The following is a 144,179-nucleotide window of genomic DNA, read 5'->3' as shown; positions in this document are numbered from 1 at the left end:
ACAGGTAGGTGCAGGAATCATGGAAGGCCTAGCGTTGCAGCCAGTCAGCGCAATGCAAGCCTTGGTGATGATCAAAGGGACTATAGAAGAAAACTTCACCTCCCGCCAGATGCTACCCCTTATGTCATTGTACTTAAAAATGTCCCATCCCTGCCAATCAACAAGGAAGAGGACTGGAAACAGCTTAAGAATAAAACTGTATACTGGTTGGTAAAGGCTGTGGATTGGATATGTAGTGATAACTTGTATTGTAAGATAAATAACATTGAACGTGTTTCATGGGTGGGCACAGAGCCGAAGAAGGAAAGTGGCAATTGTATTATTGTTACTTTTAGAGACAAGTCCCTGGTATAATGGCTCATGGATAGGCTCCTTTGGAGGAACAAGACAAAGGGCCCCATTGAGGTAGTACCACTGGGTTAGTTTTATAGGCCATTAATAAACAGCGGTCCTGGATCTGAACCCACAGTAGAGAACACGTCATCTGCCTTTGCCATCCCAACCTTCAATCGTTTCTCTCCTCTAGATCATGTGGATTGACTTTATTTTTTGGGCCCGAATTTGTGTGGAGTTAAAAATGGTTCATTATATCCATTGTCTAGCATACAGGATCTTAGGGTGGACAACTTGCCATCCTCTTTTATGACCAAGATGGATGTTGCTAAATTTCCTGATTGTTAGATCTGGGGGTCTCTAGTTGGCAATGGTATTCACCTTTGTCTAAATAGCGACCCTTTAGTTCAAAGTCAGGATAAGGGGATTACACTCCTTAATAACCCCTGCTCACCCCTTTGGTAGCTTGGCACAAGCAGACAGGCTTATCTCAGAGGCAGTGTGTTAAGCTTTTGTGAGTATACACAGTAATACAGTGAAAACACTACAGATGGACACAACACAGGTTTTAGAAAAATAAGTATTCTTTATATAGACTTAGCACAAGACCACAAACGACAAACGTCTACAATACTACACAAAAAAGTTGACTTAAAGATGATAAACGTTGCTTAGTTCAAGTTGATGGTAAATGCGACAAAGTTCTCAACAAAGTACCTGGATGTGTAACACAAAGTAAACAAAAGGCTCTCAAAAGGGGAGATGCGTTGGTTCCGTGATCCGTGGGAACGGTTGCGTCCTGCTTCAATGCTTGAGCAGAGTAGGGGTCTCTTCGTGAGCCTTACAGGTGGAGGTGATGCGTGGATTCTCGGCCTGCGGGCCCGTTGTGGTGCGCAAGATGGCGCCTTGATGCGATGCGACGATCCGGTTGCGATGCGAGAAGATGGGGCCCTTGACGCGGCGATGCGATGATGATGTGGTGATGCCCTGGCAGCCTTGCGGTGACTCTGTACTTTGGAGCCGCGACAGGCCCTGTGACACGCTTCTCAGGTGATGCCATGGCGACTCTCTCGATGGCGTCAAGCTTCTCCGGTGCTGCGTCAGCAGGCAGCTTCGATGAACACACGCTTCCAGGGAGATGCAACGAAGGCTCGCTTCCCCGGCGTTGCAATGATTTCAGCTGCGGCGGGAACACTCTTTGTCTCGATGAGTCACGCTTCCAGCTCCCAGCAACAAGGAAATGTCTGTAGATAGAATTCCCAGCAAGAAAATTCACAGGGGGAGCTGGAGGTGAATTCTTTTGTCCCTGAGACTTCAAAATGAGGCAAGCACAGTTCAAGCCATTGGAGAATATTCTGTAGATGATAAAAGTCCTTAAAAAGTTCCTTCTCCTTTCCCGTGGCAATAAAGCAAGCACTGCAGGCCAACCCAGGAAACAGCACACTGGCAGAGGGGCAGTCCAAACTCCTGCAGCTTCCTTGGTTCTTCTCCTTGGCAGAAAGGTTTCTTGTTCCAGAAGTGATCTAATTTCTTGGGATCAGGGTCCCAATATTTATACCCCAAAATCCTTTGTTCTCTGAAGGCAGAGAGGCCTCTGCCTAGTCCAAACCAGATCCTGAGCACTTTGTTTACATGACTCTTCTTCCTTTCACTGTGCAGGGCAGACACATCAGCCGCCCCACAGGAGGTGGAGCCAGCACAGGGGAGGGGAGATACAGCTCTGGAGCACTCTGTTGACATGGTTCCTCCTCTCCTTTCATAGTGCACGGCAGAGACATCAGACAAGCCAAAGAGGGTGGAGCCAGCATTGTAGAGGGAAGGCCCAGCCCTATTCAGGTCCCAGGTGCAACTCCTCCCTCTCATCTAGATGCAGATCTCACTATTCACCAATGAGCTGCCCCAGCCTGTCTCCTGGAATCCCCCAGCCCTGTCACTCACAAACCCAGACAAGGAATACACAACCCAGCAGAAGCAGGCCTGGATAGTTAGGCAAGAAAATACTTACTTTTAAAAGTGGTATTTTCAAACACAGAATATTAAAACCAACTTTACTAAAAGATGTATTTTACTATTCTGAGTTCAGGCATACTAAATTTGAATTTCTACCATGTTCCCTGAGTCAGTTAGCATTATAAGAATGAAATAATCTTACTGCCCATTCTGGCCTATGAAAACAGGTAGCCTTCAATAGTGAAAAACGAAAATGGCTGTAATTCACTATTAGAACATGCTACACACATCGGAGCATGTCCTACCTCATACTTACAATGCACCCTGCCCTTGGGCCTACCATAGGGGTGTCTAATATGAAGCAAAGGGAAGGTTTAGGGACTGGCAAGTGGGTGCACTTGGCCAAGTCGACATGGCAGTGCTAGACGGCACACAGGCCTTGCAGTGGCAAGCCTGAGTCACATTTTACAAGCTGCTTCTGTGGGTGGCACAACCGGTGCTGCAAGCCCACTAGCAGCACTTGATTAACAAGCCCTGGGCACACAAGGTGCATTATACTAGGGGCTGACAGATAAATCAAATAACCCAATCATGGAATAACCAATTAGTACATCAATTTAACATAGGGAGCACTTGCACTGTGACACTGATTGGCAGTGGCACAGTGCCCAAAACATATAACCAGCAAAAACATATCAAAACAGAGGAGGCAATCCGACAAAAATGGAAGGGAGATTCACGCCAATGATGTCAGATCTAACACTGATGTTTTAGGGAATTCTCTAATATGTTTTGATGATAACTCAAAAGGAGAGTTGTCACATGTTTATGCATGTGGTTAGCATAATTCGGTCTCCCCTGCTTCGTCTAACCCATTTGGTATTACTTCCTATGTACCTCCAGAGAGCAAGTCTCTCAGCGTCATGTTGCAAGGTGAATTGGAACCACCTGTGGCATCTATTGACATTGTGCCTTTGGATGGCCACGGTTAATCTTTGCTCCATAATGAAGGGTCCTACTTGTTACAATGATATGTCCACCTATGGTAGCTTATTCTGGAACATTGCAGGTTAGTCGCGCAAGTTAGAAATTAATGAGTGGGCCGTCTTTATCCGAAAATTAAGTATAATTTGCCTACAGGAAACATGGATGTGAGATATTGTACATGTTTTTTTTTCCATTCACACACCAGCAAACGCTTCTTTAGGTGGCCACGCAAAGGGAGGATTACTGACATTGGTCTCAACAACACTGAATGCCAGGCTAGGAAAGACTAAAACTGATTCACCACACTTTCAGATTATTAATATCTCTCTCAGGAAAAATCTCATATTGGTTATTGTATATTTTTATCATAACTTTAATGTTACAAGTATTAGTATTGATCAAGAGTTGGATTATGTTTTGTCAACCCATGCTGAAGAGTTGAATACGGATATTGTAGTCCTTTAGGGAGGGGATTTTAATTGTAAACTCCGTCCTTTGTCCAAACAGGCTGCATGCCACCTGGTGGCTGGGGCGACCGATGGTAGTTGTCATTTTAATCACAATCCCTGTGGGAATATTTTTAATTCACTTTTGTCAAAAAAAATTCTATTCCTTACTATTGATCATATATATTCCTTAGGCACTAATTTAGTTACATATACAGGGAGAGAACAAGGCACCCTATTTGATTGTATTGCTCTTTCAGAGTATTTTAAACCTCACTCTTTGATTTTTAACATTCACAAAGTGTGTTATAGTGATCACTACCCCCTATCCTTAGAGCTGGTGACCCAATCTTATGAACATACTACTACAGTTAGATCTTAACCTATGTTAAGAACAAGGGGTTACTTCGGAAGTGCTCTACTATAAACCCTGATCAGGTCAAATTTGAACAACTAATTTGACTTAAGTCCTAGATTGCCTTGAAGATACCATAAGTCCTTCAGTTATGATAACATCATTTGAGTCAATAACAGAGACCATAAATGTTGCATTGACCAAAAAATCAAGTCCAGCATACAGAGTAATAAGAGGTGGTTTAAATGTGACTGTGTTTTCTTCCATAACAAATTAATCAAGGTAATGACAATAAAACCCCAAAATATATCTGAGGTAAAGCAGTCACTCCTTGAATATATGCAGGTGCTAGAGAAATGCAAGCTAGAAATTAGACATGAGGCTTGGGAACAACTCCATGTAGCTTGCCAAAGTAGAGACTCCAAACTCAAACTCTTTTGGCAAACTGTTAACCAGGATTATTATTTAATGGGAACCATAGTAGTAAGATTGATGTGGCAATTATGCCTGAGTTTGGGTCGATCATTTTTCAGATCTCAATAAAACTGGTAGTGATCTTGAATTTTGTACTAATTTTAATTGTGTGGCCTCAACCCTGGCACCACCCACATTAGATGAGGTGGATAGGACCTTAAAGCAGACTGTGAGGAATAAGGCCTCAGACCCTGATGGCATCCCCGCAAATCTGTTTTTAGCTAATACTCCCTTGTAGCTCCCGCTGCTTACAAATATCTTGATGCAGGGACCCCCTGACTCTTGGTGATCCGTGATAATAGGTCCCATCTTTAAAAAAGGTGATAGGACGGATCCCAAATGTTACCGGCCAATACCCTTAATAGACTGTACCTGTAAAATTATGGGCAGAGTTGTCTTAGAAAGACTGGAGAATAGGGTATTGGAAACCGGCAAATTTTCGACATTTAATATGGCTTCAGGAGAGGTCTCGGCACCATCGAACAGTGCCTCAATCTGCACCTAGTCATAGGTAAATATACCCTAGACAAGCCAGGATCCCTTTTCTTAGGGTTCATGGACTTGATGTCTGCCTTTGACTGGGTGCAGAAAAGGAGGCTCTGGGAGAAGATGCTGCAAATGGGCATCGAACCAGCCATTGTGCATTTTTTAGCAGCAATGCACCGGGATGTCACAGGGAGGGTACTTTATGGAGCAGGTGGGGAACTCACTGCTCCAATTGCAATGAAACGTGGGGTACATCAGGGCTGTGTCCTTACCCCATTTTTATTCTGTCTGTATATAAATGACCTAGAGAGCCACATTAAAAGTGGGAATGTGGACGCTCCCCAGATAGGCCGAAGGTTGTTAACAGCGCTACTACATGCAGACAATTGTGTCTTAATGTCCAGAACTGGGGTGGGGTTGCAAAGGCTTTTAACTAGTTTTAATAATTTTATGGTTGACCTTGGCCTGAAGACAAATGTAGCTAAATCTCATATTATGGTGGTGGGTTAAATCCCCCGCAATTTTAAAGAAATGTTTTATAAACAATGAGAAATTGCTTTATGTGCCCACCTTCTCTTATTTAGGAATTCTTTTTGAATATAAAAATACTTGGTCTCACTTCTTAGAGGCAAGGATCAGGGGTTTTAATCAAAGCCTGGAGGCAATCTGCAGGTTTACAAAAAATAACTAGGCTCTCGACCGATTAAGGTAATGACTGAAATGTATAAAGCAGGCACGTGTGCTGTCACCCTGTATGGTGCCGGAGTTAGGGGTTCCTGTAATGTTGAATGCTTGCAGAGAGCTGAGAATACATTTCTGAAACATTTTCTGAGTGTTCCAAAAGGCACTGCTGCTACCATTTATCACAGCGAACTTGGTGTGATTCCCCTGTCCTTTCGTATACATGTAGCCTTTGGATTGTGCTGTCATCACAGACTGTTTAAAACTGGAATGGGTGAGTAAAATCCCATGGATCTCTTACATTAAGGCTCAATTGGAGACCCTGGAATTGTTGGATTGTTTCAACAACCCTGGAAATATTGCCAACACATTAAGGGCAAAGCTGGAAAGTGACTTTTTAGTTCACTCCTATTCGTTGAGAGGTATACAGGAAACAAAAAAAAAGGATTGTTGATTACTCACTTTTGTCTGCACTCCAGGCATGGGGCTTTAGCTATTCTTCTACCTTAACCATGCTAAATTGTATTACCTTATTAGGTTCAGGTTTGGAATCTCCCATTTCTTGGTTTCATATTCAGAATCTGTTTAGAGCACATTGCACTTAATGTTCTTTTGAAACTGTATACTAATGAAAGACATGCCTTTTTAAAACCACTTTTAAAATTCCTAAATATAAGAAAATGTTGGGCCACCTTGCATTATCTCCAGCTTTTAAATGATAAATGTATTTGCCTAATGCTCCATAAATATATTTCTTCTGCAGTTCAGTTTCGGAACATTGTGGGAAAATGACTTTTTTGTATTTTTTGTTCCCACAGTGATTAATGTTGAAACTTCAACATGAAATGCATTGCTGATATGTGCCATGCTTGCAGTTACTCCTCTATTTATGGAACTTCTATTTGATATTTGTATTTTATAATTTTTTCTTTTTTTCTTTTTATGTGTTTGATCATGAAGTGTGTTATTTCTGTCATGTACTCTTTCATGGCTGGTCACAGCCGAATAAAGATTTTCTGAACTGAGAAGCCATGGCCCCCTAGATTGAAGCCATTCAGCAGCACCCCCCCCCCCCCTCGGTGTTTTGCATTTGGTCAGGAGGATCACTTGAGGGAGGATCCCAGGTGCCCCAAGCCAGCACCAGCAACCACTGATGCACCATCACCAGGGTTAGTTAGTGTAGTGCTAGTGGATGAGTTGGTTTTCAGTGAGGGGGAGCCAGCTGTAATGACTCTTATCTCATTAGGAGATAAAGAAATTGTCCAGGAAACTTGCCTGCTGGATAGTAATAAGAAATACCTGTAGTGGATGACTATCAATGGGACGGGGTGGAAGCTCTCAGAGACACAGTAGCCAGTGTGGGATCTGTGAGGTGTCAGTGGGGGTCAGAGGAGCAGATAATCCCCAATGTACTTCTCCCTGTAGTTGCTGCTAGCAACTCTGAGTGCCTGTGTAAGGTTGTGCAGGTTACCTTTGAGTGGGGGGTCTCAGGTACTTTGAAGGTCATAGTGAGTCTATCCATGCCTGTTGACTGTCTGCTGGGCAATGACCTGTAAAGTTCCCCTTGTAAGTAGGCGGAATGCCAGGCTAATTTGGAGATGCTTGGTTTGCCTGAGTGGGTGTGTGTGGCCACTAGGTCAATGGTAGCCAGTAGAGGTAATCAAGAGGACCTGGAGCCTGAAACAGTGGCACAGATGCCGTCTAAAAAGAGGAGAAACACGGTGTGTGGGAAACCCACACCAGAAGTGCCCATGGTCCAGGAGGAGGCAGACCTACAGGGGAACAAGGGGCCGAACTGGGAGACCAACCTGAGCTGACCCATTGGTAGCAGAAAGGGGGTCCCACCAGGGAGGAATTCTGTAAGGCACAGATGGAGTGACCTACTCTTGCTGGTTTGCGGCAGCAGGCTGCAGACCAGGCAGCAGCTGATCAGAACGGATCACATTGGATTTATTAGGAGAATATCCTCCTATAGTGAACCTAAAGTTGCGGAGCCAGGGTCAGCCCATGTGCTACTGGTACCTGAGAACTTCAAGACATTTCTACTGGGGCTGGCTCATGTGCCACTGGATTCAAGCTGTCCTGGCTGATGAGGGGTAAAGCCCTGAATCTGGTCCTAGGATGCTTGTTTCTGGTCAAGGGAGGATCCGTCTTGGCGGTTCGGACTGGACTGATCCGATGAGGCACAGGGTCAAGGCTGATTTGCATATGGCAAGGTCTAAAGAGGGGTTGCATGGTGAGCAAAATAATGAGGGATTTAACCCGGATCTCTTGACTGGGGGTGAATGTTTTGATTTGTTCTGCGTTGCGTGTGTCTTTTGCTGGCTCATGATGTGCCTTTGGCAGGACATTTGGGGTGTGACAAGACCTTTCACAGGTTTGTCATCCACTTCTTTTGCCCCAAATAGAACGGCACACTGACACACATTGGAGGACTTGTCAGACTGGCCAGGCAAGCCTTAAAGGTGGAGGGAAGTGTAAGACTCCCCTACAACCCTTCCCTGTGGTGAGCATCCCTTTCGAGAGGGTGGGCATTGATATTGTGGGGCCACTGGAACCCAAGACAGCCTTGGGTAACAAGTACATCTTGGTCTTGGTGGAACATGCCACCCGGTACCCGGAATCTGCCCCTCTACCTCTCAGGACAATCACGGCTCCTTGGTGAGCCATACATTGATGGGAATCTTTTCCCATGTGGGTTTCCCCAAAGAGGTGGTCTCTGATAGAGATACAAACTTCATATCTAGATATATGACATCATTGTGGAAGGAGTGCGGTGTAGTGTACAAATGGGTTGGTTGAGAGATTCAACTGAACCCTGAAAGGCATGATAAAGGGTCTTACAGATCCCAAGAGATGTAAGTGGGATGCCTTCTTACCATGCCTGTTGATTGCCTATAGTTAGGTACTGCAGAAATACTTAGGGTTCAGTCTCTTTGAATTACTGTATGGGCACCCTGTGTGGAGATCTCTTAATCTGATAAAGGAGGGTTGGGAGAAAACTCCCGGTAAGACTCCCCAGGATGTCTTTATTTACATGCACGCCTTCAGAAACTAGGCTTAGTCTTTCAGGAAGCTTGCTAAGGTGAACCTGGAGGTCAGCCAGGAGGAGATGAAACATTGGTATGACCGGAATGCCACTCTGGTAGAGTTTCAACCTAGCTGAAAAGTGTAGGTGATTGAACCAGTTGAGCCTTGCATGCTCCTAGACAAGTGGTCTGGGTCATTTGTGGTGGTGGAGGGTAAGAGTGAAGTCACCTACTTGGTGAATTTGCATACTCCTAGGAATACTTTGAGGGTCCTGCATGTGAACCGCCTCAAACCTCACTCTGAGAGGTCTGAAGGGACTATGCTCCTGGCTACAGATGATGGGATGGAAGAGGATACTAAAGGCCATATTCTCAAGGAGCTATCGCCAAGGTAACGGAACTTCATCTCAGCCAAAGTTGCGATAAAATAATCACCCCATTCACAAGCTGATGTCAACAGCTGATACCACCAGTTTTCCTGCGAAAGTATCCGCAAAAAACCTCGTCACTGATGACACCGGCAACTATCTCAAATGAGATGCAGAGTAGGCGGACCCGAGCAAAAAGCCACGACAACACCACTCCACAACATTCTCAAAGACCAGCCACATCACGAATAAGATCACAGAACATGCGATAAGGCGCGTTTGCACCAGGAAACTAACACCTGCTCTGACCTAGTGCCAAGTCGGACTACAACCTCCACCACAAAAGGGAGCCCAGCCCAGAGCCACACCTGAAGAACAACAGATGCCATGGAGCCACTGAACATGAGTGCCGGACACCCAACAGGGCCACAACACCCACCGCCACCACCCTCAGGACCACCCACCCCCCCCCCCCCCCACCAGACCTCACCCCGGGCACCCCCACCTCCCCGGACCCAGACGCTGCACATCAACGGCACAAAAACATGAACAAAAGCACCCGCCTGATGTCGCACAATTGCAACAATCAACATACATGTGAGTACTGAAATCCTGATTCATACATTCACCATTGAAAGACCAAACAAAATGTCACAACCTAATTTGTCACCAAACAACTATTCAGAAGAGTCATGGCGGGGCATCCCTGGGCGTTTTGTGATTCACAGCCTGCAAGACAATATCCAAGATAAGAAGGTGCGTCAGGCACTCATCAAAGGGCAGGGAGGGGTGAAGTATTTCGGGGTTCCCAAGGCCTACACGCTCCAGAGATTACCCACATACACAAAAGAACTGTTGGCACGGAAGCTGTAAAAGGCAAAGAACAAGTTTATTAAGACCCCATGGGGTGGTGGTACACTCAAACAGCACCCTTCGGTATTGCAAGAGGTATCACACCGAACACCGGTGTGACCCCGTTTATATACAATTTTGGGGCAATAAAAGATAGGCGGCACAAGTTAAGACACAGTTTTAGAGACATACATGGTCATGTTTTGGAATACTGCCAGCTCATTGGAGGGTTTCAAACCCGCTGGTCAGTTAGCGGCACATTCCTGAAGGTATACGGGTCAGTGAGAACTGCGCATGTGTGGCTTGACCAGTACTAAAAATATCCTGTTGCTGGGCAGATGTGAGTGGTCAGTGGAATGGACAAAGGACTAAAGGGCACGTCGGCCACGAGGCCGCTCATGATCTAAGATGGCCGCCACAGTATTCAAAATGGCGTTTATCGTATACAGCCAAGTTAAGGAGGACAACGTGTAGGTTCAGCTAATCGCTAACACGGACGGGCCAATTACGACAGACGACCCTTTTAGCGTTTAGCTGAATCTACCTCATAATGAACATAGTCTGGATGTTCGTCCTCGATGTCAATTAACATAATTTGTGTCACCTCCTTATGTAGCATCATTTTATCGTGGACAAGAGCTCGTCTCGATGGCAAACAGGCCGATAGGCACATTGAACATAATGCAGGACCACATTGGATACACAAGCAGATAAAAAACATTGCTCCCACAAGTATACAGAAAATTGTCAACAGTTTCCAGCCCCAAGTTGCAATCATGGACCAGAACCATCCAGAAAGTGTCCAAGTTCCATTGTCCGGGTGTATTTCGGCAGCTATTTTATGCAGCTTTGAAATCGCATCATACACAGATGGAGAATTATCAGGCACGTAAACGCAACAGCTGCTTCCAATGATCCTACATGCCCCCCCACGATCAGCCAAAACAACATCCAGCACCATCCGGTTTTGGAGGGTGACAATTCTGGAAATCTGCAGTTCTTCGGTAATATTCCCCAGGGCAATAGCAGTGTCATTTGCAACAGCCTCAACAACACGTGTCAGGCGTCTGATCTTCCGACTGTTCAGTGCGGCCCCCACAAAGGAGAATAGTCCCAGATTGAAATCCACATATTGTTGCAACGCAGTGTCCGTTTGATCAATGTCCTCTAGTGCAACAGTTCGCTTAACCCTGTTCAAAACAAAGTCGTGGTACAGAGTATAGTCGTTGTGATACATCGGTGGGGCAATGAATACAGGAGGTAGCACAAACGATACATAACATGTGCCCAACCACCCCACTGGAAGCTGATGGTACCCCTTCGTTCCACAGATGAAGTAGGTGTTTCTGGATGCAACAAATGAAATGCCATTCGGGCTATCGAACGTGAGAGTAACGTTACATTCACTTTTCCCCACTGCAATCGTGCCCTTATTTCGGATACATAAATCAGCTTTTGTAGCAATGACATTTATAACATGAGCACTTGATACATTCACATTTCTCTGATTGCTGTATATTCGTGGAGCAGACACATTGTCGGGCTTATACTCTTCCCATTCAAAACGTGTACCCTCAGCCCGTGGAAACCCATCCTTGTCATGGGGACATTCTTTATTTAGGCGGAAAAGCACCCCCCCTTTGGTTGGCCATCTCAAGGTAAAGAGGAGGGTGTACCAGGCATTGCAAGACCCATTATGCGAAAACGGGAGTGGAATAAGTGGGGTGCCCCCTCTCTTCTGGTGCCCAGGCAACATTCCACACACCCAGCAATTAGAGGTATTGGTCATATTATGTGTGTGGTGAAGAATCTGAATGAAGCTGTTATTTAAATACGTTTGACGGTGGCGTTCTTCATGAAAAGGCAAGGTAAAGTGAAAATGTTCAGACGGTGCCGGGGTAGTCGGCAGCAAATGTTCACGTACAGGCACCACAAGTTCGACTACCCAGGCAATAACAGCTATCACCACAATCGTGAAAACAAAAAGAAAGGCACCCAGTATTTTCTTATCTCGCGATGCCATCGATGCCATAGTTCAAGAAAGTTTTGTGCAAAGTCTCAAAGAACACAAATCGTTCACAGTTTCTCACAAATAGTCTCTGATACACGTACGTGTATACCTAAAAAAAAAGAAAAATGCGGTGCTGAACTCCGAGGTAGCCGTTGTTTTCTTCTCCGGGCCAAGACGGGTGTCGCTACTCTGGCAGAACTGATCCCCCCCCCTTGGAATTCCCGGTTTCCGTTTCACAAACCTGGAGCGGTTACCAACCAGTTCAAAAAGGAAAAAATCTTCTTTATCGCGGTCGTAGATTGTAGCGCTCTCTTCCAGCAGCAGATTGGTCCGGGAAGGCTCCCTCTACTTCGGCCGACGTCACAGCTGGGCTCTTTTCTTTCTCCAAGATCTCTTTATAATCAGTAAGCACAGCAGGAGTCACCAGATCCGGAGAGACTCGGCGACAGTGAGTCGAATGCACCCACCGCTTCCTGTTGGTCACTCGTACTGCGGTGCGGGTTGCCAGAAGGACCTGCTCGGGGCCCTTCCACCTGGGCTCCAGACTGCTTGCTCTTTCAAACGAACGGATCATCACATGATCCCCAGGACGAAGATCGTGGCCCTCTCCAGTAGAGTTATCAGGGAGCGCTTCTCGAACCTGTTGATGAATGGAGAGCAAATCATTTGTTAATCGTGCCAAATAATCATTCATCATAACACAAGGCACATCATGTATTAATCGCGGCTTGGGCACTCCCCAGATATTCATGGGGCGGCCAAACACCACCTCATAAGGTGTAAGGCCAGTTCGTGAATGGGGCACTGATCTAAGAGACAGTAGTGCTAGCGGCAACGCATCTGGCCACTTCAATGATGTAGACGCCACAATTTTGGCCAGCTTAAGCTTCAACGTTGCATTGTACCGCTCGACCAAACCTGCTGACTGAGGGTGGAATAGAGCGTGGAACTTTTGCTGAATCCCCAACCCCTTCAGTACATACTCCACAATCTTTCCGACAAAATGGGGCCCATTATCGCTCCACAAAAATTTGCAAACTCCAAAGCGAGGAAAGAATTCCTTAAGCAACACCTTAGCTGTTGTCAAAGCCGTATTGTCTTTCGTGGGGTAGGCCTCAACCCATTTGCTAAAGGCACACACCACCACTAAAACGTACTTCAGGTTATTGCAGCGCTCGAGTTGGATGTAATCCATTTGAAGGACTTCAAACGGTGCAGAAGGTGGAACGAACCCTCCTTTCGGAGTATAGGCCCCCTTTCCAGGATTGTGTTGCAAACATACCAGGCAGGTCTGCACTACTCTCTTTGCAGTGTTCGCAATCTCGGGATGTTCCCAAACTCGTGTTAAAAGCTGAGTGATTGCAAGAGCTCCGACATGCGCCAGTCCATGTGTCATCTGGACCATCGCCTGTAAGTAAGCCGCAGGCAATTTCCACTTCTCCATGTCTTTGCTTCTCCAACATCCCTCATCATCTAGCACCCCATCTACTGCCCAAGCCGCAAGCTCAGATTCTGTAGCTGAATTTTGTATATCCCGTATCTCTACTCTAGCATCACTCCATCGTTCAGCCTGCGATTGTACCACGTACATGGGGGAGCTAGTTCGGGACATAGCCGTTTGCCTTGCTATGCTGTCTGCAAAGGCATTTCCTTGGCCCACCTTATCCGTAATTTTCTTATGGGCACTGCACTTCACTATCGCTACTTTTTTAGGGCCAAGCAGCGCATTTAGGAGATCACGCACTAACTCTCCGTGCATAATGTGCTCCCCATGTGACGTCAGAAACCCGCGTTCCCTCCAAAGAAGCCCGAAGTCATGGGCCACTCCAAAGGCGTACCGGCTGTCTGTGTATATGTTCACACATAGGCCAGCACTCAATTCGCAGGCTCTTGTTAAGGCTATCAGCTCTGCTGCCTGAGCCGATTTTTGTGGTATTCTAGCTGTTTCTACCACCGTCTTAAGAGTCGTGATCGCATATGCTGCGGAAGTCGTGCCATCTGGCAGCCTCAAACACGATCCATCAACCCACAGTTCCCCATCCACATCTGGAAGTGGCACATCCTGTAAGTCAACGCGACCCTTTGTCTGTTCCTCAGTCAGGAAAACACAATCATGATGTTTTTCTTCCTGACCCTCCTCGGCCGGATAGGGCAATAAAGTCGCGGGATTCAAAGTAGCGCATCTCTTCAATGTTATGTGTGGCGCTAAAAGTGTCAACTCATATCCTGTAAGTCGTGCACTCGTGAGGTATTGGGTCTTTGTTTGGTTTAAAAGGGCATCTACTGCGTGAGGAACCAACACCAGCAATTTGTGTGATAACACTATGCCCTCACTCTGTCGTATGGCTACTGCTGTTGCCGCTACTGCTCGAAAACACCCAGGCAGCCCTCGTGCTACAGGATCCAAAATGGCAGAGAAGTATGCACATGGTCTCTGCTTATCCCCGTGTAACTGCACTAACACTGACAACGCGCACCCATCATTCTCGTGCACGTACAATGTGAAAAGTTTCGTGTAGTCTGGTGTTCCTAACACGGGTGCAGAACAAAGGGCCTGTCTCAACTGTTCAAAGGCTTTCTGACATTCGTCTGTCCACTCAAGAGGCATCGGTGTAGTTTTGGACAATAATGCTAGCAGAGGTTTTATGATATGTGAGAAACCCATGATCCATTGTCTACAAAAAGATGTCAACCCTATAAAGGCACGCACATCTCTCTGCGTGCGGGGGACTGGTGTATCTAAAATCGCCTGAATTCGATCAGATGTTAATGCCCTCCCCTCCTTAGACAACAGATGACCGAGGTAGGTCACCTGGGGTCTACAGTATTGAAGCTTTTTCTTGGAGACCTTGTGATTGTTTTGTGCCAAAAAGGACAGCAACGCAAGCGTGCTCTGTTCACATTGTGTATAGGAGTCAGCAGCAAGCAAAAGGTCATCCACGTACTGGATGAGCGCAACGCCAGACTGCAATTTGAAGGAATCTAGTTGTCGTTTCAAAGCCTGGCTGTAGATGCTAGGGCTCTCAGTATAACCTTGGGGAACACGACAAAATCTATACGATTTATTATTGAGCGTAAAACCAAACAGATATCTGCTATCTGGGTGAACAGGGATAGAAAAGAACGCATTCTTTAGATCGATAACGCTAAAAGTGGTGGCTGTCGGTGGAACCAAAGTAAGCAAAGTCGTGATATCAGACACCACTGGGTATTGGGGAATGACAATTTTATTTATTTCACGCAAATCAATAATAAATCGATAGATCTTGCCATCTGAATCTCTCTTAAGAATTGGTAGAATAGGGCTGTTACAGACATTATAAGGGACCTCCTCCACTACCCCTGCAGAAATCAAATCCTGAACAATATGTGTTAGTGCAATTTCACCTTCCTTCGAGATCTTATACTGTGGCACTCGTGGTAGAGGGGCCCCCTCCTTAACAGTGATATGTATTGGTGGAATACGCATCTCTCCCACATCCGTATCTGATGTCGCCCACAACGTGTGCGGCAGAGAGGCCAAAGCGGGAATATCTAAAATGACACAAAATCTGTCACGTGCAGGGCAGTCATCAGGATCAGGGTAGTTGTCATTCAGAATAACCCGCACTCCTTCTGGAGCGCAGCGTATTGTTGCTCGAAAATATTTGAGTAAATCAATGCCCAAGATATTATCTGGGGTATGGGGCGATAACAAAAATTGGCCAAAACTAAAGTACTTGTCAATGCATAGTGCAAGGGGCTTGGACAATGGGCTGGGGGAGGGTGTGCCATCAAACCCTACACACGTAATCATTTCGCCAGACAGGGGAGCCCTCGGAACCAAGTTTTTCGACAGAGCGCTACGAGTAGCTCCTGTGTCGACTAGAAACTGATCAGTAGAACCCAAAATACCCGCTGTTACATATGGACCTTGCTGATCTACTGGCACTTCGACTGATTCCTTACCCCATCCTACGCAATCCTATGCATGCACATAATCCTGATGTTCCACATTCTCTCCTTCCAAAATCTGATATTGATTCCGTCTATCAAACGTATTTCGTTCGTCCTGACCACGGCCCCTCTCCTCAACCTGTCTACGATCACCTCCGCCACCTCTCGCTCCAGTATAACCTCCTCTTGACCTTCCACTGCCTCGACCACGCTGACTACGCTGTTCACGAAGTACCGGACAATCATCGGCCCAATGCCCAAACTCCTTACAATAAGCACACTGATCCTCCGCAATGTCCGTACGACCATACGACGCATTTCCTCCACCTCGTCTACCTCTATCATTCCCTCTACTCTGTGTTCCCCGAGAGAGGAAGAGAGAGAGAGAGAGAGAGAGAGAGAGAGAGAGAGAGAGAGAGAGAGAGAGAGAGAGAGAGAGAGAGACTGAACAAGGAGCGAAAGGCCAATCAGGCCCTTGGCTCATGCAAATATGCCAACAGCTGTGTGTGTCTCGAAATCTGTGCACCCCAAATCACAGGCCTGGCATCAAAGTCAGCGCAAAGTCCACATCACATTCAAGAAATGCAAGCAGTAGTCAGACTGATATCTGGAATGAAAGCCCCTTTGTCTCAACACACAAGGCTGAAGGCCAGCCCAACCCCTGACCTTGGTCCTGAATGCGTCTGGCACACCCTGCGTGAGATACCATACCAGCCTCCGACGACTCCCACTCCACGAACTACGCTAATGAAACACCAACATGCCCACACCCCACGCACACTTGTCTCTGGACAACCTACACCTGCAAGAGATGGCCTTTACACATAAGTCAAAAACTACCCATATGTCCAAACGTCACACACACATGACTCATTGCCAAGAGCTGTGGCATATCGTCCACCGAAGTTCCGCCAGTCTGAGGAGGGCCAGTGCCACAAGCCCAACAAACGCAATGGCACGCATTCCCGGCACATGCACAACCCCTGTCACGTGGAACTGTACCGTGCACGAATGCTGCACCTGTTGGGATCCCTGCCAATGCCAGTGTTGCGAATCAGTTACTATCTGAGTTTCCGTCTTGCCTACGTCAACTGCGTCCAGCCCTGGTTCCACTGTCGATCATGCACATTCAAGTGGCCTATGGAGGTCTACCTATCCAATGCAACGGTACTTGAATTAGATTATGACCTGACAGTGCACCCCCTGTTGGCCCACGAACAGGAGTGTCACCAGGATAGTTGTGCATGGGATGTACTGATCTTTGGCGTATGTTCTGGTAGTTGTGCATTGGAGATTCCACAACTCCTCTTGTGTAGTGACCACATCCAGGCACTCCCCTATTGGGCAGTGTTGCGGATTGGGGAAATGGCGTGGACTGAGCACATCTGCCCGGACCAGTTAAAGGATTGGCTCACATTGGTGTTCCTTGAACCCGACAACGACTTACTATCGGAACGCATTCCACATGAGGCTGCGCTGGCATTCATGGATGAGTAACTATGTTCCTGCAGCCACATCAGGTTGTCACCCACAGCACAGGTCCCAACAACTTGTTGCATCGTGGGGAATGCTCACATATTCCACCACAACAGAGGACATGTCTGCCTTCGCCTGGACTCTGAATGCATGTGCATGGAACTACGCGTGGCGGACAGTGGGTGTTGTTGTCCCAGGGCATGATGAATAGGGCTGAACCAGGATGCTAATACCTCCTTCCTCACACAGTAATTACCATCCACATCTTACTCCTCTGATACTTCTTCTGTGTCCGTTGTGTGTGGTGGTCTAACGGCTGCCTCACTGGGTACCACTGACACATCAGGGTGCGAAGGTGATGGAACTGCATCACTGTGCGCCACTGACACATCAGGGGTCGGAGATGTGTGTGTCGAAGTTCCCACTGCAGTTATCAGGTACAAGCTCAGTGGCAGCAATGGCAAGATGATGAACTGCAGGGCATGGAAATCCCAGCTACATCTCACTAGTGTTCAGCCGTGGCAGCCCTACTTCCAGACTGCATCTGCTCCATGGTTTCCATTGTCCTCCGCATCCGTGCCAACTCTGTGCTGTCATCACTGGTTCCTGTCTGACTAGACAGTTCCTGTATCCGAGTAATGGCCCCAGCGATGTCAGCCAAGGATTTTCGGTGAGCATGGTGTGGACAGGGGCTGTCCGTAAGGGACTGTACATGGTCCCTGATGGTACTCAGACACCCACGTATGGCCTCGAGTTTGGCTGCCAAGAGCTCGAAACCCACCCGCAGCTGATCCGCCGACTCCACCTGGCAACCCAACACACAGCGTTGAAATTCTATTTATTGTTCATGGGGGTCCTGGGAGACAGCTGTGGTTGTGTGTGTTTCCTGCTGCGTGGTCTGTGTAGGTGGTGGGGTCACCTCGAGGCAGCTGGCCCCCCTTGCTCCTGGGGGTGGGGTACAGAGGCTGTCCATTATCCGTTGGAGGGTGTCTTGACATATGTGCAGGTTTTCCTTCTTCATCATCACTGATGTGGTTTGTAGTCTGCTCTGCAGTAAGTGTTGATTGTCCCTCTGCAATGTTAAGGGGAGATGCAGGTTAACCCCTTCGCTGCTAAGCCTTTCCACCCCCTGTGCTAAGCCTTTTTTTGGCTATTTGGGTTAGTCTGCGCTTAGGCCCCTGTAACTTTTTGACCACATAAGGTATCCACGCCAAATTTGCGTCCTTTTTTCCAACATCATTGGGAATCTAAAGGTACCCAGGGTTTTTAGGTCTCGTGGCGTTTACAGCGCGAAGAGCTGTCTCGCCAAAGACCTATTGTTAGCGACTCAGCTTTCCAGGAGACAAGAGCTGGCCACGCGCATCGTGAACAACGGATCGGAGCGGGCCACGCGAACGTGAACGCGCGCTCCATTGAGCAGGCCACAATTCCCTTACAATGCGCGCTTTCACAGACAGTGAACTTTTAACGTTAGTTTTTTTTTTCATTTTTAGCTTTCAGTTTCCGTAGGTAAGCACACACATGCACGCACGCACACACACACATAGAGAACCCCCCGCAGTGCACACACACACACACACGCACGCACACACACACATAGAGAACCCCCGCGCCGTCGCCGCCGCCCACACCCACACATACATCCCCTCCCTCTACCCCCCCACTCTCCCCTCACTCACCGGGCTCTTTTTGCATGTCCCTCTCCCTCCGCAGCGGGTCACTCTCGGCGGCAGCAGGCTCCAATTCAGAGTCGGAGCTCGGCGTGTCATCTCCGCGATCCACAGCTTGCGCTGGGACAGCCGATGTGCACGCTCACGGCGATGGCGTCTCATGCGCTCCCACCGCGGTTTCGGTTTCGCGCCCTGCGATCCTCAGTTTGTTTTAAGGATTATTATTTCATGGAAACATTGAGATAACACCGTGTGACATCGCCACGAAAGGGTAAGAAATGTAATTAGAGGGAGAGAGCGGATTCACAAATGGTAGCTGTGTGTTATGGTCTTTTTGGTGAAATGGTAAGCTATATAAATTACACGTTTGGCTGTTTGTGCACAAAGACGTGTGCTTTCGGTGTCAACAATTTACGAAAAGTATGCCTTTGACCCTGCGCTTAGTGCATTTAAATATAAATGACTGGCATGATGTGCTATCTTCCGCCAATGACAATTTTAGGAATAATGAACTATTCTGTGTACTTCAGTGCCCATCACTGAGGACAGTATGGGCTATCGCTGATAACGTGTTTATTGCATATCTCTTCAGACCCTAGTTATGCAGCTTCAAAGTGCTGTTTAAAACATCTTATTCTTCTCTAGTGTAATACTGTTCAATGTATCCGCCTTGTTAAGATTAAAGGCTGACGTCACATTGCCTGTTTTCAAACATGTGACCTTTTAATCAGACTATATGCAAGCAGCAGGTGCCTAATTTGTTGATTGGTTTACTAGTGGGAAGCAGGGTGTGCGCGTGTGTGCCCGCACGCATGTGTGTTCTGCTGTAATAAGCCCTCTGCACTTTTGGTGCAAGCTCAGCTCTTATGCACCATTTATATTCGATTCAGTGAAGCTCGCATAACCATAGAAGCCAGTTTACTGCAGAAACACGAATTGGAGCTGGAGAAGGACGGAAGAAATACTGAAATTGGCATTCATTTTCTCCTGTTTCTCGTGTCATGACTACGCTCTTTCGCCCAGTGCAGTTTATATAACTGCTTGGAAAGCTCTTTCCAGGCCTTAATCTGCAGAATGCACTTTCTTCGAGCGCCTCCGGCTTCGGATGAGTAAAACAAGAAGGCTGGGCGCTGTGGCGAAATGTCAGTAAGGGGCCTTGGCAGATTAATGGCAAGCATCCTGAGGGTAACGCTGGGCTTTTTGGGTCTGACACATGAGAGAGCGTTAGTTGTCTTGCCAAATTATTTTTTCCCCCCAAAAATCCATTAATCAAATACATACAAGGGAGCTTTTGATTAGCCCGTTTCATCCATTGGTCAATTAAATTGTCAGTAAAATGTTGCTTTCACCCACCACAGCATACATACAGCATGAAGCTCTGGTTCAGTCCTCTCTCCCTCTCATATATATATACACCTTTCTCGCTCCTCTGATTCTTCCCCCACTCTGTCCCTTCTTTCTTCTCTTCCTCAAGATACCCCCCTTCTCTCCTCGTATGTCGGTCTCTCTCCTTCTGTCCGTCTGTCAACCCCCACCTCTCTCGTCCTGCCTTCGGTTATGTAAGAAGCTCTCCAAGTCTTTGACTCAAAGCCTCTTGATCTGTGTCCTGCTCTCGGTGTGTGACAGCTTAGAAATTATAGGCGAGGCGGCTGTCACTGACTTGCCCCTCCCCTCCTCCCCCCGCGACAACTATAAGTATTATGGCATTATCCTCTGTGTCTGACCCTGTGACAGATTATGACATTACCCTGTGATCCCGGGGCCTCCTCTCTCTCTCTTCCTGGTCCTGTGAGATCCGCTGACTGTGATCCTGTGAAGCTCTGTTCTATAACTATCTCTCTGCCTTTGTGGGGTTGGGGCATTGGTATGCCCAACCTGGGCAGCCCCCACCCTCACCCATAAAAAAGCCAGCCTAATCGCAGGTGCCTAGTGGGTTTTCTGGCCCCGGGGGTAAGATTAGGGGCCAATGCCCCCATCTGTCTCCCCGGGGGGCAGAAAGAGTGGAATTTCTCTGGGGGGGGGGGGGGTATAGTCATGCCCATTTTGGGCAGCCCCCACCCTTACACGAATAAAAAAAAACTCATTTCTAGTGGGCTTTTTGCCCCGGGGGGCAGATTGGGGGCTACTGCAGAAAGACTGAAATGTTTGCAGGCAGGGGTGGGGGCATTGGCATGCCTGTTTTGAGCAGCCCCACCCGTGATTGAAATTGGCAAAAAAAATCCCTGGCATTTAGTGGGCTTTTTGCCCCCCCCTGGGGGCAGATTGGGGGCTACTGCCCCATCTGCCCATCAGGGGAGACAGAAAGGCTGTAATCTTTGCAGGGGGGGGGGTGGTGGCATTGGCATGCCCTGTTTGGGCAACCCCCACCCCTAAGTGTAATTGCCCAAAAAAATCCCTGGTTTCTAGTGGGCTTTCTGACCCCCGGGGGCTGATTGGGGGCTACAGCTCCCCTCTGCCTCCAAGGGGGACAGAAAGGCTTCAATTGTGGTGGAGGGTGGGGGCATTTGCTTGCCCATTTTGGGCACATCCCACCCTAATTGAATTTCCCCAAGAAAAATCCCTGGCGTCTAGTGGGCTGAAAGGCTGTAATTTTAGCGGGGGTGGGGGCATTGGCGTGCCCATTATTGGCAGCCCCACCCTAAATAAATATGGCGGCAAAAAAATCCCTGGTGTCAAGTCGGCTTTCTGCCCCACCTGGTGGGGCAGAAAGACTGAATATTGCCAATTCTATTGGGGGGAGCAAAAGCCCTTGCCCAAGGGGCCGCTCCCCCCTCCCTGGTGTCTCAGTGGGTGGATCCCTGCTTGGGGATCACCCTCCAGAGGACCCATACACCCTGTGGTTCTGGTGCATGTACCACATGGCCAATATGCCTGGACAGATGTAGTGAACTGTACAACCCACTGCGGTTGTATGCAGTCCATACTGAACAGTCAGATCACTGGTTCAGTATCAAACTTTTGATTTATTCACATGTTTTTTCATGTACACACACTGTATAGCTGCAGAAGCTGAACAAACTGACCCTGAAGAAGGCCGCAACACTACCTAGGTCCTCCTGGCCGAAACATGTTGGTCTAGCTACATGCCTCTAATGTCGGCACTTGTGTCATCTGCTCCTCACTGTTTTTAATCCTGACACCTGGTAGCTGAATAAAGTCACAATATAGCTAACCCTGTCACCAGTTTTAATCTTTCACACCACAGCACTGCACTCTTTTGCTCTACACACACACACACACACCGGCTCACATAGGGGTTTAGTACACCCTGCCTGATCAAATAAAAAAATCCCTAAGCTCCTCCCTAATAGAGAGGGGGTTGTAGCCTACACGAAGACTAGGTCTTTTGTGTGGGGAGGCACCCCCATGATGAAGCATGACACCTCTGGTGTGTGAGGGGAACCGTCCTAAAAAGGGAATTTCAGGAAAAAATCATGACACACTAACTTCCTCCTAACCCAGACCTGTGGCTTGTTTCGTGTGTTACATTATTTGGAGGGGAGTCAGCTCACGCAGGTCCTTAAATCTCCTCAAGCCCTCAAGTGTATTGATATGTCCTGCCTTTCCTGTGTGACTCTGGGCTGACCTGAATAGACCTTGGCTGCATTTGGAGTGGTGGAAGGAGTTTCACTTACACCTGAATATACAGTGTCTCCTTTGCACAATGCTGTCTCCATCTCCTGCAGTGATACTACACCAGAGAGAACAGAACTTATTTGGACTGAGCTCAGAGACCCTTTCCTCAAAGAGAATAATGACAAACTGGGGTACATGTATTGCACCTAAAACCCCAGGACTTTAGATTGCTTCCAGGGACAAGAGGACCCTGCCAAAAAGAAGAGCGGAAGGACTGTGTGAGGAGTGCTGAATTTTCTGAGTGAGTGGTGGGTTGGCTTGCAGATGCTGCTTCTGTCTTTGGTGGATGAAAAGGACTGACTCTTTTTGCCCTACTATGGTATCCTGCTTGGGAAAGAAATCTCCAACGCTTTTGTGTGCTGCCTCCTGTCCTGGGAAACTCAGGTACATCAAAATTGCAGTGTGCTGTATTATTTATTAAGAGCTCTGGGTGCTTTACTTTCCAAGAGATCCGTGTGCATTTTATTTTTACTTAAAACTACCTGTGCTTCCTGGAAGTTCTTTGAGGTGGAGAAAATCATTTGGCTTCGTTTTTCTGAGATCGCCTCAGTCAGCCACTTGGGGAGGCCCTCTAGCACTACTACTCCCCATGGGCGCTGCACCGCCGTGGGCCCGAGTTCGAGGCTGAGCCAATCTGCTGCGGCACAGGAAATTGGAGGAAGGCGAGTGCAGCCGCTCAACAGCATAGTGAGGGCTGCAGGAGTGCAAGGCATTGCCTGGCAACCCAACCGATGCCGTTAACGTGGGTGCAGAATCAGGACGAATGGCTGTTGTTCCCCTATGCCCTACCACCAGCAAGATACCATGCTGAGTGTGCCCTCGCAGCGAGGAAGTTCTCCAAAGGAGCAAGAACTTCCTCTATCCCGAATTAGCAGACACCGGCTCAGGAGGATGCTTTCAGAAAGGGAGTGCAGCCACCTTGCAGCCGCACCCGTGAGCATCGCCAACGAAACCTTTTGCTTCTCATTTATTGCAGCAGGAGAGGCTGCACTACAAAAGTCCTGTGGGTCCTGACCAGTGCCCAAATGCGTGCCCTCCCTCTTCTTTGGCCAAATAACCCTCACCGCTGCACCACATGAGCATGAGCCGCCAATATTCTTGGCTGCTAGTAAAGAGGGTATTTATTAGCTAGTACCACACGTCTGGTGGTAGCACACAGATGTTCCTCAATCCGGGCTGCCTCTGATATCAACTAAGGCCCATATTGTTACGGTTGCCCTTTTTGTGAACGGCCGGTAATGTAGGAATAATTAATACAATGCCCAGGGTTTACTGATCTGTGAAGGTGATCAAAATAATGGGGATCTAATGTATTTGGCATATGTCTCAAGGTGATCTATGTGTAACAGTGCACTGGATATGATGGTAGGTTTGCCTAATTGAGAAGGCTCATTTATTTATAAAGTGGTGTGTGTATGACATGTGCATATAAGAACCGTTCTTTTACTTGCACACATTTTTATTCCTATGACAGTTGCCTGGTTGGCACAGGGAGTCATGTGGTTCATGACCTATGTAATTTGATGACAATTGTCTGGTGACAAAGTGGTTTATGTGATTGGAGTTCTAATGTGTCTTATGTATAATACAGCAGATATTTTTATATAATCTTTTGTGCAGTCACTTTTTGTGGTGGGCCTAGTATGTCACAAGGGTGACCTGACCTGACCTCGGCCAGTGACGGTCGCTCCACCCGCCGCGCGGCTCACCCCTGAGTGCGCCCGGTGCCCCCTGCAACGTCCGCGTGCTCGCCACTGCCCTTGAGGCTGAGGCTCCTCTCTCTGGTGCTCCGCTCTCCCCTTGTGCCGTTCTCTGTCTGTTTCTTCTTCTGTACTGTGCCCCTGCTGTCTGACTCTTCTTTGGTATTGTGCCCCTGCTGTCTGATTCTGCTTCTGTATCGTACCCCTGCTGTCTGATTCTGCCCGCTCTGCCGCCTTTTTTCCCCGCTGTCCTAACCCCGCTCCCTGCCGCTGCTGCCCTGCTGCCCTTCCCCCTTTTGCTCGGTTCCCTCTCCCCTTCCCATTCGCCACCCCGCTCCCGCCTCCCAGCTGCTCCTCCCTCCCATTTCGCCACTTATGGCGGAGCCCGCGCGTACGTGCAGCGGGCGCGCGATTGCGCGCCGAAGGCGTGCCAAAGGCAAGCCCGTCTGCGCCCGGACCGCACCCAGCGCCAGGAACCCTGGATCTCGACAATGCCAATGCACCCGATGAACCTTCGACGCCGCCACTCTCCGCGCACTCAACACCGACCGGAACCCCGCCTGCTACCTGGCCACCCCGAAACGCACCCACGGACCCTTCACCTGCCAAGAGTGCAAATTCACCTGCATCCGTCCGGGGCCGGCACCTGCCAAGCCTACCACCAGCAAGAATCACCCCAAGTGCATCCTGCTCAACACCCGCTCCATCCACAGACACGCAGTCGAACTCTGGAACCTCCTTGACACAACAGCACCCGACGTCGCCTTCCTTACGGAACCTGGATGAACGCCTCTTCAGCCCCCGACATCGCCATAGCCATCCCGGATGGCTACAAGATCACTCGGAGGGACCGCACCAACCAAACCGGAGGAGGCATCGCCATCATCCACAGAAACACCATCCGCATCACGACCAACTCGGAAGACACCCTCACAGCCGCCGAGCACCTGCACTTCCAGATACACACCGACCCCAGGACTACCCTCAGAGGCACCCTTATCTACAGACCCCCGGGACCACGCACCCAATTCAGCGAAGCCATCGCAGACTTCATAAGCCAGCACGCCCTCACCTCCCCAGACTACATCCTCCTTGGAGACCTCAACTTCCACCTGGAGAACAACAACGACAGCAACACCACCACCCTGCTGAACAACCTGGCCAACCTCGGACTCAAGCAACTGGAGAACACCCCCACCCACTACGCTGGCTACACGCTTGACCCCGTCTTCTCCTACAGCAAGTACATCTCCTTCAGCCACTCCACCGGACTCCACTGGACAGACCACAGCTGCGTCCACTTCTCCTTCAGGAAAACCACGACCCACCACCACCCGCAACAGGACCCCGCAGAAGCTGGAGCAAGATCACCGCCGACCAGCTCACCACCTCCCTCAGCCACAACCCTCCCACCATCACGACGGATCCCAACGAAGCAGCCCGCAACCTCGCACAATGGCTCGCCAACTGCGCCGATGAACTCGCACCACTGAAGAAACCACCCAGCAGACCCCACAGCAAGAAAGCCCCGTGGTTCACCGACGACCTCATAAACTCAAAGAAAACCTGCTGATCCCTGGAGAAAACCTGGCGCCAGGACCAGACAACAGAGAACATGACAGCCCTCAAGAACGCCACCCGCAAGCACCACCAACTGATCCGCACCACCAAGAGAACTACTAACAAACAACGTCTGGACAACAACACCCACAGCAACAAGGAACTCTTCAGCATCGTTAAGGAGCTCTCCAACCCCAGCGCCTGCAACAACGACATTACACCCTCGCAGGACCTCTGCGACTCGCTCGCCTCGTTCTTCCACCGCAAGATCACCGACATACACAACAGCTTCGGCGCACAGACCACACACCCAACCACCGCACCAGCGCACCCTCTGCACCTGGACTCCGGTCAGCACCGAAGACACCGCCCGCACAATGAGCACCATCCACTCCGGATCCCCTACCGACCCATGCCCTCACCACATCTTTAACAAAGCCGACACCATCATCGCACCCCAACTCCGGGACGTCATCAACAGCTCCTTCGCATCAGCCACCTTCCCGGAGAGCTGGAAACATGCAGAGATCAGCGCCCTCCTGAAAAAACCCACCGCGGACCCCACGGACCTCAAAAACTTCCGACCCATCTCGCTCCTCCCTTTTCCAGCCAAAGTCATCTAGAAGACGGACAACAAATAACTCTCCGCCTTCCTCGAGACAAACGGACACCTCGACCCGTCACAGTCCGGTTTCCGAGCAAATCACAGCACCGAGACTGCACTCATCGCAGCGACCGATGACATCAGGTCAATGCTTGACAATGGGGAAACCACCGCCCTCATCCTCCTGGACCTCTCAGCAGCCTTCGACACGGTATGCCACCACACCCTGATACAACGCCTCAGCGACACCGGAATCCAAGGTGCGGCCCTGGAATGGATCATCTCGTTCCTCGCCGGAAGAACCCAGAGAGTCCGCCTCCCCCCGTTCCGGTCCGCGGCTACCGAAGTCATCTGCGGCGTCCCACAAGGATCCTCGCTCAGCCCCACCCTCTTTAACGTCTACATGAGCCCCCTCGCAGCCATCGCACGCAAACACAACCTCAACATCATTTCCTACGCCGTCGACACACAGCTGATCCTCTCCCTCACCAACGACCCGGACACCGCCAGAGCCAGCCTCCAGGAAGGATTGAAAGACGTTGCGGAATGGATGCAGCTCAGCCGTCTGAACTCAGACAAGACGGAAGTCCTCATCCTGGGACCATCCCCCTCTGCCTGGGACGACTCCTGGTGGCCTCCTGCCCTGGGCACCGCCCCCAAACCCACAGACCACGCACGCAACCTGGGCTTCATCCTGGACTCCTCCCTCACGATGACCAAGCAAGTCAACACCGTCTCATCATCCTGTTTCAACACCCTGCACATGCTCCGAAAAGTTCTCCGATGGATCCCCACCGCAACCAGGAAGACGGTCACCCAGGCCCTCGTCACCAGCCGCCTGGACTACGGAAACACCCTGAGGTTCCGTGACGATTGTAAGTGGTGTTTTCGACTCGCACGAATATGGTCGAGTCTAGTATCTATGAACCGCAAATGACGAGTTTAGTAAGTGTGCGCAGTTTCGCTGTGCTAACTTAAACCGTTCGTTTGTTACGTGGGCTTTTCATCTGTACCCACGGGTTCCATCTTAGATACGGCATCCATTTTGTCTCTTGCCCTCAAGTAGTCAGCGAACGGACGCTGTCCGCTTCGCGACCCTGGGACTCCCGAGATATTTGCGGAAGACACATGTCCTTTGAAAGTGTCTTTATGACGAGGGGGTTGCTACTGTAAGGCAGGTGGCGCCGCTTGAGGCTCATCTTGCCACACGGACTTATTGTCTCAGCCGTGCATTTCATTAGGCACGTCCCTTTGATGCCTGTATCTCGTGCTTCCCGGCACCTCCCCTTTTACACCCTTTCCGATCTCCCCACTGTCTCCGTCTTCCTCTGCACCTGTCTTCGTTCCTGTTTCAATCCACTTTACTGCTGATTGGAATTTGCTAATGGTGGGAAGATGGGTTTTTACAGTTGGGAACCGCCAAATGTTTCCGCACTTATGTTCCGGACCTTGTATGTTTCAAAGCGACCCCTCTGGGAGCTCGATGTGGGAACTGAGTTGTAAACCTTTGTGTTCAATGTTAGCCTATGGGTAAAAACTGTATAAAAGGAGCGATCCACAAAACCAATTTGAAGCAGTCTCCCCAAGTTGCACGTGGTGTGCTTGTCGTGACTTCTGTGTTCCCTGCAGTAAATAAACCTTGACTCTTTGACGCCGAAGGAAGTGTCCCGTGTCTCTGTGACTTGTACGCCGGAGCAGGTTACCCACGAAGGTTTCAGGTGTTGTGCCCTGGCACCGCTGGGTCCAAAAGAACCCAGTCCTTCAGTTGGCGCCCAACGTGGGGCTGCATCAGTGGTACCGGTCCAAGCCCGACGATCGTGAGGAACTTCGTGTGAAATCTCCGAGGGAAGGTGCACCCCGCTTCATCGATCCTGTTGTCGAAATAAGTGGCCCGAAGACTTTTCCCGCGAAGATTCCCGCCTCCTAACGGCTGCGACGGACTGCTGCCCTGACTGTAGACCTGTTTTGGCGCCTGGCGTAGACCTTGGTATAGCGAGACGATTGACGGGCCTTCCTGAGGACGCCATTGATCTTTGAGTTAAGTATTTGTGGGTCGCTCCCAGAATCCTTGGTTGTAGACACTTTAGCGAGTGTCTTTGTTGTAAACACTAGTGGTTTGTTGTTGTTGTACACGCTGTGTGAGTGTTTTTGTCGGTGACACTTTGCTAGCGTAACTTTGTTGTTGTATTTGTTTGACGACTGCAGCCGCCAAAGACCGAGGGTTTTGTTCTTGCTGGGACTTGGTAAATCCCGTAACCCTTGAAGTTTGTGAAACTCGGCTAGCGTGCAAGATGCCTGGTCGCAGTACTTTGTTCAGTTGTTTTAGACCTTGTGGTGCGGATTCCCTGCTGGAGGACTCGTGTCCGATACCTCCGGTAGGAACTCCTACTTATGACTTATATAGCAAACATGGGCTAGGCCCGATTGCTTTTAACGATTATTGGATAAAATATACAAAGAAAGACGGCGATCTTCGTTGGCCACCTCACGGTAGCTTCGAAGCGTCGATCTTAGATAATTTGGAAATTAAGTTGTTCGAACGTAAATCTAGGCCGGCCATGTTTGATGCCTTTCGGTTGTGGCGCAAAGAAGCCCGACAGAAAGAGATCAGACAGAATAAACGTAGTGAGCGAGATAATGTTGCTACTATTGTAAAGAAAGCTGAGCAGTTTCAGCGTGATAAGGAGGATAAGGATAGGGAAGTGTTTGAGAGGCTGCAGCGTATGACCATAGATAAATGCTATCCTGCTTTGCCTACGGAGTCGGATACGAAGGAAGAGGCAGTTGAGGATCCTTTAATGTCCTATCTTATGAAGTCGCCACCTCCGTACGTACAGGGTACCGCAGTTCCTGTGGTCCCTGCCGTACCTGCTCTCCCACTTGTTATTCCTCCACCTATTCCTCAACCTGCACCCGCTCTTCCCCCTGTTCCTGCTCCTGTGCCTGTGTCTATTCCTACTGCCCCTCCGCTTCCACATACTCCTGCTCACACTACTGCTCCTGTGTTGTTAACCCCTGTCGTTGCCAATGTCTCTACTCCTTCTCTTGTTAGTCCTGTGTCTTACTCTTGTCCCTCTACTCGTAATCGTAATTCTCCCATTGCGACAAACTTCTTTCAGTCGCTCGGACCTGTTTTTGGGTCTGCTGGTTCCGATGGTCCTCAGAGACGTAGCCAGCTTCCTGCTAATAGAGAACGCGCTGCACTGTACAATATGGCGATGGGTTGGATGGACAACCCGCAGAGAAATCCATCCCGTGTTGTTCTTGAAACATTTAGTCAATTCAACATACCGACTCAGAGGTATGTGTTTGACGAAATGTGTAAACTTTTACATGATCAGATAGCGGCTGTTGCGCCTGACGAGGTGCTGACCGCCCTGTCTAATCTTCGGCTTCAGTTCGCAACTGGACTGATAGTCGATACTAATGTCCGACGTGCTATCGAGCAGTTGCTGTCTTTCCGTCTAGCTCCTATTCCTCGCGCACTGTTTGTAGAGGATCTTGAACGCCAGCAAGCTGAGTCTGGCCAATATCCTATGCGTGAAGTTCCGCCGGTTTGGGTACCTGCTGATAATACCGATGTTAATAACCCAATAGCGGCGCATTTCCAGAGAGTATGGATACATCTCCCTTGGAAACGATCGGAAGTACTTCAGGTGAAACAAACTTTGCCCGATCCTCGCAAAAATCCTGCTGGGTATTATAAGGAATTATCGCAGCTCGTAGATGCTACGGTAATGAATCTTGCCGATATCGACATGTTGTTTGGCAATGTCGTACCGCAACCGGTATGGGCCAAGATTCGTCACCAAGATCACACAAATGAATTAGGTGGTGATTGGGCTGCTATTACAGCGGCAGACGCTGGACAAGCGGCTGCTACTAAACCCGATCAGTTGATTGAACTTCTTCCCCAGCGAATCATTACGTTAATGAAAACGCTCATGCCAGCTATGAAGGTAAATTGGGATAAGTTGTCAGCCTGTAAGCAAAAGAAAGATGAGAGTGTTTCAGACTTCTTTACGAGGTTTGAGGAAACATTCGTTGATCATAGTGGACAGGATATGGGTACTGAGGGTGGACAAAGGCTGTTTGTGGATAAATTTGTATCGAACTTATTGCCCGACTTGTGCAATAAATTGAAGAATTCAGAAAGTGCGTGGGCCGTTTCTACCTCAGCTCAGATTCTGGCTACGGCACAATATTACGAAAATAGAGAAAAAGAGGAAACTGACCGCGCTGATAAAAAGACAAAAGAGCTGAAAACTAAAGTGTTGTTACAACAAGCATATCCGCCGCGTTCTAATCAGAATACGTCTCAACAGAATAGATCACAGTCGCAATCGAATCGGTCGCAATCGCGTAATGATTCCTCTTTCAACAGATCTTCCCTAGGGTACAACCAATGTGCTTATTGTAGACAGGAGGGACACATTAAATTTGATTGTCCTGCTTTAAATGATCGTAATAGTGGTAATTCGTCTAGAGGAGGCCGTGGTGGTTCACAGAATGCATCACGTGGTAGAGGTCGTGGTGCTCAGAACGACCGCTCTGACAACTCATCAAATTCTAATAATTGCTTCGATCAACGTGGATCATCACAGGGACGATCTGCGCAGTACAATGTAGACGATTATTACGTCGATCAGGGAACTGACGACAGTAATTACTAGGACAGCCAAAGACAAGGAGAGGGAGTGGTATCAGTTCCGGTCGATCAGAGAGGGCCTTACGTCGCAGTTGCTACATCGGGCGTCGTTGAGCCTTTTCTGTTGGACACTGGTGCAGCGAAAAGTTCTATCATGCATTCGAAACTCCCTGGCGCACCTTTGTCTGGCTTAACAAATGTATCCGTTGGATTCTCTGGCGCCCCTGTTAGCAATCCAGTTTCGCGCCCTTTGCCCCTTAAAATTGGGCCTCGTGAGCTCGAAGCTCCGTTGATTTTAACCACTGGTTGTGGTGAAAATCTTTTGGGTCTGGATTTGCTTAAACGTTTGTATGCAACTTTGTATTGTTCTCCTGCGGGTGTAAAGCTTACGTTAGGAGAGAGAGTAGTCTCTCCCATGTATTTGTCCCTCGATAAGCTTCCACCGGAATTGGATTCTCTTCCTGCGTCTTTGTGGGCGACGGGTCCGAACGATGTGGGCCTACTTGATATCTCCCCTTATGTTGTTCAGTTGAAATCGAATGTGCGATTGCCACGTATTCCCCAGTACCGTATCTCCCTTGATGGTGAACGAGCTTTGTTAGCGATCATCTATGATTTGATCGAGAAAGATGTTATTGAGGAGACTCGGGGAAACGTGTGCAACAGCCCTGTACTGCCCATTCTTAAACGTACTGATCCTACCAAACCGCCTGTTTATCGTTTTGTTATCGATTTACGGGAGGTAAATAAAATTGTGGTTCCTCAATTCCCTGTTGTGCCTGACATCACGGCGCTACTGACTCTGATTCCAGCTACTGCTTCATGGTTTTCGGTGATTGATTTGAAAAATGCGTTTTTCAGCATCCCGATTGCCGAAGAGAGCAGAGACCTTTTCGGTTTCTCTCTTGGAGGACGTAGCTTCCGGTTCAAACGCGCTCCTCAGGGCTACTGTGAAAGTCCATCGATTTACAGTCAAGCTTTGAAGGGTCAACTGGATGCGTTTAGGTTGCCGGTTGGTGCGGCTTTAATCCAATATGTCGACGACTTATTGGTGGCTGCTGATACTCAGGACATTTGCAAACTTGCTACGGTATCGTTGCTGCAACATCTCTGTGAGTTAAATCACAAGGTGTCACCTTCTAAACTCCAATATTGTTGTCAAGAAGTAACCTATCTGGGTCACTTATTGTCAAAGGAGGGAAGGAGATTGACCCCAGAGAGAATTGCAGCAATTGCGCGAATGGCTGTGCCACAAACCCAAAGAGATGTGCGTGCCTTTCTAGGTATCACGTCGTACTGCAGGCAGTGGATTCCAAATTTTTCATTGCTAGCGAAACCATTGGTGGCTCTTACGTGCAGGGATGTTCCAACTCCTTTACCATGGACGGAAGAATGTCAGAAAAGTTTTTCTGAATTACGTGATTCATTATGTTCGGCTCCTGTGTTAGGCACCCCTGATTACAGCAAGCCGTTCACGTTATATGTTCACGAGAGGGAAGGTTGTGCGTTGAGTGTCTTAACGCAACCTTTTGGTGGTAAGCAACGTCCATGTGCATATTTTTCCTCGACCTTAGACCCAGTAGCTAGAGCATTGCCGAGTTGTTTGAGAGCAACTGCGGCAGCTGCGGTCTCCATCCGACAATCAGCAGGATTGGTCATGGATAATATGCTTACGGTGATGGTTCCGCATGCAGTCGATACTCTTTTGAACCGAACGAAAACTCAGCACTTGACGAGTGCAAGGTTGTCTGGGTACGAATTGACGCTCTTGGCAAGCCACATTCAGATAAAACGTTGTAATGTCCTAAATCCGGCAACTTTGTTACCAATTAGTGCAGAGTCAGATGAAGTAGCAGAACATGACTGCTACTTGCGTACAGAGGAGGAAACAAAAGGTCGAGTGGACCTTAAAAACACCCCATTGGAAGACCCTGACGGCACCCTGTATGTGGATGGGTCATGTTTTAAATTGCCGAATGGTGATGTGACTACTGCTTATGCTGTTGTGACGTTGAATACTGTTGTTGAGACTGCGAGATTGAATCAGAATTCTGCCCAAGCTGCAGAGCTGATTGCTCTTACTAGAGCATGTGTATTAGCAAAAGATAAACGTGTGAATGTGTACACCGATAGCCAGTATGCTTTCGGTGTAGCGCATAGCTTTGGACGGTTGTGGCGAGAGCGTGGTTTCTTCACGTCGCATGGCACGAAAATACAGCATGGCCAGCTCGTGAACGATCTTTTGGATGCATTGACTTTGCCTGCTCAAGTTGCAATTGTTAAGTGTAGTGCGCATCGCAAGGTGACGGATGATGTTGGTCGTGGTAACGCGTTTGCAGATGAAATTGCTAAGGAGACTGCCCGGAACCTTAGCACTCGAATGTATGTGACGAGTTCGGTTAGGTGGCCTACAGAATCAAGTATGTGTGAGAATACTATAGAGAGCGTGAAAGCAATTCAGAATGAGGCCACCGACACTGAAAAGACGAAATGGAAAGAAAGTACGGGAAGGTTGGATGCGAATGGTTGCTGGATTGATTTGTCGGATCAGAAAAGATGGATGTTGCCGGATGCGTATGTACTAGCCGTTGTGACAATGGCGCACGGGTTAGCACATATTAGCGCGAAAGGCATTTGCAAGTTGTTGGCTGATGTGTGGAAGAATGATGGTATTACGAGGTGTGCTGAACGTCTGGTGAAGAATTGTATGGTGTGTATAATGTACAACCCTGGCAAAGGAACCCCAACTCCCCCTGGCAGTTTTGCTCCTCCTTCGTATCCCTTTGAGGTGATTCAATTGGACTTCATCCATATGGAGCGATGCAATAACCTGAAATATGTTTTGGTTGTGGTTTGCGCATTCTCCCGATGGATTGAGGCCTATCCCCTCAAAGATAATACTGCTTTGTCTACTGCGAAAATCCTACTGAAGGAATACTTTCCTCGGTACGGAATGCCTAGAGTCGTGTGGTCAGATAACGGAAGTGAGTTTGTTGGAAGTGTGATGAAGAGTGTGTGTAAGGGCCTTGGAATTAATCAAAAATTCCATAGCGCCAATCATCCCCAGTCAGCTGGATTAGTTGAAGGTTACAATGGTACCCTTAAGCTAAAATTAGCGAAGATTCAGGCTACGACTGGACTTTCGTGGCCTGACGCTTTGCCTCTAGCATTACTGTCAACTAGGGCGACTGTACACTCCCGAATAGGGCTTAGTCCCTATGAAATAGTGTTCGGCCGTCCTGCGAATGTGTGGGGGGTTCCTAGGCCAGGTATATTCGTTGATCTTGAGTATCCGATGTTGATTGACTACTTACATGACTTGACTGCTAAACTGAGGTTAATTCATCAACAGGTTTACGACGCCTTGCCGACGCAGACGGAGGGTCCAGGCCACCAGCTCCAGCCCGGTGATTGGGTTGTCACCCGTAATTTTTCGCGCAAGAAGAATCTGGACCCCCGCTTTGTTGGACCTCACCAGGTGCTCTTGGCCACGAGGACTGCCGTTCGTCTTGAGGGACGGAAGAACTGGGTACATGCTACCCATTGTAAGCGAGTCCCTATTCCTTTGCCGGCAGACCCGTGGGTGAGGAAAGGCATTGCGTCAACAGAAGCAGAGACATTGCCGGCGTTTGTACCTTTTAGCGACGCACAGCTTGTTGGTGAACACTCAGCGCAGCAGAAAGCCACTGTTGGAACATTGTCAGCAAAAAACTCAAGACCAAATCAACAGACTGATCAGCAGGACGCTGTCTCTTCAACGGATCCTTTATTTGACGAGCAGACACGTCCCGGGAAACATCGATATTCTTTGCGTTCTCATACTAAGGACAAATAAAATTGTTTTCTTGCTTTGCTGAAACTGATAACTGCAATATCCTCGTTTCCCCTGATCAACTCTGAACATTCCGTATGATTGAAAATTGTTTGTACATATATTGAGATTTTTGTATCTTTTTCCTTCCACAGCTGATTTTTTGTGCTAAATAAAATACATATTGTGTATTGAGGGCCGTAGGGCCGCGCGCGTACTTCCTTCTGGACAGTAGGTCTTGACGCTAGGTTAAAGGCCGTCGGTTCCTAGGAACTCCTGGGGATTGACTATTGCTGCACAGAACGAAGTGCGTCAAGAAACGTTGCGGACGGTCGTAGGGAAATGGCATTTTCGAAGCTGAACGATTTGGAAGGAGCTCAGGCGTATAGAGTCAAACTGCAGAAACTTAGTCGTACTAAATGTTTTGTATTCCAATTGTTTGTACTGTTTTTAACTGCTTCTGCATTCTTGGTGGGTGGGGTGTATTATGCTATGTCTTACTTTTTACTTCCTACCCCTACTCCTACTCCTTACTCTAACGTTACTTCTACTGCTACTACTGCTTCTCCCCATTCCTTTCATATTCTACCGGAACACGAACAGGCTAGACGTGTAGAATTCCGCAACAATTCCTTTATCCAGCTCCTCCATCAGCATCAGTTAGTGGTTAACACTACTAATTGTTGGGTGTGTGGGTTGATGCCACATACTACGGGTAAGGGAATTCCATATCTGGTGTTACCGTATAGTTCCCAAGGGTCAGCTCGAGCATACCAAATAATGCTTCGAAGCGCACTAGGTTTCCACCCCTCTTCAGAACGTTCCCCCAAACCGGGTCCTACCTCGTGGCAGTGGGTGGTATCGATGGCAATACAGGATTTGGAAGATGAGATCTATGATGCTTTTCTCATCCCTAAGGCAGAGGTACAAGCCTATAGGGCACCGGATAGAGGGGAATATAGTACGTTCACTAATGAAAAGCAGCTTAAAAGCTCGCCTCCGATATGGGTCGTGCCCCACACTGGTAATCTTTGTATCGTGGGTCGTGGTTCGCAAGCCTCACTTGGAGTAAGTGCTTGCACTGAAAGTTACGTTCTGCCAATGTCCCCGATCCCTGTGTTTCTGGCTGCCAAGGGTACGTACTTCATCTGTCATGATCGTGCATATACATGGTTGCCCTCAGACTTTATGGGCTCATGTTTTGTTGCAAATCTGTTGCCTCCGACGTTTACTGTAGATGCCGATTACCATAAGACTAGAGTTGTACGAGGCGTAATTAGCGAAGAGGATACTGCCGGTCAAGAGGCAGGAGACTTTTTCAAGGGTTTCCTCCCGTTTTGGGGACCTATGGTTAATAGTAGGAACCTGAGACATTTGACTCGAGTGGTGGAATCGACAGCTAATGTTACTGCCAGTGCCCTTGGTAATATCACCACAGAACTTCAGGCGGAGAGACTTATGACGTTACAAAACCGTATGGTTTTAGATGTCGTCTTGGCAGATCGCGGTGGGGTATGTAAAGTGATCCATTCGAGCTGTTGCATTTTCATACCTGATAATGCTCCTACTGTCTATCAAGCCATCTCGAAGTTGCATAAGATCTCCGAATCCATACACGTGGATGTAGGGGATTGGACGCTACTCGGTTGGTTTTGGGGCCTGATGTCGACTTGGGGTTGGAAGATTCTGATGATCATCGGGGTTGTGGTAGTGTTCCTGTTCACGTGTTGCCTTTGTGTGCAGTGCGGTCCTGCCTTATGTGGCCTCTGTGCTACAACGTGTATGAGACAACCACCTGTTACCAAGGGGACTCGGTCGGACAGATCTATGCTGCAACGACATCTTGATGGTCTGATGAATATCGAATATGATTCCGACTAGTGCTTGCCTACATGAGGGCAAAAGGAGCGTCTGAGGTTCCGTGACGATTGTAAGTGGTGTTTTCGACTCGCACGAATATGGTCGAGTCTAGTATCTATGAACCGCAAATGACGAGTTTAGTAAGTGTGCGCAGTTTCGCTGTGCTAACTTAAACCGTTCGTTTGTTACGTGGGCTTTTCATCTGTACCCACGGGTTCCATCTTAGATACGGCATCCATTTTGTCTCTTGCCCTCAAGTAGTCAGCGAACGGACGCTGTCCGCTTCGCGACCCTGGGACTCCCGAGATATTTGCGGAAGACACATGTCCTTTGAAAGTGTCTTTATGACGAGGGGGTTGCTACTGTAAGGCAGGTGGCGCCGCTTGAGGCTCATCTTGCCACACGGACTTATTGTCTCAGCCGTGCATTTCATTAGGCACGTCCCTTTGATGCCTGTATCTCGTGCTTCCCGGCACCTCCCCTTTTACACCCTTTCCGATCTCCCCACTGTCTCCGTCTTCCTCTGCACCTGTCTTCGTTCCTGTTTCAATCCACTTTACTGCTGATTGGAATTTGCTAATGGTGGGAAGATGGGTTTTTACAGTTGGGAACCGCCAAATGTTTCCGCACTTATGTTCCGGACCTTGTATGTTTCAAAGCGACCCCTCTGGGAGCTCGATGTGGGAACTGAGTTGTAAACCTTTGTGTTCAATGTTAGCCTATGGGTAAAAACTGTATAAAAGGAGCGATCCACAAAACCAATTTGAAGCAGTCTCCCCAAGTTGCACGTGGTGTGCTTGTCGTGACTTCTGTGTTCCCTGCAGTAAATAAACCTTGACTCTTTGACGCCGAAGGAAGTGTCCCGTGTCTCTGTGACTTGTACGCCGGAGCAGGTTACCCACGAAGGTTTCAGGTGTTGTGCCCTGGCACCGCTGGGTCCAAAAGAACCCAGTCCTTCAACCCTCTACGCCGGAACCACAGCCAAGCTCCAGAAAAGACTTCAGTGCATACCGAACCCCGCGGCAAGACTCATCCTGGACATCCCCCGCCACAGCCACATCTCTGCCCATCTGAAAGATCTGTACTGGCTCCCCATCAGCAAGAGAATCACATTCCGACTCCTCACCCACGCACACAAGGATCTCCACGACGCGGGCCCCACGTACCTCAACAACCGCCTCGCATTCTACACACCAACCCGCCAGCTCCGCTCTGCCAGCCTCGCCCTCGCCACCATCCCACGCATTCGCAAAGCTACCACCGGAGGAAGATCCTTCTCCTATCTGGCAGCTAAGACATGGAACTCCCTCCCCACCCACCTCCGGCTGACCCAGGACCATCTCGCCTTCAGGAAACAACTCAAGACCTGGCTGTTCGAGCAGTAGCGACCCCCCCCCCCCCCCCCCAGCGCCTTGAGACCCTAACGGGTGAGTAGCGCGCTTTACAAATTCCTTGATTGATGTATTGGTGAGTATGTGTTGCGCAAGCACTTTACACATTGCCTCTGGGGTAAGTCTGACTGCTCTTCCAAGCTACCAAGAGGGTGAGCAGGGGTTATCTTGTGTGTGTAACTCCCTTAAACTGACTAGAGTGGTGGGTTTTACCTGGCTTGGGTGCATACCCTAGCCAACCAGAAACCCCATTTCTATGAGGATCACTAGTACATTTTCAATGCTCCAAGGTGTCATTGGAAAGGTACTTCAGGTCTAGAGAAATGCAAGTATGCAGGAGCAGCGAGAGTGATACTCATCCTTATGAATAAAATAAAAAAAATATATCTTGAATTTGGAGAAGCGTTTTTTACTATTTAGAAATAATGCATTCGTTTGATGTGGTGTTGTTGGCCTGACTGGTCCTTAGTTAGTTTGCATTGACAGCTGTTCACATTTGCAGTATAATAGTGTGTTTTCTCATCTGAGCATAGCCTGTCTCTCTCTCTCTCTCTCTCTCTCTCTCTCTCTCTGTATGCTTATGCAATAAAATCCTAGAAAACTAACACTCAACAGTGGTGTCTGCCATGTAATGTGTTGTGTTCTGTCAAGTAAGCAGTGTTGAGGAACTTCTTTTATTCTGTAGCTTTTCAAGATTTCCAGCAGAGGCTCTGTGCATGTCATTCATAAGCTGTACATACTACTGTTGCTTTGTTATATAAACATGCCAATTCATTTCCTAAATTAGTTCTACATAGGCTAACCAATGAAATGTAGTGGCACGTAGGTTTCTCTGGAAGTATCTTAAGTATTAGAATATTTATCGAACATTGCAAGTCCAACCCTGTCATGTTATCAGAAATAATGACGTGCATGGTTTCAGTAATCTGAAGCTTTATAAAAAAACTCTGTATTTTTTAGATCTTTCTGGCATACATTAGAGAGGGGACTCTCCATCAGTCTGTCTATTTGCATTATATTTAGTTCTGGTGTTGGATTTCTTCAGAGTCTGACCTTATGTTAGTCCTCTTGCAGAATGTGACTTTGACTATTTTGTTTGAGCTCATTCATGATTAACTAACTAATTAACTTTTGCTTTCTGTAATGACTATATTTTTTTAAAATAAAACCATGATTTTTTTCATGGAATCCTGTCTTGATCAACTTAATTTTAATAAGCCTTTGTCTAAGTCGTACAAATGCTCAGTAGGTCTTTCAAATCCTCAGACAGTCCCGATCTTGTGCATTGCACCTCCTCATTAGTTAATTAGCGCTTGTGTTAATTTTACCTTTAAAAATAGATATTTTGGTCTTTCTTAGCCAGTATGTTAGCTGGGTTGACTGAAGGTGACATGTTCAAATCCCAGAAGAGCAACTCTGCAATTTGCCTTTATGAAATTAATTAAGATAAAACATTGGACTTTGGTGAGAATAGTGCCTGTGATCTGTGCACCGAAAACGAGTTCCTTTTGTGGAGGCATTACATTGGTTTCACATTTAATAATGCTAATGGCTGAATCCCAATCCTAGCATATCTGCTCTATCGCGCATATACATAGAGAGAAGTGCCAGCAGGAGTCACAAATAACTAAATGCATAACTGAAAGGAAATGACAGTGGAAAATAATTATAACAAGAAATGGAACCAATAAAAGATGTTATTTTTCATTTATTGCGTTTGACCATCCAGTACTGACAAAAATAGCAAGGCCCCGTAATCACGTTATGCTACTGGGAAAGAGTATTCATTAACAGAGAATAAACATGATATTTTAATTTCATTTGTTACATCAACATTCATTTAAGGTTTTGGGAATAAGGATGAAATGAGGGGAAATTTGTGCTCAGGATCTGAGGGGCAGCCTGCTGAATCTGAAGGGTGAAGGGGAAATGGCTGTGGTTCTGGATCCTGAAATGGACCAATACCACCAGGGACAATAGGGTGTTTTGGCTCAACAGCCTCGTGACCTGGAGAAGATCCAGGGGGAACTATGGGATGTGAGGGGACAGGATTGCTTGGGGAGGGAAAAACATCTGTCTCATTGATCATAAGATAGTACTCCACTGAACCAATAGGTCCTCTGGGAGGTGAAGGGATCAGGTTTCGCCCCTTGTGTTCTGGCGATGAGCCTTCATCAGGTTTTTTGGCAGGGTGATTCTGAGGTTCACCAGAGATAGATCCGTGTCCATGGTTCTCCTCATGCTTTTCCTTATGGTAGTCTTTGATGCCTTTTGGAAGATTGATAATTTTTCCGCTCGGATCATATCGGTGTTTATAAAATATCTGAACCTTTCCATGATCTTTACCGTGATGCTCATGGTGTCTGAAACGTGGAAGACCGAGTTTCTGTAACTGCAAGAAACACAAAATATTGAAAAATTAGAGAGTCTTCTATATAGCGATGACATTCTTGCCAATTTTAATATGATTCTCAGTATTACTTTTTACTTTGCTGCACACTTCTATACATTCTAACATCCAGGCTTATGGGCAATGCACAAACTAAATAAAAAATACAATCACTTAATCCAATTGACAAGAATGCCTGTTTTGTATTTTGAAAGGTGAAACCTTGTTTTAAATTTAAACGTGGGTTTTATGGTATAGACGTCATTTTGTTTGCGAGGTGAAAACTTTTTCCTATTTGTTTTTCCTGCTTCTCAATAGAAATTATTTCTATGATTATTATTTGGTATAAAAAAACAAATGTCATAACACTTGATCAAACATGTTGTTTGGTCAAAATGTAATTCACAAAAAAAATAGAACCCATCCAACCATTGAATGGACTATAGCCATAAAAGGAAATGGTGACCCACCCACCGTTAACTTTTTCATAGAGACAAGTTTTCCTTCCTCGCTTCAATTTTTTTTTAAGTAGTGCATTAACCACCAAGTAGCCTAATTGTATTTCCATATGCATTTTGTTTTTAAACACATTAGTTTTAACTGCTAAATGCTCATTTTCTGTGTTTCTGACCTGTGGTTTAGACGCGTCCCTAGTTTTTCCCTCATGCTGAAATTAAAAACAATATTTTGAGTCTCTTAAAAATGTAACCAAAATATGAACAGATACATTTAAAGCAGATCACATGTGACCTGTTGAAGAAATACCCGTCTTATGACTGGAGTAATCAATGAATAAGGGCATATGGTAACATTCAGAAAATGACATTTGAAATCTGCTTTTTTATTTGGTTACCATATGGTTTTTTTATGTCCATGCTCACATAATGAACTCAGTATCCAGCACCCACTAAGAAGTTACAAAGGTTGCTCTTAATGCAGCAAGGATTAGATTTATACTCATTAACCCACTCATGTAAAGTCCAGACTGTGCACTGGCATCCATCTCTATTTGTGTACCTTACACAAAGTATTGTTTGCATTGCAGAAGTTATCAACAAGGGACGATCCCTAGCCAGTTCCTGAACAGTAGACAGTGGGCCCACATCCCCTGTCTGAAAAGTATGTCTAAAAGGAGGGGACCCAAACCTTCACACTTGGCTCCAGTTCCAAGACACGTCACTAACCAAGGACAGAGGTACTGCATAGAGTATTCAAAGAGCTGCTGTGATACAGGGTTGGTATTACTGATAGCCAGTCTCCCAGAGGAAAAGGGACCACACCTGAAATCTGCACCTATGCAACGTGGTACAGATGGGAGGGGAGTGAGGGGACTTTTGAGACTTTCCAGACCCCGCCCTAGAATCTGAGCAGCGGAGACAACTCACCCCTGAATGTGGTTTCATCATCTTCAGCCCCTGAGGTTTGAGGAGAAACTTCCCAGGCTGCATTTGCATGTGTGGTTATTACATGAAGACATACACTGCAACAGGCAGTCTTCACAGTGACACACATCACGGAGAACGCGAACTGCACGGGGTGCTGCCTCTAAAACTAAGGGCCAGATGTAGGTATCCAAATACCGGTCGGTAACGGCCGAAAATACCGATTTTCGGCCGTTACCGACCGGTATTTGGATACTAAGATGTAGGGCATTAAAAAAATACAGATTTGGTAATTTTACCAAATCGGTAAATTTACCGAATCGGTAATTTTACAGAATCGGTAAAATTCAGTATTTTAGAATCGGTAATTTGCAATTACCTACATCTAGCCCTAAGAGAGCACGATTTCTTAAATGAAATGAAATGACATTTCAACCTGCAGTCCGAATATTAAGGAGTTAGGCTTTGGCCGTCACACTGTACTACTGCATTTTAATTGCATTTGTTTAGTGCTTACTAGCCGTGACAAGGCGCAGTTTCTCTATAATTCGTGTAATGTTTAAATAAATCTGCTTTAGAACGTTCATTGAAGAGTAGCTCATAAATGCCCATTAACAAATGTGTTTGCATACTAAGACCTTCCTTTCTCTCATGAAGGGTAAACAAAAGGTTTCAAAGTTAAGAAGACGAAAATTACTCGAATTGTATGTAGCAATGAGTAACAGCATGACAAATCAACAGGAAACAATTATTGAAGAAGGAAAACAGAATGAGTTTGAATTGTAAACACCAAAATTTTGATTGAAGCATACATTAAACTTGCTACAGTAATGTGAGCAAACTGCAGTGCACAACTCGGGATGCCATATATCACTCTATACGTTAAATATAATGTTGACAAACTGGGTTTTCATTTAACAGTTCTGTCCATTCTAGTAACTGCAGTCTTTACTTCCTTTGACCGAATTTGACTAACGCTACTGTATAACAACTCTTTGAAAAAAGAAATTCTGGATCCATGTTGTGCAGTGCACATGGAGAGATTTGCCAAAAGAAAAAACGAAGGAATTACACAATGACAAAGTTGGGCACGTATGCCGATACCAGAGAGGCCAACGATGGAATGAGCATGACAGTGCATTGGCTTGTTATAGACCAGGCCTTACTGCAAAAAATACAATGTTTGGATGGGCATGGAAAGTGAGGTCTGCCATCTCCCAGAAATGATTTTTGTAATTAGAGTCCAAATGATTCCATGGGCCTCAACAGTAATCCACGTTCTTTTCCAATACTGAGTGAGCATGCTGCCTGAATCTTCCCAGCACCAATTCAATATTCATACGTCTATACAATTGTCCATTCAATCCGTCTGGAAATGTGTGAATACCTGTACGCTGCCAGTCTTTGTGGTGGGTGTGATTTTATGTGGGTAGATATGTGTCTTGTTTGCATGTGTGAGTCTCTATATCTATCAATACCTTTGTATCTATTGGTTTGTAGGCAGCGGTGGCAGTACCTTTGTGGCTGGTGTAAATCGGATTAGTGGTATATGCATCGGTATTTGTATAGTGTCCGGTTTTATTTGCATGGGTGTGGGTAACTGTCATGCTGACGGTATTGAAAGTACAAAAAATGCTTAATCAAATCACTGACATAGTTACAAAATCATGCAATTAGTTTATCGTGGATTTTACAAATGACAATATTACATATGACAATTTCAATTCATACATATACTTTAATAAACAGATTAAAAAAAAAAACAAGTGGAGTAATTGATTTGTCTCAGAGACAAATCAATTACTCCACTTGTTTGTTTTTTTTAAATGATTTTTTAACTATGTCCGTGATTTGATTAAGCATTTTTTGTACTTTTAATAAATTAATCATGAATAATACTTCTTTCTTTCTGTTGATAATTTGATGTGCACTACATTAGGTGATCTATTTTCTGGCTACAATAATTGATGGTTTATAGTATCTGTTATCTTTTCAGGACTTACTTGTTGCCTAGGATACGTTATTTTTATAATATTTGTGCCCTGACCTAGGAACTATCTAGCAATATCAGGGGGTCCCTTCTGTTACATATCACATGCTGACGGTATTGCACATCTATTAATGAGTGTGTCAATTTACACGTGAATGTTCTGTGTATCGGGGGTGAGCAGTGAGCACCATACAAAATCAAACCTGTTGGCTTAGCTAATGTTGTCCTAATTAGAACTTTCAGTGAGAGCGGTACCTCAATATTCATGCACTCTTGAGAGGGAGATGCAGACCTTCCATATGTAGGTACCCTTTGTTTATCTCCGCTAGAAGAGGCAGCTGCATGCCTTACATGTAGTAAGACGGAAGGTTAGGGCCGAGCAAGTGGCTGCACTTGGCAATTTGACACAGCAGTAAAAACTGTGCACAGACAGTGACGTGGCAGGTCTGAGACACATCTGACAGGCTACTGGTGTGGGTGGCATAACCAGTGCTGAAGGCCCACTAGTAGCCCTTGATTTACAGGCCCTGGACACACAGAGTGCACTGTTCTAGGGACTTAGTAGCAAATCAAAGATGCCAATCATGGAAAACCAATCATAACACAATTTTTCAGTAGGAGCTCTTGCACTTTAGCATTGAATAGCAGTGAAAAAGTGCATAGATACTAAACCAGCAAAGACGAAGCCCAGCATACCATCAAAACAGCAGGTCAGAAAGCAAAAAGACAGGGGAAACAGGCCAAAAGATGCCAGGTCTAACAATTCCCCAGCTGGTGGGTGATGTTGTAAGGCAGTTTCTGCTTCAACTAGTCCACAACAAGTGAACATTACTTAATAATGTAAGGAAAATAAGAATTTCAAGTAATACACACAACTAAATAATATATATTTACTACCTTTTATCACTGTTAAGTATGCCTGCACTCATACATTTTATTTTTGCCCTGATATACCTAAATCTATTAAAAATAGTAAAAATATCACACAAATTACCTCTGACGCCTTTTTCTGTAGCACATTGTTTGCTTATTTGAACGTTAAAGGCATGTCATGTACTAGCTAAATAGTTTTCACTGTTCAGTAATCAGCCAAAAGACCCAGCATTACTGATGCAAATGCAACCAAAATAGTGAACAGAAAATATAATTGTGTTAATCCCTCTGAAGTAATCCGATAGTCATTTTTAAATCATCCTGAAGTAATCAGGAACCATCTTGGCCTAAGACGTAATCCTAAACTAATTTTCAAATCATCCTCAACCATCAGGAAGATTCTTATCTTCTGAAGTAATCAAATGGTCATTTTAAAGTCATCCTGAAATCATCAGGCTCAAGTTTCTAAACTTTGCTGATGACTTCAAGAGCTTGATGATGTCTGATGATGTGAAAATGACCTCTAATGTAGTTGGATGATCATGCAATGACTCTGGGATGGCTTCTAAAGTAATCCTCTTTGACATGGGCTCTTAATGGAGAAGCTGTGGGTCGGCCTGAGACCTGAGAGCCTTTCTGCCTACTGAGAGAAGGAAAAGGGAGTTTCTTGAACAAAGCAAACACAAGGAGCAGCATATAGATGGGTCTGAACTGAGGTGATGAAGTGAGCTAAAGAATGATAATGGATTCAACCCAGATCTGTGACTGGGGGTGAGTGTCTGAAAAGTTTCAGCGCTCAGTTCATCATCTCCTTGTCTTTGCTTTGTTTGCCCTAAGTTGGTAGGGTATGCCCAGAAGTGGATCCCTTGCGTACTTTACCACTGCATTCAAGCTAGCCCGGCTGATGAAGGGTGTTACCCAGAAACCTGTCCCAGGATGCTTGTTTCCGGTTCAGGGAAGTCCTGACTTGGCAGTTCGGGCTGGACTGTTCCCATGAGGCACAGGGTCAAGATTGACTTGCATTTAGCTGGGTCTCAACTGAGGTGGCGAAGTGAGCTAAAGAATGATAATGGATTCAACCCAGATCTGTGACAGGGGGTGAGTGTCTGAAAAGTTTCAGCGCTCCGTCCATTATCTCCTTGTGTTTGCTTTGTTTGCCCTAAGTTGACAGGGTATGCCCAGACATGGGTCCCTTGCTCAATAGTGGGGGTGCCGGAGGGCGCTGAGGCCTTCAGTGCGGACCTTTTTTGTGGTGGACTTGATAACTACCCACCTTCGTCCAAAGCGCTGCTCAAAATTCTTTATGGTTGAGAGGGCACACGGGGCCCTGGTACAACCACCAATGCCGAGAGCCCCCCATGTACCACCATAGTCAGGATTTACAACCACTGAAACAGGGACGCAATACTGCAAGCAGCTCAATCACAAGGGGTCCTGAAGTACGAGAATGCCACGGTGCACTTGGTTCCGTACTTTACTTTGCTAGTGAAAAGGCAACAACGCCGTTTTGACGAGGTTAAGAAGGTGTTTTGAGAAAAAGAGCTAAAGTATATGATGTTATTTCCGGCCAAGTTAGGATCCTCGCAGAAGGGAAATCCAGTTTCTTTTACTCACTGGCAGGGGCATTGGATTGGCTGGAGAGATGGCGAACACCGGAGCAGCGGCAACCACGGGGACCCCGAGAAAAACACTATCAGAGCAATCAAGGCAGAGGCTACCCAAGACTAGACGACAGTCGACGAGCTGAAGAGACAGATCCAGAAGTGACTTAACTGATTGGCACATAATGACTCATGGCCTGATGCTCTGCTTGGTTGGTAAGGCCTGCTGAGAAGGGGAAAAAGAAGTACTGTGAACTTCTTGACCAGGGGCACATTGATCGTGACATTATGGAGTACAACTGTGTCATTTGGGAATGGGGGCTGGGCTTGGTCTTTGGGGGAGGAGGAGGCCTAGGTTGGCTAATATTGAGGAGTACGGTCAATAGGCTGACCGACATACAGTCACTGGCCCCCTCCGAGTCATGTAGGGTGTTTCCATGGCCCCACAGGGCACTAGTGGGTGGCTCTGTGGTCTTCTTCGATCACTGAGGGTCTGCAAATGAGATCAGGTGGGTAAAGAGGCCAACCCCTTGACATGCTTAAATTATACTTGAGGACGGCAGGCGCTCTGTATATTGGGGAGCTGGGAAGTTCTAGACACACAGTGCAGGGTAGCAGGGAGGGGGGAGTTCGGGGAATGGTTTGGTTTAGAATTGTCTTGTTAGTAGTTACAGCGAGCTCAGCAAAACAGCGGGGGATGAGTGGGCCGGGATAGGTATACACTCTAAACGGGTCTGTGGGAGGGACACACTAGTAACCTGGGATATGTGTTTGCGCCCCGGGATACAGGTTGACATGCTCTTGCCACTTAGGGCTTCACTTTTGGATATGCCAATAGGCTCCCTGATCCTAGTTGGTGACATGAATGATGTGATGTCTGTGACACATGATAGAAGGCCGGGAAAGGAAGAGACTTGGGGTGGGACTTCCCTCAAATCCTTTTCGGACTCTATGGTGTTGGTGGACTCATGGAGGTCACAACACTGGACTGAGTGCCAATGCACCCACCTCTCAGCTAGACATGGCAGTCTCTTTCAGTTAGATTACATATTCACTCACTGTTATGGGGTGGGCCATTTTCAGGACACTTAGCGCAAGGTATATCGGACCACTCCCCAGTAATTACCTCTTACAGGACTGGCCAGAGAGACAGCTCTGCCAGCCCGAATAGTGGCGTGGCACTTAAAAGATAGGAAGATACAAGACCAGATAGTGAAGGGCACTGGACATTATTTCCAACACAACAATGGATCGGTGGATTCGCCTTGCACCGTATGGGAAGCATACAAGGCAGTGCTACGTGGGCACATCCAGGCTCTTATTGGGGTCAAGAAAAAAGAGGGATTGGCACAATGCCAGACCTTAGAAAGGGGGAGAAAGGTCCTTAGAGGATGACATACTGAAGGGGGAGGCCTGAGGGACAGATCGGCTCCATTGCCTACATCTACTTCAGCGGGATTTGAAGGATATTTCAGAGAATGCAGCAAGGGGCCACGCTTTAGCAGTACAGAGAAGGCTATATATTGTGGACGATAAGGCTACCAAGCTTATTGCCAGGTTGGATAAAAGGTACATAAGCAGAAACTGGGTGGGGTACACACTGTGAGTGGAGACATAGCTGAAACGTTTGCAACATATTATGAGAACGTGTACACATCCGCATCCCACAAGGGGAGACTGTACGGAGCTCCTAGTGATCTCAACACTTCGAGTTGGTATCTGAGGAGGAAACAGAGGCTTTAGAACAGTACTTGATGGTAGAAGAACTTGAAAGGGCACTCAGAGGATACCATTCGGGCAAGGCAGTGGGACCAATGGCCTCCCTATTGAATTGTTTAATTTTGTAGCTCACAAGATTGTGCCTCACTTTCTCAACATGTTCCTGGCTGTGAGGGATGTCAGGCCTTCTGATACACCGGAGGACGGCCCCAATCATGGTGATTCCCAAGAAGGGCAAGCCCCAAAAGCCTGCAGCTCATACCGCCCCATATCCTTACTTAAAATGGAACTCAAGGTGCTGGCCAAGGCCAACGTACTGACTGTTCAGTCCAGCTTTATCCTGAGACGGAGCACTCGAATAAACTTGCGGCAATTGAATTGAGTGATGTCTATGACTGCAAAACCAGACTCGGGGAGGAGGCGATGTGTCTCTTCCTAGAAGCAAGAATGGCCTTCAATAGCGTCAAGTGGCCTTATGTCTTCGCGGTTCTACCTAAAATGGAGTTGGCCCTAAATTTTGCTTGTGGGTCTGCCTATTATATGATGATCATATGGCAGAAGTAAGCGTGAACCGTGCATTATCACGTGCCTTTGCTCTATGCAGGGGCACATCACATGGTTGCCCCCTGTCACTGATGATCTTTGCCTCGGCCTTGGAGCCCCTGGTGGCTTGGATACACCAGGGCCCCCTTATATGAAGAATCAAGAACGTGAAAGATTGGGAGATATGTAGATGATATTTTGCTCTACATAACGAGGCCCCACTTCTCTATCCCGCAGATCCTTCACATTCCCGACCTATTCAAGAGTTACTTGGGCTGCCAAATTAATTGGAATAAGCCCCTGGTGAGTGTGGTGTACCATTATTTTTGTGCTTAGTTTTTACAAATCTTAACAGTATCACAAGTATCCAGAAAGAGCTAAAACAACAATATAATATACAAACTCAGTTCACTGGTATGCACATTACCTTTTAATTATTTAAAAAATGTACATTAGAAATGAAGATGTATATGAGAGTGTGATAAAAAAAGAGTATCACAGTGATATAAAAAAATATATCAGATGAACTGTATGTGGCAGGGAGTATGTGCTTAAGATGTTAGTACTGTTGAAAGTTACAATGAGCTATGCCTTTAAAAATGACAATTCTAAAGGTTTAAGCATCATGTCCGGAACCAACAGATCTATGATATTTGCATTCTGGGAATTGTAGTACTTTTAGTCACATTATTAAACCGCAGTAGTTTAGTCGTAAATAAAAGATAAGAAAATTATAAAGTAGTAATACCTGTTAGGTATGTATTAGAAAGTGTTTGTAAATGTGTTTTTTTAACTTACATGACTGATTTGCATAGGTTTAGATGGTGCATTATGGTTTTTCTGGTTGCAGATAGTTATATGTACGATGAGACTCTTGAGTTTACTTAAAGATGTGGAGAATTATATATATGTTTGCAAAGATGGCCTGGAGGTGAATATATATATTATGAAATCACAAATATGTTCACATGGTGATCTATGTTGTTTAAGGCTGTGAAAAATTCATGTATATGGTGAGGGTGGTGTATTTCCTTAAACAGGCTGTGTTTAAAATTGAGGAGGGTTAATAGTGCAGAAGGTCTCTTGAGAGTTATTGTGCTAGCTTCACTTGGTGTGTAATGTTTCTTTAAGAACTACTGAATATATGTGTTAAAGACACAAGAAATATTTGTGAAAAAATGTAGGTATGCCCTTAAGAAATGGCTCTGTGCTCTAAAAAAAAGAGAATAGTTGTTTTCAGTTTTAGAAACTTACTGATGCATGTGCACGCTGAGTAATAGAACTATGTATGCTCCTAGACAGCCATGTATCAAATTATATCTCAAGAGAGATATCTAGACTTCGCTGACACATAGCTCAGTAGAAACGTATAGATACAATAAAACAGATAGTGTGAGACTGACAGAACTTAAACAATGAGTCACAGATATCGTCACATCTGGTATATATTTAACAGAGACCCTAACACCGCCAAAACCAACCTACATGAAGGAATGAAAGAAGTAGCCGAGTGGATGAAGCACAGCTGTCTGAAACTGAACTCAGACAAAACAGAAGTCCTCATCCTAGGCACCTCCCCCTCCGCTTGGGATGACTCTTGGTGGCCAGAGGCCCTAGGAAAAGCACCCATCCCGACGGACCACGCACGGAACCTGGGCGTCATCCTGGACTCCTCACTCTCAATGAACAGACAAGTCAACGCCGTTTCTTCATCTTGCTTCAACATTCTTCGCATGCTCAAAAAAACATTTCGCTGGATCCCCACCGAAACTAGAAAAACAGTCACCCACGCTCTGGTCACGAGCCGACTGGACTACGGAAACACCCTCTACGCCGGTACCACCGCAAAACTCCAGAAAAAACTCCAACGCATCCAGAACACTTCAGCCAGGCTCATATTAGACATCCCGCGTAAAGAACAAATCTCTGGTCACCTGAAAAACCTCCACTGGCTCCCCGTCAATAAAAGGATTACTTTCCGGCTCCTAACCCACGCACACAAAGCACTCTACGAAATCGGACCCGAATGCCTCAACACACGACTGTCCTTCTACACCCCCTCCCGCCAGCTACGATCCTCCAACCAAGCCCTTGCCACTGTACCTCGCATCAACAAAACCACCATGGGAGGTAGATCCTTCTCCTTCCTGGCAGCTAAAACCTGGAACTCACTTCCCACTCACCTTCGCCTTACTCAGAACCACCTAGCATTCAGAAAGCAACTTAAAACGTGGATATTTGACAAGTAATTCCCCACCCTTCTTCAAGCGCCTTGAGACCCTCTGGGTATGTAGCGCGCTATATAAATTTATTGACTTGACTTGACTAACAACAATGGAGGTACTTTCACAGTAAGCCAGGCACTACTCAGGCACTCATCCAATCAACCAGCCACTACTCAGGCAGTCATCGAATCACTCACGCCCTATCCATGCACGTATTCAATTACCTAGGCACTCTTGCAATCATGCAGGCACTGATTATGTAGTCATTGAACTATGCATGTACTTACCCATGCATTCATCCAAACACCCAGGCACTAACTATTCAATTATACAATCATCAAGGCTGTACCCATGCAGTCACTCAAATACCCAGGCACAACCCATGCACTCATCCAAACACCTACTTACAACCCATGCACTCATCCAAACACCCACTTACAACCTATTATATCATCCAAACACTGAGGCTTAACCCATGCACTCATCCAAACACTCAGGCAGTACTCATGCACTCATCTAATTACGCAGGGAGTACCATTGAAGTGAACATATCACCCATCCAGTACCTATGCACTCATTTAATTACTGAGGCAATACTCTTGTACTAATTCAACCACCCCAGCAGTACACTTTCTTTCATCTACTCACTCAAGTTTTAACAATGGACTCATGCAATCACCCAGACACTAGTCATGCACTCATCTAATCAGCCAGGCACTACTTATGCATTTACTCAATTATCTAGGCACTACTCATGTACTTATCTAAAGACCCAGTCACTAGCGGGTCACTCAATCAAACATACATGGGCAGTAGCCATGTACTTATCCAATCACTGAAATACAACTACTCATGCACTGATCTAATCTGCAAGGCGCTATGTATGCACTTAAACAATCACGTATGCACTATCCATGTAGTCTATAAATAACCTATAAACTATCAATGTACTCCTGCAATCATCCATGCACAAGAGTTGCACTAATTTAATCATACAACCACTATCACATACTTATCTAATCATTCAGGCACTACTGATACACTCATCCAAACACTCAGATAGTAGTGATATAGTCATGGAAACATGCAGACAATAACTATGCAGATATGGAACAACCCACTGAGTTCTCACATTCTCAAAGAAATCATCCAGGCACTACCTGTATCCGAAGGGATTTATCTAGGTGCTTCCTATGCAATCATTTAATCATCCATGGAGTATTGATGTACTCAATCACAACCACATATATTTACAAGATTTTGTGAGGAATATGTAGTGTTTTATAACCATCTGGTGAATTATATATGCAACTTGTCACACACTCTTTGTATGTACTCAGAAGAATTAATGAGCTATATGCTCTGATAGAGATTAATGTGCATATGTTGATATGCACCGTTTTCCAAAATTTAAATCTGATGCAACTAAGTAGGAAAGTACTGAGACACAAAATCCACCCATAACAGGAGTAGACAGGCACACAAATAGCTGTTATGTTTTCGGATTTACAGTTTAGAGACACTGTATGTACTTGTACACTATGGGGCTAAATTTGCAAGAACTTTGGTTGATGTTCATTTTAAAGTTAACTACTTAAGGGATAAAATGGTCTAAGTGAGAACTGAGATATGATGAAGCTGTGTTGTAGGGGAGGGTGCTATAAAGTTAAAATGTAACTAATTAATTACATTTTGTGTTTTGCTTTGTGTTTGATATATTGAAGTAACTGCATGTAGTTATACAGCTAGGTTTAACTGTAGATTTAAAACTGCAACATAACATAAAAACTGGTTTTGTATTATATGTCAGTCAGTAGTAATGTAGTTGGTACATTGGCTAAAGCAAAACTGTAAATAAACTTATTTTGTTTAACAGAACAATATCTACATACCTGAAGACAGTTAGAATGCCTACAAAAGCTCAGAGAATAAAGCAACAGAAGTAACTACAGTATGTCTGCAGAATTTCTGCAGAACTGAGACACAAAAGGAAGAAAATGCAGAAAAAGTGGTGAAAGAAAAAAGAGTTACTGGTAAGAGGACAACGTTAATTTCTTAAAAATATATGTGGACATCAGCAAAGATGATGAAAGAATGTAACAAAGATGGACACACCTTAACCAGGAGACAGAATCAGAGCCAGGACATTTCATAGTAGAATGGTTGTAAATCTACTGTAACTATGAAGTATAAAAGAAGGAGAGAGGCTCTGAAACAGAAAGAACAAGGTAAAGGAGTAGTTGATAAGACCTTTGCTTTGAGGAAGAAGCTTTTCATTTTGATAATAAATAAAATGAAGACTCTTGACAAAATGGTGTTGTACATGAGGAGACAAAACCAGAAGAAAATATTAATGAGTAGAAGTAACTTTTGTACAGTCTTCATTGGAGAATGGATACATGCTTCTACTGTAGGGCATTTCTTTAATGAAGAAAGGTATCTCCAGGATAACACATTAGTTCATGCTATTGATGAAAGAGGGCGAGGTTATGAAAGGAAAAATGGCACTCCTATAGCGAAAGAGGTGATAGCATCTAGAAATGCAGAACAAGTTATTGCAGAAGAGGTACAGGGAAGGCGTAGTCAGGCCCTGTGTACAAATGGAATTGTGGTAGTACTTGTAGTATTCAACAGCAATCCATTGATATACTAAGAACATTTCTATGTATCTTTCCAAGGCAAAGTTTAAAACACAAAATAAATACTTTACAAGGATTGGATCCTTGCAAGGTTAGAAAGCATACACATTTGGAGGGACACTTACAACCTTGTTTATCAAAGGAAGTGTGCCAAAGCACCTTTCATCATTTCAGATTGTAAGCTGTACAGCTTTAAACAATGCAAACGTTAGGTAGGAGGCTATACTATGTTAAAACTCCTGCTTTATGTTTAGGAGAAATGAATAGAGCACTCTTGCATGTTGCTGTGGCACAGGTAGAAAATGTTTGTGATGATGTGTAGTTGCATTTCTTTTGGCCAGAACAGGACTCTACGGAAAATGCAGAGTTGAAACAAGAGGAGTTGCAGAAAAGGACACAGGTATTATAGTTGATAGCTTTGAAGAAGAGATTACTTAACAATCCAGAGTATGATTGTATATGTTATCAACTCACTCACTACAAGATTGAAACACAGACTGTTGACTTGTATTTGAAAAGTGAAATAGAAAATAATGATAACTAAGAAAAGTTTGCTGCATATTTATTTGTAGAGGAACGTTTTGCCTTGTCCATACAGCAAGTTATATGTAAGTACTGTTACAATAAAATAGAGGATAATAACATGTCTGCTTAACAAGTTAGTACTGGCTTCCATTCCATTCCAGAACTACTTCAAGGTTTAAATGTTTTTGAGTCAATTCTTGTCCAAAGTATACTTCAATTTCAGACCATAGTCCGTATGAAGACAAAGACTGGCAATATACCACCAACAGAGATGCAGAAAGGTCTAAAAGGTAGAGTAGTGTACTGGATTACTAGTGTTTTCTCAAAATGTTTGGAAGTACGCACACAAAGTTTTAATGGTAATGCAAGGACTAATAGAGGGAGAGGATGTGAATATGAGTGAATTATTTGGTTTAACTTATAAATGGAATTATAATTGTGAGAATTGTGAATTCCTCTCTAGCACTGAAATTAATTCGGAACAATTCCTCTACTTGACGTAACCAGATTGTAAAGCTGTGGCCTTTGAAAATTTACCCAAAAATGCCCATCCAGATATAACCTGTCCAAACAGCAGATCAGAACTCACGTGTACACTTTTACTACAAAGGTATGGGAAATTTGTCATAGCCATGCTACAATGATGTAGAGTGGATGGTACTAAATTAAAAACTTAAATTACAAAATTTGTAGATGGACAAATTTCCATCTCAAAAAGAAGTTTCACAAGTATAGCAATCATAGTTCATGAAGAAGTTAATAGAATCTCTACACACTACACAATATATTCAAGATGTGAAAGAGGATGGACAAAGTGCATTGACGTAGAAATGTCATTCAAATCAAGACGAATTAAACAATGATTTTGCAGTCCACTCTGTGAATCTAAGGGTAAACTTGGTGGATCTATTTAATCAGTGTGCATCCCTGCCACTGCGCAGTATCCAAAGGCTCAAAGTAAATAATGACAACACGGTGTGCTGGGAGGGAAGGGTCCCTACCAGGCTGACGGGAGCCCTTATCAGGAAAACTCAACTGTTTTCTTAATCAAATTTTGACGTAGTGAACACGCTTTGATCAAAATTGATGACACGTAATCCAATATTGATGCTTGTTCCTCATAATTTTTAAGAAGACCAATATCATTGTACCACTGATGTCATGAGTGATTTAATATGTGAGCTCCTAAGCAGTGCATTGCAGGGCATGAGTTATTGTTTGCTCACAGCTAACTATAACTGCTGAATTTCACTGGTTTTGTATGAGTGCAATTTGAGTTTAACTAAAACATCCCTGTAATCTTTGGTGTTTTTCAGTGAATAAGTGAAAAAAAAAAATATATATATATATATATATATATATATATATATATATATATATATATATATATATATATATATATATATATATATGAGGTACGTGGCGCTCCTTAGACAACTCACAGCATTCAGCCGATCTGAAGACACAGGAACCAGCAAGACCCGTAGTTTGGTGCAAATATTTTTATTTTAGTATTTTAGCCCGCACCAGTCCGCCATGACGCGTTTCGGCTAGAGATAGCCTTGATCACATATATATATATGTATATATAAGTCGGTAATTTCGCCAATCAACTCGAGGCAGCCGCCCCAGCCCAGTCCCAAAAGACGAAAGAGCAGACCCAAGATTTCGTGCTTTAATCAAGGTGCTTTATTTCCTCCAGCAAGCCAGCCGCCATTACGCGTTTCGCTTTCCACAAAGCTTGATCACATGGCAAGTTGCTTAGAGCTGGTGCCGTTATTTAAAGTGCTAGTGCGCAGCAATTACAAGGTACAGCCAACAACATAGAAAAAATACTTTCCAATCGTGTTGTACATTAAAGTATTAGAAGCATGAATGCAATTTTACACATTTGAACAATTCATAAAATATATAAATATTTAAATATTTTAAAATTCATTGTCAATTCATGTATAAATACAAAAGTACTAAAAAGCATATGTAAAGTACTTCTACCTTGCGGGACAAAATTCTTTGAGTGCCGCCAGAGACTTGGTATATTATTCAGCAATTATATAACATGTCTGAAAAAAACAATATTGCATCTCGGGTAGTAAAATAAATAAATCACTATTTCAAATGTGTACTCAACATTTGTCAATGAAATGAAGCCCAAGTGGGCATATACTTTCTGTTAATGAAAGTTAACTCCATAAAAGCTGTCCATTGCCCTAAACAAATAACGGCATCAAAGAGGTCAAAGAATGTGCAATATAATATATGAAAAAAGTGCTAGTGCAAGTGCAAAAAATTATAGAAAACCAATATTGGTTTCACCAGGATCCCTCTTAAAGTAGCTCAATATACATACAAAATCATAATCAGAGAAGGTACGGACCCCTATATGTCAGAAAAAAATTCTGAAGTTGTTAAGTCCACTACAACGTTAAAATGCAATACAAGCTGTGTTAAAACCATTTTATACTTATGATTGACCCATAATTTAATCATCTTTGGTCTATTGAACCCCTGTATAGGTTGACCACGAAGCATGTACTAGGGAAAAAAATGCTATATATATATATATATATATATATATATATATATATATATATATATATATGCAATATCCTCCAGCACCTCCCAAATGGCGAACTAAAGACACAACCGACCACCAGGACTTTTGGATGGCAGATTTCTTTATTAATTCCTCTTTTCCATAACGCGTTTCCGGCAGCATGTGCCCTTGATCACATAGAGGGTAAGCAGTACGCCATCTTTTACGCGTTTCGGGCAGCAAGTGCCCTTGATCACATAGAGGATAAGCAGTACACCATGATTATTTATAAGTTTTTTTCTTTTTCACATTTTTTTCACATTACACCCCACGTGATCAATGGATAGTGAAGAAACACTTTAGTATTTACAAATCTGCAAAACACCATGCAAAGAAAGAGAAGAAAAACTCTCTCAGGACTTCATATTACATTATTCTGCAACACATTATATTATCTTAAATACGTGTGATTTAAATAAATAAATAAATACATAAAAAATATATATAATTGTTTGATATGTAAAATCACCGTAAAACTGTATAAATATAATAAAATATACAATTCAACACATATAAACCTTAAAAATACAATGTGCAAAATGCTGCAATTTAGCTCATTTCAGCAAGTCATACTAAATACTTTTAATACCTGCATAATACAATTTTCACAAGTTTTTGAAATTGTCTTGAGCAGATATTTTAAAGTGCATGGTGCCTATATGTGCATTATGTATGTAACTGTGTTTCACTAAATAAAACCGTGCCTAACGTATTCATATTAAAGTGCATAATGCAATAATTATATACTTCCATTGGAAGCCTATGTATATACAAGTATATGCAACTGGTGATGATAATAGAAAAAAAGGGTGAATAAAAGTGTCTAAAAAACGAAAGGCAGATTATCTACACCAGATATCCATCCGGTGCACATAGAACGAGCCAATAACCCTTAACTAAAAATCTTAAATCTAACCCGGCAAGCAGGTCGGGTATATCAATTACGGATGCTAAAAACTGCTATGAGGAAAACAAAAGTTATGCAAAGAAGCAATATATAGGACAATGATTTTGTGTAGATGTTACGTCTTCCACATATTATTGCTATAAATATCTAAAACCATCCTTAAATAACATATCAAAAAATCTTTATATATAGTTTATAAAAAATCTCTCTTGTTACCCTATAAAAATGTATACATATCCTCTGTATTATTTAAACCGTTCGCGATTTTACTGTCAAGATCTAAAATAAACCTCGTTTCTCTTTGTCGAAGTAACTTTTCCAGATTCCCTCCTCTCTGAGGCAACAGTACAGAATCAATTACAAAATATGTAAGGCAAGTAATGACATTATTGTGTGCCTCCTTAAAATGTCGAGCAACAGGGTACGTAGGATCATTATTAACGATTGCCCGCAGATGTTGCAGTATTCTCACGTGCAGCTGTAGCTTAGTACTTCCCACGTACCTAAGACCTCAGGTGCACGTGAGCACATACACTGCATGATCAGTTCTACAGTTGTAGTTCCCTTTAGTTTTAATCTCATTTTCTTTGAGTGGAGTTTTATACTGAGATGTATTGATTCCAAACTTACATGCGCGACATGATGCACATTTAAAAAATCCCTGTCTTGGTTTTAACCAAGTTTCTTTGACAGCTGTTTCTGGATTACTTCTAGTTAATGTTAACCCCGTACATTACGTTTTTCTGAACGTTAAGGTCGGTTTTGTTGGGAGCCTATTTGACAACACATTGTCTGTTAATACAATTGGCCAATGCTTATTAATTATGGCACAGATTTTCCTTTCTTGCCAACTATAAGTTGTAATGAGCCGTGGAATTTCATTTGAAGTTTCAGGAGTATCCACCTCACTATCATCATTATGTGGCAACAGTGACTCTCTAGATCTATTATCAGATTTTTTGACAGCATCACTTAACATTATGTTAGTGTATCCTCTTTTCCTCAGCCTAGATATAGTGTTTTGTTTACATTTATCAAATTCTTCCTTCAAGCTACATATCCGTTTCAACCTCAAGATTTCTCCATACGGAATACTCGCAATCAAGTGCTTAGGATGGGAGCTCGTGGCGTCCAGCGTGGAATTGCCTTCCGTAGGCTTTCTATACGCAAGTTTATAATTGTGTATAAGAACGCTAACATCTAAAAATTCTATTTTGGTCTGGCTCAAATGAGATGTAAAATGTAAATTCATATCGTTATTATTAATACTTTTCACAAACTCCTTTAGAATTGTCAAGACCATCATTCCAAACAATAAAAACATCATCGATGTAGCGTAACCGATGTAAAATCTTTTGTGCAAAAGTTTCCCGGTGTTGAACCATGAGGACCCGCTCCTCCCAATAGCCCATGTGTAAACACGCGTAGCTAGGAGAGAAGCAGGCCCCCATGGCACACCCTGTATCTGCTGATAAACATTTTTGCCAAATGAAAAGAAATTATTGTTGAGACACCATTCTATCAAAGCTACCAACATTTTGTTGTGTTGATAATAGTCACATGACCGTGCTTCCCAAAAATGTTTTACAGCCATTAGACCCAACTTGTGCTCAATGCTGGCATACAGCGACTCTATATCTAATGTTATAAGTAATAACTTGTCTGTCCATTGTATATCACCAATTTTGTTAATGAAGTCCCTCGTGTCCTTCACATAAGAGTGCAAGGATTTAAGTAAATCTTGTAAGAAATGATCCACATATATGCCCACCTTTTCGGCCATACTTCCAATTGCCGAAATAATCGGGCGACCTGGGACTGGGGTGACCTCTTTGTGGACCTTGGGCAATAGATATAGAAAAGGTAGCACTGGGTGTTCATTCCATATATATTGAAATTCATCAGTCGTTATGAGGCCCTCACTTTTCCAGTATTGTAGCTCCTTTTTTATAGAGTCCTTCGCTTTGCTGTATTCCTTCATAGTTGTTTTTACATAACATTGTTCATTTTTGAGTTGTCTCATTGCTTCTTGTGCATATTCCTTTCTTGGCCATAGAACCACGTTCCCGCCTCTATCTGATTTTTTAATTATCACTTTCACATCTTTTTTAAGTCTATTCATCAGCTTCTGCAATTGCACCTGATTGTATTTCAGCTTTTGTTGTTTGAAATTCAATTTGCGATTTAACTTTTTGATTTCCTCTGTGACGCATTCATGAAAAGTGTCTATTGCGTCTTTAGGCATTAACCCGTAGAAACGTGGATTTTGGTTTATACAGACTATCTCCAGCTCCTCTTTGTAAAAGATTTATTTACTTTTTTTGTATTTTTTCTTGAGTGGAATCGATATGTGATGTTGATTGGGAAATCATACTTGAATCATTTCCAAGATCATGTATGGTTAGTAAAGCCTGTAAATCTGATGCCTGCAGTTTTGACACAGCCCCAGTTGCATTATGTTGTATGTTTTTGCTTTGTTTCTCCACTCCAGTTTTTACTGCAAAGAATGTTTTCAATTTTACTTTGCAAATAAAACAGAATATATCAACTCTTGTTTTAGCGTAATTAAAATTATTGCCTGGACAGAAATTCAAGCCTAATGATAGCAACTGTTCTTCTGCCTTTGTTAATTCAACTGTGGACAGGTTGATGATTGTCTTTTCATCAATGGAATCTAAGCTTGTTTTTTGTGCCAATAATTCCTCTACTTCTCTTTTGGCTTTGCGTTTGCTCCCGCGGCGCCGCGCTCTTCTGTTTGCGTTCTGCTATATATATATATATATATATATATATATATATATATATATATATATATATATATATATATATATATATATATATATATATATATATATATATATATATATATATTCGAACACTTTTCCACTCCCAATCCGGGCTGAAAGATGGCAAGCACAAAGGTATCCGTTTCCAAGTTGTTTTATTACAAACCCCTCACCCCTAACAGACGCGTTTTGCTAAAAAGCTTTGTCAGTGTCAGTTTGTGTGCACATAGTGACGCGATTTAAAGCCACGATATGTTGTACATTCATCAACATAGAAAATGGTGCTCAGTGCCTAGATTACATTCACAGTGGCCATCTTATAGTATGTTACTACTAATACAATTCATGTGGTTATTAAGGCGTGTTTCAAATAAAGTGCTCTGGTGCTAACCATTTAAAAAACATGTGACAACAGACTGAGAATTTTCACAGTAAATACTGGCTTCGAACAAAACAAGGGATAACTTGCAAAAAACATAATGCATAGTACTAGTATATATCTGATAGATTATTATTAAAAAATAAATATATATATATATATATATATATATATATATATATATATATATATATATATATATATATATATATATATATATATATATATATATATATATATATATATATATATATAGATATATAGATTCCAAGCTCCAAGTCCTACCGTAATAGACGGGTCACTCGCGGGTGGGTGCAGTCTGCGGTGGCAGGACCCCCCCCAATCACATGTGGGCTATTTGCTTACGCTACCTGCCTCACCCGACATACCATGTATGGTGTGTTTACGAACCACTAATTGAACGGATTTCCCATGTATGGGCATCAGGCACATCCGACAATCAACCTATGATTGCCGAACCAATTAGGGAATCAGAGTATAAATATCACACGGCATGCATCCCCAGTCACTACCAGCGGAGCAGCGTGTGGGGTAGCACGGAGGCAAACTTGTCCTGAGTCTGTGAGTATTGGGTAAATAGATACACCATTTTCCATCAAGAAAGTGAGTATTAAATACTGAAAAACGATCCTTTGTCCCTCCAGATTGCAAAGTTAGCAATCAGCCCCAGACGTACTTGAATGCTCATGAAGCAAGCCATCTTTATACAATGAGTATGACCAACATGTTTCAATCAATTTTTATGTGTGTTATCTATGTTGTGTGTCTTGTCTGTCATTTTCCTTTTCAGGGCTAACATGCCATGTGGTGTTCCAGGTGACTGCACCTGTATGAGCCACCCTATTAAGGGTAACCATGCCAATTTTCTTTTTTCCTCTTTTTAGGTCATGCAAATGCATGGTCGTAATACCGCTGTAGGCACATTATAGCCTTTATTTAATATTAAGACACTGTAAATAGTCCTGCACTTTTGGTTATTTACACGAATCATAGAAATACGTGAGTAAGGTGGGGAAGTTGTGCCCCCGTCCTGAAGAAGGAGCATATGCTCCGAAACATGTCGACGCACACCAGAGGTACTGTCCATAGTCACGACAGTTAATTACCTCGCACTGCACTTCTTTTAACAGTACCAGCCCAGGGTTGTGAATAAAACCTTTTTCTGTACACCCACGAGCCAGGTACTTTTTAAACCTTCACTATATCCCACCACTCACATTTAAATACCCCTACCACTTGCATCACACACACCACACATAGTCTAACTTTCAGTGCTCCCACGTAGTCGTAGGTCGCAGCACGCCGCATCCCGCTAGAGGGGTGCGAAGAGCCCTATGATGAAGCATGACACCAAGGGGCCTGTTGGTGTGTGAGGGGTATTTTACAAAACACTGTGTGTCCCCACACTTTTGGTAGACACATTTCCCTTTCCACTGTGAGTAGGATTCCTTTTGTTTATGATAGGTATTTTGCTTCAGGCCCACCAGAGTTGAGTCACCATGAGTGTCCCCACAGCGGCTCATGAATTTGACTCATTCCAGGTCTTCAGATTGGATATGTCCCAGGGAGGCCAGATGTTAGAAAAGATGAAGGATATTGCTCCAGTTCAGGTTGTCATGTTGTCCAGTGGAGTGGTATCGTGGAGTGAGAATCACCTCAAATATATTTGTTATTTGCTCCACGGCTAGTACAGCTCCTATTTCCGAATCCTGGGCATCCAGACTTATCTCAGGGCTTGTGTTGGCTCAGTGGTTCAGAGAATTTCCTTGTTGGTTGGCAGTTTTCCCTCCTTGTGTGCTCAATTCAGTTTTCCCTCCTTGTGTGCTCAATGCACTTATCTCCTTCTCCAAACTTTGCTGAGAATGCAGTGGAATATCTGTGACCAAAAGCGGGGTATCTATCCTTTCCTGGGTTGTTTTATTCACCTTTGCAGGTCATGGACCCACCAATGTTTCATGTTCTGCACTTGGTCTAACATGGAGCTGAGCAATTTTTGCATTGATGTGGCTAGAAGGAAAGGAAGGAAAATCATGTTCTTGATTATGCCTGTTTGTTGAGTTCAACCTAGCAGCTGGCTTAGATCCCTGTTTACCTAAAAATATTGGGTAGAGCGGTCTATTTTTGGCCTCGAGTGAGAGGGGGATTGATCTGTGATTGAGGGTTGTAATGGTCTCCTTTTTATTTGAGACTTTTTGAGTTGTTTCCTTAGCTTCTTCTTTGCTCTCCTTGATAGGGGTGCAACTGCCTTGATCGTAGGGCTCAGAGCACCTATATCTTGGCTGATTGTTGTTCATGCCTGGGTTGCAATATTATTTGCCCTCTCTATGCCCAAGGTGACCTGCAGCTCCTCCACCTTTTTGCAAGGTCATATTCGTTTCTGGCCATTGACTTCAGGCCTGGTTAGGCTCCTTCCTTCTTGCTTAGGTCAGTGTGATGGTTGCTTTAGGGTGCCCGGCTGTCTGTCGTGCTGGATGACGGAGTGTCACTTCTCCCTCTTACTAACTCTATGATGTCTCCTAAAACCTCCGGGAGGGAGGCCTACTTATCCATGAGTGTTGCGCAAGAGCATGTGTATGTATGTGGTTTGGCTTCAAGATGTTAAACAATCTTATTTTCCACCCTGCTGCTCAGGTTAACTAGGCGGAGTGCTATTGATTGCAGGAGGTCTATTTGGACCTCCATCTTTGTTGCTTGCCACAGTAGTGCTCTACTTACTCAATTCTGTGATGCATTTTGGACATTGATTGTGCGTCTTCATTGAGGTAATTGAAGCTGTCATTCGGTATGTGACAATCGAGCTGGGTGCCCCATGGGAGTGCTGATAGCCGCAGTAGTTTTGGGGTAAGCTCTAGAGTTCTTTCTATCTTTTGCCCCAGTTTTTGAAGAAAGGAAGTGGTGAGGCCGGTCGTTTTGAAATCTGAGGTCAGGTCACCTCTAGGTGAGCAGGAGTTTAGAATAGGTGATAGGGAGTCATTTTTCTGGCCATCATGGCCGTGGCTGCCAGTCCAGTGGATTTGTGCCGCAGTCTCAGGGGGGTGTTCCGCTTTTGGAAATGCAGCCTGTTTGTTCCTATTGATTAAGGGGTCGAGCACCAATTCTTTCATAGTGGATATGATTACACCAGTGAGAGCCACTGTAGAGGCATGGGAGGTGTAGCAACCTCCTTTTGTGAGTTTGTGGGGGCTGAAAGGGCTCTCCGCCCATACTTGTGTTGCTAGTTGCCTGTGGGGTTGCCTGTGGGGTGGACGTGTCTGAAATAGGAGAGGCTTCCTCTTGAGAGCCGTCCTTTTAATCGCCCTGGGAGTGACTGAAGTTGCTGGAATTGGCATTTTTTTTAAAGAAGTGCATAATGTGCCTCTTTTTAGGGTGGGCTGGGGGATTTTATTCGATTCAGAGGCTGGGTGGTACTCCTTGCGATCCTTTTTTGTTTGCAACTTCAGACTAGTCTGTTTCACTGGGATCATATTTGGGCAGCCGGTATCCTTCTTTTTAGGTCCCATCCTTCTAAGATCGGGCGATTTGGTGAGCTGGCCGCCTGGAGAGGCCATTGCCACCTCACACTGCTGTGCTCTCCGCTTGGATTTCTTTGGCAGTGTGAGGTAGGGGTGCATGACAAGAAGATGGAGCAGGTTTTAGGCCCCGTAGCACCTGCCACCTGGCACCTTGCGTTCCCCAATACACAGCTCGGGTTTACCAAACTCCACCCTCTCTGGTACTCCAGTGGAAGGTAGACCTGAAGGGTAATGTGGAACTCTGATGGCTGCCCATTTACACCATGTGCGCTGTCCCAGACCTGGCAGTGGGTTGAGGGTCGACCCACTCTGGATAGACAGCAGCTTCTAGGGGGGATGGGCCCGCTGCCTGGGTGCTGTGCCACCTGATCCCCTTCCACCACACCCTCTGCAGACACAAGTCTCCCCTGAACCCTGGGTCCGAGCTCCAGGAGAGGGAGGCTACTGTATGTAAGGCAAAGTGGCCGGGGTGTAATGCAGTGCCCGAGCGCCAGCTCACCATGTCCCCTGCAAGCTGCACCAAGACCTAGCTGGGCCACTTCTGCAGGGTCCTGGGCTTGCACTCAGCAGCAGTCTACTAAGGCAGGAGTTATAGTTAGCTCAACTAACTATAATGGCCGAATTTCTCTGGTTTTGAATGAGTGAAATATCCAACTAACCTTAACGTCCCTAAAAACCTGTGTTTTTTTCAGTGAATTTCTAAGGTTTTTTAAATGCTAATTTCGAACTATAACGTCCCTGAAACCTATGTTTTTTTGTGAATTACAAAGGTTTTTTATATGCTAATTTCTAAATATAACGTCCCTGAAACCTATGGTTTTTTTCTGTGAATTTCAAAGGTTTTCTAAATGCTGATTCCTAACTATAACAACCCTGAACCTATGGTTTGCTCAGTGATTTTCCAAGGTTTTTTATATGCTAGTTTCTAACTATGCCTACAGAAGTGGGACATGTGCATAAAGAGGAAGAAAGGTGCAGAAATAAGCAAGAGAAATGCAGAACGAGGAAACAGAAGCCCAGAGAGACGAAGAAAGGTGCAGAAAGAAGCAATAGATATGCATAAAGAACCAACAGAGGTGCAGAAGGAGGCCTGGTTGCAAAGTCATCCTATGCCCCCAACTATTTGCTGACTGGCAATGGTGGTAACTGACTCTGACTAACCAGGCCCAGAGCCAGTGCTATGCTGAAAAACCCTTAGAATACAGTGAAAAAACCTGGATACACTATGGGTTGGGGTACCCCTGTTATTGGCATCACCTCCCCTGTAAGGTCCTAGTACATAATTGGGCAGGGGGATTAAAACTACCTCTAAGTCAGAGGTGCAGAAAGAGGCAAGATAAGTGCAGAAAGAAGCAACAGAGGTGCCGAAAGAGGCAAGAGAGGTGCAGAAAGAAGCAAGTAAAGTGCAGAAAGAGACAACAGAGGTGCAGAAAGACACAAGAGAGGTGCCGAAACAAGCAAGAGAAAGGCATAAAGAGGCAAAAGAATTGCTGAAAGAAGCAACAGAGGTGCAGAAAGACACAAGAGAGGTGCAGAAAGAAGCAAGAGAAGTGCAGAAAGAGACAAGTGAGGTGCAGAAAGAAGCAAGAGCAGTGCAGAATGAACCAACAAAGGTGCAAAAAGAGGCAAGAGGGGTGCAGAAAGAGGTAGGAGAGGTGCACAAAGAAGCAAGAGGGGTACAAAAAGAGTCAGGGGGGGCACAGAAAGAAGGAAGAGAAGTCTAGAAACAAGCAACAGAGGTGCTGAAAGAGGCAAGAGAGGTGCAGGAACAGGCAGGAAAGGTACAGAAAGAGGAAACAGGGGTGCTGAAAGAGGCAAGAGAAGTGTAGAAAGGGGGGAGAGGGGTGCAGAAAGAGAAAAGAGGGGTACAGAAAGAGGCAAGAGAGGTGCAGAAAGACGCAAGAGAGGTTCAGAAAATAGCAAGAGAAGTGCAGGAAGAGGCAAGAGAATTGCTGGAAGAAGCAACAGTGGTGTAGAAAGAAGCAAGAGGAGCAAAAAGAGGCAAGAGAGGTATAGAAAGAAGCAAGAGAAGTGCAGAAAGAGGCAATGAGGAGCAGAAAGAGGCAAGAGAGGTGCAGAATGAGGCAAGAGATCTGCAGAACAAAGCAACACAGGTGCTGAAAGAGGCAAGCGAGGTGCAGAAAGGGTCAAGAGAAGTGCAGAAAGAGACAAGCGAAGTGCAGGAAAAAGATAGTGAGGTGCAGAAAGAGAAAGAAAGGTGCATAAAGGAGTAAGAGAAACGCAAAAAGAGGCAACAGAGGCACAGAAAGAAGAGAGGTTTGTGCACCATTAGTACCAATTTAACACCCAGATTTAGCAATAAGTAACACATGACCATTTCAGCTTTGCAAAAGGCCTTCTACCACGCTGTAACAATAAGTAAAACGTGACCTTTCCAGCCTTCCACCATGCTGTAACACGTGACGCTGCATTTTTGGGTACATTTGAGCCTTTTGAGCTAGAAACAAGGCTTTTTTTGTTCAGATCTGCAGATTAGGCAGCAGATGATGGAATATTTGGTAAATGCGGAAAATGCTTAATTATGAGAAAATTGGTGCAGCCAAACAGTCACATAATTCCAGTGGCCCTGCTCATACCTCCGACTAGGTTCAGAAGGGCTTCTCAGTGGTTCCTTCTTTTTTGTGTCTCATTGAGTTTACAGTTTAACTTCTATGGAAACGAGGAAGACTAAACCTGAGGTTACCACTCCACAACACAAACTACAATACCACATTATTACTCTCCAAAACACATAATCCCACTCCAAATAATTCCTACACACGAAATACCACATACTTTATATTCACGTAATTTCACTGCACAACATACCACACAATTCCACTACACACGTCCACTCTACACCAAAACACATTTGTGATTTACAATGCCAATATCTCTAACTTTTGCAAATGTAAGACCTATTGGCAGTGTGCCAAGAGGGGAGTTTGCAGAGTGGTGTAAAAAGGGGCGAGGCTTCGGACCACCTCTCAGCAATCCCACTGTGTGGGGCTTACTGGAGGTAACTGGTGGGCTAGTTGGCCCCCAGGTACCCTCAGCATTACAAATGCTTCTTTAACTGATAGTCTTGTTTGCAGAGTGGTGCAGAAAGGGGGCTGGGCCTCCGACCAGCGCTCTGGAATTTCACTGCTTAGGACTTACAGGAGGTACCAGGAGGGCTTCTTCATCCCCAAAGTCCCTCAGGAGTAAAGTTGACTTCATCCCCCAACCAGTACTGTGCCAGGAGGTGCGTTTGCAGAGTGGTGGAGAGGGGGGTGTGGCCTCTGAACACCTCTTAGCAATCCCACTGTGAGGGACTCCGTGGAGGTAATAGGAGGGGTAGTTGGCCCCCTCTTATTACCTCCAGTGAGTCCCACACAGAGGGATTGCTAAGGTGTCATGGCAGGCCACGCCCCCTTTCCCCACCACTCTGCAAACGCACTCCCTGGCATGTTCTTGGATAGGGATTAAAGTCACCTTCGCTGCTGGGGGTCAATAGGGGCCAAGTAGCCTACCTGATACCTCCAGTATGCCCCAGATAGTAGATTTCTAATAGGTACACACAGGCCATGCCCCCTTTGTGCTCCACTCTGCAAACGCACCTCCTGGTGAGTTCTTGGTTGGGGGGATAAAGTCCCCTTGAATCCTGAGGGTCCCTGGGGCCAACTAACCCACCAGGTACCCCCAGTAAGCCCCACCCAACTGGATTGCTGAGAGTGGTCTGAGGCCACGCCGCCTTTTTACACCACTCTTTTCACGCCTCCTGTTGTACTGCTGCTCGGGGGATGAATTCCACTTTACTCCTGAGGTCCTCAGCACACAAGATGACCTCATCGCCCAACCAGCAGTGTGCCAAGAGGGGAGTTTGCAGAGTGGTGTAAAAAGGGGCGTGGCTTCGGACCACCTCTCAGCAATCCCACTGTGTGGGGCTTACTGGAGGTAACTGGTGGCTAGTTGGCCCCCAGGTACCCTCAGGATTCAAGGGGACTTAGTCCCCCAACTTAGAACGTGCCAGGGGGTGTGTTTGCAGAGTTGTGCAGGGAAGGGGCTGACATCCGCCGAGATGCCAGCTTTTCTTTATTTTTAAATGTTTTATAGAGGGAGGGCTGTGTGACCCTCCTTCTTTTAGTATTGTTTGGGCCCTGGGGACCCCATCCCCCAGAGCCTGAGCATTTCTTTATTTTATTTTTAAAATGGGAAGGGGGTCTCCTTTCCCTGGCCCCACTATTGGTCCCGGGGACCCCATCCCCGGGGCCTGCTCTCATTTTTATTTTTAAATAAATGTATTTTTCCCAGGACGGGGGCCACGTGGTCCCCCTCCCCTGGGTCCCTTCTGACTCCGGGGACCCTATCCCCGGGGCCTGGCGTCAGCGTTGGAGACCGTGGGGGGAGCCCTAATGCCCCCATGGTCCCTGCCGGCTTCCTGCCTCCTGTGGGAGCCGGCATTGCTTTTGGGCAAAGGGAGCTGCTAATATGCAGCTCCCTCTGCCCAAAAGCAATTCTGCTTTGCTTCTTGGAAGCAAGAGCAGGTTTTGTGAGATATATATATATATATATATATATATATATATATATATATTTTTTTTTTTTTTTTTCAATAATTTCTTTTTGTTTGCTGGCCAGATATATAAACAAATAAGAGGGACCTCTATGGGATCGTGCTTCTCCCCTAGCTACACAAATCTTTTCGTGGGCTGGTGGGAGAAGCACGAGGCCTGGGGAGGTGAAAATGAAAAATGGAACCAAAACATACTTATGTGGACCCGTTATATTGATGATTTGTTCGTAGTTTGGAGGGGGGACAGAACCTCGGCTGAGGAGTATGTTTCAACTCTCAACATGAACAACAAGAACCTGAAATTCACCAGTGTCATCAGTAACCAAAGTGTATTTTATCTAGACCTAGAGGTATTTGTGGAAGGGGATCATCTACACACAAGACTATACAGGAAGCCAACTGCTGGCAACGCTATACTGCATGCAGAAAGCTATCACCCTAGGAGTCTAGTGAAAAATGTACCCTATGGTGAATTTTTAAGACTCAAGAGAAACTGCTCTGAGAATAAGGATTTCAGGAAAGCACAGGTGGAAGCTAGGGGAAGATTCCAGGCGAGGGGATATTCTCGCAATATCCTAGACCAAGCTAGTGCAAAAGCAGAAACTATCAACAGGAGGGATCTCCTGCTGATAAATGAGTCTAAGAAATGTGATGAACAGGTCAGAATGATCACGACTTATAACAATAAGTCGGGAGAATTGGTCCAGTCCTTCAGGAGAAACTGGCACATTCTGCAGACCGATAACATCTTAAAACATGCGTTACAAGATAAACCATTAGTAACCTACAGAAAGTGCCAGTCCCTGTCGGACTATTTGGTTCACAGCCACTACTCCCCTGAGAAAACAACTAAACCGGTGAGCCAAGTGGTGGGCTTTTATCCCTGTTTGCGTTGCAAGGCATGCAAGTTCAGTAAAAAGGTGAAGGAGTACCCATGTAGATCAGGGGAAGACAGACCAAACAGAAAGATCTTGAAACACCTAAACTGTAACTCAGAATACACGGTCTACTGTTTGGTATGTCCGTGTGAAAAAAGGTACATAGGAAGCACCATTAAACCGGCTAAGATGAGGGTCCTGGAACACATGAGGGCTATTGTGAACAAAGATAAAAACTATCCAATAGCCCGGCATTTTGCGGAACAACACCAAAGCAATAGAGACCTTCTGATGTACTACTGTATAGATCAGGTTCCGAAATCTGAAAGAGGGGGGAATAGGGAGAAGGCCCTCAGAATAATGGAATCTAAGTACATCCTGGACCTTAAGACGATGACACCTTGGGGTCTCAATAACGATGCCGAGATGTGGGTGCACCTGTGACAGAAACCTGATAGAGCATTCCAGCAAGTGTACAGATGCATGGGGTGAAACACCCAATTACCTTAACAGGATAGACCAGAAATCGAGTTTATTGAACTTGTTGAATGCCTAGACTGTAGCACATGTTGTGAGAAACTGTAAATATAGAAAGGTACCAGGAACATGAGAACGAGAAGGATGAGTGTGGTAAACCGATAGCCCATACAGGGCCGCATAATGGAATACTTAGCTTTACCCAACAGTACTTAATACCCATACAAGAGTCATTATACAGGAGTAAAATAAGTATTGTTGAACTTAGGAATAATGAAATACTTGTAAATGTTGGACAAAAGCGACAATGATTTTTTTGTAAATATCGGTGCTGCACCCATTCATGATGAAAATGAGATTGGGGATACACCCCACATAACCACTGTAAATATTTTACACAAAAATGTAAATAATGAAGTTCAATGGTATCAAGCGCTCTATGTGAATAATGTATATATGGTAGTCTTAACAATTACCACAGTCAACTGTCGAACACACTTTTTCTATTTGCACGGTGCACTTTATTTGTCGCCATTTTGGAACAGGAAGAGAAAAATGAGTAAATGCACACTCAATAATGGCCGCCATATAGATAAACCATGTACCATCTTCTATGTCTATTAACAGCAGAGGCGGACTGTTTAAAATGGCGAAAATGTCTGTTCACAAACGACACTGACGAAGCCTTGAGCGAAACGCGTCTGTCGGGGGTGTAGGGGGTTCGGAAACAAAATAAAAAAGAATTACACCTCACCCGAGTGCTGGCCGTTTTTTCTGGTAGAAGACTAGAATTGTGGGACGATATACATATATATATATATATATATATATATATATATATTCCTCTCCTTCCTGCTTCTCCAGGCACGGCACGCAGGACACAAAGACCACCACACAGTTCATCCAGTACCACAGGTCAGTTTATTATCGCCCTAGTTCTCCCTCTGGCATGACGCGTTTCGGGTATGGACTACCCTTGATCACATAACGCAACACTGATTCAAGAGACCTTTAAATACTCATTTTTTTCTCTCTTTGCTGAGCGCACCACGTGATTCATAAAAAGTGAAGATATACTTAAAGTGTAAAGCGAGTAGCTTTCCCATTTTTGTAGACACAGCACATATGGATGATTAGATATTACGATCAAATGTACAGCCACTGTTTGCATATAGTTATAACTGCATTAATGCATATGCGACAAAACAAGGACTGGAATTGTGCAAGTTTACAAATACAAATTACTGCGCCATAAGTTTTACCAATCTATACACTTGGAATAATTAAATAGTTTTCAATAAGTTATACATTTATCCATATTAACACATACCCTCATTGTACAAAAAAATATATCTATGTACATATATATATGTATATATAACTCCATTTCCTATATTTTGTAATATATATATTTACATATAATACAAATAAGAATGACAAACATGTTCTTGCATATATATATATATTTATATGCACTACCAGAACAGGTCCTCCTTGGACCGTAACACAAGCAACTCAGGATCAGTTTTGTCCTTATAAGAGCAGAAGGACATAGGCTATTTAAAAATAAAAAATATACATTGTATTAAAAATGTTTAAATAAATAAAAGTAGTCCCTTGCAACTAGCGCCGGCCGCGACGTCTGCGTCATGACATCGGGAGCGTGGGGAGGAGCGGCGTGGAAGCAACAGGAAGAGCGGCGCTGGAGAATGCAGGAGGAGCGAATCTGCCTACAACGCAGTAGGACTCCGGAGCAAGCTGGAGCTCAGGCAGCGCGTGATGCAGTCTCGCAGGAAGAAGGAAAGGTAAGTTCTTCGTCACTCCCTCCCCCCCCCCCTTCACTTGTGTGCAAACAGGAACGATGGAACAAAGCCAGGCAGCATCAGTCTCTGCGTTCATGAACTGTCACATCCTGGTTGTCAGGTATTTCAAATAGGGACATGGTCTGAGCCGCTCTGCTGGTGGGTGAAGGACGACGAGGCTGAAAGATAACACACTCCACTCAGGGCAATGTAGGAGCGTTAGGGGGTCGGGGCGGGCGGGTGCCAAGGCGGGCGGTTGGCCCTAAAGCCTCATTACCCCCAGGCAACGCTGGGGCGGGCTGCTAGTATTTATATATATAGCTATACTACTATTATAAAGAGAGAGCTGAAAACTTTGAGGCGGGTAAACTCAAGAAGTACAGCAGCAATCACAACACCCAATACAGCATTGTAAAGGGGAGTTGCAGCAGATGGACATAGGCTTTACAGGTGGCCGCCATATACATTAGAAACGTAAAAGAACCATAGGGGAAAAGTAGTTCCTTGTGGGTGTTGGCGTTCTGCTGTCAGCGATGGGATGGGCCGTGTCAAAGTAGCGTGGGGGTCAGGCGATGGGCGTGTCAAAGTAGCGTGGGGGGCAGGCATAAACAAAGGGGCGCGGCCAATCACTCGCCGGCACATTGTCAGCCTCGGCGTTGTCACAGGGACAGGCTTCAAGAAAGGGGCGTGGCTTTCGGGCGCGGCTTTCACAAGCGCCCAATCAGGCTACATTACTCAATTCACTCGCCAGAATATTGTCAGCCTCGGCGTTCTCACAGGGGGCAGGCTTCAAGAAAGGGGCGCAGCTTTCACAAGCGCTCAATCACGCTACATTACTCAATTCACTCGCCAGAACATTCTCAGCCTCGGGTCTCACACAGGCAGCCTTCAAGAAAGGTGTGCAGATTTCACAAGCGCACAATCAAGCAACATTAATCATAACACTGCGGAATCGAATCGCCGCCACATTGTCAGCCTCGGCGTTGTCACAGGGGGCAGGCTTCAAGAAAGGGGCGTGGCTTTCGCAAGCGCACAATCAAGGTACATTACTCAATTTCAATCGCCGCCATATTGTCAGCCTAGGCGTTGTCACAGGAGGCAGGGTTCACGCCGATTGACCTTTCCTCATTTCTCAAACTTTGCACGTTGTCAGAGGGGGCTGCCCAAAAAAAGAGGGTCGGCGCTTTCTCAATCGCCAAATTGACTCGCTTTTCATCCTCGGACAACGTCGGGACGGGCTGCAAGTATATATACACACACACAGACAGATATATGTATATATACATATATATATAGTTTTAGTATTAGGGTTGGTTATAGGTTATGGGGTGGGTAGAGGATTGGGATGAGTAGGGGTACAGGGTAGTAAAGGTATTTAACAGTTTATGGATGAGTAGGGGTATAAGTAGGTAAGGTATTTTTAGGGTTTAGGGGTAGATAAGGGTATTTGGTAGTAAGGGAGTTTTTAGGTTGGGTAAAGGTATTGGTAGTAAGGGTGTTGAAGGGTGTGGGGTGGGTAAGGGTTTTGGGTGGTAAGTTTTTTTTAGGATTTAGGGTGGGTAGGGGTATTGGGTGATGAGGGTATTTTTATGATTTATTGGTGGGTAAGGGTATTGTGTGTTAAGGGTGTTTTCAGGGTTTCAGGGTGAATGAAGCTATTGTAAGGGTAGTTAAAAAAAGGTGGATTAGGGTGTCTCCCCCCCAAAGATATAAAACATGTATATATATATATATATATATTCTGAATTTACCTTAATAATACTTACCTTAATTAGACTTTCACTGTGTGTAGGCATATGCATGGTAAGAAGTTGTGTGGTAAAGGCATGCATGGTTTTTTCACTCATTGTTATTTCGTCCAGAAATACAGATAATATAAACCTTCCTGCTCACACATTTGAGAGTTAGCACAATATGATTTCTTCTTCAGTTTTCTTCTAACTCTGTAAAGAACATTTAAACCTCCATATGGTTCCAGGAAAGCTTTATTCGGCTGCTTTTTTAAAACAGGCATAAAAGCACATAAATATGAAAGACATTCATAAAATATTCACAACAATATAACAATAAAAGAAAGCTCAATAGATATAATACAAGCTACTCCAACTACAGCTCAGTATTTGTACGACATTTCCTGTAATGAAGCACCTTCTTTTAAAACATAGCTATTCTCCACGCTACATGCTCATTTTCCAGTAGCTGGAGTAAATACATAGCGGGTTGACACTGCCTAAGCCCCTGGTTTTCAAAAAACAGGAATAATCCAAACTTTCCTTGGCTCAGTTTAATATTTACAAAACAGGACTAAGTAGATGGTAGATTGTTTTGAGGTATTATCGCAAGGACAGGGTAATAGATCATGGGACCAATCGTTCATTTTTGGTAAATACTTTAATCTGTGTACAATTACCAGTCTAAACCTAGTTAAAAGAAACCTGTTGAACGTCCCGGGTACCAAAGATAGGTAGGGCTCCATCCCCAGAGTTGTTCGCAACGATTGATGTTGCCTAACACTAACTTTAGAGATTTCTTCTGCTATTCTGATCGAATCCAAAAGATGGAGGGCCTCTTTTTAAAAAATATTTCTAGGGATCTCCAACATGGAGATCAGATTTGAAATATATTCTGGATGACCCAGGTCGTTCATGAAATCATGAACAAAACAAATCCAGGGGATCGTTAGCCCCCTCCAATCTCAAAGTATCTTTCAGGATCTCTCTGTTTAATTTGGTCTGATCTTTACACCAGACTCTACGCCACAAGAGTATTGGCTCCAATTTTATAAGATCCAGAAAATTAATGGAGGCCCAACTCCTCGTGGCAAATATACGAGGAGGTATTCGGGGGAACAGAAAGAATGTACCTAAGAAATTAGTTTTCAACCGTTTGTAGTGGGATAGCATTTGTGAACCCCCAGACCCCTGCCCCATACGTTGCCATTGTGACACATTTAGCTTTATATATTTGCAGGAGTTCTGTGGGAGGTTTCCTACCTAGCTTTTTCGCAAAGTTAGTCTATTGATCTATTGAGTCCCATTCTTTTTTAGTAAATAGTTTGTGCCCATAGATCACGCTGATTAAATAATACTCCAGAGTAGGAAACATTTCTAGTAGTTTCTAACTTTTCACCAACTACAAACATTTCCTGCGTCCGCTGGGTCCCTTGTCTACATCTCATGACAAACATCTTTGAGATGTTAGTATTTAAACCTAAGTCCTTCATAAAATCTCCGAACCCATCCAGAGCTCTTTGGAGGTCCTTTTGGGTATGTGTCATTGACACGGCTTCATCCACATAAAGAAGTGCAGGTATAAACCGCCCTCCATCTTGTGGAAAGTCTTTACCTTTCAGGAGTAGAGCATCACCCAGTCTGTTAATGTAAAGGTTAAAAAGTAATGGGGCCAACACACAGCCTTGCCTGACTCCTCTCCTAATGGGAAACTGCTGAGTACATTCACCCATCAAGCTGTACCTCACACTTGCAGTGGCTCCGTTATACAGCCGTTTTTAGAAAAACTATAATCTGGGGGCCAACCCCTTCTTTCTCAAGCACCTCCCACAGCCTAGTATGCCTGACTGAATCAAAGGCTGAAATGAGGTCAACAAAGGCCAGGAAAAGGCTCCCCTTTTTTGCTCGTGTGTACTTGCCTATCAAAATAGACAAGTTCAGACTCTGTTCGATTGTACCGAGCCCGGAACAAAAACCATACTGAAAGTCTGACAAAATCTGGGTGTCTTCTGTCCAATCTTGAAGGCCTTCTAGAATGACCCGACCTACCACTTTGATCGTAGAATCCAGGAGTGAAATCGGTCTATAACACCCCGGATCCTGACGATCCCCTTTTTTAAAAACCAGGTCTTAGGGAATGTTGTCTTAAGACTGGCATTAATAACTTATTAAAATTGGTCCCCAAAGTAAAACATTTAGTTTAAACATGTCAACTGGGACCCCGTCGGGTTCAGGAGCTTTGCTGCTTAAACTAAGTGCCAAGGCTCTATTTACCTCCTCCAGGGTAATCTGTAAATCAAGTTGATCAATGCTATTTAATGTGGTATCAATCACTTCTCCCCCCTGATTTCCTAGATCACTATATACTTTAGAAAAGTGACTTATCCAAGTTTCTTCTGAAATATTTCAATAGAAGGGCCATTTTTGGGGGATAAAAAAGGGGTCTTGAGAATCTTTCAAAACGCAGTGCAGTCTTTTAACTGGGCAGTCCCAAGCCTCATTTTGTAATGTTAGTTTCCTCTCTTTTATCACCCCTCTATATTCTGCTCTAGCCTGTCTAAATTTTGTTGGGGATCTATGCTGCCTATGCAATTCTTTTTCAAGGTGGAATGGGCACCAATGCATTTCTTATCGAACCACCCAGAGGTTATTGGCTTGTTATGATACTGGGCCGAGAGCAGGTTCTTAACCTCCTTAGAGATGTCATTAAAGGAAAGCACAATATCCGTATCAGGCATTATGTCGCTCAAACATATCTCAATAGCAGATTTGCAGTTTAATATCACTTTCCTAGTTAATGCTTCAGGGTCGATTTTTGCCCAGTTTAAAGAATAGCCATTTGTTTTATTTAATTCGATGCCCCCCAACATTTGGGTAGTCAAATTAGATTTCTTTAATTCGTGAATAGCTAGCCTAAGCTGTAAACAGAGAGGAAAGTGATCGCTTATACTAGTGTCCCCTACCTCAAAAGAAAGGACCATATGTGCGTGAGTGCGTGAGGCTAATATAAAATCAATTGTAGTTGCAAAACCCCTCCCATTAAAGGTTTGTGGCTTGCAAAATGGAGTGGCCAATAATTAATTTACATAACCAAGATCTGTTGTAGAGATGAACTCATTAAATAGGTCCTCTGTCCTAGTATGACAGAAGTGGGCACAATACAGCGAGATTAGACAGAGCACAGTTAAAATCTCCCACCCTGATAATCATTGTATTTTTAAAATTCCCAATACATAAAGCATTCAAAACCGTATCTAAATGCTTATCACCAATCCAAGGCCATCATGTGGAAAATTATTATAAAAATGTATCAACACTATGCAGTGGGTCGCGTTCACTACTAATTCAATTAGATGATAATAACATTCCCCCATATGAAAATGTATTTTATTTAAGGTCATACTATTGGAAACATAGGTAAAAATACCACCCTTTGGTATTCCCCCCACACCCTTCACAGCCTGTGTGTGGTAGGTCTTGAAGCCATTTATGTGTAGTGGCTCTATTGCCCATTTTTCTTGTAGATATTAAATTTGAACATTCCCAATAAGGTCGACCCAGACTGGATTCTGTAGCTTGGTGCGCAGCCCCGATATGTTCCATGAAATAATTGAACAAGTGGAAGTGACTGGCAAAGAGAAAGAACTAACCGCATTCAGCAGGACAACTGTTGGGAAGACCGTACTCAGTGGCACTGATAATCGATTAGAGTACTCCAGTTGGTCCCACGAGGGAATCGGCTCACATGACCACCTCCAGTCCCTACAGATTCAGTGACACACTCCAGGTGTAAAGCCCCTTGTAACTTTTCCATATTGTGTGCACCAAAATTCAAAGTTAAATCTGTGGGACTAGTATCTCTGTCCTCTTCTATCCCTACTTCCACTACAGCATGTGGTGTGAGTCAATCAACCCCTTCCAAAGTGCAAAGAGGGTCAAAGAAATTATGTACAGGAACCTCATATCTACACTGTAAGGGACCCAACATATTTCTCTCCTTTGCGTGGCGATGTAAAACCATGGAGGGTTGATAGAAAAAGCCCAGGGGGACTGCACTTATCCCCCTGCTACTAGCCGGGCAAAACTCACAAATATCCAATATAATTTTAACAAGTCTCTGGGGTTTAAAAGTAATAACCACACAATCCCCAGGCAGCGCTTTAGTAGAGTTTCCAACCCATGGGATTCAGCGCACCATCTTAAACTCAGAGAACAGTATGTTGGTCAGGCCTGTTTTTGTACTTTAAAAGTGTAACAATTTGTTTCAATGTGGACCAGTGCTCAGATTCTCCACAAGTTAATGGGGGGACATTTGTTAAAACCACTATATAGGGTGTTGCTTCCGGAGGGAGGTGCAACTGCCTGGGCTCCAACAAGTTACCACTCCCCGTGCTTAGATGAATGAACTTATTGGAGGGCTGCCTCCCTGAGTTTAGGTTGCAACTTTCCCCAACTGTAGCCACCTGGTTCAATGTATAAGCAGAGCAATCCTCCCCTCTACTTCCACCTTGGCTGTTAGCAGAGGGTAGCAGCTGACGCTACATTTGTACCAAATTTGTGCCAACTGCCAACCCGGGGCATGTCAACTGATTTTTTAAAGTCGAAGAGTGTTGAACGTTCGTTTTATGGGACACTCCTGATGGGGGTATTTTCTGTTTATTATTTGGACCAGTACCTCCACTACTGACCCTGGGTCCAACATTGCATCTTTCCTGTTCTGTATCCTGCTGACGAACTATCTGGCGATTTATACTTTCTTCCAAGGTGGCTAACCTATCGTCAACATAGGATAGTGTGGTTAGTAACGGTCTTAGAAGGACCGCTATAGTATCGTGCAATTTATCCCAAAAGTCTACATTATCCATTCTCAATGTCCCCCCACCTGAGTATTAGAGTCTGAGAAAAAAGGATGCTCCTGAATTGGTACACTCACTTCGTTCTCAGTCAAAGACCCTAGATGTTTATTTTGGGGAGGTGCCATCTTATTGTTATTATTTCCCTGACCCCTCCTCTTTTTAGGTGGAGGGGGGGTCCTTTACCTTGACTGATCTTCACCTTTTGGCCCAGCGTGACTACATTTGGTTTATTTATTGCGGTTTGTGATTCTGATAAAACCGCTACTGGTACCTCCACCAGTGGGGCCGGCAAGGCATCCACCACTAAAGCCAGAAGAGGTGGGTGGCCCGTGACTGGTTGAGGAGTTTTATCTAAGTCTGTAGGGCTAATTATCATGGGCGAGGTGGCACTTTGTAACCGCAAGAGAGCTGCTGGGTGCTCAAAGGACAATCTTTGCTCAGTTAGAGCAATTTCATGTATTAAAGCTGATTCTGCCCTCGTAAGGAAAGCGTCCAGAGTCCCAAATACCCCCTGCCCTACTAGCTATTTACGTTTGCTCATCCTTTCTGCCACCGTGATATGTTACAATGCTTATAAATTCTTCTTAAATACCTGTTACTTGCAGTTCAAAATCAGTTATAACAGACCCAGTAACGAAATAAGATATGTTCCGCAAGGCGTAATAGCAAAAGTCAATACCATGGCCCAGCCCAGTCTCTTCCTGGATCTGACGGGATCAAACAGGCCCACCCTTGGCTCGGGCGTTGCCCCGCGCGCGTCGCGGTTGGTTAGGCTCACTTTATGCACCTCGTGGCGCGAGTTCTATGATGCGTACGGCTCCTGCCGCAGTTCGCTCTGGGCGTTGGAGTCCGTAGTGCTTGGGAGCAGGATTAAAGTGTGATGTGCTAGAGCCAGTGACAAGAGGTATTGGGCAGAGTTCCCCTAATTAAAAGCAGCGTGCCACTCACTGCTGTCAATCAAAGTGCAGCGTGCCTTTAAAATGTGCAGACCGGAAGGATTCACGTCAGTTCCCCTCCGTATGATCCCTCAGTATCGTACAATAAATTCCATCTTGGAGTATTAAATCACACACGTTCAGGTTTTCACATTTCAGTGTAGTCCTACGTCACTCGAACACTGCATGTGATACATCTACATGGAAGGCCAGGTGTGGTATGAGTTACTACCATCATTCGATTTATATACATCATGCATTACCATCACTTGATATGAATATATCTGAGACAATTTAGTACATATAAGCAGAGCAGACAGTACCTTGGGTTCATAGATTTCACAGGAAACAGACAAACCATCCTCCCCAAGTCTGCTTATTTGGCTCCCCCTGCAGTATCCAACGTGCTGTTCAGGCGAGAAAACACATTATTGTTCTTAGTTGTTACCACAGCCAATCAATGTCATTTTGAATAATTCATGTTTTTTTCTACAGTGACTTTTATCTCCATAGATCACTCGAGGAGCCATTTATCCAATCCAAACCATTGTAAACTGTTCACACCCTAAGGGGGGTCGTCCTACATTGGAATCTGCCTCTGGAGTAGAATTATTTTTTACAAAATCTTAAAAGTATATAAGTTCCCCTTGGAAGTCGAGACGGTCACAGTGTCCCAGGAAGTCATTATAAGCATAAATGTACATGGTGTACATAACATATATTTACAATTTGTAAAGGTACATGGGTGCATGCTATTTCTTTGGACGTTCACTCTTGATTCACTGAGTGCCACAATGCAAGCGTTTCTCAATAGCCATACATGGAGAGGTGTGTGGGTGTTCTCACGTTGGAGCATCAGCCCCCTGCACTTGAGCACATTCTCCATATAACTGTATACCATTGTCGTTTAACAATCTGCATCAAAAAAGTAATTTTTAAGTGTAAATTCACTTTGTATGAGTTTTAAGCATGAATTTAAAGCATGCCATTTTTTCATATAAGTTGAATTTAGGTTCAGAACTACTCTTGCCAGTCTCAAAATATGAGTAAAAACGTATTACATTTCCTGTCCTATAATGAAGTGCTGTGAGTTAAGAACTCTGGGCCCGATTCACAGAACTAACTCAAGACAAAAATCTAAACTTACCACTTTTGGTAGTCACAGAAGTTAGGATTTTGTCTTAAGACAAACTTAAGATAAAATCCTAACTTGTGTGAATACCAAAAGTAGTAAGTTTAGGATTTTGTCTTAAGTTAGTTCTGTGAATCGTGCCCAAGGGGCCTGGTGTATCAAAGGGATTTAACCCTTCTGTCCCCATAGTACTTAATGGACTACATTTCTTATATTGTTTGTAATTTCTTTTGAAAAGTAGTCCTTTGACAGCTGAAAAAGCTATGTCTTGGCATCTTTCATTTAGTAACATATACCCATATTTCTATGTGTAATAGTTTTTATTGAACTAACTCAGAAAACCTTTAGACTAATTCAGGACTGTAGGTATCTAACTACGATCTCCAAGGAACAAAGAGCATTTTCCTCTAACTCTTTCCATCATAAACATTGTTGTCTGTATGCCCTTAAACACACAGACTGCTTCTGTCAACCAGTACCTAGCCCAGGGGGGTCCAACCACTTTTGTACTGAAGCTAGTACTGGTCACAGAAGAGCACACTGATTTACTGCCTAATTTATGGAAGTTAGACAGGGGCAACTTGAAAACCACCCCTAAAGTATCATAGCCCTAGTCCAGTGAACATCATTAATGCTACATGAGCTCTATAGTAAATATTAACTTGAAAGGACCCAAAGGATCAGGTTTGCCCTTTGTTTATGAATCACACTGAAAGGTGAAAGTCTAATTTAAAATTGTGTTTTCATTACCATGCAATACATAGGAGGCAGCTGCTCTCACTTTCTGAGTTAGGGCATGAAATGCCACCAGCAATAATGCATTTTTGTGAGGCCCATACAGACTTCATACCTATCTACAAGCAAACATATTTCGGAATTGACTGGCATATTATACAACAGCCAGACAATAATGGCACATAAATTAGTATATGAAGAGATTGCTTTAGGAAGCTAGGCACAAAGAAAAGGGGAAATAGAGTTATACAAAATCCAAAATCGAAGTGAAAGGGAGAGAGTAATAAATGATAATGAAGTAGAGGGAGAAACAAGTGTAAATGTGAAGAAAAAAGAAGGTGAGGAAAAGAAGCAAGAGAAAGTGAGAGAAATTAAAGTAAGGAGAGGAACAAATGGAGGAAAGCAGAAAAAAAAGAGGAGGCAGGTGAAGCCAGGGAAAGACAGAAAGAAAGAGAACAATACAAAAGAGAATTGAACTGGAAAAGGTAGGTGAGAGAGAGAAATGAAGGAATAGAGGAGAAAGGTGGGCAGAGCATGAAAGAGGAAAGAAGAAAGAAGCGATCTGAAGAAAAAAGAGGACTAGAGAAACAAGCCAAATGGAGAGAATGAGAGAAAAAAGACACATGAGAAGGCAGAATAACAAACAAAGAATGAGAATAAAAAGGAAAAAAAACAAGCTAAATAAAGGAGAAAAAAATAAAAACGAAAGGGGAGTAAAAGAACGAAACAGAGTACGAAATTAAAGGGAAGGAAGAAAAAAGAGGTAGAAAAAGGAGACTGAAACCAGGAAACAGCAGGTCCGAAAGAAAAAAGAGCGAAGGAAATAGAAAATTAGAGCAAGTAGAGTACAAGTAGAGAAATAAAGAGTGGTAGAAAAAAATAGAGCAAAAAAAAAAACAAAGTGAAAGAAAGAAAACCAGGAAAGGAGGGATAAGGGGAGAAAGAAGAAGGGATTAGGAGGAGAAGAAAAAAGAAAGTCAGAAAGAAAAGAAGGAGAGAAAACGGAGGGGTATAAAAGAAAGGGAAAAAGGAAAGCAAAAACTAATTGTAAGACAGGAAGAAAAATTAAAGGAGATAAAGAATTGAGTATTAAAGAATTGGGGAGAAACAAGAACAAAGAAATGAAAATGGGAGATTGAAAGGAAGAAAAAGAAACAAGAAGCAACTAACAAAACATAGAAAGCTGTACAGAAGAAAACGTGAAAAAACAAAGTAGTAACAGAAAGAAATAAGTTTGTGAAGAAAGAAAGTGAAAGAAAAGAAACAGAAACAATGCAAAGAAAGAAGCTACATGGTCCTACAGTTTCAGCCTCCCAGGCCCCACAGAAAGAGATGCACTGTTTTAACGTGCTGCCGTTGCATTTGGAGAGCTGCATATTGTCAAACTAGCTGACATTTGATTATCATGTACAAACTATTGAGAAGTAGCCAGAGAGCTACTGGTAGTTTGCGACTAACCTATTGGAGACCCCGACGCAGTCTAACTTTAATATTCCTATTTACTGAATCCTTGAAAGCCCCAGGCCTTCACGTTGCAAAGAGGCGAAAGAAGTGTTGGCCTATTCCCTCCATATTGTCTCCTAAAAGCACATACTGGGGCTGATTCACAAATATAAACTTGCACTTTTGTGTACGTTTACGAGGTTTTGTTGTTCACAAATATATGTGACAAGTAGTATCTTTATGAGTGCGAAGTCTCCACACTCGTAGTGGAGACTCTGCACTTAAAAATATAGGACAATCCTTTCTTTTTATGTGAGGAGTCTACACCACAAGTGCAGAGACTCTGAGGTCCAGATGTAGGTAATTCTATTTTACCGATTCATAAATACCGAATTTTACCGATTCAGTATTTATGAATCGGTAAAATAGAAGTAGTGAGATGTAGGTAAATTTCTTTTTCAATTTACCGAATCGGTAAGAATCGGTATTTACCGATTCGGTAAATACCGAATCGGTATTGCCCATTGATTCCTATGGGCTTGGGCAATACCGATTCGGTATTTACCGAATCAGTAAATACCGAATCCTGCAAGAGTGCAGGTGGTGTCACTTTGACACCCTCTAGCACCCCAAATTCAGGCATGTGTGACATGTGGCACACATACATGCCCTAAGGGCATGTCTGTGTGTCACATTACACACGTGTGCATGCACAGATGTGCATGCACACCTGAATTCGGTATTTTACCACCCAATAGGATTGGGTGGTAAAATACCGATTCTTAAGGGCCTGTGGCACTCTGTGAAGTGCCACCTACATATTGATTTACCGAATCGGTAAAAATACCGATTCGGTATTTTACAGAATCGGTAAATTTACCGAATCGGTAAATTTACTGATTCTGTAAAATTATGGCCCCTACATACCAAATCCTAAATACCGGTCGGTAACGGCCGAAATCGGCCGTTACCGACCGGTATTTGGGCTCCTACATCTGGCCCTGAGAGTCATAAAGACAGTACTCGTAAAATTCCTTTGTAAATAGCAAAACAATTCCAACGTACAAAAAGGTGTAAATTTACTTTTTTGTTCAGTTCCACCATTATCAATTGACTGGGAGGAAATATGGTGATAATGCAATAAATGTTACTATACATTATGACTGGATCTTACTTGCATAACTGCGCTGATGCAATCCATCTCTGTGCATACTAACAAAAGTATTATGCTTTATTGTTCTGGTGACATTCATGCCAATCTACTGACTCATTTACTGTGGGATAGTACATCATTTGTGCAATAGTATACAATAGTATATGAACTGTAATGACACACAAGATAAATAATACAAGCAGCAACAGAGAACTATAATGAATAATACACCTGATTACAAATGATCAACACATTACACAGGTACTTAGAGAAAGTTAAGAATTAATATAAAGAAAGGGCATATTTTGAGGTTAGGAGAAAACAGAATCAGTGAGAAAATAAAACAATAGAAGAAAAATGAACATGTGATACCAAATGGCAAAAGATAGGGCATCATAATTTAAATAATATGTTACAATTGATGTTAAAAAAGATATATTTGAATTGGAAGAGTAAAGCTATTTAATGTTGATATAGTCTTCTACAATAAACAACTAAAGGAAACAGAAAAACTCTGTCTCATGTATATGTATATATATATATATATATATATATAAGTATTATATATATATTCAATGAAAAAAACAAAGGTTACAGGGACGTTATAGTTAGGGTGATATTTCACTTGTACAAAACCAGAGAAATTCAGCAGTTATAGTTAGCTAAGCTAACAATAATTCGTGCCCCCGCAATGCACTGCTCATGGCCTCACATACTACATCTCAAATTACTTCAATGATTACATCACTGATGACATCATCCAGTGACTGTGAGTGTTTTAAAATGTTTATGAGTGTTAAATATATATACAAAGGTGTATTGATGAATCAGTGGGTGTATGAGTGCCTGTATCAATGATTCAGTAGGTATGTGACTGACTGTATAAGTGAGTGATCAGGTGTCTCAGTGAATGTATGGGTCACTGAATATGTTGTCTGAATGTCTGTATCAGTCTGTCAATTGGGTTCGAAATGGCTGTATAGGTTGGTGAGTGGGTACATGCTTGGGTGTATGGGTGATTGATCAGTTGTCTGAGTACCTGTATGGGTGTATGAGTGTCTGTGTGGGTGGGTGAGAGGCTTTGTGACTGCCTGTATGGATGAGTGAGTGCATGATCCAGTGGGTGTCTGGGTTAGTGAGTGTAGGAGAAGGGTGGCAAAAGTGACTGAGTATGTCTATGGCTGTGTCCGTGAGTGAATGGATGTGTCAGTGGTATATGGGTGAGTAAGTGCATATGTGAAAGGCAGTATAGGTGAGTGATGGATTATATCAGAGACTGTATGTGCGAGTGAGGGATTGTGATAGTGGCTGTATGGGTTAGTGAGTACGTGTGTGAAGGTCTGTATGGGTGAGGGATTATATGTTAGTATCTGTATGAATAAGTGAGTGGGTTTGTGTATAACTATATAGGTCAGTAAATAGCTATCTGGCTGACTCTATAGGTGAGTGGTAGGTGTGTAAGTAGCTCTAAGAGTGACTGACAGTCTGTGAGAGGATGTATGAGTGGAAATATCAGTGGCTGTATTAGTGAGTGAGTTGGTGTACAAGTGGCTGTATGGGTGACTGAGTGGATGTGTGTATAGACCTATGAATCAGTGAGAGTGTGTGCAAGTACTGATATGGGTGTGTCAATGGTTTCGAGAATGGTAGTGGGTGTATGAAAGGTTACATGGGGGTGTGAGTGGCTGCATCAGAGATTCTGTGGATGATGTCATCAGTGATGTAATTTGTGTAATTTGAGATGTCATCCGTGATGTTACTGTCCTTTTCATGAGTGATGTAATATGTGAGGTCATAAGCAGTGCATTGCAGGGGCACACATTTCTCTGGTTTTGTCTGAGTGAAATATCACCATAACTAGAATGTCCCTGTAACCTTTGTTTTTTTCAGTAACTTTCTAAGTTTTAAAAACATTCTATTTCCTAACTATAATGTCCCTATCACCCTTGTTTTTAACAGTGAATTACTAAGGTTATATACATTCTTATTCCTAACTATAACTTACCTGTAACCTTTGGGTTTTTTCTGTGAATTTCTATGGTTTTTTAACTAGTAATCGAGTTTGCAGAGTGGTAAAGACAGGAAACTGGGCCTCGAACCAGCACTTAGGAATCCCGCTGTGTATGACTTACAAGAGGAAACAGAAGGGCTTCTTGGTCCCCAAGGTCCCTCAGGAGTAAAGTGGACTTCCTCCCCAATCAGAAGTGCACCACGAGCCGCGTTTGCAGAGTAGTAGAGAAAGGGGGCTGGCCCTCTGAACACTACTTACCAATCTCACTGTGTGGGACTTACTGGAGGTAACAGGAGGGGTAGTTGGCCCCCCAAGGACGTCCTTGGGGTCCAACTACCCCTCCTGTTACCTCCAGTAAGTACCATACAGAGGGATTGCTGAGACATCGTAGGAGGCCATGCCTCCTTTCTCCACCACTCTGCAAGCATGCCTTGTGGCACACTACTAGTAGGTAGATGAAGTCCCCTTGGCTATTTAGGGTCCAGAGGTCCAACTACCCCTCCTGTTGCCTCCAGCAAGTCCCACAGAGTGGGGTTGCTGAGAGGTTTTTGGTGGCCACACCCCCTTTCTCCACCACTCTGCAAACATGCCTCCTGGCGCATGACTGGTTGGGGGATGAAACCCCCTTGGTCTTCAGAGTCCTTGGGCGACAAGTACTCTGCCAGTTACCTCGAGCATGCCCAGCACAGTGGGTTTGCTGATGGGGTTTTAGTGCCCATGCCCTCTTTCTCCTCCACTGTGCAAACACGACTCCTGGTGAAGTACAATTTTGGGGATAAAGTCCCCTTGGCTCTTGGGGTCCTTTAGGGCCAACTAGCCCTCCTGTTACCTCCAGTAAGGCCCACACAGTTGGATTACTGAGAGGTGGTCAGAGGATACACCCCCTTTCTCCACCACTCTGCAAACGCGCCTCCGGGCGCATTGCTGCTTGGGGGAAGAAGTCCACTTTAGTCCTGAGGCCCTCAGGTGACAAGGGGACCTCATTCCCCACTAGCAGTGCACCAAGAGGCGCGTTTGCAGGGTGATGGAAAAAGGGGTGAGGCCTCCGACCACCTCTCAGCAAAACCGCTGTGTGGGGTTTACTGGCGGTAACAGGAGGTCTTTTTGGCCCTCAATGGCCCTCAACAATCAAGGGGACTTCATCCCTCAACCAGGAGCATGCCCAGAGGCGCATTTGCAGAGCAGTGGAGAAAATGGACTGGCATTTTTTATTTTTTAGATAAGGGGCCGCATGGTCCTGTGGACCCCATCCCCCGGGGCCTGATCCTTTAAAAAAATAATAATAATTTAAGCACAAGGGGGGCCGCCATAGTCCCTGCCTGCTGCCCATCTACTGCAGGAGCCGGCATTGCTTTTGGACAGAGGGATCTGCTGACATGCAGCTCCCTCTCTTCAAAAGTAATCCTTCCCCACTTCATTTTCAATGCTCTCGCCTCAATGAAGCAGGCCATAATTTGCTATTGCATGGCGGGAGCAATGCTCCCACCATGCCATAGCAAACTGCAATATCCTGGGGGTGGGCACCCTGGGACATTGCTGGAGTCGTGCCTGGGGGTGGGGTTGGGAGTCCCCAGGGACATGCATGGCTCCTGGAGGGGGGCTGCATGGCCCCCCTCCCATCCTGCAGATAGCTCCAGGGAGGTGGTAGTCCCAGGGGCAGTGGGAGGGGCAGAGTGAGCCCCCGTGTTTGTAATTAAAAGTGCCCCGGGAGGTAGTGGTCCCTGGGGCAACGGGGGGGCGAAGCAGGCCCTGCATTTGTAATTAGAAGTGCCCCGGAGTGTGGCAGTCCCCGGGGCTATGGGGGGGCCAAACAGTCCCCCCACATTTTAATTGCTACAGGCCGGGGGAAGTGGCAGGGCCCCCCTCCTTATTGCCCCCTGGATTTGGCCCACACACCCGGGGGCTTTAAAAAAAGATGGACGGGAGTCAGCACTTTAAAAAAAAAATTGCTGCAGATTCAAAGCTACACCTCAACTCCGTGGCAAAATAAAAAAAAAATGTTTTAAAGGTGGCGGGTCCCTGTGGGACCTCCCCACCATATCTGGGTGGTCAGAGTATTCTACCCTGACCCCTTTTCTTTATTTTATACTTGTTTCCTGGGACTCAGCATCAAGCTAAGTCCCAAGATGGCTGCCCACACCAGGGTTCCAATGGGGATTAACATTACAAACACAACCTTATTTTGCGCCCCAGATTCTCAGTTCCCACTGCACAGATCACCCCCAAACTTTCCCAATCAATATTACCCACTGTGACACTTTTTTGGCAAAATGTCATGCAGATTGGTCAAACGACATCAAAGTTATAGCCAAGTAAAAAATGTCTTTTCCTATGGAAACTAGCCCTACCTATAACTACCTACTGGCGACTGCCAGTAGGATAAATATCCCAGAGGTCTGAATAGCGGTGAGGAGATGGCAGTGCACCTAGGAAAATGAACAGAATAGCAATATGTATGGTTTGCTGCTACATGAATCTGCTAGATGAAATACTGATTTTGATCTCGATTTCTATTTAATAATTATTCCTGCTTTTTTTCAAAAGAGGGTTTGATAATAGAAATGACCTGATATTTATTCTATATATGAATGAACATAAGAATCTGTGATACATATCTTTTGATGAGTAATTGAATACTGTTGATCTGGATGAATTGATAGTGAATTAGATGAAATATTGCTAGTCTCGCTGTTAATGATGGAGCCTGCTATTAGGTGGACTTACTAACGAGGGATAATTGCGGATCCACGGCTAGATTGTGTGGTATGTTCCATTTATATGACTGTATACCCATTGCATCTTCCCATATACCGATTCACGGTTCTATAATTGCAGGTGTATATATATTCTATTACCCACTTTAAGATGGCGTCTTATTTGACACTAATGGGTGAGTCTCTTGTCTGTTGCCACTAAAATTGTAAGGCTTCATTAACAGTCACGAGTCAAGTGTCACTGACACTGACGAAGGCTAAACGCCGAAACACGTTTGTTGTTGTAAGAATAAAGACCGTTGATAATCTGCCACCTCCTGAGTGCTGTTTTCCTGCCAAAAAACGAGAGGAAATGTGAGCGTTATATATATATATATATATATATATATATACATACAGCGTAATCTTCATAACCTCCAGCTTCTCGGCGAAATGAAGACACGGACCCCAGGCTGTAGTAAGGCAGATTTTATTCAACCTCTCAGGCGACGCGTTTCGAGCAACGAATGCTCTTGATCACACACCATACACCTGGTCAGCTAATCATTAAATACTTTTTTTTTAAAGTGATGCTCCACCTCTTAAGTGAGTCACGTGGTACATAGACACAAATGAAATACTATATTATAAACCGCATGAATGCAAAAATCAGAAAAATAAGGGCACAGAAAAACAATATTGCTGCATATATATATATATGGACAAGATAGAATTACGGTCTGCAGCACCATAACCCTTCCAGTGAATCAGATATTGGAGCTTGACCTTAACCCGTCTTGAGTCTAGAATAGCTCCAACCTCATACTCAATTTCGCTCTCCACCTCCACAGGAGCAGGTTGAATGGGTAACACAGTGTCCTGCGCAACAGGTTTCAGCAATGACACATGAAATACCGGATGTATTTTCAGGTTTATAGGAAGTTCCAACTTCATCGCAAGAGGATTAATGAGTTTTATGATCTTGTAGGGCCCTATGTAACGAGGCTTAAACTTCCGAGCCCCTTTTATCTTACAGTGGCATGTGGACAACCTCGCCATATCCCCACAGCATATTCAGGCTTCGACGGAGATGAAGATGTGCATTTCTCTTATAGTCTGCTTTCGCTTTCTCTAAATTGAGAGTAACAGCCTTTTGTATTTTCTGTATTTTTGTGACAAATTCATGGGCAGCAGGGGCTGGAGTAGAGGTGGTGGGGAGAGAGAGAGAGAAAAAAATAGAGGATGAAAACCAAAGGAACAGAAGAAAGGGGATTTGCCCGTAAAGAGTGTATACTATTGTTAAGTGAACTCGGCTGCCCACAAGTACTTGTCCCAATCAGAGGTGGATTGCAACAACTGACATCGTAAATATTGCTCCAAAGATTGATTTACCCTTTCCGTCTGACCATTGTTCTGTGGTTGATGACCAGAGGATAAACGCACATCAATGTGTGACAACTAGCCTAACCACTTCTAGAAATTAGACACAAACTGAGGGCCATGGTCAGAAATAATCACAGAAGAAAGACCATGTATTCTCACTATGTGCTGCACAAATAACCAAGCCAACTCCTGGGAAGTGGGAAGAGATTTCAAGGCTACGAAGTGAGATAGTTTTATCAGCATGTCTGCCATCACCCACACTACAGTGTTTTTCAGAGTGGTTGTGGGTAATTCCACTATAACATCCATGGAAATGGAGTGCCAAGGACTGGGAAGAGTCGGTTGGGGGACCAACAGTCCTACGTGAACCTGGTGTGAACTTTTGCTTTGTGCACAAATGTAAAATTTCTGGATGTAAGCCTTCGTGTCTGCGGCTAAAGAAGGAGAGCAAAAATAACATTTGACTAGATCAACGGTCTTCGCGTAACCCGGATGACCGGTGAGTATGTGATCATGACTCCATTCTAAGGCATGACGTTGAAATTCAATTGTGGGAACCACCAACCCTCCCTTAATCTACAGAAGGACTTTTTCTCCCATCTCCTGACCTCATCAGTGTCCTGAGCTAATGCAACTTTCTGTAAGTACTCCTCTTCTGAACTGATGACCCCAAGAAAACTTTTAGAGGCTACAATAGGAGGAGCATCCACCTCTTGCTCTTCGACCTCGTACCCATATCTGGATAAGGCACTCGCCTTCCCATGTATTTTCCCAGGGTGGTACTGTATCACAAAATCGAACTCACTAAAAAACAAAGTCCATCGCAATTGCCTCATGGTCAGGGCTCTGGCTGATTTCAAAAATAGTAAATTCCTGTGATCTGTGAGAATAGTGACCCCTAACAGATACTGGCTCCATTCCTCAAAGGCTCTATTGATGGCCAGTAATTATTTGTCTCCCACTGAGTAATTCAGTTTTGTGGAACTTAGGGGGCATATTATCAAGACAGGCAATAAAATTATTGCTGTTTTAGCGGCATAAAACTGCAGCTAAAACGGCGATAATCGGCTTGATAATATGCTCTATGGAATTCCAATTGAAGCCCATGTTAGATGTCCTTCACATTTAACATGGGCTTCAATTAGAATTCCATAGAGCATATTATCAAGCCCACTATTGCAGTTTTAGCTGCAGTTTTCTGCCGCTAAAACAGCGATAATTTTATCGCCTGTCTTGATAATATGGCCCTTAGTTTGTGCGAAAAGAAAGCCACCAAATGCAGTCACCCCGTGCTGGCATCCCGCTGGGACAGAACACCCCCTATGGCCATTTGTGATGTATCTGTTTCTACAGTAAAGGGGTGAGAAGGGTTTAGGTGTCTTAATATGGGGACCTGAGTAAAGGCCTGTTTCAATTTCTCAAAGGCTAACTCGGCTTCATCGGTCCAAGAGAATATCACTCCCTTTTTGAGTAACTGTGTAAGGGGGGAAGCTAAGGCAGAAAAGCCCTCTATGAATCGCCTATAAAAATTAGCAGACCCTAACAAGCTCTGTATTTCCTTGGCTGATTTAGGTAACTGCCATTGTGTAATTGCTACTACCTTTTGAGGATCCATGCTTACCCCAGTCGGTGAGAGGACGAATCCCAAAAAGGCCACCTGAGAAACATGGAACTCACATTTCTCCAACTTCACAAACAACTTATGTTCTCCAGTATTGGGCTGTCTTTCATAGATTCACATGCCTGAATCATTCACTGTCGTCGGAGTGGGAGTCCCACGGTACATAAAAAAGCAATAATATGCATATAATAACCAAAAAACCTTGGTAATAACCAACCAGGAAGTAAAGTAGCCCTAAGCTCCAAGAGCAAAACCTTCCACACTCATGACTATCCTAGTCATTTTGTATAGACCAAACTGCAGCCTAACAGGCGACAGGCGACCTCCTAACTTTACTTCTACTAAATTGAGAAAAATTCTAATTTTAAGACTTTCGGTATTCACAGAAGGCATTTAGGAGTCCTAAAGTTAGTAAGCCTAACTTTACTACTACTAAATTGAGAAAAATCGCAATTTTAGGACTTTCGGTATTCACAGAAGGCATTTAGGAGTCCTAAAGTTAGTTGTCCTAACTTTACTACTACTAAATTGAGAAAAATCCTAATTTTAAGACGTTCGGTATTCACAGAAGGCATTTAGGAGTCCTAAAATTAGGAGTCCTAACTTTACTAATACTAAATTGAGAAAAATCCTAATTTTAGGACTTTCGGTATTCACAGAAGGCATTTAGGAGTCCTAAAGTTAGTAGTCCTAACTTTACTTCTACTAAATTGAGAAAAATCCTAATTTTAAGACTTTCGGTATTCACAGAAGGCATTTAGGAGTCCTAAAGTTAGGAGTCCTAACTTTACTACTACTAAATTGAGAAAAATCCTAATTTTAAGACTTTCGGTATTCACAGAAGGCATTTAGGAGTCCTAAAGTTAGTAGTCCTAACTTTACTACTACTAAATTGAGAAAAATCGTAATTTTAGGACTTTCGGTATTCACAGAAGGCATTTAGGAGTCCTAAAGTTAGTAGTCCTAACTTTACTACTACTAAATTGAGAAAAATCCTAATTTTAAGACGTTCGGTATTCACAGAAGGCATTTAGGAGTCCTAAAATTAGGAGTCCTAACTTTACTACTACTAAATTGAGAAAAATCCTAATTTTAAGACTTTCGGTATTCACAGAAGGTATTTAGGAGTCCTAAAGTTAGGAGTCCTAACTTCTGTGAATACCGAAATGAGTAAGTTCATTCTGTGAATACCAAAAGTAGTAAGTGCATTCTGTGAATGACAAAAGTAGTAAGTTCATTCTGTGAATACCAAAAGTAGTAAGTGCAATCTGCGAATACCAAAACAGTAGTAAGTTTAGGATTGAGTCTTAAGTTCATTCTGTGAATCGGGCCCAAAGTGTTTGACCTCTGAATATAGATATTTAATTTCAAAAGTAGCTAAATGTACAAGAGGAATAGTCTGTCACTAAAGAAGGCATTGTGCTAAGAGGCTCCAGTCAGTCATTGAACTCTCTCATGAACCTCATCTTGGCATTCTCGCCACCAAAAGAGCCCTGGGAGACCAAGTGTGGCTCTCTTGCTTGGACAAGAGAGTTGAGAGGGACTTAAAGGAGTGTCATTTATGCAATTGCCTTTCCCCTAAAGTGACCCCTTATCCACTAACCATGTCGGAACTTCCGGTACGTACATGGGAAAGAGTGGCCGTAGTCTTCTTTTGTTCCGTGGCAAACGGACGTCATCTAATGGTGGTTATTGATGAGTATTCCTGTTTTCATCTGGTAAAGGGTATGTCACCAACAACCCCGACAAAGTCATTGAGCGGCTGGAAGACCTATTTGCAGTATGGGGCATTCCAGACATTCTCAAGTCCACCGTTCAATAGCAAGGAGTTTGAGGAGTTTATGACCAGACTCAATGTCAAGCATCAGAAAAATACACCCTTGTGACCTCAGGCTAAGGGTGTCTTGGAACTTCTTATGGGAACCCTAAAATGAATGATCATGTGGTTTGATGGAGGGAATCGAGCTGAGTTAGGCCTTAGGGCAAGCCAATCACCTATTTAACTCCTCACTCCACCACCATTGAGAGTCCTGCCACCTTGATGTTAAGGCAAGCTATACGAACCAAACCACCACAGTGGACCACTGAACGAACCCAGAATGATGAAAAGGTTTGTGCTACTGACACTGCTCAAAAAAGTCAAATGAAGACATATGCTGATCGATCTCGGCTAACTCAAGTGATGTAGGTGACTGGGTTCTTGTCAAAGAAAAACGGAAGCAAAAAACAGAATCTCTGTTTGCTGTTGAACCTCTGAAAGTTACGCATAAGGGACACAAGATAACGGTGCAACATCCCAGAAAATCTATTACAAGGGTTTCTGTTATACTGCTGCTGCTCAGCCTGAGTGTCTGTGTGAGAGAATATTGGTGAATGGAATGTTCGTGTGTGTGAGTGTCAGTTGGAGATGGGCTGAGCAGCAGTGAGGCAGCTCCTGGTGGGGCTCTCAACCTAACTCTACATGGAAACCTACCTGCACTACTAATGTTATTTACAACATATTTTGGTGACGATCTGGAAAAGAACCTGCAGGTTCCACCTGATGATCTACTGAAACTTGCATCCTGAAGAAATTAAAAATTAAAGAACCTTCTATAACTACAAGCTACAGACTTAAAGCATACTGGCACCCCTGAGTGAGCCCCACCAGTGACCCCTCCACCGGTCACTACAACTACTCTGGTCCAGTTCCTGCTCTCCTTTCCTGCTTCCTCTCCTGCTTCCAACGGCCCCAGCAGCGCTTGGATGCCTGGCTTCACCTTGGGGGTGCCCAGGAGTGGACATATCACAGGAAAGCCCGGAAGGGTTCCACAGCGGTATGAATACAGCGCTACGAGACCTCTGGGTAGAAGGCGCTATATAAATACAAACACATTTACAGGGACTGTTGTCCCTCGCCTGTCACTTTGGGACAGTGTCTCTAGAAGTTCAGTTTCCCAGGAGAGCGCTCAGGTTTTTCCCTGTCCGGCTGCCTGTCTTCCCTGCTGTTATGGATCAGCTGTTCCCTGTACTGCTACTTTAGGAGAGTGCCTCTCGTTGCTGCCTGTTTATCCTGTTGCCTGCCTGCTGTGCTGCCTTGGAACAGGATGCACCTGCTCTGTTGCCGTGCTAGAGAGCGGGAGTGTTCCCTTTTCTTGCCTGCCTGCCCAGCTGTCTGCTAGTTCTTTGTGGATTTACTGCTGTCTTCAACCTGGTGTGACCCTACTGGATGAGCCAGGGCAACAGCTGGGTGTCAACATTCCCATTCATGCCAGACTCTATCCAGTTGAGTGCCATCACTTAAAATTTGCTTGCCTTGATGCCAGCCTTATGTGCCCACCACGTTGGAGATGCACGCCAGCTCTGCCGTCTCTGTTTACCAGTTTTGACTCATTGGCATCGAGATCAGATCGAGATGTTTTGCCATGTTTGATTATATGGGGAGGACTTTTACTAGTGTCCTTTACACATGCCTTGAGTATATATTTTTTCTTCTGCATTTGCCTTTTGCCCCTGTGTGTTTTCTTTGGCTTTGTTGTACTTCTACCTCTGTTCCTGCCATGACAGTTTAACCGCTACTATTCATTTAAAACTTGCCACAAACACTTGCAGAGCGTGCGCAGCCTTGCCTTCCTCTTGCTGCATGGTGCCTCCTTCCTTCGCTTCACTGTGACGTTTGCGGCATGCTTATTGTTGCTCAGCATGTTTGGTGCATGGTGACGCCGGGAGCCATCCGGCGCGGCATCACCAGTGTGTGCTTCCATCTTGAGTTTGGGGGGTTTCTTCAGGTCATCTGTAATCTCCAACTTACCTCACGCTGTGCCAACCACGAAGTCATTGCTTTTTAGGTCTCGGACTAGTGTCGCACTGCGCAGCAGTGTGGGCAGAGCTCCGAGATTTAATGTTTTCTAGATGTTTTCTACAGTGGGGCTTGAACCCGCCCCTCTTCTCCATTGGCTGGCTTCCTAAACGGAGACCAGCCATTGGAGGAGAGGGGCGTCACTCCATTCAAGCCCCGTCTTTTCCAGTTTCCGGGGCGTTTTTCTCTCGTCTTTGGATTTTAAACCCCGGCACTTTTCTAGTGGTGGGTGTTTGTGGGCTTTTTTTTTATTTCTGTTTTTTTCACTGTTTCGATTTTATTAACACCAGCAATTTCATTATGACCATTTTGTTATTTTTGTTAATTCCTGTTTAGTGGTTTGGAGTTTTCTTGCATTTCTTCGCGGTGATATCAGGTTTGTATAATTAATCAAGCAACACCAGACACTTTGCTGCTCACTTTGTTCTGTAGTTGTTCCGTTTACACACTCCAAGATGGCGCCCATTTCTAGCATCAGTAGTCCTGTTTCTATTTTCATGACCACCATTCGATCACGTTGTATACGTTCTGCACATGGTGTTAGTAGAGGAGCTTGTATTGTGTCAGCTCAAGGAGCGAAGCCCGTGTTTGAGTCGGCCGGTTATTCATGTTGGTAAGTTTTTAAGCGGCTTGTACGAAGTTACGAGTAGTAGTCTCGAGGTGGAGTCATCTTAGCTAACTGGCCGGTCATGGAGTGAGCGTACGAGGGTCACCGTACCACGGCCATTGAGTAACGGCGTCTACATCCAGAGTGTGCTTGAGACGTTGGGTCGAGTAATTCACCACGTTATTAAACACTAAGGTATGACATCTCCTTTTCAAGAGATTTCCATGAGTTTTCGCGTATTTAGATGCATTCGGATCCATTCTTATTCTCTTTCACTGACGGCCTGGTACAGTGGTATTCCGGAGGAGGTTTACAGAAGAGCTTATCACTGAGTATCTTCGCACACTTCTCATTAGTAAGTTATTTTACGTGTTAGCCTTCAAACAGCCACTGTTTTCATTTCCAGATAATTTTTTACACTTATTGGTTTTTTTGTCTCTGTGTGTGTGTGTGGCTCTGTGTGTGTGTGTGTGGCTCTGTGTGTGTGTGTGTGGCTCTGTGTGTGTGTGGCTCTGTGTGTGTGTGGCTCTGTGTGTGTTTGGCTCTGTGTGTGTGTGGCTCTGTGTGTGTGTGTGGCTCTGTGTGTGTGGCTCTGTGTGTGTGGCTCTGTATGTGTGTGTGGCTCTGTGTGTGGCTCTGGTTCGGTGTGTGGCTCTGGCTCTCTGTGTGTGTGTGCGGCTCTGGCTCTGTGTTTGTGGATCTGTGTCCGCTAATGCTCTCTACTACTCTCTAATGCTCACCTATTGTCATTGTAAATGACAATACCATTTATTTCTGTTTAAAAAAAAAAATGCCATTGGCAATGCCAATAGCTCTAACTTTAACAAAGCTAAGACCATTGCATTGTAAATGCTTGTTCAATAATGTTTTCATGAAGAAGTCTCCTGCGCTGTCTCCCTGTCTCATCTTCTTCAGCTTCAGCGTTTTTCTCCCACACGTGCATTTGTTTCAAAGACATGGGATCGCTCTAGCAGATCATCGTATTTCACTGCAGGTACTGTTTTCAGTTTGGAGAACCTTCTGTCACTCCTGCATTGCTTTCTGGCTCATGCCTTCTGGAACTATACTTAATGAAAAAAAAATGTTTCTTCTACGGGGACTACAGCTACTGCATGCTGCTTCTTTTTTTCTCACCCCTCTTGTAATTGACTTGCCCGCCTGTCATATCATATTGCTTTATTCCTCGGTGACAGGCACACCCTCTGCAAATGTTTAATATGTTATTTTGTTTTTCCACAAACCCTGTTCTTGTGCCATGTATTACCCCAATGTTTATACTGCTGCAGTGTCTTATTTTCACCATTTGCATTGGATTTCATCTTACATTAGTATTACTTTTGCATGTCAAGAGGAAGTGTGGTTGAGAGATCGCTCACAAATGTTCTAGAGTGTTACTGAGGCCTTATGTCCTATGCCATATACAAGTTGTTGTACTATGCTTACTGATGTGCTAATGTGTTAATGCTTTATTCTTGCTTCCCTAAGGTACGTGTGCTTATGTTTCCTGGCTGGCATGTGTATGAATATGATTGCAAATGAATGTTTCCCACTCTTACGTGGTTATGGGTTAGTGTTGTTCAACCACCCATTGCAGTACGAATGTATTGTGTTTGACTCAGACGAGTGTTTTGCATTTACTTACCATATATGCTGTTACGTTCCTTATGTGCATTTACTTACGTGATTTCCAGGTTACTGCTTGCGTCCATATATATGTATTACTCCCTTGGATTTCAAGGTTTCCTGCTTGATTTATGTTTTTTCCCTCGCACGTCAGGGTTGCGTTGGGTTTTCCCTTGGTTCTGTGTGAAGCCCCTCCACACTTCACACCCAAACTTAAGTTGTTGCGGGAAGAGTTTTGCCTGCTTACTTTATGTGCATTTACTTACGTGATTTCAGATTGCTTCTTGCTTTGGTCTGCATTGCATTGTTACTCCCTTAGGTGTTAAGGTTTCCTTTACTTAATTAGGGGTTTCCCCTTGCATGTCAGGGTTGTGTTGGGAGTCCTTTTGGTTCTGTGCGAAGCCCTTACACACATCATACCTCATTTTGTTGTTGGGGGAAGTTTGCTACAGGTGTGCTTGTTAGTTTGTTCTGTGTGGATATTTTCAACACCTGCTTACTGTTTTTTATTACTGGTTAGTTTTCCTTTCACACTTTCATTGATGGTTCCCTTGTGCTTCTCGTGTTTGCCTGGCCAGCTTGCACGACCCTAGTACTTGGGTTGGTCTGTAGAGAGTGGTGTGGTAGTGTCGGCTTGCTTTGCGATAGAAAGGAGAATGGTGTGAATGAGTCATTGCACTTGTGTTATGTTTCTCCCTCCTTATTTTAGTTTCTTTGCATGAATATTCCATCTTTAATTTTTCATGCTATACTTTAGTAAGTTGTCATCTCATTATTATTGCAATGTTTCTTATGCCTTTTTTCCCTTCTTTTCCATTGCAAAGAAGAGGGATGTGTTATATTGCTGCTTCTCAGCCTGAGTGTCTGTGTGAGAGAATGTTGGTGAATGGAATGTTTGTGTGTTTGAGTGTCAGTGGGAATGTATGACATTATAACGCATTCATTTACAATGCATGCCTTTACAACGCAGTTTTTACATTCCAACATCCTTTACAACGCACTCTTTTACATAGCATGCCAATACATCGCATTTTCATAAACTACCTTTACAATGCATTCCATTACATTGCATTATACCTTTACAATGCATACCATTACAATGCATCCCATTACAATGCATTTAAAGTAAGTGGTGGATAGTATGGGGGTAATAATTACTGTTGGACTACGCCCCCCTTTGGCAGGTTCACCCCGAAACTTTTTGCGTTCTCCTAGCCTTTTTCTGTAACCTGGTGTTGGTGGCTTTAGGCCTCTGAGCACTTTAGCACTGTGGTCCAATGTAAAGTGCGTGCGCTCTCTGTGTATATGTGGTGAGACTTGCCTGCCCTCCCATAGGAATGCATGGGGATATGTGTGTCCATGGTAATTCCTGGTATGAGAGGAGTGCAGGGGCGAGTTTGGTATGTACGAACTCGTGAGGACAAATTCTGCGTGAAGGTGTGCGTAGATTTATGGTGACTGGTGGAGAAATGACACTTTTAGAAGTGGGTATTTCTGTGTACTGTGTGTCTACCTGCATGATGTGAATTGCATGTCTGGCTTGTGATTGACAGGTGCTGGATGATGTGGGTGGCTCCAGGGGCCAGGATGAGTCTGCCCAGTGGTGAATAGTGAGATCTGCCTGTAGATGGGAGGGAGGAGTTGCACCTGGGACCTGAATAGGACTGTGCCTTCCTTCCAGAATGCCGGCTTCGCCCCCTGTGGTGCATCTAATCACTGAGCCCCCACCTGACAAAGGAGAGAGGAGCTGAACAAAACAAAGTGCTCCAAAGCTCCCCTATACCAGTTCTGACTGGAAAAGACTTGGTGTCTGTCTTTTGCGCGCTAGGAGCGCTGAGATTTGGCTCCTAAGAGGAGCCCTGGAGCTTTGCAGCATTGAGCTGCACCTTGCACTGAGGGAATCCCTGGCGTAGGGATTCCCCCAAAATTGCAGAGATTGAGTAGGTGCCCACCCCGCTTGATGTGGATGGAGAATGGCGGGGGCCCACTCCGCATTCTTATGGAGCTTTGCGGGTGCCCACCCCGCTTCTACCTCTATTTTATTTAGAGGGAACTTACCCCTCGGTGCTGCGACCGCCAGAGAAGGCCTCTGCCACCGCGGCCCGCCTGGTTGTGGGCGGGGCCGGCGGACGGAAGCGGAAGAGGCCGGAAGCATGAGGGGTCGGAGAAGACCCGGGCGGGAGCCTACCCCACACTGGGACAGACTGGAGAGGACGGAAGCCTACCCCACCTCCCCGAGTGGCCATGAAGAGTTCCTAGTGCCAGTAGGGGGCCGGGGCAAAGGAGAAGCGCAGCCGCCACCAGCGAGGCTCTCAGGAGTGAGAGAGAGCCCCACCCGCTGCACCGGTGAAGCCAGCCGAGGCACCCCAGTCAGGAGAGGGAGCGGGGCTCTGGCGAGACAAGAGGAGAAGTCCCCCCTGCGCAGGAGCCCACTGAGTGAGGGCTGGGCGGGGGACATGGCCACGTCATAGGGCTGAGGTGATTTAAAGGTCCGTGGGGGTGCTGAGTGAGGCACAGAACCAGTTCTGAGCGGCCCCCACCTGATAGGGGGGCTGCTCCAACGTGGGCCATGTTTGTTTCAGAGCCAACATGGCTCCAACATGGGGCACAGTGATTTTCAGAGCCTACGGGGCTCCAACGATGGCTATAATTATTTTATAGAGGGCCCCAAGGGGCCCATGCTTTTCCCCGTGTTTGGCACAGAATCTGAGCGGTCCCGCCAGGAGAGCAGGCCGCTCCAACGTTGCTGGAATTCTTGTTAATGGAGGGTCCAGAAGGGCCCAGGCTTTTCCCTGTGTGGGGGCACATTAAGTCCAGAGGCACAGTGGTGCCCGCGTTTGCCCTGCGAGAGCGCAGGCAGCTGCAACGTCTTGCGCAGATTTACCCTAGAGAGTCCCATTGGGGACCCACTCAGAAGACACAGGGGTGGCAGGCCTTATTTTGAGAGACACATCTGCCCAGCAAGTAGTGGGCAGCTGCAACATTTAGGCCATTTGTTTCTGTGGGGACATGTCGGAGTTAGGAGTGAGATGCACTCCTTTGCCCCTGACCTTCACAGCTGCGCAGCACTTAGTCCCAGCTGCAACATTTAGGCCTGCGCAGATTGCGCAGCCTTGCCTTTCGCTGCTTTGGCAGCGCGCCCTGACTCTTGGGACATAGGGCGTTTGAGACCTTTTTTGAGATGGCCAGTTGGCCAGGAGGACTGTTAGGATTATAGGGCGCCAGGCCCTAGTGTGATGGTGGTGCTAGGAAATGCAATGTATGTAATATGTTTTACGCACCCGGTTTGATACCCCGAACTATGGTTTTTCTGATTATGAGGTTGTTTTGCATATTATGGTTTATGCTAGTGAGATTATATTTCACTGTGTGATTTATGCCCCTAAGGTGAGTTATGCTTAGGAGGTTAGGGTCTAATGCGTTTAGACTGGTGAGATGATTTCATAATGTGTTTATGCTGGTGAGGTTGGCGCAGAAGATAATTCGCGCCTAATGTGATACTGTGCATAATGTAGTTTATGTTAACAGGCTGATGCTAAGTACAGTGATTACCAGTGGTTACGGGTAGTACGTTTATGATATCTTTTACTTTTACCAAATTTGCTTTGTGATGGTTCTGACAGTGGTCCTTGTGGCCCTGTCATGTGTATATAATCCCTTGTAAATATTGCCCAGTGCCAGTTGGCACAGTGTATATTGTGTGATTACTATTCTAATGTGTTATGAGAATACAAAGGCTATTTTTTTATATAACCTTGTGTGGAGTTCCTTTTGTAGTGTGCCTGGGATGTTGTTGCTGTGTGCGTGCGCAAATGCTTTACACATGGGCACAGGGATAAGCCTGACTGCTCGTGCCGAGCTACCAAGGGGTTGAGCAGGGGTTACCTTTGGCGTGTAACTCCCTTGCCCTGACTAGAGTGGTGGTTTCTGCCTGGCTTTGGCGCAAGCCTTAGCCAACCAGAAATCCCATTTCTAACAATTACTATTCTAACTCCAGTGAGTGCAACAGTAGGGTAAGTGTTGGATAGTGTAAGGGTACTATGCCCTGTAATAGTATGCATTATAATAACTTGTGATGTAATGCCTGCGTTGTAGTGACATGCATTGTAATGACATGCGTTGTAGTGAAATGCAATGTAATTGCTGCGTTGTAATGACATGCGATGTAAAGGATGTTGCGATGTAATGACTGCTATGTAAAGGTAGTGCGATGCAATGACTGCGTTGTAAAGGTTGTTTCCCGTCAGTTGGAGATGGGCTGAGCAGCAGTGAGGCTGCTCCTGGTGGGGCTCTCAACCTTGTAACATCTTGCTTATAATAAATCTACATGTAAACCTACCTGCACTACTTATGGGTTTTACAACAGATTCATCACATTTCAGACATCTGTCTCAACGATCATCGGTCCCTGTAAACTCAGATGCGGCTGCTCCACCTAAAGACCCAGATCAAGCTTTAAATCTTGCACCCTAGGTGTCCACTCCGGGTGCAGTTCAACTAACACATACCACGCGGTCTGGTTTATCTGTGCCAACATCTCGATGACTGACCAAAGAAATGTAATGGTGCTGTTTTTATTGAACAAGGGGGACATGAAGTGTCTTGGGACTGTGATCACTGGGACACCCTGGCTGTGGGCGGACTCAAGGAAAGAATTACATAGTCATTTGGGAGGTGTTAAGGAGTGGTTATTAATGGTTATGAGATGATGACGCGAAGTTCAGTTTGAATGTTGTACGCTGATGAATAAAGATGTTGGTTACGAGCTCCGTGAGCGGCATGTTCTTGTGCATGCTCCCGGGCAAGGAAGGACGAGAAAATTAGGTTAAAATAGGCTATTTCAATTGTTACCACCAATACTGAGTGCCAAATGAAGGATTTCTTTATAGTTATTCCTTATAAAACATTGGTTCCAGTTGTAGAGCTATCACTGGTAAGTGCAGCTCTCTAAGCTGTGTGAATTTCTGCTTTGCAATCTGATAAATTGCCCATATAGCACAAATAGCATGCCTGAACTTTTGGCACACTATACTGGCCCAATTATTAATACTTCATTGTTGTGAATAATCAGCCTGATGATCTCACAAGCAGGTTTCACATTAGCTGCATTGAGATAGAAAATACTAACCATATTCGCGAAGCACATTTCTACGAGTGCAGTTTAGCTGGTCTAAGTCCATACAGAGGTGAAGTTATAAACAATTTAAAAAAAACACAATTGAAACACACCGTGCAGGTGAATTTCCTTACAATGAATTAGAAAGGTAGCAGTTCTGCCCACACATACCATTCTCCCAATAGAATGGATATGGCTTTTGCTACAAAGTCCCAAAATCGCACGTCCCTGCCTTTAAACTATTCCTGCTTTCTTTCCAGCCAATTGAAAGTATATACTACAAATTAGCCCATGCATAGTGAACATTTTAGGCACCTCTGATGTCACCCTAGTGCTCACATTATTTTATTTTCAGGTACTGTTGGGTGATCCAATTACATAGTTTGCACCTCATAGATATAGCAATCATTCAATAATATATAGTAGTAAGAGGGGTAATGTAGCAAGCTTTCTTATAGAAACTTCGTACAAATGTTGCCACCTGTCCTAAATGGGTAGAATATATTGTCATAAAGTACGATGCATTATACCATTTGAATAGATGAGCTATCATTTACAAGGACTGCAATTTGAATTCTGCACTTACAGCTTGTTCATCCTCCAAGAAGTGACAGTCAGTAGCATGGGTTTCTGATTTAGAGCAGTTTGTTTCCTTAATAACGAATTCCACAAAATATGATAGATCAAACTCAGACTGAAAGAGAACAAATGCATTTGTCAATAATATTCAAATGAGGGAACACATCTAATATACTAGGCAAAATGTACACTTTTATTAAACCATATTGCGTACAAGTTGTGAAATTGCACTTAACCACGTTATTCATTTCGCTTTAGAGATGTACCATATTTCCCTTTTTTCACTGTACAATGATGGTACCTACCTAACATCTTTTATGGGAATGATCAGAAGAGCTGCTGCAGTGAAAGGCAAATTTTCATTGTAAATATGAACCCCACAATTAAGTTTCCTATAACTAAATCACACATCCTCCATTGTGTCTCACAATATGACCTGCCAGAAGGATAATTCAGGGAGGTAAGTGCTGACAACTCAGGGCCCGATTATAATGTGGTTAGGAAAGCATTCCCACCATGGGCCTGATTATGATGCGGCTAGGAAAGCCTCCTAACGGCATTTGCTCCTTCCAAATCGGACCGGGAAAGTGTCTTTCCGACAGAGGACTCGATTACGATGCGGTTAGGAACATAGGCTCCCATAGAAGTCAATGGGAGTCCAACCAAATCGTATCTGGAAGCATCCGAATGCATCTTACTCTGTCAGTCGGACTCTCCTGATCCGAGTTGGTTGGAACCATTTCCAAACTGATTCGATCGGGAAGATTTCCTAACTGCATCATAATCGGGCCCTTAATGTTAAAATACGAATTAGAAAGACTTCCTCTTTACAATATCCAGAAATTGCAAAACTGATGCGTCAAGTGCTTAAGTAAAAACGAGTCTTGATGTTTTCTTGTGCTTGGGCAATTAAGGGTGGCAGCTTTGTAATAAGTAGTTATCTTTAGAAGTACATAAAAATAAAGCCATTTTAACTTTCATTCTCAATGTGGACTTCATAGCAGAGAAAGAAATTCAGTCTTCCTCTTTTAACAATGCTTTTAACAATGCATACATGTGAGAAATTGGGTTGTTGGTTTAGTAGGCTGTAAACTTTGCACAAGCAACAGCCACAATCCCTTCCAGGGTGAACCACTAAAGTCACTAAATTAACCTGTGCTTACTCCTCTGGTACATTGGTACAAATCAGCCAAGATTAACCTAGAAGCAACATGTGAAGTAGTTACACAGCACACAAACAGGAATAAAGTGAAAAGAAAACACAAGAAAAATCCCACACCAATTTAGAAGAATAGAGAACATTTTAACAAACTACTTGACACTAAAATGTCAAACATCCAACCAGTATAACTTGAGTTATGATGTTTTAAAGTTTACGGTAGAATTTAGTCACAGAATATCAAAGCGCCAACCGCAGGCATCTAGTCCGGTTCTAAGTTTTTAAAAAAAATGGCCGACCAGTAATTGAGCACCGTTGGATACAGGAATTGATTGGGCCCAGTGGGCACTTACTTTTTGAGTTAAAAGAAATTCCAACAAAAAGTGCCTGAGATGGTAGAAATTCAGTAGGGCAATCTTTTAACTTCAATGCACCCTGCCATTTGCACTACTTAGAGCCTACTTTAGGGGTGCATTATATGTTATAAAAGGGGAGTTTAAGGCTTGGCAAGGGTTTTATTTTGCCAAGTGGGTTGGCAGTTTAAAACTGCATACAGGCTGCAATAATTGACCTGGGACATGTTTTAAGGAGCTATGTTTTAAGGGGTTACTTAAGTGGATGTCACAATAAGTGCTGCAGTCCCACTAGTAGCATTTAATTTACAGCCCTGTGTATACGGAATACCACTTTATCAGGGACTTAAATGAAATATGGCTATGAGGCGTAAACCAATTTTAGCATGTTTTAGGGAGTGAGCACAAGAGCTTTGACACTAGTTAGCAGTGGTAAAGTGCACAGAGTGCTAATACTAGCAAAAACACATTCAGAAAAATTAAAGGGTAAAGGCAAAAGGTTTGGGGAAAGACCACCCCAAGACTGACAGATCTAACACTTTCTACTCCCAGTTGCTGAAAGTGGTGAAAACTACCCATCCTCCTGGGAGCCCTCATCATTAAGGCGTAAGAACCTGGACAGACCATCAGCACTGGCGTTGTGTGACCCAGGACGGGGTTCCAATGTGAAATCTATTCCCTGTAGGGAGATGGACCACCTCAACAGTTTTGGATTCTCATCCCTCATCCGCATGAGCCAACTAAGGTGCCTTTGGTGTGTCTGAACCCGGACGTGAGACCCAAACAGGTATGGTCACCGCTTCTTCAGTGCCCATAACACTGGAAAGGCTTCTCTTTGAATAGCACCCTGCCTCTGTTCCCTGGGAACTAGCCTCCTAGAGATGAAAGTGACAGGTTGGACCAGGGCCACGTCATTTAACTGTGATAACACTGTTATCACAGGCATACTTTTGCACAATGCTCTGAGGCATACGTTTGCACAATAAATTCCTGTTAATTGTCAGGGGCCTTGAGTACAGGTGCTGTACACAAGGCCTGTTTGAGGGTGGCAAAGGCTTTCTGACAGTCCTCTGTCCAAATCAACTTATTGGGCTGCTTCTTGGAAGTCAGCTCAGTTAAGGGGGCAACAATGGCGCCATATTCCTTAACAAGCCTCCAGACGTACCCAGTGATGATTAGGAAAACCCTCACTTGTATTTGGGTTTTGGAGAGGTCCCTGGCCAATATGGTCTCTATTTTGGCCTGGAGGGGGCTGCACCCAACCTCCGCCCATGAGGTACCCCAAGTACACCACAGAACCCTGACCTATTTGGCACTCACTAGCCTTGATGGAAAGATCTGCCTATTGCAGGGTCTGAAGCACTTCTGGAGGTGAAACAGGTGGTCCCCCCAGCTGCTACTACAAACCGCTATGACATCCAAATAAGCAGACCTGAAGGCCTAAATCCCAGCTAAGACTTGGTTCAATTACCCAATAAGTACCCTGAAGTAAGGTCAAAAGTATCATGGATCTTGGCAGCCCCTTACTGAAAGAAGAGCTCATCAGCTCTGGGGATGGGGTGAGCATCAGTCTTGGTGACTGAGTTGAACCCCCTCTACTCCACACAGAACCTGAGTTCTGGGAGGTGCCAGATGGGGTTGATTTGGGTGCTGGCACGACTGGGATGGACCAGCGACTACTGGAGTGCTCGATAACTCCCAATTCCAACATCTTGGAGACTTACTCCCCTATGCTGACAGTCAATACGTACGACAGCCTATAGATTTTCTTCTTGACAGGCAGGCTGTCCCCAGTATAAAAATCATGGGTAAACAAGTGTGCAAACCAGGACTGAGGGAAAACAGTGAGGTAAACTGTCCCAACAACTGGCGACAGTCCCTCTGCTGTTCTGGGGTCCGGATAATAGAGAGGTTGACACCTTCCACTGACCCATCTTTCATCTTAAATGTAGCAGGTCAGGGAGACTTTACTCTCCTCTTCGTCTCTATTATCTGTCACCAGGTAGGTGGACTTCCCATTTCCTCTCAATCAACTCATAAGGCGCAGTCCAACAATCAATCAATCAATGTTCCTTTATTTCGCAATATTTCATCACATATAAAAATATATTTTGAAATCGACCTTCCGTCTTGAAAATCCATTAATACAGTAAAAGAGAAAGATAAAATGCCCTCATAATAATCATAATAATATATATATACAATATGAATGGTGAAAAAAAGTTACATGTATCTACTTGCTTGAAGTCTAGAAATCAATTGGGTTCTCCTTCACATTGAGGCTGACCACAAGAAGGAGGCTAGAGAATAACACACAAACGCGTCTCCAAGCATCTGGATAAAATATAGAGCTACCCAACATTGCCTCAAATTGTATCTCCGAACAAGATGTAAAATAAAATAAAATCTTGGCTCTTCGCAGAATTTACTGTAAAAGATAAAGTGTAGATCTGTTTGTGAAGATGGGCCATCAAACGGACATAGGGTTAGTTCTTCCAGTGCATGCATATTACCAGGATAACCCAACATCAGGGTCGATATAATTTAGTCTGAATGTTACTAAGATAAAACAATGTTGTAGATTTGGGACATGCGCTAAATAAGAATAAATAATCGCCTGCATTGGAGAAGACAGTTGATAGAGCATTACTGTGGATTTCACCCAGTTTGTGTCCCTTCTGTCCCGAACGGCCTTTAGGCAAAAGGGCTCTTTCAGTTTGGCTTTAGAAATCTGTTTAAAACTAGGTGGGTTCTCAAAAGGTTTGGAGAAGCACAATGCTCTCAAAGTGTTTTTGACATAATGTAACTATCTAATTTTTCAGACATATATCCAATTTTAGACAATCACTCAGGGTGGTTTGAGTTAATTTTACTGACTCCCTTCTCATATAGAATGCCACAATGATATCGGTGCTAAACAAATTATATCAGAAATAAACTGGGCGCCCATTTCATTTTGACAGTTATATTTTGAACAGGTACTAGAGAGGGAAAGTAACCTTTTATAGAAGCTGCCCTCAATGCGCTGGAGGTTGGCAATATTCAACGTATCCCAAATCCCTGCCCCATACAAGGCCCCTGATATTGCTTTGGCCTTGTACACCTTCATGATACCCGGTATAGGTAAAGATCCCAAGTTTTAATGAAGGTGAAGGTGGCCATAATGCTCTTTTCAAAAGACAACCTTCTATTAACTACCATGGTGTTCCAGGTTAGCTTTTCATTTAAAAGAATCCCCAAATTGAAGAATGTGTGAACCACCTCCAGGCTCCTTGTTTCTATATGGAACCAGGGTAGTTTCTTCAACCAATCCCCTGCCACAAGAACATAGGTTTTTGCCTTCTTAACTCTCAGGTCCATTTGTTTAATGAAATTAGTATAGGCGTTGATTAGGATCTGCAGCACCTTTCCGGTTCTGCTAATTAGCACTGCATTATCTGTGTATACGAGGATAGGGAGGGTTGCTGCATTTGTGTGTGGGATATTTGTGGAGGAGCCTAAGAGTGCAGCCTCCACTCCATTGGTATAAAGGGAAAATAGATAGGGGTTGAGTATGCACCCCAGTCTAACCCCCCCCCCCGCCCCCACTGGATTTCAAATGACCTTGTACTTTCCCCCTTCCTACCATACCGGACACTTGCAGATGCCTGAGAATACATATGATGAATAAAAACTATTATTGGTTACTCTATACCCATTTCTTCCATGACGGATCATAGTTTGGTATGTGAAACACAATCGAAAGCTGCCTAGAGGTCCATAAAGGCTGTAAAAATATGCCCCTTCATGGCCCCCATATATTTCACCATTATCAGGCTTAGATTTAAACACTGGTCAATGGTCCCTCTACCTCTTTTAAATCCATACTGCAGTGGGAGCAATACATTATGCTCCTCCACCAAGTTCTCGAACCTGTTCAGAAGTAGTTGTCCCAATAGTTTTGCAGTTCCATCTAATAGAGATATTGGCCTATAATTACAGGCTGTCTCTTCATCCCCCTTTTTTAAAATTTGAATAAGAATACTTTTCTTCCAAGAATCTGGAGTGCCCAGTTTACATATGGTGTTCAAAATATTTGTCAGAAGGGAAGCCCCTAAGTCTTGATGGTCTAAAAAGACGTCTAGCTGCACCCCATCTGGCCCTGGGTTTTTTGCGGGGGTTCACTGTACTAGGCCAAATCTAACCTCTTCTATAATGAAAACCAATGGTTCGCTAATCATATTATGGTAATCACTACTAAGCCTGGGGAGGTCCTCTTCAGCTGTTTCAAATATTTTGCTGAAGTGAGTCACCCACGCTTCCTCTCCTACGTGAAGCTCTAAAGTAGGAGATCTTAGTCACTAACAAGAAAGGGGGCATTTATCTCTTTCCAAAAGGTCCGGTTATTATTTGGTATTGAAGCTGCTCAAAGAGCATCCCAAGCTTCCTCTCTTATGCTTTGTAGTCTGGTGTTACATGGCTCTCTATAATGCTTGCACAGACTTTGTAATGCCCTCAGATCTCTTGGGGTGTTTGTAAGGGCTGCATGTAGATTTTTCAGGGACCGAGTAGAAGCAGTATCAAACGTGCGAGGTGCTTGACTAGAGTGTGTAGGGCAAGTCATTAAACTTTTTATGGAACCTAATATTGCCTCAAAGGCCCTTATTAGTCATATTGGATCAGGTTTATTATCTAGACAGGTAAGTATTTTGGTTTTCCACTCTGCTATTACCCAAGGGGGGAGATTCCTTTATATTGATTTAATCCCACTTAAGGGTATCAAAGTTCCTTGGCCCTTATATGCTTTGGGACCCATTTAAAGATGCCTCTGAGGGAGGCGTGATCACGGACACTTGCCCAGTTGGTTTCTTTGTGTGTAAACAAGTCACTGAACAACCCCCTGAGGCTTGAATGAAGTCTATGCTTGAGGCATTATTTGGGTTCCCAAAGGTCTTTTCTAGTTGCTCTGTCTCTGGGTTGTTTTTATTCAATATAACTAGATTCCTCATTACTAAAAGTCTGTTAAGCTCATTCCCATGTTACAAAAGATAGAGGGGTTGAGGCAATAGAAGACCACACTTGCTAACAATATTATTATGGGATGAAAGTATGATATTTTAATGGTGCAAAGAACCTTGGAGTACGACCCTTCTCTACTCCAAATGGAAAGTTTTCCAAGGCAAAATAGCAGACAATGGTTCAGCACTCAAAATTAGCAAACATATTGTATAAAGTGCATAAAAAAATCAGCAAAAGTATTTTCATTAACAATCACAGTAATCACAATGCATATGTATGCAACTAATAAACAAAGTAGATGTTGTGGTTTTCTTTCTTCATTCGTTCTTTATTAATTTCTTCTCAGGAAAAAATACATCAATGAATAGGAGATAAAATCCAGTACCTGATGCGTTTCGACCACACAGGACTTCTTAAGGGATTTAAATTATGCATGAGATTCATCACTTCTTTGGTATATACAAAACATTCAAGTCTTGTCAATTCATGCAGTAGAAGAATTAGAATATGCTTGTTCTTCTATCATGTCAAATTCATGGTATCTGCTTCCAGCCATATTATATCCTGGTTGTCCTCTAAACCACACTAATCTGCATTCCCCAACTTCTGCCTTAATCCTGTGATGTTCCATGTCATGAACTTAACCCTCACAGTGTCAGATATCTTTAACCCAGTCTCGCTCTGATTCATCAGGTCTTTTTGACTCAACTCCCTTCCTTCAAACAGATTGCCACACATTCAGTCACACTCTTCCAGGCCTTCCAGAGGGGCAAATCTATTGTAAAAAGCTCTGTCCAACAGTCGTGTAGGGCCTTCGGCTCCACTGACTCCAAAACTCATACCTTCTGGCAAGTTTGGAACTCTACCAGAGTGGCCTTTGGGTTACACAAGAGTTTCATGACTCCCTTGCTAGCTTCCAAGTTCTCAGAAGCCTTTCTGAGGGCTAGAATGTTACTAACCCCATCCTGGGAGGAGTGGGGAAAGCTTGTTCCCAATCATCCTTTACCAGACTAAGAGGTCCCCTAGCAGGGTGTCCATACAGAAGTGTGAATGGGTTAAACCCAACTCCCTTCCGTGATACCTTCCTGCAGGCAAAGATCAGGTATGGCCAGATGACATCCCATTTCTACCTCATAGGCTTAGGCAGGCCCATAATCATGCTTTTTAGGGTCTTGTTGGATCTTTGGAGAACGTGGAGGTTACTCCACACTCTTTCCACATGGTCTTCTTGAAGGCAGGCATGAAGTTTGTGCCCCTGTTGGGTACCTTTTTCTTGGAGAACCCTACTGGGGTAAAAATCCCAATCAGGGTCCTAGCTACTGCAGGCACAGTCACATACCTCAGAGGGATTACCACTGTGTATCTAGTGGCATGGTCCACCAAAACCAGGATAAACATGTTGCCTAAGGCAGTTTTGGGGTTCAAGGATCCAGCAATGTACTTGCCCACTCTCTCAAAGGGGGTGCCAGTGACAGGTAAGGGATTCAGGGGAGCCTTAGGCTGTTTCCCTGTTTTCTCAGTGGCCTAGCAGGTGAGACATGTCCTGCAGAATATATGTGAGGATAACTTCATCCGGGGCCCATAACAGTGGGAGGCAAGACTGGCAAAGTTCTTGTCCTGTGCCAGATGTCCTGCCAGGGTATTGTATGAGCCAGTCCTATTAGGAAGCCCCTATATTATTGAGAGACCACAAACACACTGGCTGCCCCATGCACAGGCGCTTTAGGCTCACTATACAGGAAGTAATTCTTATAAGAGATGAGCTGATCTCCAGAGGTGTCACCAGCTGCCTAGGCTTTAGCTTGCCACCTCACGCCCTCTAGGGTTGGGCACTCCTTCCGTGTCTTATAGAACTCTTTACTGGCTGCCCCTCTACTTGCCATTCAGCAAGCTCAGTCATGTCTCCAAGGGCGGCAATGTCCTTCCTGGTAGGCTTCGAAGTGGCCTCCTCCAGCTCACCATCCTCCTATACTGTTGGAGATTCAGGGCCTGCTCTTCCATTTCTTGACAGCTGCCTGGACCATTCTTCCAGGCTCAGGTCTCCTTGACTCTCCTACTGGGCAGCTATGGACCTTGTGGACATACAGACCCATTCAGGTAACCCAACATTTCTGGGTGTGATCTCAGCTCCACGCCCTTCCATGCATTGTGTTTCAGATCATTCCCAAGCAAAAAATCCACAGGCATAGCAGGGCTCACAGCTACACAAAGAGAACCTGAGAGTCCTCCATTCAAAGGGAACCAGAGCCAGTGGGTTCTAGCCCTCACAGTTGTCTGCTACTACAGCTTGGTAGAATGTACTAGGTATCACCTGCTCTGGGGACCCCAGATGGCATCTGACAATAGTCATGCTGACTCCTGTGTAACTCACAGACTCCAACCTCTTTACATTGATGGTGACCCACTGCCTGTACTTGAAAGTATCAGAAGGCATGTGGGCTATGGACACCATTTCTTTGCCACCTAGGGACACTAGGGTAACCAGAGCTGTCTCTCCCGCAATAACTGTGGCTATCTTCTCCCCAAGTGCTACACTGGCCAACGCAGGGGTAAGAATCCACTGGGGGGGGCTCTTTGCATCACCCTTGGTATGCCAACACTGGTAACACTTAGGCTGACTTATCAATGTTCATATCTGCATATCCTTTTCTCTGGTCAGAATAGGGCTGGGTCCCTTTCCCCAGTAAGTTAGTTTGGGGTATTGGGGGAACTCCTTCCTAATTTTCGCTCTCCCCTCCGTTTTCTGGTAGAAAACCATACCACCCTTTTGGGTGTCCCCCCAGACCACAGAAGCTTTCTTGGTCACTCTGGTACTGACTCAGAAGTCTGTGACCTTAGTAAGCTCCCTGGGTCACTGAGCTTATTGTCCACTAGGTACTGGCACATGTTCTGTTAAACAAGTATTGAGCATGTGCCCCCTCAAGATTCATCTGTACATCCCAACATATGTGTCAACTTTACTGCCACTCACACAGCCATGCAGTGCCTTGCTCGAATATTCCAAGCATTCCACCCAAGAATGGTTTAGGAATTCGTGGCTATCCCTGAACCTCTTACAGTACTTCTCAGGGGTCAATCCAAAGAAGGGTGTCTGTCACCCTATCCCTCTTAGGATTTAAAGATGTATTGCAAGCATCCCCGTTTTGAAATCACATTAATAGTGCACTTCATGTAACATGTTTTAACAAGCTCCTCTCTGGGTCAGTAGGAAGATGTGGTGAAAGATCCATAAACCAGGTCATTGGCGCACACACACATAGCCATGAAACATTTCAGCCACTTGAAATTACAAAAGGAAAGCTCACCCGGTCTTTCTGTTTTGCCGGCTTGCCTGTCTGGTAAAATTCATATCTGGCGAGTCCCCTTATTTTACTCCTCTCTAGTCTCTGTCGGTTTCCACTGCCAGAAGTAACATGGAGGGAAAGCGTGGGTGCCTCCTCTCAAGCACAGGAAGTTTGACACTTAATATAGCACCTTGAAAACTTGTGGGGATATACCGCGCAGACGCCAATGTCCTGCTTGCCGCCTGCAGCCCTCAAGCCCTCCCTTTCACCACTTGTCACAGGAAGAGGTGGTGGTCAGTAAGGTTTGTTGGCCCAACCCCCCCTTCCCCCATGATGAAGTGTGAACGTGCAGGAATGGTTAGCTCCAGCCCCTGACTGATGTGAAGCCTCTTCAACTACATGGCTTGTACTCAGAGCGCCTAAGGGCTAACAGTCATCAGGCGGTGGAGTTTATCCTATGAGGCAATAGCTTTGCTGAGCTGATGACCTCACATGCATCAGGGCTGTGAGGTCGTCAGCCCAGTAAATGGTGATTAATGGCATCTGTCTGCTGGTAGCTGTGCATGTGCAGCATCAAAGGAGGTCCAGGAAGAAAAACAGTGTGACTAAGAGGGAGTGTTTTTGAGTGCTGCTTCAGTGGACTGTTCTTCCTTAGAAAAATTGTTTTAAGCTATTTAGGGAAACAGTAGAGTGGGTGTAGCCCCCAGAGCCCATATGGGAACACCACCCATGCCCCAATGTTATCCTACGAGAGAGTCACACTAGTGAAAAACAACATTTAATGGTTTTTGCAAGTGGCCTGGGAAAAGGGCAAGATTTTCCTGTACAACAGGGTTTTCAATACCAGGGGTCCTGGCAACTCAGAGTGGAGAAAAGTCAAGCCTTTATGAATTGGACCATGAGTAACCACTAAGAAATCAGGAATATCCAGGCAAACTGGTAATTCTAGATTTCATTCCCAAGGATTTCATAATCTCTGGACAAATGTTAACAGAGCTACACTGTTCGCATGGTTCCAATGGGGCTGTTATTGCTCTAAACAGCCCCAAAGGAATTAAGAGGCCACCCACAATGATAGCCTACATGGTTCCAATATTACTGCCCTCTGAGAGGACAACTTTTGCAACCCTCCCCCTTTGATGTTTAAAAAAGCATCTAGTGTCACATCAATCTAATTGGGAAGTTTAAATCCTTCTTTCTAAGTGCTCAGTCAGCTATAAAAAATGATTCATCGTGTGAGATCTCCTTCTAGACCACAGTACTGAATTACTATGTATCTTCTCCTAAACTACATAAGTCAAGGATTGTTGGGCTCATGATTTTTTTTTTACATTTACATGTGGCAACTGGCATCCCCGATAACCTCCCTTACGTTTCCAAGGAACCTGCGTCTGTGTTTATGGGCCACCTCAAAAAAATGCTTGTACCACGTCACTATTTTTAACCACTTGATAGTCCTAGGTGATTTTAATATATGGGTTGGCAATCCATCCCAGGCGTATGTATGTTTAATTAGGGAAAACATTTTACTTTAATGAATTACAGAATATCGAGTCCACATTGCAACATGGGGATTCGCAATATTGATATTTTACTATTAACCTACAACCAAATTGACACCACAATATCGGCGTCATTACGTTGTCAAGGTAAGTAGAAGTGAAGATGGAAATTTAGATCCATACTTCCTTCCATGTACTTGACAATATATTCATAGCTGATATTTATGGAGTAGATATGTGTGTAGGTTGATATTTTTGTATTGGATGTCGTGACATACAACCCATTCTTTTTGTGGAACATACTCATAGCCTTCCTATCAGAAAAGGCCCTTCTTTTTTCTTTGGTCCATGGCATCTTCTTACTATGTCAGATCCCTTGGCTACTCCTTGTGAAATTCAGGACCAGGACCAGATGTTTAGTGCAGTCAGGTTTACCTGTAAGTCAGGTATCCAAGAATACACTACTAGGAAAATATGGACCATTCTTGTCAACCATCTTTCACTGAAGGAGGAAGATATACAATGAGTGAGCCACCTCCCTGTTCTTTTCTCGAAATAATGAGAATGATAAAGCTGCTTCAATAGCTCCTGTTGAAATAAAAACATAACATACTATTCCAAGTGGTTTGGTACCACACTATAAAGAAGAGGCAACACCACAAAGGATGGTGGGGGTGGAACCTGGGAGGCTACTTATTTTAATAGATTTATCTGCAGTCTTTGACAGCATCTAGTCCTCCTTTATCAGACCTATAAATTAAGCTTTAGATACTGGTATAGCCCTTGGAATTGGGCTACACAGCTACCACTAATTATACACAATTGATTCCAAGTGTCAAGGATGAGGAATTTTTACCATTCTATATATCAGACCACCATTCTGTCAAAAAGTTCGAAATCACTGTCTAGCAAGTTCTTAAAAATGAGCTCTACAAAGTCCATAATATTGTTGAAGAAAAAAAGCACCTCTTTGCAGGATGAATGTTTGGCCACAATGAGTAGTCATCGAGCACTGTTGTGAGAAACCTGTGCTTTCCTGTTGATCATCTCTCCTAATGACCTTATATTGGAGTAGTGTCAAAAACTCTACTTCAACACAGTCAAAATAAATACAAAGTGTTCTTTCTTTTCCCCAGCAGATTGGTGGATGCAGCTGTATGTGTTTCCTAAGGGATGGCTTATGACAAATTCCTTTATCTTTCAAAGATTGTGTGGGTTTTGCACAGATTACAGCATGTTCAGATCAGTGCTGTACTTCTATTAAACTTGAAGGAATATGATTACATTACACAAACTCTTGTTCAACCTTATTGGCATCCTGTGGTTTAAGTCCCTCCACTTTGCGCCAAGGAACCTCTGTAGCAGAGCATCATAACTGCTGGAAGTCAAACTCTTCAAATATTCAACTTTTTGCAGCTTGTGGTCCTGCACCCATCTCTTCCCTGACATCTTCCTTCTGGCTGGAGAGGGCTGTGGTGGCACTTTTTGTATCTAAGCTGCCAGAGCAGGGAACAATCTACATTTATTTTTGATAAGCCAGAGCTTTGAAAAAACATTTAATACCCATTTAATCTCACCCCTCTGGAGTTGCTATGATTCTCATGTATGCCTGTTCACATCCTAAAGTACAGTGAGAGTTTCGCAGGTGCAGTAGGTAATGTCTTACGAATACTACAGAATAATAACAAACACATGAAAAATAAATAATGTATCCTGTAAAACAGGATAACAGTTCTGAAGAATGTATGACCTTTTGTGGTCTAGTGCGAAAACATTTTGTAGTTACCTCCATGTATGCGAATTCTGCCACATACACCTTGTAGTAATGAGTGTTATTACTTTCTTTGTTGTATTTTGCAACCATTTTATCAGCTAGTGGTTCGTAGAAAGCAGGATCTTCGCACAAAGCGGTGCAGTCTTTACATATTGAGGCATTTAAAGATAACGGAACTGTGGAGGAGGAAAAAACTATTATATTTTTTCTCAGCTGCAGTACACATGCTACATTATGCCAATTTGTATAGTTGGCATTACAATACATGCATTTCTCATGTATAGATCATGCTACAATGGCAAAAGGTAAAGATATAGCAGTCAGCAGAGTTAGAGTTTAGTTCACATGTCAAGTTACTAAGCATTATATTTACTGTTTATTGAGATTGGATTTAATCCACTACCATCTCAAAATGGCGTTCATGGTCAATCGTATACATCCAGACGACATCTTGAAATGGAACTGTTAAGAGAGTACATCACGCAGTGACAGGAGTTTAACTCTCTTTAATGCATCCACCATAACAGCACAGCTGGCACTAGGCAAGGTTCTCTCCAACTGCTCCCCGGATGTGAACTAATTAGTTAACTTTGTGCCTAAAAATTCAACACACTCCTCATAGTGCCTTAAAGTTCTCTTAAGGTAACACTTCAATGCGTTCCACTGCAGAACAGCTACAAGTCTGAGGGATTGCTTCAAAATTACTCCACATGCCAAACACGATCATTGGCTCACGTTGCTCACTTCCTCAACTTTGCAACACTAGAGCGCATCTCAAATGCGCCACATTTACAATTCTAATACTGCTTCCTGTTTTGTGACCACTGGAGCTCGTCTACACTCCCCGCTGCCTACGCCGACATGGAACAAAAATATTGCAGCTAGGGCATGCTTAATGTATGTGTTACATTTCATGAGCACCTGCATGCGCTCCTCCTGCCAGCTTCATCCACATTTTTGGAATAGTGCTGCACTACGTCTCGCACAAGTGCTGGGGTAATGCACCAGACCTCGCATCAATGACAGATTCCAGGACTAACAACAGGTACACGCGCACCAAACAGCCACAACTGTCCCCCTGGTTACAAAGAGGTGTTGCTGACCGTAAATTTAAATATAGTCCTTAGTCTTCACTAGAGGAGGCGTTAGCCACGGCAGCACAATCACAGTTATGGCTCAGTTCTTCTATTTTCCGCACAGGCACAACAACAATATCACCTCAGACAGGGTTCATGGTGGATGCTTGCAACTAGGCACCCGTGTTAAGAAAGTACATCACATGACAGGGGTTTCATTCTCTTTAATGCATCCATCTAGACCAGCGTAGCCAGCACTGGGCTAGCTTCTCTCGAACTGCTCGCAGGACATCAGAGCAACACGCATTCCATATGACACACTTAACACTCCAAGGACTACATCAACAATAAAGAGGCATAACATATAATATACATAGTCCATAACAGAAACAAAAGCATACCTCGGTTGATGATACAGGTATAACCGTACAGTTTGACTCTCCTCCAAGGCAAACTCAGATAGAGGATAGCTTTACACTGTCCATAAACCTGGAAATAAAGGTTTGGCAAGTTAGGCATAGAACATAAATATTTTCTTTTGATTTTGAACACCTTTTTCTTTTCTTTTTTTGATAGGTCATCATCATAAAATCTTTATTTCGGCAATTTGCCATAAAAGATAAGAGTAAAAAAGAAAATTCATGGTTGTCAATTCAAATCACTATAGCAAGAATACAAAAGTTCCCCAAAAATTCCCCGTAGGGAGCAATATGGCAATAATAAAAGTGAATACAGTAAAAAACAATGCTATAGACAAGGCTCTAAGAAATGCATGTCATAGTCCCAATCAGGTTTTGGGAATTAAAAGCCTTCGCTTGTGCCACATTGCTACCAAAAATTGAGAAACAGCAAAAACAATAGGTCTGGATGTGTCTGTTTTTAAGACTCTAAAAGCATACATACAGTGTAAAAAACCCAAATTCTTACAAAGGGGTACAAGCCAATACTTCCTGTACTTATGGTAAGCTGGACAAAAGAAGAGAACGTGCAGATCATTTTCCCTGTCACAGTTACAACCAGGACAATTTTCCAAAGCTGGCGATGACCACCTGCTACTAAAGGCTCGCAAAGGTAGAACACAGTTTCTCCATTGTCTATACAGTTTTCTTGCTAAAGGGTAAATTTCATCCATAAATTGTTCGAAGTGATAAAAATCTTTGACAGTTAAAAAAGAAACAGTTAAAGTGCCGACTAAGGAGTTAGACAAAGCAGCAGCATGTTTATGTTCACAATAGATCTTCGTAAGATTTTTTAGAGTAATCATATTGGAACCTTTCTCTGGATCAGACCAGAGGGCGGGTAGTCCTATTCTTGCGGATTCATTCTTTATGAATCTGAGCCAGGGAATTTTCCCTGCTCCAGGGAGGCTTAGTACTTCTATAAGTTCCTGCCTATAGTGTGCAAGTTCCGGAGTCACCCAGAACCTACGCCAAAACCTTAGGGGTTTGAGCGCTAGCTCCTCATTAATGGGCCTAAGTCCCAAGTCAAGCCTTAGCGGCAGGAGTGGTGTGCTGGATGGTAAAGCTAGCAGCAGTCTTAAGAATTAGTTTTCTGTCTTAGTTATTTCAGTCCTGCAGGAGTACCCCCATATGATATGTACTAATATAACATTTTGGAATTATTTTCGTACATCAATCTCTAGAGACCTGGACACAAAGGCCCAGATTTTCTAAGGCGTTGGCTATATTTCATTTTTAAATGCTGTGAATGTTGTTGTTTTTTTCAATTTTGTAATATGGTTTTGATGATTCTAAAGTAATACTGTAGTCATTGATTGCATGAACAGTTTTAAAATAAGCAAACTTGCTAGCTTGCTTTCCCTTTTTGCTCTTCAGAAGAGCTAAATGAAAGGGTGTGCCTTTGATGCATGTATATGCAGGTGTATGCTTCTGTGATGATCAGCTCAAGTGACGTGTTCATTGTATTCTTGGATACTGTAGGACATGTTGCTAAGTACATATTTAAAACATTATCTTGCCTAGCTCCGACGTTGTAGATATATTTTGTATACTGTGAGAAACTTCTATATGTTACAGGCAAGGTCACATTTTGGTTCATTACCCAAGAACCAGGAAGAGGAAGCTTCTTTCAGTTTGTGATTAATTTGATTGAACAGCTAGCAGACTTCAGCATTACTTGCACTTCAAGTGAACAGCGCTTTGAAATTTGTGGAACTATAAAATTTGTATTGTAAATATGCAATGTGCTTCTGAATTGATTAAATGGTGTTGAGATCATATGTATTTTTTTTTAACTTTCCAAAGAAATATCTTGAATTAGTGATGGAAATCGTACATAGTACTCAGATGATAGGGTGGTGTTGTTATTGTTTTACAGTGGTTTGCACAATGTTAAGAGAAAACGCTGTTTTAGGTGGTGTTAGAAAATGAGTCATTAGTTGTGTGGCCTGCACAAGCAATGAGTCTTCATTTGTCCTCCACTGGGAACCAAACACCCCATTGTAGCTCTTGACTCTCATAGGTAGGCGAAGCAGAGCAGCCCATGGCCTACTCAAGGGAGGTGGTGTGGGCTAGTTATCACTATTGACAGATACACAACAGTGACATTCAAAAAATGATTGTCCAGTCTGTGCTTTTTCTTTTGAAAAAGGAAAAGTACATTTATTACACACACACAACTAAGAGCACTTAATATTGGCACCAAAACAATAGGCTGACAGCCTCATTATCTCAACAAGCATTTCATCATAGGAATAAATGCAATAATTACATATAACCATGACTGAGAGTGCTTAATACTGACAATAAAGCATGCAAACTTTAATCACGAGTTTTAATCACGAGTTTTAATCACCAGAATTCTCATTATTTAAATCAAGTAATTTGTAAGAAGAAATGTTGATGTTGGTCGGAGTGATTCGCATACTAAGAATGACTTTTAGTGGAAATAACACAAAATAAAAACATTCCTTCAAGAGCAGAGTATCACATTTATAATTTTCCCAATACTATGCGGTTCACCACAGGTTACACTGTACATTGGTATGGCCCTGGTGTCTGCAGACCCAAGGGGAGAGGAGCTGCACGCTAAAACAGTCCTCACATAGTGTATAATGGAGGGTCACTGGAAGACCAGACAGTAAAACACGTTGACTTTCCCCATCTGTCTATACCAACATTATAAGGCTTATCCCAAGTCAATATTTATCTGGCAGACTTATAATGCACATAGGTACCCCGAGGGGTTTCCCAGCGCAATACCCAACCCTGCAGAGTACCTCTTGCGGAGGCTCCCTGTGCACAGTTCCTGGGCTCCGCACACAGGAGTCACCCATGTGCAACGCTCACATGTGTGTTCATGCAGTTCATGTGTAACCAGCCAAGCGCCTCTTATCCTTACTGAGAAGCAGCGGCCTTATGTTATGAGACAGACACTGGCAGTAAGCATGTGCAGTCCATTTTACCATGAGTTTACTTTGATAGGTTATGTGGCTCACCCAGAGTAAAAGGTCAAATTCCAGGTGATCAAAATGTAAAAATTACGGGCCGATTAGATGGTCACAACCACCTTCTTACACATGCTGCACCACAGCCAGCTGAATCTAACGGGGAAGAAGTAGTCACTATGCATGAGTATTCTTCACCTAGTCAGTGATATCTAGCGAAGAGGGGCTCTGACCAGACACCCTACTCGCAAGTGGTCTGCCTGTTGGCAGCCAGTTATCCTCTTCCTCAGATGCCTTACGCTGATTGTTGACCGCTAAGACCACCTACCTCACCCAGCCATGAGACCACCTATCCCTACAGGGACCCCAGACTGCACTATGAACCCTCCTGGTGCTAGCTTAGATGCAGCTAGGTCATTACTTGTCTCAATGGACTGAGCAGAACTAGGCCTACTTAGCCATGCACCACTATACCCCTCTCACTTTTTTGGACAAGGGTACAGTGCCTCAGCAATGGTGCCTCCACACTGGATAGGTCTAGAACCTATCCCCTGGGTCACTGATGGGTCCCCTTCTGTAGAATATTCCACCCAGAACCCTCTTTCTTCTGGGTCCCTGCATCTTGAAGAAGCAGACTCTTTTGGACCTTCACCCACAGCATGCCACTGGGGTCTTTAGCTGCCACCACCCTTTCTGGATGACCGTCTTCTATAAAGAAAGTACAGCCTGACTCCCTGGTTGGATCTCAGACTGGCCTCACCCCCACACTGGCAGTGTTAGGGGAGGAACACTGAAGGTACCTCGTCAGTCAGCCTGCAGCTCACTCCCCGTTGGTAGTTCAACATGGAAACCACACCAGGAAACTAGAGGGCTCATTACGATGGTGGACGGAATGGCTCCATCCACCATGGAGGTGTAAACCAGGACCCTCTGCCATGCATGCGGTGGTCCCGCATACCCCACTATGATGGGACCGCCACCGCGGCCGTCTTGTGCGGCACTCTTAACATTGCTGCGGTGGCTGCTGACAGCAGCACCGCCGCAATGTCAAATAGAGCATGTCGTGCATTTCACTGCACTACGTGGCAGGCACTACACTGTGCCTGCCACTTGGTGCAGTGAAATGTGGGGGGTACCATGGGTACGCCCCCAATGCACCTTCACCTCCCATAACACAAGGGGGCCCGCAACGGGCCCCCAAAAGCAAACTCCGCCTGCCTTTCAACGGCAGTTGCACCTCCGTGGAAAGGCTGGCTGGAGACCTCATCATATTTTGGCGGATGGTGCTTGCTCGGCATCGCCACCATTTTATGGATGCAGACCGCTCCGCCGGGCAATCGTAACAACTGCCTGTGGCGGTTATGCGGCGGACAGGCTTTGCCTCCACCGCGGTCGCGGTGCGAATCCCACCGACATCGTAATCTGGCGGTGAGAGAATCGCGATCCGCAGGGACGGCAGACCTCACCGCCGGCCCAGCAGTGGTGTCCTCCTGCCATCATAATGAGCCTCCTAGACCCTATCTTTGTTCTCTGCTAGGAGAACAGGGCCTCTGCAGCCTTTTCTCTGGGAGAATGCGCTCCCCTCTCTGAGTGCCTTTGGAGAGCCCATGAGCCTTCGGCCAGTTTCAGCCATGCCCACCTCTTTGGACCCTCCCTGGTCTCCCAGCAGAGCCTCAGGAGACCGTCAAGGAACCCTGAATATTCCTGGTAGTCCTGCACCACCCCAGTCTGTAGTACAGGGTCCCTTCACCTAAGATAGGTCCCACCTGGCTTCTGAGTAGTTCGACCTTTAGAGGTCTGCCGGGCACAGTCCTCTGCAGCCTGTCCCTCATTTACTGCCGGGGAAAGCAGTGGCTACCTCAACTTAGCTTGATGCACAGTGTCCCTTCACCTAAGATAGGCCCCTCCCGGCTCAGGGTGAAAGCGAACTGCACCAACACATGCGGACCTGCCTTTTGCATCTTGTTATGATAATACCTCCCCAAACTGCCACCTTAAGGGGCCCCAGGGAGACATCTCAGGGCGTGTACACCTACAGGGCACCAGGCAGGGGTCTGCATCTGTAGCCTGTCACTCATCTACTGCACAGAGTGCCCCAAACAGGACCTACCTTAGTGGTCACTCGGCCAGGCACTGTGCCAGTCACCTCCTCAGGTTCAAATCAACACCGCTTCCTGGGATAACCATCTACCCTGCCCTGATACATCAGGGTTCACTACTAACCCTCCTCCATCACCTCCTTTCAGATCTCCTCAGGGTCAGTTACTTAGCCCACCTAGGAAACCTAAGGCTACCACTATACCTCCTATTTTGAGAACCTCCCTCCTTTAGGGCCACCCACCTCATTGGCCACACCTGTTTGTTCACCCTCACCACCATATAACCTATGGGAACCATGGTAACAGCTACTTTGTCACACTCTCCTCCCACTGTTGTCCCCCTAATCACCTCCCTCACCCCACAAAGTAGGGTCCACCCCTACACCCCAATCAGTGGTGTGGGTATCAGTTGCTCTCCCTAAACCTCTAGAGAAGAATATCCTCCTCATGCAGGCCTAGTGTGTGTAGTGTTAGGGTTCAAAGCGTACACTATGGCCTGGAACAACTTTATGGAAACACTCTTTGCAAGCCTATCCCCGACATCCCACCCTTTGTGAATGCAAACCAGTCATAACAACACAGTTTAAACATTGAGCCTACATTTCTTCACATGACATGTGTGGGTAGGGTCCAGGGGCTTTCCTTTCTCATACCTTTAGTTCACATGACTAAACCTTTGAACCATTCTCAGAGCCTTGCTCTCCAATATTTGCCCATTAATGCATAGGTAATATGTGGCAAATGCTATCAATGCATACCAGAATGGGATACTATGTATCTCGCCGCTGAACACCAATGTTAGAAAATGAGTCATTAGTTGTGTGGCCTGCACAAATAATGGGTCTACATTTGTCCTCCACTGGTAACAAAACACCCCATTGTAGTGCTTGACTGTCATAGGGTAGCGAAGCAGAGCAGCCCACACAACCGCCCATAAGTAGGCCTTGGACTGCTCTGCTTCCCTATGAAAGTCCAAGCGCTACAATGGTGTTTTTGGTACCCAGTGGAGGACACTAGTGCAGGCCACACAACTAATGAATCACTTGCTAACAGGTGGAATACAGAATTTACTTGCACAAGTTGGACAAAAGACATTCATGGGAGGTTTACAGACTATGGCATGAAAGTTAGTTTGATGGTGGCATGTCTATCTATTTTTAAACATATTATAACTGTCTTAACCAAAAGAAATGTAATATTTTGAATTGTCAAGAAATCTCAGACTTTGGACTCTATTTGTATTCTATTGTATTTCAAATACTTCTTATGTGAAGCGTACAGTCTGCTTTAAATTTTGCACTCCGTGTACTTACTGCGTAATTTAAGGGTGTGAGGTTGCAATCCTTCCAGCTCTTTCGACTTATAAGATGGCATTCTGTTTCAAGCACATCAAGCGTGAAATAATAGATATTTCCAGCACCCTAAAAAACATGGAACATGGAGCTTATTTATAAACGGAGGGTAAAAATGTTGAATCAAATAAACCACTCAGTTCTTGAAACTCATAACATTGACCGCCAGTGGTAATTACTTTTCCACATGGTATTAGGCAATATATAGGGCCAAGGTGGTAATAGGTGATATAATTAGTGGATACCCAGTTACGGCTGATGCATTCCACATATTTTTCATGGTGATTACTTCGAATCTTATGTTGATAGTAATCATAACAAAATTACTATGGAATCATTTATTGGAAAAGTAGTTATCTGCATTAGTTTCTTTAAAGCTCAAAAGATCTTAATTGAAAATTCATTAAAAAGAGGTTATAAGAGCATGCCACTCGGTCCCACAAGGCACGCCCCTTTAGCAAGGGTTGTTGACACAAGAAATACTGGAAGATAGGACACCAGTCTAGGGTGTACCTGGTAACAACCATTAAATACTTCAAAACCCATGTAAGCTATGGAAGATGACACTCAAATAGCAGGTCAAAATTACACTCTGAGCAGATTCAAAAAGGCAATTAGAGGTATGAAGTAATACTCCTGTAGTAGGCTTTTACACTTACACACATCTGATAATTACCCCAAAACAACTAATAAAATGGGATTATTCAGTTAATTTTCACAGACTAGTTACATGAATAGAAAGGACAGTGTCCTTTTTCATCTTTTTTAAATTGGGAGTGAATGTCTCCACAGATTCACAAAGATACCTATCAGTACTTAAAGGAGTACTCCTGTGGTATTACTTTGCAAATCGGCTCCTTGGAGATTTGGACTTGCCAATATTTAAATAATTTAAAGCAGTGGTTCTTAACCTGTGGATCCTACTTAGGGGGTCCGTGACTGCTCAGAAAATTAAATAATATAACAGATTAATAACATTTATATAAATAAAAAAGCAAAATGTAAAATTGAACATTTAAAATGTGCTGTAAATGTGAGGGAGTTTGAAATTGGCGGCTAAAAATTAAGGGGCCGATTATGATGGCGGACGGACCTGAGTCCGTCCGCCACCATAGAGTAGGAGGGAACCTCCGCATGGCCTGCGGAGTTCCCTCCTGTGCAATTAGGATGTGACCGCCACCCTGGCGGTCACGTCCTCTATTTTTACCATTGCGGCGGTTGCGGCTTCATGCTGCATCCGCCGCAATGGTAAAAATGCATACTTTGCATTTGTATGCAGAAAGCGGCAGGCACCTTGCGGTGCCTGCCGATTTCTGCATACAAATGCAGGGGGGTACCATAGGTACCCCCCCATGTGCACTCCCCACCCCCCCTTCACCCAGGGGGCCCGCACGGGCCCCCGCACGGAAGTTACACATGCTTTTCCACGGCGGAAAAGCCGCCGCGGAAAAGCATTTTTAACAGCCCATCCTAATATGGCTGACGGTGTCTAAGAGACACCGTCACCATATTAGAGCTTTTCCGCCGCAGTTGTAAGCCAACCGCGGCGGAAAAGCTGCGGACGGAAACCAGGACCCACCAGCCATCCTAATGTGGCAGTGGGACTTTGATGGGTCCGCTGCGGTTTTTCCGCATCCTCCGGGCCGGCGGTGGCTTCCGCCGGCCCGGAGGATGCGGAAAAACCACAATCGTAATAGGCCCCTAAGTTAGTATTCTCAGATTGATTTGTGGCAGCAGTACAAATACATCAAACAGAATACAGTATGGATGATGAGAGGCCTCAATTGACTTTAGAAAAGCTCCAACTTTCCCATAATTTTTTTTATTTTTTTTATATGTGTTTGAGAATTAAAGGAAATATTTCAGTATTTGTGTGTTTCTTAGATTAATGTTTATTTTTGTATTTTTTGTGTATTATTTTGTTGTTCAAGTCAACAAAAATGCTTAGGTTGGGGTCACCGACTTCCAGTAATGACTCAGTATGGGGTCACTGGCTTCCAATAATTGTTCAGTGGCAGTTCCCGAGATCCAGTAGTGATTAACTGGGGGTCCATGGAAGTCAAAAGGTTAAGAGCCACTGGTTTATAGTATTCTGCTATGTCCCATCATCTGAGACATGAATATCTCGATTAACATCGCAAAAACCAAAGGGAAGAGGTGGTAGCACTGGTGGCTACCACATCTATAGAGAATCCCCCTGAAATGGCAAATTGCTTATAAGGGGTGCCAATGGGCACTCATAGAGACTCACTACCATCCCTCTAAACAGCTACAGCAAGAATTAGTGAGCAAAGCCTACAAATTGACCCATTTGACCTTGCTGAATGCCTTTTCCACATCCAGTATTTGGAAGGAGAACTCCAGTGCCCGATCTAATAGAGATAGACAGATACGGAAGTTCCTTAATACATGGGCAAGAATAAACCTGTGTCGCACCTTGGAGTGGGGGATACAAACTTCAAATACAATTCATATTTATACTGAAGATACATTGTTAGACACAGGTTTGGCCAATGCCTCAACATTGCAGTTTAGTATTGACATTGGCTCAAAGGACAAACAATTTACATGGATTTTACTCTAGAAAGCTAAAAAAATTTGCCACCAAGCAATCATTTGCCATGTTATTGATTTCACAACCCTATGGGATAGTATTCAGAAACAGAGAAAACAAACACTTAAAAAATATGTAATATAAGTCATGTGTAATCCCGCATTCCCTGGCTACTTGCCTCCTGAAATGTGATACACTTTATTGTTTTGATCATTATTAAATATTCTCTTTGCTATTAGAACACATTAAAACATATCCAAGCAATTGTTTTAAAAATTTTGGATGCATGTTTTTTCTCTTTCATCAGAACTCGTCTTCCAACCTCCCACAGTTCATGGTGGCGTATAGAGGAATCAATGTTTCCTTCCGTCTTATTTATGAATAAATATACCAAGCAAGGGCCCTAGCAGTGGATCTGATTTGATAAAATTACATCCATGATTTGTTTAAAATGAAATATTGACCCCCTCATTAGTTTTTCACTCATTGTGTGTATTATTTGATAATAGATATTCATGGTGGTACACATAAGGTGCTGCGAAGATTGGTGGCACACTGCAGGAGCTCTTTATCTAACAGTAGGTGAATTTATTTTGTCAAATTATGAAATGGGTACAATCCTCTCTAGCAAGCTGCCTTTTCTGCATTGTCATACCAGATTTTTCATCTTTTATGGACCCTAGTATTTCTGTCTGTTTAGCTCTGTGAACCTTGCCCTTAGTAACAAGAGCAAAGTGCATGTTCCCCCCTTTAAATCAGTGTTAAATTTGCTTTCCACAATGTACATATTTAATTTGCATACAAGGACCAAGTATGGTGGAAGATGTAAACACAGGGTGTGGAAGTTAAAAGCCTCCTGTGGTACAATCCACAGGCAGCACCTATGGTACAATCCACAGGGTTTGCCTGTAAAGTAGTTTCAGGCCTACCATGTGTAACCCTCCTAAAGGAGCTAAAAAACCTGCTGTAAAACTTGTCAAAATAATAGTTTTTGACAGGTGGGAAGCACTGCTTTTAAAAATATTATTGTCACCCCACTTACACCTTGTCACCCACAAAATAGGGTGTCTGATATTTACAAGTTGAACAATAAACGAAATGAAGGTTGACATGTACCTCCAGCTATATCGCAAAACTATTTTCACTGGCATGGCTGTAGTTGAATCCTAGGAAACATCAACAAACAGATGCATAAACTTTAATCTGTAACGTTTTAAAAGAAACAGATAAAAAGAGTCATTCAAAGACTATTTTCATATTTATTTAATTTGAAGTCATTGGTGAAGTTAGATTGTTAATAAATATTTACGTATGCCTGATTACAGGAGGGGCTGGGTGTGGGGTAACTGGTCCCTATCAGCTCCGGAAGAAGAATTGGGGGGGCCCTGGAATTTCATTAACTTGCAAGAGACAAATGTAAAACCTGCCCATATATAGTTTAGTGTAAGTAAGACATGAAGAAGGAAAAACCTTGCCACAGGGTTCACACAAACCAGGCTGACTTTGTACCCAGTGGGAGGGCGAGCTACCCCTAGAAATGGTTTGGAGTGGGCACAAGGGAGGGGACTGGTCATTTAACTGGCCAAAACTCTGGGTGGAAACAAGAACTCTTCTCAAGGGAGGAAAGATTCCCCATTTTGGATTTTAGGACTGAGGTGCACTGTGGGATTGTTTGCAGGAAAGCAAACAAGATGTGCTTCAAAAGTGGTGAGAGTGCCTTTGGAGAAACTTTTTCTCAATGGTTAGGGAGTGCCCATTAGTTCCCCTTACCCCCTGGCTAGTGCAAACTAAAAAGGTAGCCCTCCTGAGAACCCCCTCAGATCACTTTCTGGAACTGTTAAAGATCAGAAGATGACTAGCAGTGCAGTTTGTGAGCTGAAAGGAGCCATAATGGACTCAACCTGCTCCCTTTTGTACCCAGGACAATGAAGTTGGCTGACATCCAATTTGGCTACATGGGCACAACATGGAACATCTGTGTAATTAGCACTATGTAATCGGTATATTACCTAAGTAGCTAGTTATTAAACGTATTTAATTTGGTTTTTTATTCTTCTGAAATGTTTTGGTGGTATTTAATCGATGGCCTTTATTTAATTTACAGATAACTGCACGTTTACCTTGTTGTGTGCCTCTATCATTGTTCTTGGAATTGTAATAAAATAGTTTTAGTAGAAAACAGAATAAATAACTATGCATGTGCGAAACAACTGTATTAATTAACATTGAGATTGATGAAGATGGAAAACGATGAGACATTTAATGGTCCCAACAATCAAAAGTTGAATGGAAGGTAATTTTGCAGTGGAAATAGTTACTTTTTCAGCTACCTAACAAAATGCATTGAGATGAACTTCTAAACTGAACTTATAAAAACACATATGCCTGAGCCAAGACACAAAAAGCAAAATTACCCCCGCCTCCAAATCTCGCCCACTTAAGCGGGATAAGAGAAATGCACGTCATTATCTGATAAGGTGGCTTCATGAACTTGCTTAGCACTGCAAGTAAGATGGCTGCTGCATAGACCCCCCCTCTCAGTGTTTTTTCAGCCTTTCTACTTCCTGAAGGTGATCAATAAGGAAAACAAAGTTTTAATTTTCTTACCACAGGTTGACGGTGGGCATCAGCTACACGGTAAAGGCCGAAAACATAGCCTTCTTCTCTGTCTTTATTGATCTCTTCCAGGGCCAGACCCGCTTGAAATACTGTAGTGTTGCAGTCTTCGGGTATTAGAGGCATGGGGGGGATGGGGGGCACCGAGCTGAGGGCACCGCTTAGGAAGAGCAGTGTGAGACATAGAAAAGGGACAAAGGGCTTCATGTTCTTCAAAGTCTGAAGGAGGGTTCTTTTACTCTCAGCTGTTGAACTAGCTACCCTGACGACTAACCCTTAATGGGAATAAATGCAGCTCAGGTTGACTTGTTTTTATACACCCACATTAATCAGAGGTGAATACAGCCTTGACGTTAACCCGAGATGAACCAGCACAGTTTGCAGTAAATGATTGATCTTTGATGTTTAGCTAAAGTCAAAACTTTTGTGCAACAGGTCACTTTCATGCAAAAGGCCAGCAGCTGCTGTCAGTGTACCAAACTTTTTTGGCTAATGCTTCATCAAATCTATTCAACCTGAGTTCTCAGTCTCGGGCCCTGGCGCCTTTTTTTGTCTTTTAACACATTTCATGTAACTATGTCAATTAACACCAACAATGCAGGTATGCGTTTTTCTTAAAATCATTGATGAAACATATATGTGCTTTTAGAATTCAAAAGAAAACATGTTAGCAAAGCAGATGTTGCTGACAATATGTCTGTCCAATCAGCAAATCTCCTGCACAATCCAAAAGGGATTGGAGCTCACCTGGAAAGCTGGCGGGCCAGGGAACCCAGACATGAATTTCTCAATAGGGTTGTACATCAGAATATCTTACACAAAAATATTGAGTCACAAAAAGCGTGTCCTAAATGTTCTTTACAAAAATGTTGTCTCACTGCATGTAGATTTTCTGTTATTAACTTTAGTGAGGCACAAATTTGCAGGAGATACTTAGGACACAATCTTTATGTCACACAATGTATTCCGGTACCATGCTCTTAATAGCCTATGGGTGACTAAGGATTGTTGATTCAGCCTTCTCAGAACTATGCCTAATTGATGAGCAGAGGGCTCTAAGGGTGGGTCCGGCTAAGCTAAGAAGTGGCTGGCGGTGTGGTGCATGAAAGAAGGCACCCGCTGCCGCCCCTGATAAAAAGGCAGCTGGGAAGGTTGAGGATGAGGTGGCTCTCTTGCAGAGTACCAAAACAAAAGGATCCACCTCTAAAAGGGATACAGTCAAGTATGGTTATCACTGTGTTATGGAAAGTGCGTATTCAACAGTGTTTGGACGCACGCTGTGTTTGCTTAAATACCCCTCACACACCAAAAGGGCCCTTGGTGTCATGCTTCATCATAGGGGTCTTCGGGGCGTGCTGCAACCTGCGATTATGTAGGAGCACTAGTAATATAATGCTATGTGTGGTGTAAGAGTAGTGAGAGGGAAGGTCAGGGGTGAATGCAGGGAAGTGAGTTAAAAAGAACCTGGCCTCGTAGACAATCAAAATTTAATAGGTCAAATGAGGCTGGTGCTGGTAAAAGTGTGATTCAGAGATGTCCTGTGTAATGTGCGGATACTCCTAATGAGTCAACATGTTTCGAAGCTTCAAGGCTTCTTCGTCAGGACAAACAAAGATCCCTCCTGTAAACACTATGTTACTCAAAGTTGTGATGTAGAATAATGTGATATATACAATGTGAGAAGAAAATGCAATTCATCAAGCACTGTATACAATACCCAATCGTATGTCTTAATCAATGTTTATGTAAATGAGAAACAATGCCCCATGAGTCTAAAGAACGGGTGGAAAAGAATGGTGCCACCGGGTAGTGCCCTTCAACTGTCCCTTACTCCTTGTAGCTCCAGCCCGTGGCTCTGGTGTGTGTTGCAGAGTGCAAACCCCCATTGTGACCTGTGCTTGGTGTGTCCATGCTCACAGCCCTCTGCTGCGGCACTCGGTGATAAGGCAGCTAAGGGAGTTGTGGGGTAGTCAACGCTTTTGCCCCAGCTTGAACCACACCTAATGAGTCAGTGCTCTCTGAGAAATATTGGGACCTGTCCAGGCACATAAAATTAGAGATCCTTAAAGAGGTGAGACCTTTGGGTCACTGAGGATTTGCTTTTATGAAGATGAAGACCTGGATGCAGATTTACTAGTAGTTTGCGCTGTGTCTGCATCACGAAAGTGAGGCAAACCCAGCACAAAGAGTTGGGAGCGCGATTTACTATCCTACACAAACGAGGGTTTGCATGGTGTGCTACTTTGAGTTACTTTGCATCAAGGAAGCATTTAATGAGTGATACAGGGGGTTCCCATGCAACCACACAAAATGAATTTACAGTGGAGTAAGTCTCAAAGGGAGAATGGCCGTTTAAGGAGAAAAAAATAAAAGCATCCACAGTAAGGCCTCATTGGAGCAGCTGCTGAAAATAAGTTTGATCAGATCAAGGTGATAGTCTTCATATGTTTATTCTGAGCCCCTTTGAGTATAAAAAAAAATAAGGATTTGGTCCTCAGCAAAGTAAAGTGCTAAAATGTGTGATAGTGAAACATGGGTATTACTGGCATCTAACTTTGAAAGCTAAGGGAGATTTATCAAAGCTAAAATTATTGGCACCAGTGACCAGAAGCACCATGCTATTTAAACTGTGTATGGCAAACTATTTTGGTTTCTTTTCAAGCATTTTGCTGGTCTGGAGGCATCACAAAGGCCACTGCTTCAGCTGCAGCAGTGTGAAACGCCAGCCTGCTTCTGTGACGAAGGGGCTGTCACACCCCCCCCCCTTCCCAGCCGGGGCCAAACTATGAGCTCTGTTGATACCAGGACCCCTGTACAATATGCTCTAAGAGCCATATTACCAGTTTGACAGTGTGGCAGAGGGACCGTCCCCCTGCAGCACCGCCAAACCCGCGTGAGGACCGCCCGCCCTATAATGACTTTTTGAATCACTGGCAAGCATTTCCTTTGTTTTTTTTTGTGTTTTTTTTTTGTGAACCTTTATTAGTCGTGCAATCAAGTACAGGTACGGGCCTACAACCTTCTCGGCCGGCCGCGAAACAGGGTAAAAGTATAGCATCAATACGGAAAATCAGAACAGTTCAAAAGCCGGAACGATATATGTAGCAGGAGACAACACTTGGGCATACGGTCAGGTCCGAAGTCAGAATTACAGAGGATCATTTTTAATATAGAGAACTGAAAAAATGCCATACAATCACACGTGGTCCTACAACACAGCGCGCAAATCAGGATATCCACCATTAATATAAATACAGACGAAGTAGTGAGGTTAAGGCACACACAAATCAGGAGAGACGTTGGCACAAATCCGGTGGAGAGCCAACCCGGACCCCACCCCTCAAAGCAATACACGTTACAGGAACCACGAATGATGACGACACTATAGAAAAGACAAAAGACTAAAGGGCCATGGAAACAAAGAACGGACAAACCCCACCCCCCTACCCCCACCCTGCACACCCGCGGAAGGCCAAGGCCTGCCCCCCCAGCCGCGTGCCTGTCGCCCTAATGGAACCCGAAATTTAGAAAAGAAAAAGAGAAAAGACAAAAGGCGTAGATGGAGGAGGGCCCTCAAAGTCGCCGCCCGGCCCCGCCCCTCATCCCTGCATGTGGGGAAATTCCAAAAGCAAAATGGAGTATCACGGAGAACGTCAAGTACCAAGTACACCAATTATACAATCCCAGTACTAACACACCCAAAGCAACGTCAGTTAACATGAGGGCCAACGAAACCTAAAATGCATTACCCCTGGCCTCGTTTAGCAACGGAACCACCCAATGACCCCTTGTCAATCGACATACAGTACTTTTTGGAGGATCTGGAGGATCCGAGCGAATCAGGCCCGAGTAATTCCAGAAAAGGGTTTAGCAGCTCGAGTCCATCCAGATGTGTGCAGCTGAAGTCCAAGGGCGGCAATACCAAGCCCGCGAGTGCCACAAAGTCCAAGCACAGTAGTACCATCCATAAAGAGGAAAACGCGCTGTCCGGCATATGCCGCGGTATTATTGGGGCGGCCCGAAAAGAAGAACAGCAGCGCGTCCCTAAGCTCAAGTTAGGCACATGTCCCAAAAAGGCACTCACTTGTACATCCGCACTGTCCAGGGAGGACGAAGCAACCAAATCTAAGCATTTCCTTTGTTGTTCCCACAGCGGTGCCAATAAAATAGGCACTTCAATGGGAACAAAGGAAGTTCCAGCACGGAATGGACTGAAAAGTTCATGCCGGAACTTATGTGAATGCACACAGGGGGGCATATGTTTTAAAACATTCTAGAATTTTGAACGAATTTGAAATGGGAGGTTAAAAAATAAGGGGCAGATTTATGTTGCCTGATGCATCTCTACAAATCGGCAGAGATGCGCCAGGAAAGATACGCCACGCAAGTTTATCCTTGCGCCACCCATGATGCGCCGCATTTACAATGCGGTACAAAAGGGGGTGTGAGTGTTTGATTGATTCAGATGCTCTGTCCATCACCACCCCCTTTTGTACCGCTTTTGGCCGCCATAAGTGTGGCAGGGTATGCTCAGACGTGAGTCCCTTGCTCACTTTGCCACTGGATTCAAGCAAGCCGGGCTGAAGACGGCTGGAATGCCAGAAACCGGTCCTCCGAAGCTTGTTTCCGGTGCAGGGAAGACATGGCTTGGCAGTTCGGGCTGGACTGTTCCCATGAGGCACAGGGTCAGACTGATTTGCATATAGCCATGTCTGAACTGGGGTGGCAGAGTGGACTAAAGAACGGTGATGGATTAAACCCATATCTTTTGACTGGGTGTGAGTGTTTGATTGATTCAGATGCTCCGTCCATCACCACCCCCTTTTGTACCGCTTTTGGCCGCCATAAGTGTGGCAGGGTATGCTCAGAAGTGAGTCCCTTGCTCACTTTGCCACTGGATTCAAGCAAGCCGGGCTGAAGACGGCTGGAATGCCAGAAACCGGTCCTCGGAAGCTTGTTTCCGGTCCAGGGAAGACATGGCTTGGCAGTTCGGGCTGGACTGTTCCCATGAGGCACAGGGTCAGACTGATTTGCATATAGCCATGTCTGAACTGGGGTGGCAGAGTGGGCTAAAGAACGGTGATGGATTAAACCCAGATCTTTTGACTGGGTGTGAGTGTTTGATTGATTCAGATGCTCCGTCCATCACCACCCCCTTTTGTCCGCAGTCCTGGATAGATGCAGCCCTAATCCCTGCAGTGAAGGGTGGCAGCGTGCCTTGCTGGGAGGCCCTATGGCGTGGAGATAACTGGAGGCGCAACTCCCCCTAGAAGATGAAGCACTTCGTTGGGTTGGGGGGGAAGCCTCTTGCACAACAAGCTCGCGAGGGAGGGAGGGGGGAGGGGGGGCTTGCGCGATTCACTTGCGGGAGCTATAATTGCTACCAAATGGTGGCGCTCGCTCCCGCAAGTGAATTTCCACACGTGCACACGTTGCCATTGAAGGCAATGGAACGCGTGCACGGTTGTGGGTTAAAAAGGGGACCGATGGCATTAGGTCTCCTCCTATGTAGCGCATGTGCGCTGTGTAGGCAAGATCTAAAAATGACACAGTCGAAGAGGGAACTGGTATCAGGTAAGCGGAGCCAAAGGATGAGGCCAAGCGAGTCTCAAAAGGTAGGGACTGTTTAAATACTCTTGCCTTGTTCTGTAATTCTCCTTCTACACGCGTAGCACGTCTTTGAATATGTAAAATCCAGTATTTGTAAAGCGCACAGCTACCCGTAGGCATCCCGGCGCTGGGGGCCGTTGGGAAGATTAAGCGAGCTATTGCCCAGAGTCACATGGTGCTGGGCAGACCCCTGCCGCCGGTGCCGGGGATTGAACCGTGATCCCCAGCGTCCGGCGTCAGTCGTCCTGGCCGCTGCGCCACACATCTTCCTCTTCTTTACAGTTTACACGTGCGTGCATGCGGATGGAAATCAGCATTGTTTCTTAAATTAGCAGACTAGAGTATACAAGTCGTGCTCCTTCTTGCTGCAGCTTTCATAACCAATTCAAAACGTTCATGTTCTAACACTATATTGTTGAAGAGCATTGCTTGGAAAACAATAATGTTTAATCAGCAACCTGATTACTCAGGAACTAATTACTTAGTAAACTATGATAACATGAGTTTTATATAGATATATATATATATATATATATATATATATATATATATATATATATATATTCAAAACAACAACGGGGTCCTTCCGGGATCCTTACTCTCTATGTCAGGTGGCGTCTCAGGTTCGGCGGACCTCACCGGCCGAAAAGTCAATTTTTTCACAGGTTTGCTTGCAAGCAATAGACGCACTCAGGATAGATGCAGTATAAAGGATTTATTTATCCAGTAAACACGCTACGCGTTTCGACAATGTTTCTTGTCTTGATCACACGTGAAAAACCCCTGCTGGTTACATCAAGATATACACATTCAGTAGCATTTCATGGAAATGGAGGAGGAAGTTCAAACTACTACAAATATGTGGTGTATGGTAGCAAATCAAACCACCATCTTGGAATGGACTACATAGTACATGTTTATATTGATTGAATCCAACGTACTAGGTATCAGATTGCTTAGAGCACCATGGTTACGTCTAAACACAACAATAAAAAAAGTTTGTCAAGACAACCAAAGGTAGTGCCGCCTACAGCAATTATACAACTTTGTATTATTTGTTTGTATTATTTTAAGCATACTGGGTATAGTAATACTTGGGAAGCCAAGGTTGCGTAAAAACACCACGATTGAAAATTGTGATAGTGTCATATGCAGCAATTGTGTTATCAATACTGCTGGAACGCACACATTGAAGCTCAATCTAGTGCCCACAGTTAAGCGTTCACACCCGGGAGGGAAAAGCAGGTGGAAGGTGTGTACCCGCCAGAGAAAACATTTATGGTGTGCCACTAAAATGTTATTTAACCTCCTTGTCCATATTTCTGGTCCATGTTTGGACAATTTCGGGCTTGAGAACAAACAAATGATATACTTTCGGTCTAGTGCCTAAATAGAACAGTCTGCATGAGAACAACGAGTTCCCGCACAAATTATTCCCAGCGGTCTGTGGTAGGTTAAGACAGACGATTGAAAGGTCTAGTGCCTATGAACAACCTCCAGTCAATAAAACTATAAGAAAAGAAAAAATGGCGTATATCCATGAATCAGCACGGAGCGGTGCAAAGAACAGTGAATACATACAGTGAAGAGGTGTACTTTCATACAGGTGCTAGTGTCTTTCATCCAAGTTTCAAGAAGGTCAAGGACCGTGACTAAAGAAGTGATTGGAGTGAGTTTCTTCAATTCTCCTAAAAAAACACATAAAACATACAGTTAAAATCTACATAAAATCAATGGATATTTCAACTTAGTTCATAACACACAGAAACTTCAATTATTATATGATCAGTGGATATATAAGTGGTACATAGATCTCATCCAAGATATTAACATCACAGTTATTTAATCCTCATGCAGATGGGTTGCAAGTTCTTCATCCCAATTGTGCCCCCCGGGGAACTTGGTCTCGTGTTCCATGATCCAGCGTGATTCTTTCTTCCTTAATGCTAGTTCACGGTTCCCTCCTCTTCTCCCAATATTCACCTGCTCCACAGCAAAGTATCTAAGTAGGGAGTTATCCGAGTGGTGGTGTTCCTGAAAGTGTCTGGCAATGGGATAATGGTTATCTGCATGAGTGATGGCCCTGAGGCGCTCTTGTATCCTCTTCTTGGCCATACATGTGGTACTCCCAACATATCTTTTTCTACATGGGCATTCGAGTACATAAATGACATAAGTGGTAGTACATGTCAAAAATTGTCTGATCATTTTGGGATCCCTCCGGCCAGGTATGTCGATGTATTTGACCATCTTACTGGTTGTACAGGCTTTACAATGCCCGCATGGATAGAACCCCTTAAGGCCTTGAACATGACGTTTACTTGTAGTTATGTCCCCTTTGATCAACATGTCCCTAAGGTTTCTGCCTCGTCTGTAGGTAATCTGTGGTCTATCTTTAAGATGAGGGCCCACTATATTATCAGCCTTGAGAATATTCCAATTGCTAGCAAGAATTTTACGGATTTTATCAGATTTTTGATTAAAAGTAGTTATCACTCGGGTACCACTTTCGGTGTAGGTATCATTCATTGGAGCTATAGGATTGAGAAGATCCTTCCGATCAAGCGATGACACCTTGAGTACTGCTTTGCTAAGGACCCCTTCTGGGTACCCTCTGTCTCTGAAACGCTTGAGCATGATCTCTTGTTCCGTGGCGAAACTTGCATCATCGCTACAGTTTCTCTTAGCCCTAAGTAACTCCCCAAACGGGATGCTCCACTTCAGAGGATCCGGGTGAGCACTGAGGTCATGGAGAAGGGTGTTCCCTGCGGTGTCTTTCCTATGTAGCTTAGAGGTGAGATTGCCATCAATCACTTCTATAACAGTATCAAGAAATTCTACACTCTTCTCACTGATGTTATGTGTGAGATAGATGTTGTAGGGATTGATATTGAGTTTCTCAATGAATGCGAGCGCTTCTTCTCGTGTACCTTGCCAGATGACAAATAGGTCATCTATGTATCTGACCCAGGTAGTGACTTTCTCAAAATCTTTCATTAAGTGGATGTCTGATCTGATTTCCTCCTCCCATTTGCCTAGGAACAGATTCGCGAAGCTCGGTGCGAATGCTGAACCCATGGCAGCGCCACGTATTTGTTTGTGCATGGCTCCATCGAACATGAAGATATTGTTACGTAAACATATCTTCATCATCTCGATAAGCATGCGGGTATGGTCGGAGTAGCATATGTCTCTTTGTCTCAGAAACCAAAGACTGGCTTCCATGCCCTGGACATGATCAATGATAGTGTAAAGGGCATTGACATCCATAGTAATGAGCAGAGAGCCCTCTACCCATTGTATGTTGCCAATCTTGTTTAGGAAATCAGTGATATCCCTGATGTATGCTGGTAACCTGCACCCATATTCCCGCAGGAAATGGTCGATATATTGAGATAGGTTCTCATTTACACTTTCTATAGATGAAATAATAGACCTGCCAGGAGGTATCCTGGCATCCTTATGCACCTTGGGGAGAAGGTAAAATATAGGTAGTTTGGGGTAGTCTTTTTTGAGAAAACAATACTCATGCCAGGTGAGCAGACCCTCATCCCGCCATTCAGACAGTAATTCCCAGGTTTCTATTATACTTGCATTGTATTCTGTCATAGTACATTTAGCATAGAAATTACTTGTGTTGAGTTGTCTAAGAGCCTCCTTCACATACATATCCCTGCCCCACAGAACAATATTTCCCCCTTTATCAGCAGGTCTCAATATGTATATATATATATATATATATATATATATATATATATATATATATATATAGATAGATAGATAGATATATGTGTATATATATTACCTACTGGCCGTCACCAGTAGGTATATATAGTTAGGACCTAGTTACCATAGGAAATTCCGAACATTCTATTGGGAATAACTTTGGCGCCGATTGAGGGATCTGCCTGTAATTTTCCTTAAATTTGCCTTGCTGCGCTCCACTCCTTCCCTGGAAGTTTTGGGGGGATTCGTCAAGCGGAGGCCGAGAAAAAAGGGGGGTCCCAAAACATGTTTTCCCCATGTTAATTTCCATAGAGACATTCTGACAAGGCTACAGCTCGTACGGCTGAACGGAATTACACCAGATTTGGCAAAATGGTAGGGACTGGTATGCAGCAGTGCCTTTTGTATGTTTGGTGTAAATCCCTCCAGTAGTTCTTGAGAAAATTGAATTTGAAATTTTTCAAATGGCATTTTCTATGGGACCTTTAGACACGGCTACAGCCCGAACGGCTGAACGGAATTACACCAAACTTGGCAAAATGGTAGGGACAGGTATGCAGTAGTGCCTTTTCTATATTTGGTGAAAATCCCTCCAGTAGTTGTTGAGAAAATTGAATTTGAGCAAATTATATATCTATATGCGCTCACCGTACACGCACAGTACGTGTACGGTACGCGTGCCGTACGCGTACATGCACGTACCCTTACGTGCGTGAGCGAGTTTCTGATTGGCTGGCAGTCGACTGTCAACATTCCAAACTGTCCAAACCAGGAAGTGTTGGCCACCATCTTGTTTTTCAGGAGAACTGAGGCACAAGAGAGCCCAAAACAAGAGTGGAAAACACGAAAAGGGGCAGGGTAGAAACCCTCCCAACCCTCTAGCCCAGGGGTCTCCAAATTGGTCCTGGAGGGCCGGATCCATGCCAGATTTTTAAAATTACTACATGTATCTCAATGGGGATATCCAAAAAATCTGGAATGGATCTGGCCCTCCAGGTTGAGACCACTGCTCTAGCCCTTCTCAGGGGGTCCCAAAAGGACCCCCAAGGGCATTAAAAAAAATGGCGGGGTGTGCGCACCGTACGCGTACGGTACGCGTACCGTGCGCGTACCCCGCAATTTTAAAAATAAATAATTTTTTTTTGCACTTGGTGGTCCTTCTGGGACCCCCTGAGAAGGGCTAGGAGGTCAGGGGGTCTCAACCCTGCCCCCTTTTCACGTTTTCCACTCTTGTCTTGTGCCTCACTTCTCCTGAGAAACAAGATGGCTGCTCAGGTGGTCCCAGAAGGAAAATAACATATATAAACGTTATCCGCTAATAGAATTAGCATTTACAAAACCTTTGAAATTGATTGAAAAAAATATAGGTTTCACGCCTGATATAGTTAGGAATTAGCATTTAAAAAACCTTGCAAATTCACTGAAAAAACCATAGGTTTCAAGCCTTATATAGTTAGGAATTAGCATTTAAAAAACCTTGCAAATTCACTTAAAAAACCATAGGTTTCAGGCCTTATATAGTTAGGAATTAGCAGTTAAAAAACCTCGCAAATTCACTTAAAAAACATAGGTTTCAGGCCTTATATAGTTAGGAATTAGCATTTTAAAAACCTTGCAAATTCACTTAAAAAACCATAGGTTTCAGGCCTTATATAGTTAGGAATTAGCATTTAAAAAACCATTGAAATTGCTCCTATATAGTTAGTTGTACTAACTATATTTCGCGCACCCGCAATCCACTGCTGATGATGTCACATATTACATCATTCATGACATGGTCAGTGACATCACTGATGACATCACTGATGACATCTCAAATGACATCACTGATGACATCACTGATGACATCACTGATGACATCTCATTTGACATCACTGATCACATCACTGATGATATCATTCATGTGATAATACGATGCACCTCCTCACACTCTAATATAACCTTGGATACACCCAGTGTTAAATACAGACTACCATTCTTGAAACCATTGACACACCAATACCAGTTACTACATACGCACTCACTGATTCCTAGATCTACACACACATTCACTCATTCACCCATAGAATCACTCATACATACAGTCACTCATCAATACAACACTATCATATGCACTCATACACCTATACAGACACTCACACACTTCCATTCATCCATGGAGTTATTCACACACCTAGTCAGTCATGCAAAGAATCAATCACACTTCCATTTCCTCAACTATACAGTTATACACACAACACCTTACTTATTCAAACATATACTAACACATACTTACTCTCTTATACAATCACTGATACAAGTACACAATGATCCATACAGCCACTCGCACATTCACTGGCTCTCATGTATAGTCATTTATATATGCCAACTCTCACATGCACTGTGTTTTACATATGTACTTACTTGCACATGTAGCACTGAGATATCCATTCACTCACCAACACACCCATGCACACAGTCAACCGCCCATATAGCTGTTTCCACATGCACTCTTGAACTCCTACACCTAGTGAATCAACTGCTCACACATCTATGCACAGAGTCACACACCTCCCAGCCACCCACACACACACTCAGTCTCCCATTCAAATACTTGGGCAACCAATCAATAACCCATATAGCCACTCATAAAGCTACTGATCAACACATGCGGCAGCTTACACAACAACAGACATACGGATGCACACATTCAGACAGTTTAGTCACTAACCCATGCATTTAGTAAGACACATTTAATCACTCACTCATACAGTCAGTCACGCACCTACTAAATCCTTCATCCAGACAATTATTCTTCCACTCATTCTTCAATATGTAAAACATATTTAAACTTTACAGAAACACAGTCACTGGATGATGTCATCAGTGATGTTATCAGTGATGTCAAATGAGATGTCATCAGTGATGTTTTTTGAGATGTCATCAGTGATGTCACTGACCATGTCATGAATGACGTAATATGTGACATCATCAGCAGTGGATTGCGGGTGCGCGAAATATAGTTAGTACAACTAACTATATAGGAGCAATTTCAATGGTTTTTTAACTGCTAATTCCCAACTATATAAGACCTGAAACTTATGGTTTTTTAAGTGAATATATATATATATATTACTCAGGAAGTCAGCCTCACAGCATGAAGAAGGACGACAGCGGACCCAGGAAATTTCTGGTGCAAATTTTATTTCGTGCAAAAGTGCCCCCGCACCATAGCCATGACGCGTTTCGGGTCTTCCACGACCCTTGATCACATGACAGCGCTCAGAAGTGATAGTTCAGAATTTAAAGTGGCAGTGCACAATGGAAAATACACGTCATCATCAAGGTAGACAAAATACTATACATGCGTCAAAATTCATATACTTATTTTCAAAAAAACAGCAATAAATATACTGTTTTAAAAAAATAAAGTTTAAAAACCATTCCCCAAATAAATATATACGATAAAATATTAAAATATCATATATAAAAACATCATGAAACTGTGCAAAGTATTGCTGCTATGATAGCATATGGCAATTTACGACAATTTATCTACAAACAGACGCTACTTTGGGGATATTCTTTTATGGGATACTATCTGTAAAATACAGGTTTTATAATCAAAAGACCCAATTGTCTTCTAGTATAGATTAAAGACCCAACATAAGACGCTAATTAACAAATTCATACTGTATAATTGTCGGAATGTATTCCAATGTGCAAAGCTGTGCAATGTAAACAGTATAAAATAGAACCCATGTGTATGTGCAAAAAGTGCTAGATATGAATTAATAACATTTAAAACATTAAATGCTAAAATCAAATACAAAAAAATATATATGTAAAAAGACTTAACACAACAACAGACATACGGATGCACACATTCAGACAGTTTAGTCACTAACCCATGCATTTAGTAAGACACATTTAATCACTCACTCATACAGTCAGTCACGCACCTACTAAATCCTTCATCCAGACAATTATTCTTCCACTCATTCTTCAATATGTAAAACATATTTAAACTTTACAGAAACACACAGTCACTGGATGATGTCATCAGTGATGTTATCAGTGATGTCAAATGAGATGTCATCAGTGATGTTTTTTGAGATGTCATCAGTGATGTCACTGATCATGTCATGAATGACGTAATATGTGACATCATCAGCAGTGGATTGCGGGTGCGCGAAATATAGTTAGTACAACTAACTATATAGGAGCAATTTCAATGGTTTTTAACTGCTAATTCCTAACTATATAAGACCTGAAACTTATGGTTTTTTAAGTGAATATATATATATATATATATATATATATATATATATATATATATCCATACAGTTGTGGAATCATGCAAGGAAAGTTGGGCAGTGGCTAGACCCATGACATGTGGCACCAATAGGGATCTTTATGCATCTCTCCAACCATCCACCTCTAGACCTAAAGATATCTGACAACCATTGAGGGACTACCTGCTAACATTGGACCCCTCATTTACCTCTCAATCGCCGTAAGCAGCCTCCCTCACACTCTATAAGCACTACAAACACTATTACACAAATTGTATTTGTTTTACTTCTTGCATTTGATGTCAGTGACATGTAACAGAAAGTATTGTATTACTATTCCCTCGCTGGGGAACTGCATTTTTCGGTGCATGTTACTATAAACACTGGGGAAATTAAATTAAAAAATGGTATGACGTATCCTCTGCCCTTGGAACAGCTCTTTCCTCCCTAGAGGGTCCCCCTGGGCCTAGTAGCTCTGCCTTTTAAGGCCCAAGTTCCTGGGGCTCAGTTCCCTCTGCGGCTGATAGGTCTTCTCCCTGAGGAGAGGGGACCTGAGCTTGGTGCTGCTCAGAAGCTGGCTTACAGACTTCCTACCTTTTCTCTTGAAGGGTTGGGGCACTCTTTCAGTATCCAACTCCTCTTTTTCTCCCTGGGATTTGCTCTGTGCTCTGGATTTTACACACACCCATTCAGGGATTCCAGGCTTAGCTGCAGGGGATCTTAGTTCTACCTCAGCCCATGCTAACGACTCCAGATCATTCCCTAACAGACATTCAACAGGAATTGCAGAGGACACAGCCACCTTCTTCTGGCCAGTAACCCATCCCCACTCCAAGGACACCATAGCCATGGAATGAACCTTGGTCACATTATCATTA

At 44.2% G+C, this 144,179-nt stretch overlaps 1 protein-coding gene across 1 annotated transcript; it reads right to left on the bottom strand.

The window, feature by feature from the left end:
• Nucleotides 1-39,954: 39,954 nt before the first annotated feature.
• LOC147665752 (fetuin-B-like) lies at nt 39,955-130,027 on the bottom strand. Its single transcript, XM_086949542.1, has 7 exons — nt 129,683-130,027; nt 124,483-124,590; nt 118,066-118,153; nt 116,601-116,764; nt 103,526-103,633; nt 79,908-79,991; nt 39,955-40,656 (listed from the first exon to the last, which is right to left on the bottom strand). The coding sequence occupies exons 1-7, from the start codon at nt 129,896-129,898 to the stop codon at nt 40,105-40,107; spliced, it is 1,320 nt and encodes a 439-aa protein (XP_086805668.1). The 5' UTR covers nt 129,899-130,027; the 3' UTR covers nt 39,955-40,104.
• Nucleotides 130,028-144,179: the final 14,152 nt, after the last annotated feature.

This window comes from Lissotriton vulgaris, unplaced genomic scaffold, assembly GCF_964263255.1.
Source record: "Lissotriton vulgaris unplaced genomic scaffold, aLisVul1.2 SCAFFOLD_1182, whole genome shotgun sequence".
Taxonomy (NCBI): domain Eukaryota; kingdom Metazoa; phylum Chordata; class Amphibia; order Caudata; family Salamandridae; genus Lissotriton; species Lissotriton vulgaris.
Note: the sequence above shows the minus strand (reverse complement) of the source record. Positions and strands in the feature narration are given on the sequence as shown.

Coding starts and splice junctions, on each gene's coding strand:
- LOC147665752 (XM_086949542.1), bottom strand. CDS start 129,898: ATGAAGCCCTTTGTCCCTTTTCTATGTCTCACACTGCTCTTCCTAAGC. Junction 124,591..129,682: donor ATGCCCACCGTCAACCTGTG/GTAAGAAAATTA, acceptor CATGTTTTTTAG/GGTGCTGGAAATATCTATTA. Junction 40,657..79,907: donor GTGAAATCTATGAACCCAAG/GTACTGTCTGCT, acceptor TGTTTCTTGCAG/TTACAGAAACTCGGTCTTCC.